Source organism: Haemaphysalis longicornis, unplaced genomic scaffold (assembly GCF_048455015.1).
Source record: "Haemaphysalis longicornis isolate Haplotype H1 unplaced genomic scaffold, Haemaphysalis longicornis Haplotype H1 scaffold_132, whole genome shotgun sequence".
Taxonomy (NCBI): Eukaryota; Metazoa; Arthropoda; class Arachnida; order Ixodida; family Ixodidae; genus Haemaphysalis; species Haemaphysalis longicornis.
This window is the reverse complement of record NW_027526238.1, coordinates 542343-686521: the sequence shown is the minus strand read 5'-3', so window position 1 is coordinate 686521 and position 144179 is coordinate 542343. Positions and strand designations below refer to the sequence as shown.

General features: G+C 49.1%; 1 long non-coding RNA gene across 1 annotated transcript; it reads right to left on the bottom strand.

The window, feature by feature from the left end:
- Positions 1–53507: 53507 nt before the first annotated feature.
- LOC144164664 (uncharacterized) lies at positions 53508–116248 on the bottom strand. Its single transcript, XR_013321218.1, has 4 exons — positions 116171–116248; positions 81339–81470; positions 64491–64630; positions 53508–53576 (listed from the first exon to the last, which is right to left on the bottom strand). It is a non-coding gene; the product is annotated as an uncharacterized LOC144164664 (long non-coding RNA).
- Positions 116249–144179: the final 27931 nt, after the last annotated feature.

The window sequence follows — 144179 nt, the reverse complement described above, 5'->3', positions numbered from 1 at the left end:
CGCCAGTGCCAGCCTGCGCGCGTTTTGTGAACTAGTTCGTGGAGCCATGAACGTTGCGGCCCAAAAAAAGGTGAACTAAATATAGAAAACATCGGCGGAAAACGAAAAAGTTAACTTACAAAAAAAAAAAGCACGCAGCCGCGGGGATTCGAACTCGTGACCTGCAAAATACTTGCGGTGGCATAGCTAGCAACCCAGACCACTCAGCCACAAAGCAGGCACCGCTGGGCATTGGTAATATAGGGTATATATTGTATAACCAGTTTACACTTTTATTTAGTTTTGGCATTTTAAGGAGCTTAGGTGACTATTTGTTGTATTGCGCTCGTGCAGTAAGCGTCGCCCGAGTTTCCACAATAGCTCACGTCTAGCAATTGCATTTCGTAGACGGAAAAGCGTTCGCAGATGCGTAGTCGTGCTGCTGACAGCTGTGCTTGTTCGCCCAGCGCAAAAAAGTGCTTCCCGCACCCTAGTTTTACGCTGTACGGTAAAAATATCAGTTGATTTTATTTCCTTAGTACCTATATTGACTTCGCTGACTCTTCTCCCGCCTTCAAGAGGCCTTATATTTTCCTACTGGCATACCAGTCAGCGAAGCGTCGCATGTGCGCTTGTGCAGCGCTTGTGTGAAGCGACCTTGACTTGGAGCTAGATACAGTGTACAAACTAACGAAGTAAAGAAAGGCAAATTCTACCATTCACAAACGTGTCCTGGCTTCGTTTCAACTGAGCGAACGAATTGCGACGACCCGTCGGCGGCCGGCGGACGAAACGCTGGGCCGACTGACTCTGTCTGAAGGCCGGGGAGCCGTGCAGTAGCGCAGCCAATTGCCAGCTTATCCCCTCCTGACGTCACACGAAAACGCCGCAGAAAATGGGCGAGCGTAAAGAGAGGAGAACAGCATTTTCGAATTAACTTTTCTACTAAATAAAATCGCGTAAACGCGCCCAGGGTGGTCGAAACATGGCCTGCGGACTCCGGACTACAATTTGCGCAAGTAATCCCGCAATGTTTACATATCACTTCAGTGTCCCTTTAAGAATTACTGAGCAGCTTCAAAGATTTGTCACTCTGTTTGGCAAAGATGTTTGTTCTTCCTCTCACCAGGAATGAAAGCTAGAAACGGTTCCGGGTGCGCACTAACTTTGGTGGTCCGCCCCTCCTTGCGTTGGCCAAATATTTCGTCTTCATTTTAGCTTGATAAACTGCGACCACTTCTTCTGTAATTCTCTTAAGCTGACATACGTAATGTCGTATCGGTTATTCGCGTGAGAGTGCCGGTGATTCTTCCAAACCCTTTTCGAAAGCTCTGCGAATCAAGCGCTGTGAAATAAACAATTATGTGTAATTAATTTTTACAGCTTTCTTAACTTGCCTCTTTTTCAAAGGCGAACCAGAAGTCATTGCCTGTTAGAAATGCAAGCTTCACTCTTTTTTTAAACCAACCTCAGGTGTAACCACAGCCACAGATAAAGTCATTAGGTGCTGTTTTATTACAACCGGCGGTTGCCTGTAACAGGTTTTTCCCGTTCGCTACAAATTACCCGTTGTTGTGCCAATTTTCCTTTGAACAGCAGAGCTGTTTATGCCGACCTTTGCACGTGGCTTGCGCCGAAAAGCCTCGAAACCTAAAGAAAACAAAGTGGCTAAGAAAGTCCCGGAAATCGAACACTGCACGTTTACCATTGAAACCGGCAGCCTAACCACTGGGCCATCCCAAAGACCCGAGGGATGCGGTGTTACCAGCGGCGCGGATTACTAAGATGTGCAGCCTAGTGGAAAGCAAAAAACTCGTCTCGTTGTGGGGGTTGAACCTGGCATCTTGGCATTATGAAACCAAAGTCTATCTGATTGAGCTATCATCGGATTCCGGGTGTCCAGCATTTCTTTTGGGTTAATAGCGCGGACGTTGGTTTTGGTCTTCGCCGCGGGTTCTAACGCGTGCTAACGCAGTCCACATTGGGATAGATGTGAAACCTTGCGCCGAAACGATCAGGGCCTGCCAGTCACAGAGAGCTTTCAGCGGCAAGTTCTGAAAAAAGACTGAGGTGCAACAGCCGGGTAACCGACGAAGGGAGAAAGGCCATCAGCTTTGCTATTACTCCACCATTGCTCCTCTACTGCAAATAGCGCCAATTTTTTTCCTCTTGGTTTTCTTTCTTTTTGGTTGTTTTATCAATTTAATTTCTCTGCTTAAGAAGCGCACAGTAAGTGCGGATGGTCTCTGCTGAACATTGAGATTCAAATGGTTACCAGACGGAAACTATACAATTTTAAGCACCTCGTGACCTCCCGCGGTTCGTACTGTATGGGTGGGAGCGGAATACATAAGTTTATTTATTTATTTATTTATTTATTTATTTATTTATTTATTTATTTATTTATTTATTTATTTATTTATTTATTTATTTATTTATTTATTTATTTATTTATTTATTTATTTATTTATTTATTTATTTATTCATTCACTCGTTCATTTCAAACATACAGCAAGCCCATTGACGGGCCCAAGTAGGAGGGGCGTCATAAAAAAAGATTCTGCACAGTACACGTGGCACACTGATCAAAATAGTTTGAGCATATATACAGAAACGCATCGAAGTCACACAAAATACACAATACACGTGGCACACTGATGTAAATAAATTGAACACATACGCAGGAATGCATAGATATATTTAAAAAAAATGTCATGCAGAATTCCAACAGTTCGAGAGACTGAAGATTGGTTACAGTAGATCCAGTTAGTTTAATCCAATCCGTGATTTCGCACTGGAAAAAAGAATGCTTAAAATGCTAGTTCGAAAGCTGGTCGGAGTCCAAGATTCAAGGTGTCTCTGTTGTGCTTGTCGGGTAGTTAGTGGCTGGAGGAATTCAAGAGGTTTAATTGAAATGTTTTGCTATTTTTAAGCAGGGATATAAATTTCAACCTTTGAATTTGACGGCGTGATTGAAGTGTATGAATGCCATGCTCCCCCATTTTTACTCTTGACGAACCAGTGAGAGGATATTTGGAAAGAGATGAATAGGACAAATTTACCCTGGATCAATTCAAGAGCATCAATATTATTTTTGTGTGAGGATATCAGACAGTGCAGGCGTAGTTATGAGGTGTAAGTTATGAAGGTATAGGCGAATAGCGTAGCTTTTGCTGGGGTGTTGCATTTTTAAGCTCGTGCCTAAGAAAGGAAAGTTTTGGAAAGGAAGCTGAACACGTATTTAATACGTGTTTGTTCCAGCACAAGTTTTTTGTTATAGTGACGCCAAGGTATTTATACTCTGAAACTTCAATGAAAAGTTGTGACAAAAGATTGTAAGGGAAATACAGTTTCTTTGTTGTTTGTTTAGTTATTTTCATGTAAACGAATTTTTGATAGTTAGTTTCAATCTTCATTTCTGACACCACGCCGGAACCTAATGAATATTGAATATGTTTAGTGCAAAATCCAAAGTCCGTACACAAGAAAGGAGACGGGACAACGCTAACTTTCAACTGAACTTTAATCAGCGCCGCAGCCGGTAAATATACAAACAACTGGAGCATGCGCAGCATGCGCCACAGTTGGGTATCACAAGTACGCCTATGTGTCAATCTCCGAAACGCTCTAAAGAGATTTCTCTCAGTTAAACAGAACCACCGACGAATCACTGATAGAATTATCGCCTTTTTGCTTGATATCCCTTTCAGTCACCGTGTCTCCATATGGAGACGCGACATCGTCGTTTTCCCGGTGAAAACGAAAATAGTTCATGCTGCAGAGCGGTGCGGCTGATGTTCGAAACCTACGGAAGTGAAAGGTAGCACCATGTGATGTGGAATGGCGGAACCGCACTCCTAAACATCTTTTCAAAATGGGCGCCACCAAGTTTGTGGGAGCTGCGGTGTGTTTCCGTTCGAAATTCTCTTTTACTGTGGCATTAATCATTTATAAAGGCTAAAAATATCTCTTTAATGTGCAGAAATTATTATTTCACCTCCTTGTTTGTAAACTGCCTCAGGATATTTATTATTTTTATAAGGAAAAGCTGGATTGAGTAATCGTGTCTCCGTAAGAGGACACGACGCCATCTACGCAATAAGAATTCTAGAGAGACTGAACCTTTTTTTTCTTACCTCTGGACACTTGACACTGCACGTGTCAAGTGTCCACGTATGGAATTTGTCTGCAGTTAATATAACAATTTGTGACTGAAAGGGTATTAAAAGCTTCTAAGAGTTGTCGGTATCGAATAAAAGAAGTGCGGATTTGCCCGCGCATTGAGATGCCTGAAAGTGTGAGCCACCTCTGGGGGAGATTAAGATTCTGGGTTGGAGAAGAAAGGCGACAGCGCGGGAACTCTTGGAAGCTTTTTATATCAAGAAAAAGGGCGACAATTGTATCAGTGATATGTAGTTGGTCCTTTTTAACTCAGAGGAGTATTTTTTTCGAGCGTTTCGCTGAATGAGACATATGCGTATTTGTGGCGCATGCTGCGCATGCGCCAGTTGTTTCTATATTTACCGGCTCCGGCGCTGATTAATGTTCAGTTGAAAGTTAGCGCTTGTCCCGTCTCCTTTTTTGTGTAGCTTCTTTGGTTTTTGCGCTAAACATATTTAAGAATCACGAACCAACTAGCCCTCCAACAAGTTTTGTTAAATAACCTAATGAAGGTTTGTATTGAGATTTTGCTGATCTTCATGGCATGTTATCTTATTGTATAAGATACAGTTCTCAGCAAATATTTTAATTTTTATTGGATGTCTAGTAACGGTTACAAGATAGTTAATACAAATTAGAAACAATAAAGGGCCTAATACACTGCCTTGAGGAGCACCTAAAAGAACAGGAAGCTGAATCAAGGAATGTTCATCAATACAAACATTGGAAGCGGTTCGACAAGTATCAAGAGATTTAATTAGTTCCAAATGCAGGAATACAAATCACTTTTAACTTGTGCAATAAATCAACATGAGAACTAACTAAAAAGCATTCTTTAAACCTAGAAAAATAACATCAACATCACCTGTTTTATCAAGAACGCTAGCAGAATCATGAACAATAGAAGTGCGTCTCATCACCGTGGAAACTCCTTTTCGGAAGCCGTTGTTTCTGTTTCCGCTTAAAAGTTGATAACATAGTCAGCTATAATGTGGTCGAGATATTTGTAGCAGGAAGTCGGGAGATTGGGCGGCAATTACAAAGGAGCGTCCCGTCGCCTGTTTTAAACACTAAAATCTGCGGGGTAATTTCGAATCCCCAGGTTCAACACCAGAAGAAGGAGATGCTCGAAAAATATTTAATAAAAATTGGGATACAATTTTAGCCTAACGGCGCCACAAAATATGAAGGAGGGCCATCTGTACCGTCGATGCTTTCGTTTTGAGATTCAACGACATGAAACATACGCCAGGCTGTGACACAATATTTGTTTGGCTTGAGGACGATACAAAAGGGCAAGGCATTGCTTCATCTGATTTGAGAAAAACACTGTGAACAGACATATTGAACTGTTCTGCAATGGTATGCTTATTAGTGTTGTTGACGCCCTGAGGTAACATTTGTTCAATCGTTTACTTCATTTTGCACAAGAAAGTATAAAACTTATGCGTGTCAGAGCGAGTAACGTCTGACAGGGTGTGTTCCAAATAACATCGCCGTTGAGGTTAGACTGCGCAACACTGATAATGCATTACACTTCACCAGCAGCTTTACACTTCAAACACTTGACTTTTCTTTTCGGGTGTACAATTTCGTGCGTGATCCAGGAGTTGTTTTCATGAGTTCTAATTTCGTTTGGTATGAACTTATTGAGTCATAAATTACAGGTCTCTCTAAATATAGTCCATAAAATCGCCCAATTCAAGCCATTAAAATCACTCAGACAAGTACACTTTCTTTGCTGGTACACGGGAAATCTTTTACAACAATTCTTTTTAAAACAAGGGTTTCTCTACTCAGCGTTAGCAGGAAAAGAAAACACAACAATTCCGTAGCTCATGCCCCACCTTTCACAGACACTAAAAGTTTCAGTAGAATGACTGACAAACACAAGATCAAGAATTGACGCGGAAGCACTCTGGATACGTGAAGGCTGTTTTACTCCTTGGCACAAATTTTCAGTTAGCATTATGTCAAGCGAATGTAAAGAGCTTGCGCAGTCTAAGAATTCGTTCAGTTTATCAGTAATACAGCAAATTGCGCCCCAGTGTTTTCGAATGCTGCGAACGAATTAAAGCCAGCCATGTTTGAAAAACGACCCTTGAAGGGCATCAAAATTTGTGAGTGCAAGTGTGTCCGGTACCATAGAAGAACGAAGGCAAGAAAAAAATGGGCCGGCACATTCAGCCGTTCAAGGTCTGTAGCTGTTGAATTCGAATGGCTGGTTCACCTTCCTTCTTCCGGACGTATATGCGGCTGTTCTGTGCCGGAACAAATTGGTTGTGTTCTTTAGCCACCGCACGCAAAACGAAGAAAACGGGCGACGAGAAAGAAACGCTCGCTGTTTCATCTAATAGGGTTATCCGAGAAATAGAGAGGCGGGTGCTCGCCGCTGTGGGTCGCGTAGTTTAGAGCGTGCGACCAATCAACGATCACGAACGTTTTTAGTTGTGACCCAGTCTTTCAGGGCTGTCTTCACGTGGCCGTAGCTGCCGCCCTCGACCCATAGGGTGATGCGTCCGAGTGTATAGTGTGTTTCACATCCGTGATATCGGAGAGTCCCACAGCCACACTGATCATTATGACGTTGAGCTGCATTGGCGAGATGATGGAGCCGTTCGGGTTAACGGTGCTGCCCAATCGTCGCTCCTTCGTGCGTAGGTCTCCCGCTCTTACTTCCACGCTTCTGTCCGTGAGGATGTCTCGGATGTAGGTATATGATCGCTCGGCTAGGTTGCACCTTGACACTTGCCTGAGGATCGCGGAATTAACCTGGTCGAAATTGCTCCATAAATTCAAGCCGAGGGTCTTTAGTGTCTGTCGAGGCACCGTCAATTATTTGATGTTTCAGCTGGACCATGGCATCCTGGGTACTGAGGTGCGGTCAGAAACATATGATTGCTGGTGGAAACAGTTCTTTTTTCTCCAGGTATTCCTGTCCCTGTTAAGCAGAACGTGCTCGAGAACGTTTCCGGCGCATGAAGCCAACAAGATGGGCCTGAGGTTGTCAGTGCTCGGCGGCTTGGCCGGCTTCAGCTTCAATATCGTAAAACTTCATCAATTGGCGTGAAAAGTTACTTTGCCACCACCCCTTGTAGCATTTGGTGAGGTCCGCTACGGGGCGATCGTTTCTGAGAGCTCTGAGCAGCATGTCGGGCTGGGAGCCGACCTGCTGTTTGGGGCCGTGTAGCGCAACCGTGACCTCATCGACGTCTATGTCTCTGTTTAGGCGTTCGTAGCGTTGGCCGGCGTACGGACCGTGCGAGATGGTCAGCGTCACCGGTAGGCGCATGTTTTGGATGTTGCGCCAAGACCCCTGTCTCCGCCGTGCGCTGTTGCCTCGTTGTACAGCAGCCGGACGAGGTGGTCTCTTCGTGCGACTTCCGGTTAGTGTCGCAGATGAGGTGTTTGAGTAGGTTCCACGCCTTGCGGTTGTGCCCGTCCACGGTGTTGCATAGTTTGTTTCATTGTTGGCTGCAGTGCGCTCGGCAGCGCTTGTCGATGGCGCTATTGATTTTGGGCGATCTTCTTCCTCAGTCCTTGGTGGAGGCGCTGGCCCGTTTGCCCCTTTTTGATTGAGTTCTTGGCTTCTATACGGTGGGTGATTCATCAGCCCATTCTATGTACTTGGACGTCTGTTTCGATTTCTCTCGTCGATGCGCGGACGTCCTGCGCGAGCTTCGGTGTTTATTCTTCGATATTTGGGATCTTGTGCACCTCCTGTCTTTGTTGCTGTTGGTGGTCTCTGAGTTTACTGAAGTCTGCCCCATCCGTCCAGCTGAGCGTTCTCTGTAGAGGCCCGGGTTGTCTGTTGCGGATACGCTGATGGCGAATATCCCGTTGTCGCTGCCGAGGTCGAACCCGAAGTTTCTCAAAGTCCTCATGGTTGGTTCGGCGTTTGCAAAAGTGAGGTTCGGGGATACCGAGTTTCCAATCCTCGTTGGGCGAGCTGGGTCCGTGATGAGGACATAGGCCAGCTCCCGTACGTCCCGCGCTAGATTTCTTCCTTTGGCTATGCAGCGTGCGTATCTCCAGTCTGGGTTCAGGGCGTTAAATTCCCCCGCGCAATCAGTGTGTGGGGGCCCGCAGCTTTGCTGGCCTTGTCTAGGCGTGTTTTGAATCGTTGGTATCCTTGTAAGGAGTTGTTGCAGACGTTGAGCAGAAAGGTATTGCCTTTTCTGCGCTTGGTGAGCACCAGTTCTTTAAAACCGTGTTCAATCTTGACGGTTTTGAGTTCGTGTTCGACGAGTGCCACTCCTTTCCTGACAACGGTGCATAAACGTCTGCCGTCAGGCGGGCCCAAGTAACTCTGCAGCTGGGATGGGCGGGGTGTCCCTGAGGGTATCTTGCATAGCATCATGCCGCTTTTGCATTTGGCGTTTACCATGTGTTGCAATACCACCTGCTTGCCTCTGAAGAATGGGGAGTTCCACTGGTGCTCGATTATGCCTGGTGCGTCGGTAGCCATGTTTGTTTCAAAAGGAATTCATTGGATTTTGCATGGGTACCTGCTCCGCTTGGTTGTTTCTGTCTATTTTTGTAGCTATGTCGTCACTATCTGCTGAAATATTTCCATGATTTTACACGTGTTTACCAGGCCAGTCATGTGACCTGTATCAGGTGGATGGCGCTCTTTATGGCGAGTTCCGCGAATTCCCAATTTCTTCTCGCGAATTCCGATATCAATAGTCCGTCACCTTGGTGGCGTCCAGTTTTTACGCCGCTCGCTTCGCAGTGTGGGTTCCCCTAACGAGACGGCGCGGACCGCTTTCCTGGGTCCGGCGAAAGGTGGGGTTGTTTGTTGCTTCTTAGCTCGTTTTGGATGCCGGTGATTTTTTTGGTGAGCATCTAGATGGCCGGTAACATGGAGGCCTTTTCTTGCCGAAGTGTTTTCAGGCGTTTTGGCGGGTGACGTCCGGCACGTCTTTCCCGTCGCTGCTTTTCGCGTCGGCCCAGCTGATTGTCGGCTGACGGCTTTCACCTGGTATTCGATCAGTGCGCGTCGTAGCTGCGTCTTCTTTCTTCTCTTTCCATTAAGAGCGAGGGGTTCCTGGAAGGCTTACTCGACTTGCTCGCTCCGTGGAGGAGGGGCGAAAAGTCCAGTTGTTGCAACCGCATGCCGTTGACCTTTCGAGGTCTTGTATCGTGCTTTACGTGCCTTCTCCGCAATAAGGTGTTTTCCGCCGCAGAGCCTGCCTTTTGGGGTACACATATTATTCGGTTTGGCTATTATTCGGTAACAGTGCACCTATTATACGATTCGTGGGGGTCAGGTATACGTCTTTTCTGCGGCCAAGACAGCGGCAATGGTGGGAAGTGTCTACCTGTTTTTGATATAGCTGGCACGGATGGAGCGTGACTCCGTATCTGACGAAATTCGGTAACTTAGGTAAGTTGATGGAGATGACGACCGTAGTTGTGTTGCCGATGCGCTTGAAGGCGACGGCTTGTGGGTTCCTCGTGTTGACAATGCTGGCGTCTATCTTTTGCAGCTGGCCCCGATGAGAATTCGCCTGATGACCCCGCTTAGAAGGTTCATGGGGCGCGATCCGCTATTCTTTGAACTCGTACTGCTTACCTTGGGCGCAGAGCGTTTGGATTACCCCGTAAAAAACAGGGTTGGCCTCTGGGAGAGCACTGATTACCATGATGTTTTGTTAGGTGTTTGACATATAGTTCCCTCTTTGATTTCCTCGGGCATGACCGGCGGGCGCAAGTTTAGCCTCGGCTACCGTCATAATAACGCCGAGACACCTGCGCGGCCTCACAACAACCTTCGTTACCCCTCATCGCACTGCGGCCATGCATGCCGCATTGACGATCAGAGCCATGGTTTTCTTGGTCATCTTCCCACGCGTGTTTGCTTCCGCCATGTTGGGATTTAAGTTGTTACGACGCCACAGGTCCCAGCCCCGTCGTCGGATTATCACATGTCGCTCACCGGCTAGCTTCCCTTTAAGATACTGGTACAATTATTCAGGGGCAATGTCTTGTCCCATTACTTCAACTTCACAGTCAACTTCACAATCGCACAGTCAACTTCAATCCATAAAATGTTGCCTATACAGGCCTGTAAAGGAAGAAATAAAATTCGGCCACCCAATCAGTGATTTATTGTTTCTGTTCATGTGTGTCTACTCCAATTCTAAAGCCCGAAACTAGTGAGCTATGTTCGGCTAAGGGTGCCAACGCGAGCATTCCGCCCCCATGTGTGCTTTGAGGAAACGGTGACAAGATGTTGTCCCCTGCATGCCGTGTGCAACGCGTGTATAATGATGATGTTCTTCCATCCTTGGACGTCTTTTGTGGCAATATTAAGTCTTTAAAGCGTGCTCTTCAAAATGCTAGTATTTGAAGCTCTTCCTGCCCCTTCATTTCTGTATGTATGAAGGACCCAAGTTAGGGCCTTTTTTTGTGTTCGTGTGTTATGCGCGCGCATAGGTTGTGCATACCTATCAACGTGCTTACATTTATGTCGCTATATCTGGATTCTCCATTATGCCATGACAATTTGACTGTTTAGAACATGAGTATTTGTAAATGCCTGCTTATTTACAGGCACCCTGTCTCTGTGCATGCTGATGATCCCGACAGTAGTATTAATATCTTACATGTGTAACTTGTGCGTTTCTCCGTTTATATTTAGGTACGCGTGTGTGTGTGTGTGTGTTTGTGTGTGTGTGTGTGTGTGCCGGTGTTTGGTGCTATGATGTGCTTCGTGATTCCCTGCACTTCGCATTCAGTATCCATACTTCATACTTCACGTTGCGGGGAGGTTTACGTGGGTCAATCGGGCAGATGCCTGAACGAACGCTTAAAGGACCATGGCTACAATTTTCGTAATCAGAATGGGGGCTATCTTGATTTGCACTACAAAACGTGTGGCTATTCTCATCCCCTCTTTGAGAAGTGTGGTGTTGTGGGCAAGCACATAAGGAGCTCAAAATACATAAAGAAATACTCGAACATGCACCTAACATGGGTTTATCAGCTAAACAGTTTGATGGATAAGGTGTAATACGCTGTCTGTAGAGTGCTGAGAAGTGTTTCTGTCGTGCTGTGTTGAGTGCTCTTTTGTTAGTTCGTCATAGCACTAGCACAGGGTAAAGACATCAGGGACCGTTTGAGGATTCTTTACCAGTAGTATTTCAAAGCCGTCATCTGCAATACCCTTGAGCATACGCTTAATTTACTTTTCTTCACTCGTCGTGACGCTCACACCCTTGCAAAGATCAACAAAATCCTCAATTAACTAATAAAACTCACGCCTGAAAGCTTTGCCCGTTCTCGCTAACGCCGATCCGCGCGGACCTTTCTCATTGCTGAGCGGCGGCAACGTTCTCAACAACTACAATAAAATGACGGCAATGTCTGGAATTTTTTGTGGCTATGGCACCAGATATTCGCGTAACCCTTCAAAAACGAAATACTTTGATGTTAGATTTCTATTTGTCGTCCTAGTTGTTACGGGTGATTCCTCGTTGGTATGAGGCAAGCCGGTCTTCGCCATCTTGCTCATCCTTGCTGCTGAACACAGATCGATAGCGCTGACGAACCGAACCGACGGAAATGATGGGCTTTGTGGTATTAGCAGGATGGCGAAAAATGTGACGCCGTTGCTAATTAAGCCTGCAAAAAAAACGTAATACATATTGTCACGGAGAACACACACACAAAAGGAGACTAAAAAGAAGCTACAGTTAGCTAACGCTAATTTAAAGAACGTACAACACAAACAGCAAACAAGTCAGGACAAGTGTTCAAATGAAACGGCGCGCTAACGTCCGGTCCGCTCCTACATCAGTACACGTGGCGACGATGGCCTCGCCCACACTGACGTCCTGATATCGCACCGTGGTACGCCCAGATACCAGCCGTTGAGTACGTTGGGCGGCAGCAGCGCGTGATTCAACCGTTTGAAGCTGCTTCTGCCCTCAGCTACTCAACAGATCGCGTCTCGGAATACGCCGGAGCGACCTGAAGATATCAGCGCGGGGCGAAGCCACCGTCACCCTGTATTGAGGTGGGAGCGGATCGGACTGCGAGCGCGTCACTTCTTTTGAATTCTTTGTCGGAATGTTTGCGTTGTACGTTCCTTAACTTCGCGTTACCTTACTGTGTTCCTTTTTAGTTTTTTTCTTTGTGTGCGTTCAGCGTGAGACTATATATATTCCGTTCTTTTTTTGTTTTTTTTGAAGTCGTTACGCACTGTGACATCATGATTTTTGTCATCCTCCTCCGCGGGCCACACGCCCGGGCGCTAACACCAGTAGTCGCAATTTCTGGCATCCGCAACAGGCCTTTGGGCTTTAATTCCATCTTGAGAACTAAACAGGCACGTGGGTCTGGCAAACAAGGATGGATCTCGAAAAGTTAATGCCCATCCGCACAGAGTTAGGCCTGTCAGGTCTAGCTCTAGAGGAATGTATTTACGCGCAACGCACGAAGGAAAGGGATAAACGCGCGACCGAATGCCAGGCGGTAAAAGACGCCGCATGGCTAGCTCTGCAAACCGAGTCCAAGACTTCTGTGTCCTGTGTTTACCGTTTTCATTCCATTCAAACATGTACCAACTGGCCCAGAACAACGCCTTGGTATCCAAGACCAGAGCTCGTATGTGGGCTGAACGGGCCGTATTAGAAATAAAGCTGCGGCTTTGGGAAGGGTCGCAGAGATCTACCCTGAGTTCCTACAACGTAGGTTGCGGCACTACGCCTAATGCGGCCCGAGTTTGCTACACCTCTCACAAGCTCATCACCACCTTGATTAATGTCACCGGACATGATTAATGCGAGCTGAAATGTACCGAGGAGGCAAAATAAGTTCGTCACGTAGCTGGCTGTGATAAAAAAGCTTATGAAAAAGACAAAGGCGAATGATTTTTCTACAGATGATAAGGAAGGTAATCTGAGGCTGGATTTCATAGTGCTTATACTAACAGTCCGGTTGTAGTTAGAAAGTATAAAAGGAACAGAGTTATTTTGGACCATTTCAAATGAGCGTGTTAGCTTTCCTTGGTTAGGATCCCAAACTGAAGCAGAATATTTCAGTTTGGAACGAATAAGCGTTTTGTAAGGAGTCCGTTTTAGTGTTGAGGGAGCCTGTGAGAAATTTCGACGTACGAAGCCGAGCATGCGATTAGCGTTAATAATTACGTACGACCCGCCGCGGTGGCTCAGTGGCTAAGGCGTTGCGCTGCTGAGCACGAGGTCGCGGGTTCGATTCCCGGCCGCGGCGGCCGCTTTTCTGATGGAGGCGAAAAGCAAAAACGCCCGTGTGTACGAGATTTCGGCGCACGATAAAGATCCCCAGGTGGTCAAAATTAATCCGGAGCCCTCCACTACGGCGCGCCTCATCGCCTGCGTTGCGTCGGCGCGTTAAACCCTACAATCAATTATTAATAATTACGTACGCAGTATGCCCGGACCAAGTGAGATCGGTAGTAATATGTATTCCGAGATATTTGTAAGTACTGACAGATTCCAATGGAGCATCGTGCATATAGTAAGTGAGAAATAAACGGTTAGTTCTAGATACGCGAAGAAACTTGCATTTGCTGGTGTTAAGTTGCATTACCCATGTTTTTCACCACACAGAAATAGCCTTAGTTCGGATTGAAGGGTTAATAGGTCATTGTCATTAGATATTTCCCGAAAGAGGACGCAATCATCGGCAAACAAGGGAATGTGAGATGTATCGGATAAAGGTAAGTCGTTAATGTAAATAAGAAATACCAGGGGAGACAGAACAGATCCTTGAGGGACTCCAGACGAGACGTTCGTTCTGGGTCAGACATCATTGTTAGCTAAAACAAACTGAGAGCGGTTAAAAAGAAAATATTCAAGCCAAAATAAAAGTTTGGGATCAAGATTAAGATTTTGTAGTTTGTGAAGTAACAACTTATGACATACTTTATCAAACACTGTCGAAAAGTCTAAAAAAATGCAATCAGCGATAGATGAACGATCAAGAATGGTGCTTAGTCAATCGGTGAAAGATGCAAGTTGAGTTTCGCCTGAATGAATTTTCCTGAAACCGTGTCGGCACTTAGAAAAAAACGAGTTAGATTCGAGAGAACCTGCCAGGTTGAACTATATTATGTGTTCTAATATTTTACAAGGTATGCTGGTTAGCGATATGGCCGGTAGTTAGATTGTGAATGTTTGTTACCCTTTTTAAACAGTGCAGTTATCTTTCCAATCTTAAAGTCGATGAAAAGACAGCCTTCCTGAAGCGATTGTTCGAATATCTTTGTTAGTATGATTGAGCAATAAGAGCTTGTGTTTTTCAAAAATTTCGGACTTATCGTATCACACCCAGGAGACGAGGAAGGCTTTAAGGACTTGATTACACTCACTTTCTACACCCACGTAGTCAATAATAATAGGAAGCATCGGTGGGTAGTCACAATGGGGGGTCGTCGGAACAGGGACATGCAATTAGTGTAACCTTTCTGGAAAAGGCATCATTTAGGACGTCTGCACACAGATGAGGAGGAATGGTGTTTCCAGCACTGTCAATCAATGTTAACATTTCGCTATCGTTGGGGTTAAGAACGCGCCCAAATTTCTTAGGATCAGTTAATCACATAGTCGGTAGCGTGGTGTTAAAATAGCAATATTTCGCATTTTTTATCGCGGCGCCGTACTCTTGCGAGGCTTTTTTGTAGTCGTCCCATCGGGCGATGCTGGAGAAATTTTTCGCGGCCGTTTAAATACGACGCTTTTTGGTTAAAAGGCGCTTAACCTGTACACTGAACCATGGTGCATTGCGGCCGGATGTGATACTGCGAACAGGAATGTATTTATTGGTTAGTTGTTTCGCCCTATCTACAAAAACATCCAAGATAGTTTGAACACTAACACTATCAAAGGTAAAGAGGAAACTATCAAGAAATGTGCAAAGTTCATTATTAAAGCAGGTAAAATCGGCTTTGCCGTAGTCATGAACTGTTTTAACTGTTTTTACATGCTTGGGACAGCATGCATTGATGTTGAACCATAGCAGAGTATGATCGTTTAGTCCTGGCAGATGGGTAATGTTCGAAAGAAAGTCTTAGTGGGACGTGAGCACAAGATCTAGTGTGTTAGCTACCGACACAGTTGTTCTGGTAGGTTGCTTTACTAATTGTAGCAAGGAAAAAATAGAGCACACATTTAAGAAATCATTTGCGAATGTGGAAACGGGGCTGATGGTAGGTGGTTCGGTTGCCCAGGAAATGTTTAGAATGTTAAAATCACCTATTAGAAGCAAAGGAACCGACGAATGGCGAGTCTTAACAAAGTAAACAGCTCCGTGTAGTTCGTTGCTGAAGGACGAGGATGATGCAGGAGGACGACAGCATACACCGACAACTTTCTGATGGGAGAGTTGGATAATAGCCCATACTATCTCCAGATCTTACGGAACGTGAACACACTGTGATGGTACGGTTTTCGAAACAGCCAGCAATGCGCCGCCTCCTTGGCGGGCTGTTCGATCACATCGGTAAAAAGAAAAAGAATTAGCACAGTCGAGTAATTCGTCGTCAAGAAGATCTGGATGCAGCCAGTTGTTTGTTACTGCTATGATATCGGCAATAGTTGTAGTAACGGCAGAATGAAGATTATCACATTTTTTTAAGAATGCTACGAATGTTGGTGTAAAGAAATGATACGCGATTTTGTTTTCTTCCACTGCCCCTCAATTTTTCCTAGCTTTCATTGTTCGACACCGAGTATTGTTGGGGGTTATGGGGCACTAGACGTCGTAGGTCCTCTGTTACGCGATCACTTGCGGGGTCGTAGAAGTATTGTTTTTTGTTCATAATTAGCTTGTTGTGCCTGAGATGAAAGGGTGCTTCATTTGACTGACTTTTCGCGAAGGCCGCAAGTTGGTTGGGAGCATAGCGTGTCGCCGGCGAAAAATATTCGTTCACAGAAAGCCTTCAGTGCTCTCAGCTGCTTGTCATAAGAAGACAATAAATTATTGTTCTACTGAGGCTCAGACACACTGAGGTGGGCTACGGGTCACGTTTAGGCACTCCAAGCCGCATTGCTGGGAGGCAGGTCGTCAGTTTGCTCGTCGTCTTCTCGGCTACGTTGATAACTGGCAGGAAATGACGAAAACGAAGCAGTCGTAACTTGCGCTCCGGCACTAAATGGCGCCCGAGCAATTCTGCAATAGCTCGCACGAGAAGCGCGAGCTATTGCAGTGCGAGAAGAAAGGTGGCTGCAAAAACCTTGACCAGCTAGCCGAAACAGCCGACCCCTACCTTGAAGCTCAACGTCTAACCAACGTGGAAAGAAGCCGAGAAGAGGAGGGTTGCAAGCTACCTGGACTTCCCTACGATCCTTCTCAACAGGATCCCAAGACCAGGCCTGACTGCTTTCTATGCAATAAATAGGGCCACCGCCCTGGGTACTGTTGGGCAAGGTGTCATGAATACAGCCGCCTCAGCAAGAAGAATGCCTTCTGCGTAAGCGGTTACAAGCACGAACACCGGGCTCAAGCTTCTTGAACCTGCCAGAGAACGAGGGCCAAACTCCACGCTCATTTAATGGACTCAAGAACCGTCCGATGAAAGCATCAAATAAGTTTCAACGAACTCCAGGATACACCCGAGTTTGCGAAAGGCAACCCGCCGGCAGCAAAGCTCCCCAGCGAGGATGCCGACAGCCGCAGGACGTGTACGGGACACTGTCTTTAACACGATTATCGTAAATCCCCCCTCGTCGCTGATACCAAGTTTACAGGAGATACGAGCACTGTCCGGAAGCTAAATTTGAGACGAAGTCTCCATTTTGAATGCTAGACACTTCCATGGAGGACCCGCTCTACGATATTAGTATTGGAAACATCGAGGGTGCTTGTGATGTTGCTATAATAGGCGCTCACTGGAACAGCAGACCAGACGACCCAATCGAAAACGAACCGATAATTTTAAGCACGTCACTTGGAGCAGGCAAACCTGCGAGGTAGGAACGTGCAGTTTTCTTCGACAGCTGTAGCAGCGTCAAAGACCTACACGCGAGATTGTGCAGCAAAATGGGAGGCTGCAAGAAAAACGCCGCAGGTTCCTGCCGGCGCCGTCCCCCCCAAGCTACGCTGATTTAAGCTCGATGCAACAGCAGGACGCTTCCCTCCGAATTTTTCTCGGTGAGGTCGGTAAACCCGTGTCGGGTAACTCAGCTGTCGTCCAGTTTCTGGTGATTAATAGCGCTTTCTATCGACAGTACCATCTACACCCAGGAATAGAAATACCACAACTGGTTGTGCCATTGGAACTCCGAGGCATCATCTTAAAGAAGGCCCCTTCCTGGAGGCAGAGGCACCCGCTTAATCTCACGAGGAGCAGCCATGACTATTGTGACCATCGCTGTCGAGACGTCACGACCGCAACGACCTCCAACAATTCTAAGAAGGGATGTATATTGAGCAATATATTGACAAAACGCTGCAATTGTGATCCAAAGTTCGTTCGGGACTAGCCTTCTCGTTCGACGAACAAAGCCTTCATGTGCGTGCGTACATGTTCATGTACATGTACATGTGCGTGTGCCTGAGAGAGTGTGCGCTTGCGCCGCACCTCCCTACGCTTAGTTTGTCTGCCCTTCTTGGAAGGTATTACCTGCAATCGGAAATAATGCAAATGTCGTAAGGGTTTCTGCTGACGCCGGTGCCTTCTGTTCCTTCGTTGCGTCTCATTGTCATGGCAAGAAATCGCCACGACAAAAAGGACCACCACGACAAGAAAAAACAAACGTGCACAGCAGACGACGATGACGAAGACGCGAAGATGTGCTCTGCGGGGCACGTGCTAAACACCCCGAGGCCACCATCGTCTTCAGCGCCTCTCGGAGTCATTCACCCCTTACTCATGAGCCGGCCAATCGCAAGGCGCCAGCGAGAAAACCCGAAGCAGAAGCGATCCCGAGAACACCAGGGAGAAGAGAGAATGAGAAGTGTGGAATATGACCGGGATGCGCGGCGGTCGAGCGACTGGACCCGTGCCGTGCCCCAAGAGGTCATCCACGACTGCTACCTCCAGCACGTCTCCTGCGCAAGGAAGTCGTCTCCCCGGGCATCGGTGAAAGACAGCGGTGCGTCGACATAGTGGCATTCGCCTTGACCATGGAACGGGAGCTCAGAGCACGCTGCACCGCCACGGCCACGACACACTACGTGGACCTTTGAACACCGAAACACACCACGACTGCGCCTCTCGGACTTGAGGTAGGACAACTCCGTTCCAGCTGCGAAAGAATATTATGGACGTTCCTTTACCGTACTTTGTCCTCGCCCTTCAGTCCCCGACTTTGACTATATTCCCCCGTTTGAACCAATTACCGTTTTAAATACCGCATTGTCGCAGTTCTCTGTTATTCTTTGGTTTATTTCTGCCTGTTGTGTGATTTTGATTTAGGCTTCGGGTTGCACTAACATAGTCTTGTTTGCAAAGTTTCTCTCTTTTATTTATTATTTTCCCCCGAACCTGACAATAACTGGCGTCCGCGACAGGATGAAACTAGTTCGTTGTGTATACCCCTAGAAACCCGACATGGACACGGCAGAGCTTTTTCAATCGGGGAAGCGCTTAGGCTTGAGCGGCGACGAGCTTAGAGAGTGGGTACAAGAGGAGCAAGCTCTCTGGCGCGAGCAAGTGGCTCTAGAGCTCGAGGTGGCCAAAGAGTTAGCGGAGATAAAAAAGGCGCTTGCCGCAATGGAGAAGAAGCGTGATGAGCACGTGCGAGCGCGTGAAAAAATTGCAAAAGAGAATTTGCCGCTAAAGTTACGGCTCGCGGAACTAGAAGCGACGCTAAAGGCCGCATCTCAATCAGAAGGTGTTTGGGAAGCAACTGATCAAACCCAACATGTCTTACACTCTAGATTTAGCGCAGAGAAATCTCTGCCGCTTTTTGAAGAGCCAGGGGAAGCCAGCCAAGCATGCGAGCCTGAAGTAGCCACAAAACGTCAGACGGTGCCTCATGCTAAGGGAGGCACCACAATCTTTGTAGCAGCGCAGGCAGCGACATAAAATTTTCCTTGAAGCGCGTCTGTTGAGCCCGAGGTGAAGAATTTCGGTAGAACAGGTTCGAAGAGCATGCCGCCTCCAAAGCAGTGCTCTGTAACAGAAAAGAGTTCTGTCAGCGACGAGAAGGTACTACACCCCCAGATTGCTGCACAGAGTGAAAAGGTAGTTACGAGGACAAAAGACCCGAGAAGTAACACACTGATATAATTCCTCGGTCGGCCAAAAGTTCGAACCGCAAAAACGAAGGAAAAAGGATCACGGGTCGTGAACAGACGACAAGTAAAGCCCATAAAGCGCTCCAATCACAAAAAAATTCCACCGGTAGGACAAAATCTTCTCGCACACATTGTTTACAGATTTTCGATGAGTCCGCATTAGCGCGGGTATCCGGTGCTTTGAAGTGTAAGTCAAATCCCTACTCGGATAAACGTTGGTACGTAAGAGGCAGAGAGTGGCACCGCAGCCACTGCCGGAAAAGGAAACAAATATCTGCCTGATTGCCTGATCGGACGATTCTGGGCTGTCTATTTCACTTGGACGTGGCGTATATTGTATACATGAAATTGGTGCCTTCGTTTCTTACATATTGTGATCTGTTTTTTTGTACAGTTATGCTTTTCCGCGGGGTGGTTTCAAGTGCAGTGATGAGGACTAACTATTGTGGACTGTTCATCTCAAGGACTGTGTGTTTGGTGAAGTAGACTGGAAAGAGACATTTTTCTTCAAAAAATGGTTAAGTGGGGGGACATGTCATGGCAAGAAATCGCCACGACAAAATGAACTACCACAACAAGAAAAAAAAACGTGCACAGCTGACGAGGATGACAAAGACGCGAAGATGTGCTCTGCGGGCGCGCAGTAAGCATGCAGAACCTAAAAATGTTTAACAAGAAAGTCATTCACAAAATTAAAAATGAAATCAAATAACTATAGATTTTGGTGTCAGGGGCTCACAGCCTGGACTTTGTTATTGCTAGAAGCAGTTCTGACAAAAAGGATCTTACCTTTTTGATATGGCAAAGTCGTCTTAATTATGGCACAGGATTTCTTAGCATTCAAAAACGCCAGGGTCTCAACTGGCGGAATGGATCCTGCAAAAACGTTTTCTGAAAGAATTGATGTAAAAATCAACAAACAGCAACGAAGTGTGCTGGAAGCCTAGGGAACACGAAAATATATGTAAGTAGCATAAAGGGCAAATCTACACACGCGTGTATCCCTTCTTTGCCTGAAGATAAACTACCAGAAATCACGTATAGCCCAATGTGGGATGCTAAGAAATTGTCAAAGCTGCCTACTATTCTCAGCGTTGTGAGATGATGGTACTTCAACTTCTGCAAGTATACATGCCTAGCGAATTCGCTCATCTTATTTCAAATAACTTTTATATTGCCGCTAAACTCTACTACATTGGTCCATTTGTAAAGCCTAAAAAATGCATGCCCTTCTACCATGTAAATAGGGAAGTCCAGCAAAACTGACGCTCTGGTGAAATTTGCGACGATTGTCTTTCCCTATACTAAGGATTTGCTATTCTGAACTCTATAAGAGTGGCACAACCTATAGATGGTATTCACATAAAAGATTAGCGGGAGGTTTCTTCTCTTGGCAACACCAAAAACTGCTATAAATGTGCCCACCGTGTCTGCGCAAATGAGCGAATCTCGCAGAAAAAAAGGGCCCGGCGTCCGTCATCTGCGCCGTTACCACCCGATTTTCGGCCGTGGCATCGACAGATCTGTACAATCGCAATGACATTGTTGGATGATGCTCTACTTGCTCTAGAGAACCCCGCATCACCACTGCCGAATGGAACCGCGGTTGCGAAAGGAAGCGGCACGACGCACCAAATGCGTACGAAGCAGTGCAGTTGCCTGCGAACACGGAGATCAACAACTGGACCGCTCCTTGCCCACGACAGAGACCGTCAGGACAAAATCCAAATATTTTCCAAAAAAATTGTCAATTTTCACGCCCACGCTGATTGAGATTGGCGGAAGCGTTTCAGTTCTCAAGTTGTTTGCTGGGAGATCTATCTGCAAGCGGCCTAAAGGGAAGGCGCTCCCTGTCAGATGAGCAATGTGGCCAATACCAAAACACGGCAGCAGGCAATCAGCTGATCTGCTCCGGATACTTCACTCGTGCCTAGTAACAGGTAGGCTGTAGGACGCTGCGACAAACAGTAGTAAACCTCGAGGTAATGCTTTTCAGCTTGGGGGGGCGGTCTCATGTGTGCGCCGCCTTGCCGGAGTTTGCGTGCCCCAGTTGGTACGGTCACAGACAGGGTTGCCGGCATGCGGCCCACACCAGAGAATGCAACCTATACATCCTAAACAAGAGGCACACGGTTGCTGGATTTCGACAATGACATCTGTTGTGCGCCCCTTATGTGTCCGCCTCAGAACGCGCGATATTGCGCATTGAAGATCTAAGACACACTCCCTCTGCATATGATGTTCCGCGGTGCAACAAACAATATTGGTAGCCAGCTTGCAAAGACAAAGCTTACATCTATTTCTTTAAGGTCGGCGTCATCTCAAAGCCCAAGTGTATTACTAGAAAGACATTTTTCTAGGGGCAATATAAGCCACCTAATAAGTTGGCCCTAGGGCTTTTTATGCAAATTTTCTATGCGCTGAAAATTGTTGCTTTACATTCTGTCTGTCCCCGGAGATGATCTGCTGGATGATAGCCACGGATACAGTACCGTAATCGTAGCCACGAATGCGTGCATATTTTCTAGATGACCATGTATTTGTGGCATCTGCTACATATATACAAAAAAATGCCCCATAGAGTTCGGAAATTTGCCCTAGCTTGTAAGGCGAAATTCAAGCTTCCCGATCAGGAATCAAAGAAGCCAGAAACGCTTCCAGCACGAAATTCCGAACACGAGGCGTGCCAACGCGCCGCGGTTTCGTACTGATCAGCACACGGATGAATCTTCATCACCATAAAGGCGATTTAACGATTTAACTTTTAGGGCGAAAAAATGAAAACACCTGAATGTAGATTTCTAACTTTTCTTAAAATCCCGCGGTGCCCAGCTGATTTCGCATTAGTCTACTTCGGGGCATCACACAGCCCGAGGCAAAATATTCGCGCGTAAGACCTTCAAAGTTTCAAGCAGCCGAACACGCTTTATGTATTTTTAGCCCAGGCCTAGCGTTGGGAGACTCGCTGTTCGGCGAGGACAACATTCTCTGCCTGCCTAACTACGTTATGCAGTTGCGCGCCATCCAACAAAGTGAGTGATGTTAGCTGAGTATCTTGAACGTACGGCCGTAAAGGTGCGGGCGGAATGTCAAAACCGCCCATACAATAGCCAGACATTCCATTTCATTGGCCAAATAGTTAGTCTCCCCACCGGACAATGTTCTGCTTGTACAAGCAACAACTCTTTCAGTACCGTGATGCTAATGGGTGAGAACGTCGCCTAGAGCGACGTTGCTGGCATCAGCATGAATTGCGGTTGCAGCGTCTTTATGAAAATGGGCGAGCACACGTGGCTTTTGCAACGCCGGCGCGGGTCCTCCAAAGAACTTTGCTTTTTATTGGTCTACACGAAGGCGACGTCGTTACGAGTAAGGCGTGCTAGTGGTGCCGCGATATGCGAGTTTTCTATGAAGCGTCGGTAATAAGAACACAGGCCTATAAATCGCCGTAGGCCCTTTTGTCCGTGGGCGTCGGGAAATTGGAGATAGCGGCTACCTTCTCAGGATCGGGGTTGACACCAGCGTGGCTGACAACGTGGCCGGGGAAACGAAGCTTTTCGTAACCGAAATGGCCCTTTTCTGCTTCCAGGGTGAGACCGGTGGCTCGCACGGCACGAAGAAGTGAAAAAAGTCGTTTCAAGTGTTCTGCAAATGTTGATAAAAAAACGAAGATAGGCCTTTCAAGTGTTCCGCAAATGTTGATGAGAAACCGATAACATCGTCCAGGCACACGAGACACGTCTGCCACCTCAGGCCAGACAAGATTCATTCTCGGAAATGTTGCCAGCGCCGAACGCAAACCAAAGGACAGGACTTAAAACTCGTACAGGCCATCCGGTGTTACAAAGGCAGTCTTCTCAAGGTCGCGCTCATCAACTTCGATCTGTAATACCAGCTCTTTATATCCAGGGAGGAAAAGTAACGGGCATGGCTAAGCCGGTCTAGAGAGTCGTCGATTCTGGGTAACGGATGCACGTCTTTTTAGTCACTTGGTTTAGCTTCCTGTAATCCATGCGAAACCGCGAAGTGCCATCCTTCTTTATAAGGAGCCATAAAGAGAAAACAAAAGTTTGTTTTATTCGAAAGATTAGGTGTTTCATAGTACCCCGAGCGCTTTCCCGGAAGCAAATGATGCTTTATTCACCGAGAAAGAAGGCGATTTAAGCCAAAATTTTAAATCTCCCGCTAAAATTGCACATTTCGTGACGTGAACAATGGCGTCATACGAGCCGGTCCATGAAACAGATACTTAGTATGTCGACTCCATATAGCACCCACAGGCGGGAGTCGACCGAGACGGCGGCCATTTTAAAAATACTAGTAAAACCTAGTGCACCCGCAGCCCTAGTCATGGAATCGCCTGATCCGGAGAACAAAACTCTCGCCGAGGAGCTCGGGCTTGCATTTAACAACCTCACACCACTTGAACGCTCAATGCTTTTAAGTGCACGAGTGGCAAGAGTTGCGGGATACGCGGTGGTCGGGAAAGCGACCATTCCGCGATAGACACAACAGACGAACGCCCTGCCGTCGGCACCGCTGCCTCGTCAGCCCCGTCGCGACGGACGAATACAGACTGGTACGTATGTGCCGTATTTTTATTACGATTAATAATACTTCAATTTAAGTAGCAGTATCGCTTATGCCAGTTGGCCGGTGTCGTGTATGTAAAGCCGTTCGCGCGAGCTCTCTGCTTCGACCAGAAAGATACGAGCGTCAATACGGCATTTTTTTCCCCAAGGTCAGAGTGCTTTGACGGCGATTTGACGAAGTCGGCGACGAGCGCCAGCATGTCCCAGGAGTGAGCTAACGTAAGGGTCCCTGCCGTAATCACTTTCTCGGAAATGAAGAGAGCACACTCGTACTTCCTTTAGCTCTCTTTCTCCTCCGTTTGCAAAGTTCACAAAACGTAGCCACTTGCTTCGCCGAGGTTCGTCGTTGGGCAGCACATAAAAAGGAGATCTCATCACCGGCGGGGATGTCGCACTCCCTCGAGGATTTGCCCGTACTACATGGACATTTCAAAACGCAGCAACGAAATTTCATTGTAAAGTACTCGAACAAACTGAAGTTTTCAGTGGTTGTAAACTGAAAACGAGCTCGTAACGACAGCAGCAAGCCAACAGCATTCGAAACTTCAGCGACGACTGGCACTATCTCGTCGCTTCTTGCTGTTCCTTACTTCCCTCGTTTCTATTTTTACCTTTCCTGGTTGGGGATATGACGGCCAACCTCCTGTCAAGGGATTAAGATACCAAGCAAGGTCGCGGCTGTACGTGCTGGAACGGTTCGTTGGCTTAAGAGCCTCGAACACGAAAATGCGTCTGCGCGACGGCGAGATGTCGAGCTCGGCCGGCGGTAGTTTCGTACGCATTGGCGCACACGCTTGCGTGTTCGTTCGGAACTTCAACCGTTTACTCCACTGTCCTTGTCATAAAGAGAATGTGTAGTATGTTTCACGGGCATTTAGCTCGCTATGCAAACTGTAAGCCCTGCCTAACATGCGTTTGCTTTTGCCGACCTCCGCCAATCGCAGAGCATTCTCGAGTGACATCATAGGTTCTGTTGCGGAAAATGAGCTGGTGGGTCGCATGGTCATTTCCTTTTTTCCTAATTATGTAGCTTATTTGAGCAAAGTTTGCGTTATAAGTGGTGTCGTTATGGTTCTAACGAGGCAATCTTTCGAATGAACCAAACTTGTATTTTCTCTTCATGGCTCCTTTAACCAACGCGAGAAGTACGTGGGCGGTGCCCACGTACTTCGAGATGGCTGTATGACGTCTTCTCGCAACACGTGCTCCACTTGGCTACGAATTGCTTCATTCTCCTTGGCAGACACACGATAAGAATTTTGGCAAAGAGGTCATACAGCGTTATCACTGATGATCCGATGCTTCGTGATCGGCGTCTGTCGCACACCAGATGTCGAAGAGAAGCAATCCGTAAACTTCATCAGCAGTTCGAGAAGTGCTTGGGGCTGCGTGACCGGCAAGCTGGAGTTGACATCGGACACAGAAACGGGACTGCTCTCATTAGCGGGGGCGCCTTGTAAGGTAAAGCAGACTTCGTTGCCAGCAATGTCCTCGAAACAGACAACAGCTATACTTGTGTCGACGTGTTTGTGCTCATTACTGAAATTCGTCAGCAATAATTCTGCTTTGCTGTCGACTAAGTTCAGGACACTTCGGGAAACTGCAACACCGCGGCCGAATAAAAGCGCATCGATACGTTCAGCAATGCCTTCAACAGTGCACCACACGTCGCAGTTGACGGAAACCAGTATGCAGGACCACGACGGTATAGTTACGTCGTCGTCGTTAACCCGCAACGATGAGCGACATTCTGGCCGTTATGGCTGGCGCTGGATCGACGAGAATGTGATTAAGTGCTCGCCAACGTCGATGACACCGTTATACTCTCTTAAGAAGTCCATTCCTAAAATGAGGTCCTGGCAGCATTCCGTGAGGACCACCGAAGTGCCGACGAAAGTAGCGTCTCCAATACTGATCCTGGCAGTGCACTTACCCACCGGCGTCATTAAGTGGCCGCCAGCACTGCGAATTTCAATCCCAGACCAAGGGGTCTACTTTCTTTACCCGATCAGCAAGTCTCAGGCTAATGATCGAGTAGTCCGCTCCGGTATCGACAGGGGAAACAACTTCGTGTTCATCGAACGATACGACGAGATCAGCGCTTCCACCTTCGGCGATGGTCACTCTCAACGTCGTGTTTCTCTTCAGTGGCCTGGCACGATTTCCGAGGTCTTGCGGGGTTATGCTGTCAGAAACCCTGCCTCCCTATGTTGCTGCTTCTAATTTCCCCGCCTAGGGCTTCGGATCATCCCCGCGGCGCACCTCCGGTGTCGTGGCGGCTAAGTGAAACGTCGTTTGCTGGGTACGAGGATTGGAATCGACGAGGCGGCGAGGGGTTTGGGCGAGAAGCAAGAAAGTCTTCGATTGCAGCAGGTCTTTGCCCGAACCGAGTCCGGGAAGCCGCAGAAGAAAATCCGGGAAGGCCAGTCTCGTGGTACGGACCACGGCGGTAAACACGGCCTGTTTCGCCACAGTGGTTGCATTGCGGTCGATTGTCACTGGGGCGCTAGAGGTCAGTCTTGCGTATACCTGTGATAAAGTTCCTGAAGGCCAAGAGCGTACGCGCCCTGAGGACAGATTTCGGCATGCGGCATTAATCTGGGCGCTGGGGTGGTCGCAACACGCGGTTGGTGACACACCGCCGACAAATAGCTTGCTTGGAGCGGCTGTGGCTGCTTCTCAGGTGCCGCAAACGTTAACGGCTGTCGCATTTCTTGGCGCATGATGTTGACGACAGAATCAGACGCCGGTTCGGACGAGACTATTCCGTGCAGCTGCAATTCCTCCCGAACGATTGATCGGACGAGCTCCCGCAGCGATCGGTCGGTGAAGGCAGTGTGTGATGGTTGTCGTGGCTAGGACTAAGGATTAACGTCACACATACGAGACAGGCGCTTGAGACGGACGCATAAGATGAAGACGGACATTTATCGAGACTGGACGCGCGAACTGTATGACAGTATGCTACAGCTACAAATAAATAGACTGCTACATTAAAGTCAATCCTACAGACACCAGGCTTTGTAAGTGCGTAAAAAATCAACAGTTCATACGTCCGTTTGAAGAGACACCCGTGATAAACAAATCATCTCACTTGATAGGGCGCACTCAATGATAAGGTTTTAGCCTGTCCCAGTTCTCGGAGACTGTCGGAAGGTCGGCGGGGGGGGGGGCACGACGTCAAGCAGTCGATTCCGGCGATTCAATGCGCGGTCGACACAGGTAAGGCGCGGATGGCACCACAGCCTCGCTGGTTTTCCGGGCGTCCTGACGACGGCCTCAGTGGAGCACGGCTACCGCGTCTTATAGGTAACCCTTGTTGGGACCAGGGTTCCGGCCTCAGGGCTAGCTCGGCTGAACTCCACCACGGACCGCCGACCGGCGTAGCGGCAGAGAACAGCAAGGAACGCACAAGACGCAACGAAACGGCCAAAGTCGCGTTTATTGGCGCTCCACCAATAATATAGTCGACTCCTCGCTCGTCCTGGCCCAGCCGTCCGGCGAGGATCAGGAGGCAGGCGCAAAGGGAGCAGACAAAGGAAGGGGAAAGCCGGATCTCCGGTACTCACGTATGTCTTTGTTACTGGCTCGAACCCAAGAGACCCTTCCTTCACCCTGCGCCCCGAGACCGGCCCACCGGGGCCCGGAAGAGCCGGTCACGTGACGAGCGACCGCCGCGCCCCCGCCGTGACGCACCTGCGCCGCCGCGGGAGAGACGCAGCTGAGGGCAGAGAAGGAGCTTTCCCCCCTCGCCTCGGCGGCGGGCGGCGAGGAATGGGGAACGCGCTAGGACTCTGGGTTTCCCACATCCCTCCCCCCTTTGACCGAAGCCCCTCGGACTCGAGGGTTCCAGCCGGCGGTGGTATCACCGCTTGTTGCGCTGCCTTGTCCACTCCTCGTGGTCCAAACAGTCCAACGCCGAACATGCGCAACTGCGCCACAGTCCACGTTGCACCGCATATCGCCGCCACATAGTTCGCCACAATCCGCCGGTTGACTCGCTTTCGTCCGTCTGCACTCAAAGCCGGCCGCGTGCACTGCCGGCCGGTCCATGGTCCGTAGGCCCCGCCGGTGAAGTAGGCTGGGCCGTTTGAAGACAGGGCCCGGGCAGCAGGCTGCTCCCAGGCGGTCACCAGCCGCAGCGGTTCGCCCCGCGCCGACGGTGCGTTTGCTTGCCGCACTGCCGGCGGCTTGCGCTGCTTACGGGTCAGCAGCGACGATCCCTGACGACTGGACACGGGCTGGAGGCCACGTTCGTGCTGCTGCCTTCAAGGTGGCGGGCTAGCCAAGCGTCGACGATGGCGCCCGCTGGGCACACCTCCGGCGGGCGTTTCCGCCAACAGGGGGCGGGGCGCTATCAGTTTACCGCAGAAGCCGCCCCGCCAGCCCCGCCGGGCAGCTCGCTCGCTTTACGGTCGGCAGGGTGCTGTTTCGGTGTAAACAGCCACTGGGCTCTCGTTCCCCCCCGGTCACAGCTGGCTCGCAGCAGGCCTGGCATGCTGGCGTCGTGGTTGCAGGCTCACTCGGACTCTGGGCGTGCGGGCTTGAACGCTCAGGAGATGGTAGCCCACCCGGTCAGCGGACTCGCCGATTGCGGGTGTTGTAGCGGTGCGTCGGGAGACTTCCCTCCGCACCTCCGTCGAGCCCGCGGTCTCGCGAGCCCGAGGTTAGAGCGTCCGCAGTATCTTCCCTCTGAAAGTACTGCTTCAGCTCGCCCACGTGAATAGGGCCGTTGATTCGACCCGAAATCTGGTCTCTCAGCTTGTAGTTTAGCCGCAAGAACTTTTGGCTACCACGAACGGTCCGACCCACGTGGGTGCGAGACCGGCCGCGAACCCCGCGCTAGCGTCGCCTAGCGCATGGTTCCGTTTCAAGACAGTGTCGCCCACCTGGTACGCCACGTCTCGATGAGCTCGGTCATAGGCCACCTTCTGGTCGGCTCTGGCCTTACCGCGACTGCGGTTTGCCTCCTTGATGGCGTCTTCCAACCGCTCACGCAAGCGCCGTGCGTCAGCCGCGTCTGCTGCTTTCGCGGGGACTCCGTTCGACCGTCTGGCCAGAACCGTATCCGTCGGCGTGTTCAGCTCCCTGCCGAACATCAGGAACGCTGGCGTGAAGCCAGTACACCGATTAACGCTTGTGCGCAGAACGAAGGAGATTGAGCTCAAGTGCTCGTCCCAGTCTTTTTGCCGTCTGGCATATGCTCCGAGCAGTGGCTTCACGTCACGATTGCGGCACTCCGTCACGTTGGACTGGGGATGATATAGCACGATGTTGTTTGCTGCCTGACACCCATGGCCGCAGACGCTTCACGAAACAGCCTTGATGTGAAATACGTGGTGTTGTCGGTAATCAGCCGCTCCGCGAATCCGTAGCGACAGAACACTTCGGACAGCATTTGCAGGACCTCCTGTGCTGCCGCTTTCCGCAGCCAATAGAGTTCAGCGATTCCACTGAAGTGGCATGTCACCACTAGTGCAAACTTGTACCCTCTCTTGCTGCGCGGCAGCGGGCCCATCAGATCGCACGCCAGGATCTCCCATGGCTTTGTGCTTACGATAGGCTGTAGCAAGCCCGGCACTTTACCGGCTCATGGTTTGCGCTCTTGGCAGACGTGGCATGTGCGTACGTAACTACTTACTTGTGCCTTCATGCCAGGCCAGGTAGCATACCGGCAAAGCTTCCGCCATGTTTTTGGCGCGCTACCATGACTGTCTGCGTCGTGGTAGTGCTGCAAACAGCACACCTGAGTTTGCGCGGGATCACGGCCTTAAAACACTCGTCTGAGTCGTTTTTGCCGGGCACGTACTTCGACAGAGCCACGTCGGCGTCAAGCAGGTAACTCTCCAGCTCACTCGCAGCAATACCAGCCGCATTAGCGCTCGCGTCAGCCGCAATACCAGCAGCTTACCGGCGCCCGTCATTCTCCGGTGTTCGATTTACCTGAGAGTTCGTCTCTTCACTAAGACTGGCGATCACCTCCCGACAAAACAAGTCCTCCTGCTGAGCCTCGAGTAGCTCCTCCCGACTGAACGCAACCTCGAGAGGAAGTCTTCCCCCGACGAGGTAAACGTGCGCTGAGCGTTCGGTGGACGCGGAGTCCCGCACATCGCGCTCCTCCCGCGCCGAGAGAGTTTGCTGGTTCTCCGCATCCTCCTCGGCTTCTCTAGCCGGTTGGGTGTCGTTTACCGGCGCCCGTGACAGCGCGTCGGCAACCACGTTCGAGGCACCTTTGCGATAGCGTACTTCGTACACGAAGCGTTGCAATGTCAGAGCCCATCGCGCGAGCCTCCCGCAGGGCTCGCGGAGGCGGGAAAGCTATGTCAGGGCCATGTGATCGGTCCCGATCGTGAATTTGACCCCCTCTACCTACATCTCAAACTTGCGAAGTGCGTAGATTATGGCCAGACACTCCTTCTCGGTGACCGAGTAGTTTCGCTCTGCTGGTGTCAGCGCACGGCTCGCAAAAGACACGGGTTGCAGTTGTTCTCTGTCCGCCTTGAGGAGAACAGCCCATACGCCGAGGTCACTCGCATCCGTCTCGATAACGAGCGGCCTGTTCAGATCCGGCAGTTTCAGCGATGCAGTGTCTGCGACCGCTTCCGCCAGCTGTCGTAGGCTGCGTTCCTGCTCCTCTCCCCACTCCCAAGGGGCGGATTTCCACAACAGCCATGTCAGGGGTGCTTGCAGGCGCACGCAAGCGGGGATAAACTGGCGGTAGTAGCCGATCATCCCTAGGAAGCGCCGGACTCCGGCGACATCCTTCGGCGTGGGAAACTCCAAGATCGCCCGAAAATTCTCGGGATTGGGGGACGCCTGTCCACGTTCGATCCGATAGCCGAGCAGGCTCACCTGAGCGCTGCATATTTGCGCCTTGGCAGGATTGATGGTGATGCCAGTCGCCCGAAGTTTCCCTAGGACGTCTTTCAGGTGGCAGAGGGACTCCTCAAAGGTGCGGGAGTAGACGGCGATGGCATCTAAATAGGCGAGGGCGTGCCGCCACTTTGCCTTACCGAGCACCCGGTCGATTAAGCGTTGCAATGTAATGGGACTCCCGCACAAACCGAAGGGCATACGTACGAACTCGTGAAGCCCCCGATGGCAAGTGAAGGCAGTCTTGCATTCATCGCCAGGACGCATCTCGACCTGAAGGTACCTCTTGCAGGAGTCCAGTATAGACAAATACTTCGCGCCACCAAGATTCGCGACGATCTCGCCTACGCTCGGGAAGGGGTACGCATCCTTTTTCGTGACCACATTCACCCGCCGGTAGTGCACGCATAAACGCCAGCTACCGTCTTTCTTTCGAACGAGCACCCCTGGGAACCCCCAGGGACTCGTCGAGCGGCGGATAATGCCTGCTTTCAGCACTTCCTCCAGCGCCTCATCAGTTGCCTGCCGTTTGGCGGGGCTGACGGGATGGGGCTTGCATTTCTATGGTTGAGCATCGCCGGTGTCTATGCAGTGCTGCACCAACTTGGTGCAACCTGCTTGCTCAGTGAATATCTCGCCGAAGTCGCCTAACAACGACAAGACGCGGGTCACGCTGCGCCGCTGTCAGCTCGCTAACGTCTGCTAGGAGCGCCCGCAATTTCTCGCCCCGCCTCTGGATGGGGAGCGTGCGGCGCAGAAGAAATCAGCCGCGGCGGCAACAACAACCGGTCTCGGAGGTTGCTGCGCACGCTGGCTACCAGCTACGCCAGAAACGACTGCTTCTCTCGGCGCGGGGGAGTGAGACGTTTCGGCCGCCTGCCCGCTCAGCGGCCTCGCTGCAAACAGCGGCTCGGCAAACGGTTTGAGCGGCGAAAGCGGGTTCTCCCGATTGCCTCCGTTGCCCATGTCGACGACAGGCCCAGACTTGGGCATGAAGTATCTCCCCATCTGCTCGCATAGCGGCCTCGCTGCGAGCGGTGGCTCGGCGAACGCTTTGAGCGGCGAAAACGGGTTCTCTCGATAGCCTCCGTTGCCAATGTCGACGACAAGCCAAGTCTTGGACATGAAGTCTCTTCCCAAAATGACTGGGACCGTGAGTCCGGGCAAGTGAACGAAACGCTTTCGCCGCACACGCTGGCCATAGCGCACGACGACGCGTACGTCACCGCCTGATGTTTCATCACCACACGCCAGCTAAAGCGGCAACTTCCGCGTGAGCAGCCAAATGGCTTTGCACTCGTGATGAGAAACGGCCTCGTCCCCTATTAGCGAAGCGCTTGCCCTGGTGTCGAGCAGTGCCTTAAACTCTCGCCCCGCGATTGCGAGGTCGAGAAAGGGCGCCGGCACATTTGTCGGGACTCCGACTCTGTACGCAGCGGGAGCGGTGGCGATGCTGCCTCTCGGGCGCTTCGATCCGCCGCCTGAGCCCATTTTCCTGCTCGACTGGGGAGAATCGCGCAGTGTAACCGACCTGGTGACATCTGTAGCAGCGGACGGGGCTCCCTGCTGCGTGCCGCGATGGCTGAGGTTGCTCGGGCGCTCCACGACCGACTGGCCGCATACGGTTCTCCGGGAGCATGTTGTGAGCGGGTGCAGGCAACTGCGGCAGCGCCGACCCCGTGTAGGGACGCCCGACTGGGCGCGCGTTCGCCGACCGATCGTCCAACCGGTTTACCCTGTGCTCTGCGTGCGGAGCTGCCAGGGAATCCGGCCGTTTCACCTCCGCGCAGCGTAAACCATACGAGTAGGGGTCCAGCGCTCTGGCACCACGATCGAGCGTGTCTCGCTGGCTGGGTATCAACGTAGAGCAGTGCTCGGCCCGTCCGCTGCCCGTAACGCCGCGCCAAGCACAGCTTGGTTCCAGTGTTTCCACCGGAGGTGGCGGTGCCCGATACGCGCGTGCAGCCGCGACTGCTGCTTGCACACGGCGAGCTTCGGCCGCCAGCTCGTTGAGGTCCCTACAATTGTAGTTCCTCAAGTACAAGGCAAGGTGGGGTGGCATTGCCTGACGACTCGATCTACCCGCTCCGAGCGCAGGGCATGTGGGTCGGCGTACACGTAAAGCTCCTGCATCGCACGAATGTACTCGACGAGCGATTCATCCGGGGCTTGGGTGCGCATTTCCAACTCCCTACGCATTCTTGGTAGGTAGTCGATGGGCAGGAATTCTTTCCTGAACATCGTTCGAAAGTCGTCCATCGTGCACGCCGTGTAGCTATCATCCAATAGCACCGGGCGGCCTGGTCGACTAGGGCTGTGGCCAGGACTCTGCGCAGCACCGCGCTCTCGCTGATGCCGGTCACCTGCTCGTAACGGCTCAGAGCCAGCAGGAAAGCGTTCGCGCTCGACTGATCGCCGTAACCGCTGTACGTCGGCACAGATAGCTGCACCCTGGGCTCGGGTGAGCGCGCGAACTGCAGCGCCTGCTGTTTAGCGCTTGCGAGAGCGTTCACGATGGAAGCTGCGTCTGCAGACATTCCTCCGCTTACGGGCGTCTGCAAGCTAACTAGCACAACAGCCGCACTGTTTGGGGCTTCAGCGTCTGCGTAGGCCCGGCACTGGAGTATGAACGCGCGGCGTCGCTTGACGAAGAGCGCTCGTAGAATCCGGAGCCATCCGGGATTCCCGTTGCCGCGCAAGCCGCGGCTGCGGTTGCGTAGGGGCCGTGGAGAAGGGGGACTCGAGCCGCGTCTGCGGTTGCGGAGTTCGCTGTTGATGCACGGTGTAGTGTTCGCGGATCGCGAGAAGCATACAGCCGACACGTCTGGCGTTCAGTCTGAAAGTGCCTTTATTCTTCCGTTCCCCTCCCCGGGTCGCGCCCTCGTAATTCCCTCGTCGGGCGGGCCGAGCCGTCGGCTGCGCGCCGTCGGCTCAGGTTTCCCTTGCGTCTAGGTGTAAACACACAGCACATCTTCCCCTCTCAGCCTTCCCTTTTACAAGCGTTGGACAGGCTTGACTACACGTCCACTCCGTGTCTTGTAGCCTTGTGGGGCGGATGAGCTCTCCTGGGGTTCATTTGTTTCTGGCGGCTTTTGGTCGTCGTAAACCGGCGCTTCTCCCACCTCACGTCTCCTTGCATCTTGCGAAGCTGGTGGGTTTCTCCCAGGCGTTGATTCATTCGATGAGTCTGGAATCTCAACTTCAGGGACTGGGGCTAAGTGGATTCGGTTCCTTCTCAGTTGGTCTGTGTCTGTCTCCACGATGTAAGACCTCGGAGACCCCGCCGATGAAAGCACCGTTCCATTCTTGTTCTGGTTCTTTATCCACACAGTTTCTCCCGGCTCTAAATCACGGAGGATCCGAGCCCCGTGCCTTCTGTCATAGTTTCTCTTCTGCTGGGCTGCTCGGCGCAGTTCCCACGCCCGGAGCGCTGTATTGTCGACAACAGCGGGATCTAGCGAACTAGACACTGCCGGAACAGATGTTCTCAGACGCCGTCCCATTAACAACTCCGCAGGGGTAAAGCCATTTGCAAGTGGCGTGGCTCTGTACGCCTGAAGAGCAACATAACTGTCCCCGTTTTCTGTAGGCTCTTCTTTATGATCCGCACGGCTGCCTCAACGAAGCCATTGCTTTGCGGAAACCTGGGGCTTGATTTTACGTGTTCGAAGCCCCATTCTTCCGCGAACTGGCGGAAAGCAGAGCCATCAAGTTTTTTGAACTGAGGTTCATTGTCGCTGAAAACTGTCTCAGGCGTGCCATGCCTTGCGAAAATAGACTTCACGTGCTTGACAACCTCTTGCGCTGTCATACTCGGAAGCAGGGCGATCTCGGGATACCTTGAATAATAATCGGTCGCAAGCAAGTAGTTCTTCCCTCCACAGTGAAACATATCCATGGCAACTTTCTGCCATGGTCGATCGGGAAAATCAGATGGCATCAACGGCTCATGTCTGTATCCCTGTTCTTTAACGCACTATGTACATCGGCGAACAAGCTCTTCGATTTCTGTCGATACACCCGGCCACCATACCGACTCTCGGGCTCTTGCTCGACACTTCACAATTCCTTGATGTCCCTGGTGTATCTTCGAGAGTATTTCTTTGCGCATGGGCCGAGGAATTATAATCCTTGATCCTTTCACGAGAAGGCCATCTTGAACAGCTATGTCTGACCTGTGCTGCCAATAATCTTTACATTCGAAAGGGAGCTCTTTGCGGTCTGGCCATCCATCATTGCAGTAGCTGCTCAACTTGCTGCAAATGGGATCTGCCGCTTGCTCTCGTCGAATTTCCGCAAGTCTCTTGTCAGTTGACGGAAGATTGGCAATTACGCTTCTAACGTAGCATGCAACTTCTTCTTCAAGCTCAGTGCTATCTCGGTGAGCTAGCGGCTGTCGAGACAGAGCGTCAGCAGCAACAAGGTCCTTGCCCGGCACATGTGTCATTTTATAGGAAAAACGCATCATGCGCATTTTTAGCCTTTGTAGCCTGGGAGTGATATCCGACAAATGTTTCGACATGAAAATAGGAACTAACGGCTTATGGTCAGTTTCGATGGTAAACTGTAATCCAGTGACATACTCCTGAAACTTCTCACATGCCCAGGTCACAGCAAGGCCTTCTTTCTCAATCTGAGCGTACCTCCTTTCTGTCTCTGACAGGCTACGCATCCTGACAGGCTACGCATCCTATCGACCTGTAGCGTACGCATCCTGTCTCTGACAGGATGCGTACGCAACAGGTCGATAGACTCCATCTTTCTGCTTCTGTCGCAGAACTGCACCTAACCCGAAGGATGAGGCATCTGCTGAAACTACAGTCATGTTCTCTGGGTCGAATACTGATAGAACTGGACTTTCAGACAGCTTTTTCTTCAGCTGTTCGAAGCTTTTCTGTTGGGCTGAGGTCCCTACCCACTCGCTTTTCGCGTTTAGAAGAGCGTTCATGGGGTGAGCTATTTCTGACATGTTCGGGACAAACTTCATCAGGTAGTTTGCATTCCGAGAAACCTTCTCAGCTCCTGAGTGTTTGATGGTGGTCTCATGTCAATGATAGCCTGCACTTTTGACGGGTCGGCATGAATTCCTTGGTTATCAACAATGTGTCCCAAGAACTTTACCCTTTGAACATTGAACTCGCACTTTTCACGGTTCAACGTGACGCCATGTTTCTGTAACCTTTCCAGAACCACTCTGAGACGGGCGTTATGCTCTGCTTGTGTCCTGCCGTATATCAGGATATCATCCATGTTACACACGACGCCTTCCAGGTTATCCAAAAACTGTGACATCTTCCTTTGGAAGAATTCAGGCGCTGAACTGATTCCGAACGGTAGACTCTTCAACCGGTACCTGCCAAATGGCGTTATGAACGTGGTCATGCTTCGAGACTCTTCCGCAAGCTCAAACTGCCAAAATCCTGAATTGGCGTCGACTTTGGAGAAGTACTGGGCTCCGGCAAGTTGCGCAAGGACATGTTCACTGACAGGCAGAGGGTGAACTTCTCGCTCTACAAACTTGTTTAGCTCAGTCAGGTCTACGCATATGCGTACATCTCCGTCAGTTTTCTGAACAATGACCATTCCAGAACGCCATTCTGCTGGCTCCTCAACTGGCTCGATAACATCAAGTTGAACCATCTCTTGAAGTTTTGCTTTGGCCTTCGACATTAATGGTATGGCAACTTTTCGAGGAGTGGTCAACGCTAACGGTACAGCATCTTCTTCAAGCTTGATCTTGTATGCGAGCTTAATTTTACCAAGACCGGAGAACAGCTTGGGAAACTCACCCTGGGGGTTGACAGCTACGCTTTTCTGAATGATGACTTGATCAAGACGTTTTACAATGCCTAGTTCTTCGCTAGCTTTCCTTGGCAGGAGAGGCATCTGAAGACCATCCACAACGTAGATGCTTCCTTTCATCGACGTGTCCCGGTATGACATGTCTGCCGTTATCATGCCGGAAACAGGAAGTTGTCGCTCATTGGGTCCCTTCAAAACCTTGTCTGGCTTCTGGAGATGAAGATCCCTGAAATATATCCGGTACGTTTTCACAGGAATCACAGTCACATCAGCTCCAGTGTACACTTTGAAGGTGACGGGCGACCCATTGATGTCCACAGTAGCCATCCACTTGTCGTCGCAGCTGGATGAGACGGCTCCGAGAAATGCATCGTTGCTACCGACGATCTCGCGGACTGATGCTCCTCCTTTGCAGACACAGGCAAAATGTCCCTTTTTGCGGCACTTGTTGCACTTGTTGCACATCGCGGTTTGTGCAGGGCACTTCCCTGTAGTGTGCTGCGAGTAGCCACAGAACATACACTGCTTTGCTTCGGATTCAGGCGGCTTCTTGTCTCGTGTTACAGACCCCTTCCGATTTCTTGTAGGTGCAGTCATTTTACGAGTCTGGCCGACTCTGTCCACGTTTCCTTCCTTGTCTCGGTGGAGCGTAGCAGCTTGTTCTTTTACGACTTCAGACTGTCGCGCCATGTTGGTGGCCTTTTCGAGGGTCAGCTCCGCATCCAGCTGCATTCGTTCAGACAGCTTGCGGTCCCTGATGCCCACTACTATCCGGTCCCGGATCATCTCGTCATGCAGTTCTCCGAAACTGCACAACTTGGCCAGTCGGTGTAGCTCAGTGACGAACTCTTCGACACCTTCTCCTTCCCGCTGTTCTCTTCTGAAGAATGTCGCTCTTTCGTACACGACATTTCTTCGAACTAGGAAGTGGTTCTCGAACGCCTGCAAAACATCGTTGTACCTGTTCTTCTGTTCCTCTGTCAACTGGAATGAGGCAAAGATGTCTTCTGCCTTGTCGCCCATAAAGTAGACCAATGCGTAGACTTGTTCCACCGCGCATTTCGAGGCGAGGCCACTCACGATGCGAAAACGTTCAAAACGCCGCTTCCATTGCGGCCACTCACTTGGGCTTGCGAAAGTAAATTCCTCTGGAGGCTTTAGCTACTCTCCGCCACATCATGTGGGGAGGGTGTAACAGTGCTGTGGACAATGGGAACGGGCAGTGCCAGGACGCCGCGTATCCCGAAGAGATGGGAGCGTGGATACGCTCCGAAGACCCGAAGACGCAAAGAAGGGCCATCCAGCGGCTTGAGGAAGCTTTGGCGAAGCAGCGGAGAAAGGGAGCCGACGACCCGTCTAACGGGCGCGGAGGCACCTGAGTACCTGTCGCCTAGTTGGAGCACAACATCCTCGAGGTCTAGGCTCTGGGACTATCGGACTCTAATAGCCGTAGTCTTAAGATAGGGAACATCCGCGCCCTGCGAGGCCGGGGACTTCCCACACGCCGGATGTGTAAATAAATGTTATTTCTCTCTCTCTCTCCATCGGTGCCTTCGCAGCAGGTTCGAACGCACGCTGCCACCATGTAGTGTTCGCGGATCGCGAGAAGCATACAGCCGACACGTCTGACGTTCAGTCTGAACGTGCCTTTATTTTTCCGTTCCCCTCCCCGGGTCGCACCCTCGTAATTCCCTCGTCGGGCGGGCCGAGCCGCCGGCTGCGCGCCGTCGGCTCAGGTTTCCCTTCCGTCTAGGCGTAAACACACAGCACACACGGCATCGCGGGGGCTCCAGGGCATGATCACGAAGGTCGGCCAACAGCATCAAATCTAGCTAGCTCGGCTGAACTCCGCTACGGACTGCCGACCGGCGTAGCGGCAGAGAACAGCAAGGAACACGCAAGATGCAACGAAACGGCCAAACTCGCGTTTATTGGCCCTCCACCAATAACGTAGTCGACTACTCACTCGTCCTGACCCAGCCGTCTGGCGAGGATATGGAGGCAGGCGCAAAGGGGGTAGACAAAGGAAGGGGAAAGCCGGATCTCCGGTACTCACGTCTGTCTTCGTTGCTGCCTCGAACCCAAGAGACCCTTCCTTCGTTCCTGGCACCGAGACCGGCCCACCGGGGCCCCGAAGAGCTGGTCACGTGACGAGCGACCGCCGCGCCCCCGCCGCGACGCGCCTGCGCTACCGCGGGAGAGACGCAGCCGAGGGGAGAGGATACTTCCCCCCTCACCTCGACGGCGGGCGGCGAGGAATGGGGAACGCGCCAGGACTCTTTTCCCACACCCTCATAACCGCGTTCTTCCAAACCATCCACTGTCACCCAGACACTCTCTCCTCTTCTTTCTCTTCCCCCGTCCTTTCTGCTCGGGCTATTCTGCCCGTTCCCTGGTGGCCACAACTAGGCGGCACATACCCCAACAGGGTGATGGTCCAATTCCTGAACAGTTGCTCTTCGTCGTCGTCCAGGCCATTTCCGATGCGCGCACCACCACTGTCCTCTATCTCATCACACGGCTTCCCACTTACGAAAGTTGTTGAGGCATACAACACAATTTCGAAAAAATCACAACCTGAGAAAAACATCACACAAATTCACACAGTTTGGATCATAAAGCCCTACGAGTTGTCACTACACTCGGTTAAAGAAGTAAGCCCCAACATTTTCACTACCCTTGATGCACAGTAAAGGAGTATTCCTGCAAAAACAGGCTCCACCGCAGAACCCGGTTGTTCAATTGTTTTGCAGTTTGCAGGTACTCTAAGGGCTGGTGATCGGTTTGTAAAACGAAGGGTTGCCACATAAGTACAGGTGGTACTTCCGCACGGCCCACACGAGCGCTAAGCATTCGCGTTCTACAGTTGAATACCTGCTTTCTCGGGGGGACAGGGCTTGGCTAGCATACGATACAGGATGAAGTTTCCCCTCGATCTCTTGTAAGAGAATGGCTCCAAGACTCTGGTCCGAAGCGTCAGTCCGGAGGACGAAGCTTCCCCGAATATCTGGCGTTCGGAGGTTCGGACAGGACGATAGCTTTTACTTTAGGACCGAAAATACTTGTTCATGGTTTTCATTCCACTGAATCGGGTTCCTTGCATTCTTTCGGGTCAGATCTGTGAGGGGCTTGGCTAGTTAGCGTAGTGCGGAATAAACTGACGGTAGTATCCCTCGAGTCCCAGGAATGACCTAACTTGTTTCTTGGTTTGAGGTCGTTTAGAGCCAAGTTCCTTTTCCAGCGTCTTGTCCATGGGCTCTTCTAGACCATCACCTATTTTGTGTCCCAGGAAGAACACACTTTTTTGTCCGATCTCCGATTTCTAGGTTTGATGGTGAGTTTGGCGTCTCGAATTTGTATAGAAACCATTCTCAGGGTGTCCAAATGCTCATTCCAGGTTTCAGTTGCGATTAGTACATCGTCAAAGTAGTGGTACACATTGGGATGCCTTTCCGCTTAAGACTTTCAGCATAAGACTTCCCGCATAAGTCTAGCGTAGATTGCGGGCGCTGTTTTGATTCCAAAGGGCATGAACTTGAATTGATATAATCCAGACTGGCATGAAAATACGGTCTTTAGGCGGCATTCTGGTGCCATTGATATCTGTCAGTACCCCTTAGTGAAATCGAACTTTGAGTAATACTTCTTAGGTCCGACTTGTGCAAGAATCACGTCTATCCGAGGAATAGATTCACAGTCGGCGAGAAGCAGTTCAACTCCCGGTAGTCAACACATAGCCGGATAGTGTTTTTGGGTTCCCGTACCGCAAACAGTGGGGCATTGTACAATGATGTAGATCGCTTAATAACGTCCAAACGTAGCATATCTTTCACTTCTTCTTCAATCGGTTGTTGGAGGGCCAATGCAATAGGGTACTGTTTAACGTAAACTGGAGTGGTGCTGCTGAGTTCAAGTTGGCATTCTACCAGATTCGTCTTGCCAGGTAAATCACTGAAGATGTCCTGGTATTCTTCACAGAGTAGTCTAGCCATCTGACTTTCTTCCACAGACAGTCTAGTTGATATACAGATGTCTTTAAAGGTATGCTCTTGCTTGGTAGTAAAAAAGGTACCTCTTCTCCTTCGACGCCATCTTCGAGGCTGCTAACCGCAGCTACGCTGAGCTGCGGCTGTCTTGCGCTTTTCATACTCCTTAATCATGTTGATATGGAAACGTTTGGTCTTGTTCACATCAACTTCATAATCAACGTCGCTCTTCTTTTGCAGTACGACAAACAGCCCCTCCCATTGCATGGTAAGCTTGTTAGGGTTTCTGGGAAGTAGTACCAGAACACGCTCACCCGAATGGAGCTATCGAGCAACGGTTTTGCGGTCGTAGTACGCCTTTTGTTTGATCTTCGCCTTCTCCAGTTCTTCGTGAGCGGCTTCGCAGGTTTCCTCCAGCCGATATTGAAGCTCAAATATGTACGTGTAGGTGGTTCGTACTTGGTCTCCAAGCTTGTCTTTGTTCCACAGCTCTCTTAGTACCGCCATCGGTCCACGGACATGTCTACCATAGATTAACTCAAATGGCGAAAATCCCAGGCTTGACTGTGGAGCCTCTCGATAAGCAAAAAGCAATGGTGCCAAGTACCGGTCCCACGAAATGGGCTTTTCTAGACACATTCTCTTGAACATGATTTTTAATGTGCCTTTGCATTTTTCCACCAATCCATTGCTCATAGCATGATATGGTGTCGTTTTCAAAGATTTCGTGCTCAGTAGCCGATTCACTTCTTGCATCAGCGCTGACGTGAAACACGTTCCCCTGTCTGTGAGGATCTCCTGAGGGATACCGACTCTCGAAAACATCTCGAGCAGACCTTCAGAAACGCGAACGCTGTCTATGCTTGGTAATGCCTCCGCATCAGGGTATCGCGTGGCAAAGTCTGTCATGGTTAAAATGAACCTATTCCCTTTCTCGGAGGGAGGCTTCAAGGGACCTTTGATGTCGACAGTGACTCTCTGGAAAGGGGTATCTATGATAGGCATATGTCCTAACGGTGCGACGCCAATCTTTCCTTTTGGGGAGGTTTTCTAGCAAATTTCACATGACTTGACAAATATTTTCACATCCGCATGAAAATTCGGCCAGTAAAATTCTTGTAGGACTCTGTCGCTTGTCTTCCCTATCACGTGGTGTCCCGCCATAACCCCTTAATGCGCTAAATGAAGCACCGGTTCTCTCAAAGAACGGGGATCCATCAGCTGGTTGTATCGTCTGCCGGACGGAAGTTGGTATCTGCGGTACAGCAACCACTTCTCCTTGAAAAATTTGTAGCTGTTCCCACTTCTGGAAGTGAACTCGACATCGGCTTTCTTAAATTAATATTTAAGCGTGTCATCCTGCTCTTGCATTGTCTTTAGTTCTTGACTTTTAATTTCACTCATGGCAACGCCTCTTATCGGGAGCTCATTACTCTTGGTCACACAAAACAGGTTGGGATGGGCCATCGTTTCGGTGCTGGTGGAGCTTGGTAGACTTTCACATGTTGCCACAGAGGTCTTTTTGGGATCGGATGAGTAAGGTTGCCAGTTAGGGTCAGGATCGTTAGCCTCTCTGACGCCTGGTATATTCCTTATCACTAGGTCATAAAGAGGGTCTGGCATGCATTTAGCAACGACTTTTCCTGAGAAGTAGGGCGTATGCACGGTAATATACGCCTCCTCAAGATGGTGAGTGGTCTTGTCCAGGAAAAGTACACTTGTTGCTTCACCCGTGAGACGCTGTTTCGGGACTAAGTCTCTCCTGACAATAACAGTATTGCTGCCAGAGTCTCGCAGAGCTGGAATTGGTCTGGCGGCCAGTTCTCCAATTACCACTGGTAAATCATTGGCCAAGAAAAATGTCTTGGTCCGTTACGGAGGGGCCTCAAGGTCTCCGCTCGCCGGGTCTTTGAGGAAGCCTGGGCTTGAGGAAACCTGTAAGGGAAGCGGACGATGCGTATCAACGGTACACGCGTTTACCTTATTTATCGGTTCCTTCAATCGGCAGTTTACAGCTTTATGGCCGGGCTTCCGACAGTTAAAGCACTGAACTTGCCGTGCGGACGTGCGGCAGTCAGGCGCACGGTGCCCACTCCTATTGCATATGAAACATGTCGGAGCTTTTCTGGCAGGCCGTGAGTTCTCGCTCAGACCTGCTTCTTGTTTCCCGTCCTCCCTAGCTCGGCTCAGGTTGTTCATCGCCTGAGCTTCCAGATACCAGTCGCTTACTTGTGGCTTACTTGTGGCTTTAGCGTTGCGTTCCTTGAGAAATACGACAAGCTTGGAGTGGAAACATTTCAAAAACTGTTGTGCGATTATTTTGTCGCGGAGTTTTTCAAACGTCTTCGGTACCCCTGATGTTTCTAGCCACCGATCAAAGTAACCTGATAGGTAGATGACATTAACTGCGTCCCTGCTTCTCCGTCTTCGGCTTTGGCATTCCTAAACTTCTCGTTTCTCGTTATATCTTTGGGAAGTGAACCTGAGCCGGCAAAGAAGGGCTAACTTGATTTGCTGATAGTCGGGGGAGTCCTCAGGAGTCATCTCTCCGATCACGGTTAACGCTTCGCCCGTCAAGCACATGCTCAGGCCGACTGCCCATTTGTCCTGAGGCCAGCCTTGCGCAAGTGCAACCTGTTCAAATCGCAGTAGATAGGCATCCAGATCCGTCTCAGCGATCATCAAAGAGGGGGATAAACTTGTGCGGACTTATCGGCGATAGGGATCCTGAAGCTGCCTGTGATGTCGACGCGGATCCTTCTCCTTGCGGATTACTCCGGGCTTCTTCCTGCAGACTCAGTTTCAGTAGAAGATTCGCGTGCTCGCGTTCCTGATTCGCCTTGGTTGCCTCACGCTCAGCCGCCCTTTCCTCTCTCAAACGATTCTATTCCGATCTTACAAACTCCTGTACTTCTGCGTCTTTTAGTCTGAGCTGCATTCCGACGGTCATTATTTTCTCAAGCTCCATGCCTAGACTGTATACTCCGCCGATCTCGAGTAGTGATGGTATTTTGTGGCTTGGACTCGGGATTAACGTCGCACATACGAGACAGGCGGTTGAGGCGGACGCATAAGATGAAGACTGACATTTATCGAGACGAGACGCGCTAACGGTATGACAGTATGCTACAGCTACAAATAGACTGCTACCTTAAAGTTAATCCTGCAGACACCAAGCTCTGTAAGTGCGTAAAGAAATCAACAGTTCATACGTCGGTTTGAAGAGACACCCGTGATAAAACGTCTCACTTGATAGGGTGCACTCAATGATAAGGTGTTAGCCTGTCCCAGTTCGCGGAGACTGCCGGTAGATCGGCAGGGGGGACACGATGTCACACAATCGATTCCGGCGATTCAATGCGCGGTCTACAGAGGTAAGGCGCGGATGGCACCGCAGCCTCGCTAGTTGTCCGGGCGTCCTGACGATGGCCTCGGTGGAGCACGGCTACCGCGTCTTGTAAGTAGCCCTCATAACCGTGTTCTTCCGAATCATCTACTGCCACCCAGACACACTGTCCTCTTCTTTCTCTTCCCCTGTCCTTTCTGCTCGGGCTATTCTGCCCGTACCCTATTGGTCACAACTAGGCGTCACATGCCCCAACAGGGTGATTGTCCAATTTAAACTGTTGCTCTTCGTCGTTATCGAGGCCATTACCGATGCGCGCACCACCACTGTCCTCTATCTCATGACACAGTGACACTGTGCCAGTGGTGCTGGAAGATCCGCCGGTCCCGCGGTCGCACTGTCGGCATCGCTCCTGCACAGCTCGCTCTATGGCTGTCGCCTCCTTGATGAAATCCTTCACTGTACGATGGGGATTCCGTAAGAGGCCATCCAGCAGCTGTTCTTTCACACAATCCTTTAGGTGTCGCAGCTTCTTCGGCTTGGACATATTGGGGTCTGCCCCCCGTAATAGGCGAGCCACATCCTCCGCGAACATCGTTACCGTTTCGTTGGCTTTTGAGTTCGGGATTTCAGAATGCGCTGCGCGCGGTGTCTGCGATTTGTGCTGGCAAATGACTCCTGGAGCCGCTGCCGAAATTCGTCCCACGACGACATGCTCACTGCTGGGTTCTCGTACCAGGTCTGGCACCGCCGTGCAGCGAGTAGTACACATGTCTAAATTTTTGCTGAGGGTTCCAATGGTTAGACGCTACGCTCTCGTGCTTGTGTTTTAATGACACTGAAAAAACCAAGAGAAACGGTGAAAAGTCTAGCCTAATACGGTCGAGAAACGACAGCCGTTGTTGTTGTTGTTGTTCCTTTGTTTATGGTGCGTACCCACTTGGGGGATTGGCCACGATCGGGAGCTTTATTGAGGCCCATGCGCCCGATTTAATAAACTTTGTTTAGAGTGCCGTCCGACGGTTTTATGCGCACTCCGCTATATTGACGTCCACCGGCGTTTTATGAAAAAATGTCCGCGTCTGGCAGCACCTCGCTCTAGATAACACAAAGCTAGGCAACCTATCCTAAACATAAGCTAACCTAACGCATACAAAGAAATCATTTAAAACACCAAAACTAACCTAAGGCACAAAAATTACACTCCAAATAAATAATAAAAAAAAAAACCTAGGCAAGAGCCGGTGTCGAACCACCGACTCGGGGATCAATGAGCTAAGGCGGATCCTCTACACTACAACGACAGACTCTTTGGGCGGTGCTAGCCTAGTGTTAAATATTCGAATGTCGTCGGACGGCCCTCTAGCCATGCCTGCAACGATCAGCTAGAGTGCCGTTGGACGGCACTCTAGACACGGCGTTTAGAAAACTAAGATTTGGAGAAAAAAAATGATGGGGATAATCGCACAAAAAATATACAAATTTCTAGAAAGAGAGGGCGTACTATGCGGCAATTTGCAAGAAAGGGCTCTTCTTTCGTGTGTGTACAGCTCAAATAAACTGAAGAAGAGCGGCTAACAGGGTAGACGCCTTCTCTTTGAGACGTAGGTGTGAATGGCTGTAATTAAACTCCTGTGTGTGAACCCAAGCGAAATGGCACCAAAAGAAAGTAAGACCGGTATTGAAAGGTTAATTCGAAGGCGGTGAATTGGCTCTGCGAGGTATTTTCTTCTCATTAGAGAAACCGCGGCAATGTAAGAAAAACTGCTCTATGGTTTCGGGTTCACCACTAGGAGCACAACGAACACAGGAGGTAAGAGCAGCGTGGTGCATTTAGAAGTTGAGATGTGGAACTCTACACCGTAATCTAGTTAAAGTAAACTCGCATTGGTGAGATTCGCAACATCGGGAGGTCGACACATTCGAGGCAGGAGGTGATGACACCCTCCTGCATCCTTGCCAGACCCTCCCTGCCGCCACCTTGCCTCCTGTCTCCTTGCCAGTATAGAGCGAAATGTACAGACCAAGCACCAGCGCGCGCGATCCGAAGATGACGATTTTAGGTTCTTCTTTGTCGCCGTCAATCATAGTTGCGTATCCAGTTCCCAAAAGTGGCCTTATAAAACACGTGACAATATACAGCACCCCAAAAGAAGAGGAACTCAAGCTGCCCAATAAGAGCTCATAGCATTCCATTTCATTTTGGTAGCTTTTATGTTGAAAAGACGGTTTTGGTTGATATGGCGCTCCAAGTTTTGGAAACAACTACAACAATAACACTAGGGAATTACTGTACTGATTATTTCCAAACTTGCAGGGCGATATTCATCAAAAACGTCTTTTCAACCTGAAGGTTACCAAAACGAGACGGAATGCTATGATCTTTTATTTAGCAGCTTGCGTTTCTCTCCCCTTGGGGTGCTGTATATTGTTGAAGTGAATGGGGTAGAAGGTGAAAGTGGTCGGACCTACGTTGTCAATTGCTATACGTCCGCGATAAATGTGGCTCACTTGCTATGTATTGAAAGCTTGCTGATGCTCAGTCCATCTTACTGCAAAACTCAGAACAATTCAACAGCGCGTTCTGCCCAGGTTTGTACCCATATTGATGTAAATACATACAACCATCGCAACTGCTGTGCTCTTTCACTGCATTGGGGTGGTTCTTTCCTGAACTTTTAAATTTTTATCTGACTTCCCACACACAACTGCGCACAATATGGCTCCTCACGACTATTTTTCACTATAATTGCTCTTGCCATTATCCAGGCACATAAAAGTTATAATGCCATTTTGCACAGACATAATGCGGTGTGATTACTATATGTTGTGCGGGCAAATTGTTTTGCAGTGGAAGCGCAAAACCTGCTTTTTATAGAGTCCAGTGTTCGCTCTGGCTGTGGAAAGCATCTGGATTTGTGTTCCTCGCTTGCGCACGACCCAAACCGCTTAAGTAGTTGAATGGGAACCCCCCTCCCCAACCCGGAGATTTTCATTCACTTGAAAGACAGTGTTCTAGGAAGTCAATCCGGCTACTTTGAAAATCGAACTCACGTCCAAGGCCCATTTCGCATGGTTTTTTCATTATTCCGGCTGGTTGAACTGTGCACAGAAGCGTAACGTGTGTTCAAACAAATACCACAACTGTTTAGGCGTTGTCGAGGACAGTAGAGCTAATTGTATCTATCAATAAAATAGGGCTCCTTATGTGAAAGCCTTTTTGGTTACCAAGGCGCAAGTGTTCTTCTTTCGCACGTTCTCCAGAGAAATTTCCACAGTAAAAGGAATTAATTTTCAAACATCGGAGTCATAAACGCTAGCCGATATCTCCACTTTTATGTATGGCATTTCTGTATGCCCGCAACTTCCAAAGAGTAATTCTTGGAGATAAAATTCCTTGTAGGTTAGAGCTAACTTACCTTGTTTCTTTTTATGCTTAAAATATGTGCTTTGTCTAACTATGCTGTATTGCATTGCTTACCTGTTGTGTTATATTGGTCAGTGTTTAACAGTGTTGCGGGTTGTTACCCATAACAACTGGCGTTACTTTTATAGCCTTGCTACAATCTGTGCTCTGCAATAAATATCTCTACATTTGTGATGTGTCTCTGTTATGTGGGTGAAAACAATAAGCACTCAACGGAACCACTACTGTTACTTCGCCTGCAGCAGTAGTTGACACTGCAATGTAACTTATTTTAAGGAATGAATTTTTTCCTCTGAAAATCTTCTGGTGAACGAGCACAGGACGATATATTAAAACATTCTATCATATGTATAATAGCGTCCGATTACCGTGCCGATGACCGTAGCCATGAAGAGAACATTTTAACTATTAAAACTTCCTGCGCACAGAACCGAAACCGGAAGTTTGGGGTTAGTGTTTCCACCAGTCATTTTGTGCGCTACAGTACGTTCGGCCACTGGGCTTTATGGGGGTGACCTTTTTTGTGAATCTTTCTTTCTGTGTCAAGGGGCGAGAAATCGCACATTCAAAAATGGCATCTCAGGCCGCGCTACCACGCCAGCTGCCTACAATTCGTAAATTGATAGTTATTTCAACCGCGGAGCTATTTTTGGTGGCCGTAGGTTCGGTGTGGCAGAAAAAATATACCAAGAAAATGCCGAGCGCTCGTGAGCGCGTGCCTGGCGGCGACCACCGAGCGTCCCCGGCACGCGGAGGAACTTTAGCACTAATAAACTGGAAAAAAAATCGGAGGAGCGAGACAATGCCGAGCATTCGTGACCGCTTGCCTCGCGGCGACCACGAGTACCCCACTCGCGCAACACGAGTACCCCACGGCAACACTTTCTCTGAATGAGCGAGACACATCCTCGTGTCGTCGTGCGCATGCGCTCAATACCGCAGAAGAGACCTAGCACGCGGCAGCGTCTCAAAGACACCCTGCATGGGAGAGGTCACCACTGCTGGCGCATTCTCTAGAAAACTACGCCTCCGTATAAACACCTTGACCCAGGAGACTCAAACGTATGCTGATGAACTTGTTTGCTCCAACTGGTGGAATCTCTGTGATGAGCTTAACCCGCCAATGCACACTAAATGTGCTTGGTGCCTCGTCCGTGTCCTTATTAACCCCTACTCTACCCATCTCTCGTATCCTGCTCAACAGTGGGGCTTCTCTTACAGAAATCGCTAATGATCTGCCACTCCTCCATGTACCTGCCAGTTCAGCTAACCCACCATCGGCTCTTCGAATTCACGCATTTTCACCATATCCTCTGGATGCCCTCTTTACGTTGACCGAACTACTCAATGCTCTGGACCGTCTACGACGAGATACCGCATCGGGTGAGGATGGTATGTAATATAAGCTCCTCCAAAACTTCCCACATGAGGGTATTCAAGATCTGCTCGGCCTTTTCAATAGCATATGTCAGAATGGCCGAATTCGAGAAACTTGGAAATATGCAAAAATTGTTCTTCCTAAATTTGGTAAAGCCCCATTTGCCGACCAACCTAGCCCCATCTCGCTTACCTGGTGTGTCGGGAAGCCACTCGAGCGTATGGCTCTCACTCATTCTGAGTGGCATCTCACACATCACGCTCCTTTGCCTGCCGTCCAGACTGGCTTCCAAGCCAACCGCACCACCAAAGAAACCCTACTCCGCCTCAAAGAAAATGTGTGCAAAATTTCGTCCTCAGCCACATAGCAGGCTATTGCAGCCCTAGACTCAGAAAAGGCCCTCGATCGCGTTGCTCATGCCCCCATTCTCAAAACATTGGTATCAACGGGGTTCCGTCGCTGCATGTACAATTACATTCGTGATTTCCTCTCGAACCGCACTGCCGCCTATTTGATTCCCGGCTCACAGGCTACCCCTTTCTATCTCATATCAGGGACCCCTCAGGGTTCTATGCTCTCCCCAATCTTTTTAACCTCGCCCTGTCATCGCTGCCTCCGCGACTAGCCAGGATCCCCGGCCTCAAGCATTTCATCTACGCGTATCACATTACCCTTTCGGTGGACTCCGGTAGTCCAGCACATATCGAGAAAAACTTACAATTAGCCTGCGACACGATTCTCGACCATGAATCTACCATCGGGCTTAACATATCTGCCTCTGAATCTGGTCTTTTAGCGGTGTCTAACCGACGAGGCCCTGACCCGGATCACTCTTTCATACAGCTATCGATTGGCGCGGCCTCCATACCACAAGTGAATTCACTAAACACTTTAGGCCTCACCCTTACACGCAATGGATCTGCTGCTCCTCAGCTACAAATCCTCCACCCCCACATCTTTCAGGTATCTCATCTCCTCAAGCCCGTTTCTAACCGCACACAAGTCCTCAAACAGCCTCATCTTCTCCGTATTGTGGACTCTTTCGCGACACCTCCCTTCCTCTACACTGCGCCCTATCTCCACCTCTCACTTGCCCAGACAAACCACCTTGAAGGAGCCCTCCGGGCCCTGTACCGTTTGGCACTGGGGATACCTCACTAGGCCGCCACACAATGCATCTTAGCCCTAGGCACCCACAACACCCTCTAGGAACGGATCGCTTCTCACCTCCAGGCTCAGCTCGAGCGCTAAAAGCTCTCGGCTTCAGGTAGGACGATTCCCACCCTCTTAAACTAACCATCAGACAGTCGTCCCCCAAACCCTGCTGAACATCCTCTCTGGTCCTTCTTCCCAAACCTAGTTATTGAGCGTATTCCTCACCACATGCATCCTGCTCACAACGTCGTTCGCAGGCAATAACGCACAAAAGCATTAACAGGCGCATTATTTGCTTTAAGGCAATCTACTTCACGGACGCCAGTTTCGACTCCACTTCTAGAGATGGTGCTATCGCCTTCCATAGCCCTACCCGATCCGTAGACTCCATTGTCCCCTTTAAAAACGCCGCAACTTCTACAACCCTGCAAGAATTCTCCATAGCCGCCGCCGTCGAATACGCTGTCGAAGTCGAACCCCCTGCCACCCCAATTTTTGTGTTTAGTGACTCGCAGGAGGTGCAACGAAATATTTCTCAATACACCACACACCCTCATTCCTCTGACATCCTAAACTGCGCCCTTCGCACCCATCCTCCCCGCAAGATAACGCTGGTATGGGTCCCCGGTCACGCCAACTTGGAAGGCAATGCTCAAGCACACGAGCTTACCAGAGTACTCTCCCCGGGTCCGTCCATGTGTTCGCCAATTGTGTACCACTCTGGGACTCAAACGATTTCACATCAGGCTCGCCGATAGCATCTCTGCGCGCTACTCCCAAGCAGGCAATGTTTCCCGGTCTCCCACCTCATCCTCTACCGTGAAGCCGCATCTGTGATGAGGAAAGCACGAGCCTCCATCCCGTATCCGCTACATACATGGCATCCTCTCTCCTCCCACTTGCCCTACACGCTACTGCCCACCCTACCCATCAGTATGACACCTTTACTGGGAGTGCTAGCCTCCAGACCTACCACCACACCTGCGTTCCCGCATCGCTTCCTGGGAGGACTGGTTGAGCGCGGGTCCTGGCGTGGATGTCAAATCGAGGGAAGAACTTTTGGCGGCCCACTGCCTTCGCTTTGCTGCGGTTGTCTGGAAGTTCTACGGACCAGCCGTCTCCCAATGAAGAGACTGGCACGACGGCCCTGACTAGGGCTATTTAGAGAATAAAGTTCTCTCTCTCTCTCTCTCTCTCTCTCTCTCTCTCTCTAGAAGCCATTATTCATAACTGAAAACATGGCTACGTGTGTGCCACTCTTTCCTGGGACGACTTGCACAACCCCCCGAGAGCTGCCTCGAGTCTAGGACGAAGAGCTAGAGGAAGTGTACAATGCTGAGTACGACTGTGCATCCACCACTAGTCGCGAAGAAGACGATGAACTTGTCGATGCATATGGCGACGATTCTTGCTTCATTTCTTACGTTCTTTTCACGCCTGTCCTGCCTATCTTTCACTTATTCATTAGTGTTGAGTTTATAGTTTGTGTGTCCTATCTGCTGCTGCACCTCATTTTCTGGCAGAGTACTTGTAATCTTTTTTATTCCCGTTTATACACTGCTTTTTCCGTTATTTATTCACTTTATTTCTTCTAATCCAAAGTCCAGTTTTTCCTTTTCTCTCAGTTAGCGCCTTTTTCCTGGCCAATCCCCCTGAGTGGGTATGACCATTCTTTTGGCACCAACCGACGAACCAACTAGAACCTCAACTATGCAAATAAACAAGGAATCTGAAACTTAACTCTGTGTCCAGCAATGCTCACCTACAACAGCTTCGCCATTCAAGTCCTGCGCGTGACGGCAAGCTCCCCTGAAAGTTTTCCTTTAGCGTTTTTTTTTTTTTTCTATACCACGCGTATTGCATCAAATCCATGCCTTCAAACACCAACTTCCGCAAAAAAATTGCCCGTTCTCTCCGACGGTATTCAGTCATCCCCCTTGAGAAAGGCACCCACACGTTTGCACTGGCTCGTATTTCATTCTCATTACACGTTTGCTGACCAGGTCAGGCTAGAGGCCTCGTGCAGTGCAGCCTTACGGATGCCATCTTTATTTCTTTTTTGGTGTCTTACTGGATCACGGTTTGTTGCGGCTTATCGAAATATTGCGCCTGCAAGTTTCTTAATTTTTATTACTATTCTTCTGTGCTATAAAATTATTGCTAAAATATTAGAACTACTATAACTTATAATTAAAACTTATAAATACTTATAAACCTATAAATAAAATTTATAATAAAACTTATGAATACTTAAACAAAAGGGGAAGGTGAACTTTCCCTATGACTCAAGATTTAATGTATCTCTGTATACAGTGGTAACTCGAATAGAAGCCCAGCCCACAGCTCTGTGTTTGTTTTTAAAACAAAGCTTTCTTCCTCTACCAGCCAACGGTTCTTTCTCCGCGTGCGGGACAATAAACGCCCTATGCGGCGGAGGCGGCTACGGAGGGTGGAACGGTGGAGGTGTTCACTCACGCAGCACGGGGCGCGGCGAATTCACCGAGCGCTCTCCGCGCGCACGTGCCTGATCGCTGGCAGGCGCGTCGGTGGTACGGCTTTATCGCCTGCTTGATCTACGGTTGTGTTGAGCATGTTTTGGCACAGCGGCGCGTCCATTGCGTGTTTCGTTCCCACGGCTTGATTAACTTGTTCGACAGAACCTCCAGGGTAACCCGGACTCGACGGCGTTAAGTGGTCGTACGGCAAATATACGTTAAGGATTAGTTTACAGGGCGGGAAAACAAAATGTAAAGACCACATACAGACATCTCACCGCTAGAAAAACGCTGCCTTCTGCGCACTGCTTGCCACGAATAGGACCCCGTTTTCTAAATTTGTGAATGCCGATTCGGTTGTGTTTTAAGAGGTATGATAAAGGCGAAAACGATAACTGGCTCTGATAAACAGCGCTTATAAAAGTTCCCTAAGCTTTCTCGCAATTATCGCAAATGCTAAACTCACTAGTTTAAATCGGTATAAATGCCAATCATTGAGCTCACATGCTTAATTGTTTCGGTGCCTGCGCTTGTCTAGCGTGGCCGTGTAGCCCAGAGCTACCACAGCAGGATGGCTAGGTGCCGTTGTCTCATCCTTCGAAGACGCTTCTCTTCGTTTTCTTTCTGCCGATGCACGGCCGGACTACAGCGACGGGGTCCGCTGCTGTAGCCCGGCCGTGGCCGACGCTGCGACGTTCGGCACCCCGCCCCCGCGAATTCCAGGTAACGGCTGGCAGAATCTCTGGTTTTGCACTTTGTAGAGGCAGGTGTGTGAGCTCAATTGACGTCACATGGGCTATTCTTATGGTTGTGGTTTAAAGCTTTTCGTTCGAATAACCTTAACGGCGTGGATTGGAGCCAATGGTTTTGAACTCTTTGATATGGTGGAACTTTTTAAAACAATATTAAACAAGATTTTAGGTGGGATAGATCTCCGTTGTACCGTTTCGATGGGTGGGAGATTCCTCATTGTGTGAAAGTGTCTCTGCCATTAATGTATTGCTAATGCCCGAAATAAAACTAGTCTTCTCTAGCTTAAAGCAGTGAGCTGTGGATTGACAATAAGTGTTATGAATGTTACATCACCTGAATCAACGATGGTCATGTATGCAGGAGAGACATCCTGAACAGTTCCTGTGAGCAATTTGTTCTGCCTGTTAAAAAATAGCCACATATAGTAAACAGCGCCAAATCATAAACAACGTTTTTTGTATTTATACGCTTGTGCATATGTATGCATACAAACATAAGTAACCGGCGGATTGATTTAGTAACCTACACAGACTGATTCCTAAATGCCCAGAGGAAACTGCAGCATCTAGAGGAGTGAAATACCGGAAGGACATTGTGATCATGGCTTTTGGGCTCACCAAGGCTGGATATTTGGAAATTTCACCTGTAATAGAATAAAACGATGATATTGTATTTTGAAGAACTCCTAGTAATCGCGCTCGCACGTCCACCGTCGAAGGGTTTTTGCTAGTACATGTAACACGTACAAATGTTTTGAAAGACCTTTCAGGATTTGCGAGTAACCATCATCTTCGCACGAATATAGTTGCAAGTAAATAAGGTATTTTTGCATATTTCTCAGTATCTACATATCTGTCCGTTATATCGGATCCCTTTTTGCTAAAAAATGTTACTCATATACACACGCAGAGACAAATTTAGGGTTTTTCCTTATCGTGCCGCTGAAAGGCGAGAAGAATTCATCCAGTTACCCCCCAGGCAAAGACGGCCTCAAAGGTAATAACCACACCTGGCCAAACTAGTGTTATACGAAGCTTACATTTTTGAGTTGATTCCTATCAGGTGTTCCACACAGCTGATTTAGAGATTTTCGCCCCTGGGCAGGTTAGAAATGCTAGTTTTTTATCAAGAAATCCTTATTTTACCGCAAACCCGTTCATATATCAAGCTTGCTTTTTTTTCTGATGGAGCGAAGGTGTACGCACATGTACTAGCTATTTTACAACGTTTCCTCCCAGACAACCGCTGATGGAGCCAATGATGATTAGTGTCGTTTTACGCGCCTTAAGGATTTTCCAACGACTAGTCAGCGCGTTGGTATTTGAGATTGTTTTTCCTTGATACCCTTACCCTAAAGCGGGTCAAAAATGTTTCATGATTTCGTGTTTCAAACGTGGCAACAGTTAAACGAAACCTTGACATTGCACCTTCATAGCTTAACATAGCCAAAGTGTTATTTCAACGTACAACTCAAAGTGCTTGACGTGGAAACATGAGCTTTCGGCAGCAGGTTCCTAGCACGACCAAAGAACTTATTCAGGCCCGAGTTTTTAGAGCCATACGGTAACGAAAAAAAGGCGCCGAATTTGCTCGCTTCGCTGCAAATGTGACCGAAAGAGGACGGCCGTCAAGCAGACTGTGCAACGTAAGAATTTCTTCTTTTTCCCAGTTCCACCCCTTCACCTTTTTTCCTTCTGTTGTGCAACTGCCATGATGCATAAATAGATGTTTGTTCCATGCCATACGACATTTGCACTATCGCATAGCCATCGTGCCATGGTGTAGTACACCGCGCGTCTCTTAGGTGCAGCTTTTAACCGCGATATTATTCGCTGTCACAGAAACAATCCAACCTGTACTTTCAATAAACGATGGTACCTTCTCGCACCCACGTAGCCCGCAAAACACTAACTTAAAGATTTCCCCAAGGCATGGTAGCAACGCTTTGGAACCACGAATCCAAAAAGTGCACGACACAAATATATTACGAGAAAGCAAACGCAGAGGTATGTACTTTGTGAGCTTGCAATATTTTTATTATTTACCCTGAAGAAATTGGAAAATATAAAAGTGGTGGCCTCCATACAAAAATTACTCCCTCTATAAGGGCTGGGCCGCCGGACGGGTGGTGCCACCACTTGGCGCGCCCCTAGTTAGTGGAATGAGCCGGTGCATTGTTCTACGCAGCCGTCCGTTCTTATTGTCGTATTTGCTTCGGTGCTTTGAATGTTTTTGGTTGTATTTGAAGCGGATATGTGCAGTGAAACGAAGTCTAGACAGATGTGTTGGAATCTTAGATACACTAACGGCTACGTAAAACTATCGAACTCTTTTAAAGTTTGGTAGGGGCTATAGTGGCATTTTTATTTTTTTTATTTTTATTTAGTACATACTTTTTTTAGCGCTTTTTTCCGCGGTCTACGCTTGGCTACACCTGAGCTGAGTATGAATTAAACTGCCATTATTAGTATTAATTTCTTCTTGGATGCACCTACAGCTACGTAAATTTAATGGAAGCTTCTAATGTTGGGCATGGGCTACATTGACACGAGCACGTTTTGCAGCCCTCTGCGCCTGGTTCCATGCTATCCGAGCAGAAATAAAACTATGATTAGTAGTATTAATGTCTACCACTTTAAATCAACTGGTTTTAATGAGAACTGTTTCCACGCCAGTCGCACGGTGGGATACCTCGATACGTGTGTTTTGAAGAGAAAGACACTCACGTACGAGGTCGATTTCCGTGTGGCCGCGGAAACGTCGCGGCACTTTACACTTTCTTTCCCTAACCGTGGGCTTTGTGTTTTCGGTTTTCGTTAGTGAAAGCATGGGATCCTGAGAGCTGAAGCGGAACTCCCCCGTTTGTAGTGCTCATTTCGCAAAGAGCCAAAGTTATTCAACCACGCAACATCCCAACCCCCCTCCTCCCCCCTCCCCATTTTATCACCTGCGCGGAACAAAGGCTGCCAGCGATAGTTACAAATTGTGGCAGTGCTAACTTAAGCCCGCTCTGCGAAATGAGCGCTCTGTGTGTCGTCTTCTGTGTTCCTGTCTTCGTCTTTGCTGCGCTTCGATACGTTAAGCCCGTGTTTTTTATTCCTTAAGTATTCCTGGCCGAGTGCCTAAACAAAATTGTGTAATGTCTTGTAAAGAAACCATAAAACACGTCACTAGTTTCCTCAAGTATAGGTGAGTCGGCCGAGTCACCCAGCACAGACGCATTTCGGACACGCTGGAAGAAGTTTTGATTTGGAGATTTTAAATTTCGATTTCCATCCACCATCGTCGTCTAACGATTACGATGGTTGATCACGAAGCTTTCTAATACGCTGCGATCAAAAGACCAAACAAACTGCGTGGCGGTCAAATTCAAAGCTCAACTAGTCAAACTTTAAATCCCGAAGGCAGGCAAGGAAACCCACACGAGAAAGCTTTGCAATAACGCATCATCGTCGCGATATGGAGGAATGCATGAATTTTCAAGCGTAGGTGGCAGCTTCTAAAATTAGACCGCAGCTTTCAGTTAATAAACTGAGCGCAGGCTTTGGCGCCCTCCTGTCTCTCGTCTTCCTGCACGCAGGTATTTTTTTTAACTGTTAACCAACTAGCAGCAACCATTGCAAGTCTTATAAAGCAATGTTTTTCTACGACAAGACGTAACGTTCTACTATAATGCGGTATTTATTCTGTAAACGATTCCCGGTGGCTGTAGTTAGATAATTAATTACAAATAATTAGTGAAGTACCATAACGAAAATTTTACTGTCCGCTTCTCCACAGTACTGCAAACATTGCACTAGGTTTTCTTCGAGTAACGCCATTGCTCTTTTTACCTCTTGGTACATGATAGCTGGGACACCCTGTATAGCATAATTTATCGACGTCATCTCAGCTTCGTAAGATCCTCACACATTTGGTATGGCATTCTGGGATCTGTTTAGGCGTGCTATTGAGGTTATCGTGCTTTATTGGCCAAACAGGCAGCTTGTGTAACAGCAGTATCAACACAATATGCACACCTTCGTTCTCACCACCATCACAGAGACTTCCTAAACTTCACGAACTCTGCTAGCTCTGCAGGTTGCCAGCGTAGACCAAACGTTGTCGTTGTTGTTCCTTTCTTCCTCGCCTCAATCAAGGTGCGTGTTTTTATTCCCCCCGGTGCCTGGTCTGCGTCGTTATATGGCTAGGGTTTCGTGTATTTTTCGGGCTTGCATACAAAAACACGTGAGGCTCCACGTGTCTTCGAAACGCGGGCCATTTTGAGCCGAGAGGAATTCTAAGTGCGATACATTGAGAAACAAACGTTAAGTTGTGTGTCTCGTCACGTTTCAACAATCCTGTCAATTTGATTGTGACGCCGTACTCATAGACCACACCGGGATGTTCGCGTTGCTCACGGAGAAAGATCGGGCCTTCGTCGTCTTGTTCTTTTATTCATCCTGCGCAACTTACAGGAGTTATGATGTGGGCCGAATGCCTGCCGGAAATGAGCTAGGGCTCTGAGCATTTTTGTTCTGCGTGAGTGAACACCCCTTGCGGCAAAGTTGCGTATTGTAGGCAGAAAATGGCTGTACGTCATTGTATGATCTACCGCCGTCAACAACCACGAGAAACAAAATTTTCCCAGTTTTTCAACCAAATTGTGCCCCCATCAATGTTATTCGCTCAAAAGCTTCGCTTTGTCCTTAGTTCTATAAAGCGGAATGGCTTATCATTTTTCGTTCGCCTATTTTCTGTACCCCAAAACGCGTGTGCTTGGAACACAGGGAATTAAGTTTTTGGCATTAAAATGTGTTGGGGCCCAGCATTTTTCATTATATCCTGCCGGAAACGGAGAAACTGCAATAGCGATGATGCGTGCCTTAGCCACTGCAAATGAGCATTAGTCGCACGCCACCAGTAAGCTGCCAGCGGGGAAAGTGCAAATAAATGGAGACCCCACTTTGAGTTTCCGGTGTGGCAGCGTCCAGGTATGTCGCGTCCTCTCGCTCCTTAGTCGAGTTGAGAAAGATGACGCGGACCTGATTTGGCTGGCTCAAAAACTCTCTTCCGACTCACAAAACCACCCATCGAAGTAGCGTGTGGAAGGTTGAAAGCGACACACGAAAGAAATAACGTTATTTATAGCCAGGGACAGAGAAGAACCGCTGGTGTAGCGGCTATGGTCCCTTTTGCCTCTTGATCAAGGGTTCAATTTCTGTAGATTAAGGATAGAGTGCTACTGAGGGCTACGTATGGTCATCGAGGGAGACATTGGTGGCGCCCCATTTCACAGGGCATAAGGGAGACTGTTCCTTATACTTGTCCTTTTCCTGGATCCCCCCCCCCCCAAATATCAAGCCAACCTTTCCCCACTTCTTCTATGTTGCCCAAAAAAATTATGACAGTTGTCAGTCGTATCTGTCCCCAGTCACCGCGACCACGTACCACTAACAGCACTTTTACTCACCCCAGTCTTCTTGAAACTATTCGCGCAAATGTTGCCTTCCGGCACCGCGTAATCTTGCCGTTGATGTTGTGACATAACGTTTACCATTTGCGGAAGCCAAGGAGGCACTGCTGCTTTTAATTGGTCAGTTCAAGCGTACCTTAAAGGAACTCGCCCTGGCTCCCTCTCATTGAACATTTCCTATTCATCTGTCAACAACGCCTCCCCCTACAGCTGTAATCGTAATCACCGCAAAGCGGACTGCTCTTTTTGCCAAGTCGCAAAAGGGCATTGGTGTCTCAAACGGTTTTGGTTTCAAAAGGTGAAGTCTACCAGGCAGCTTCCAACAGCGTGCAACGTCCTCTGCAGTGAACGGACGCGCCTCAGTGCCGATGACGGCAGTGCTGATCTGGCGCGAACAGTGCTGACCACGAGCCACGAGCACAAAATGTGGAAATCAACCCGGAAATCAGTTTTGGGACCACGACTCGTAAATCTTCCCACTCGTCGCATCTTCTGTCTCCTTTGACAGTGAGAAAAAGCGTGTGAAACAACTAAGTACGAATGACGGCAGCTATGACTAGCAGCCTACGTTTGGAATAAAATAAAAATTTGGCTGACGATTACCATACTCCTTAATGCTGAATTTGAGCACAGCTGCTTAGCTGTTTTGACTGTACAAAAATGTTGAGACGAAGAATTTCAGATAGACATATATGCGTGGTCACAGCCAACTTTTACTTTAGATATCACTCTTTCTTTAATTAAAAAGCACTGTCTTCGCAGGTCATGATTGTCATGAAGGAGGCCTTGTCGCGGAAGAAATGGACGGATCTATGCCTTACTTGGTGCCCAAATGCCTGGTTCTGAAAGACAAGGTCTTTGCAAGTATTTTGCGAGATGATAGTCTTGCGAGGCGTTACGAGGGAGGGGAACGAGATGTCCTCGCACATAGGTCATAGGAAATTCCTTTTTGTCTTGGCATGTACAATGAAGTAGCCCACTACTAAAACCCGTGAAGATCGATGGGTTGTTAAGGCGAGGTGCAGGAAGTGCACTACGTCTTTGGTGGGTGCGGTAGGCGAAAAGTAGCCAGTAACTACCAGAAGTGGTAGTCCCACCTTCCAGTACACAACTCGCCAACTTCATCGGCAATACAGCAGGAATTAGACAAAATATGAAAAAAGGAGCCAACTGCCTCCTACGCATGCTACACCGTCTGGATGCAACGTCAGCCAATTTAAAGCATGTGCCGTTCTTCAAAAGCGGGTGAGAGTGAGGCCTACTGTTAGTGGAAGTGCCTGATCAAAACGCGACGCCGGTCATTTCGTTTGAGGCGCCTTTTTACACTCTGTCGCCACTGAGTGGGACAATTTTGAAGAGAATCGTGCAAGCTGCAATCAGCTTGCTGTGCTTTGCTCCCGGATATATTAGACAATAAACACCCCGGCAGGGTGCTCGCTTACTGAAGCATCTGCATTTAACATTAAAAAGATTGAAATGGAGTTCCCATTTTGCGTTCATTCTTTTGATAACTCACACCAAGAAACCTCTGGAAGCAGAGCACGTGTCCGGAGTGCAACTGGGTTTAACAGGTGAAAAGCTCTTCACACAATCCATCATAGACAGCATAGTAGTTCGCCCTTTCGCCTTGGTAAAACGCGTAGTCGTTTGACCACTTCCGTCCAGAGGTCATACCCTTGTTCAAAATTCCCTCACTAGACCTTTGCTAGTCGCCTAACTTCACAGACTGGAATTGCTTCCAATGTTTTGCCTATTGCGAGTTCAGTGGCCTTCCAAACGTACGTAACCTAACACAAAAATATCCAGAGATCATTTAACAACACCCCCTCGCAATCTCGGCGAAAGTAACCCGATCACGCGGCATGCTGGAAGCCTCTCTTTCCATTCTTTGAAACCCACACTTCCCTTCCCTGGACTGGGTTGTATTTGGCTGAACTCCGGGTTGAGTTCAACAAAATCCCCAGGGCTTTTCTCTTTCCTGCGTTCTCAGTAAATCACCACCACTACCACCCACCACAAAAAAGCAGAGTGTGGATACGCTTCTGCTTGGCTTCGATTAAGAACCAGTAAAGTATTACAAAAACCATTAGTGGCCACACGACAGTAAGGTGACATAACACAACTTGTCACACATCTGTTTAGCAAAAGCAGCGTCTCAGTAAACTCAACCGCACGTGTTGGTCAAACCTGTATTATCAAAGGAGAAAACGCATTATGGCTGAACCTACACAAATCTGCAAAAGATTTTCCAAACGAAACTTTCCTTCCTCGGACAAACGCTTCATTTTATATGAACGTCCGTCAGGAAGCAATCCCGGGTGCCTGTTATCTACTATGATCGGGAGACAATTGCGCTGCAGGCTGATTTCAGATCTCCACGTTATGATGGAATGGAATGGATGACTTTATTATAGGAGGAGGCCAATAGGCCCTGTTGTGGAACACGGGGAAAAGGGGAGGGGAAGATTGTTCATATAAAGTCTCGTAAAAAAATACTCAACAGCTTTAACAGACTGCTCTTATGCCTTTTGTCTTTTTAATTGGTAGATAAAAATCAAAATACCCCACATGTAGACAAGTATTACTAGTAATATGGCGCGTATATTCCTAACAACTGTTGGAACACATATAGCGACTACATCACAAGAAATTGCCGCGTATCGTCTAACTGCGCTGGATTTGCCGTCCAAAGACGATAGCATTCCCTCGGCCTTGCCCGTATATGCCTCTCTTTTTTTCCTTGCCCATCTCTCACGCTCTTCCCTTCCCATCTAGCTCCTCACACGATAAGAAGGGTGGATGTTGGCTAAAGTCAATTCAATTTTGCCGCGTTCCACTCCTCGAGCTCTATCTACTGGAATCTTTTGTTACTGTTACACTTGTTATAATGGCGCCACGAGGGGACTCCCCGAGCGCTTCTGCATTTTTTTATTCAAAACACGGTTTTCAATGCGCATTTTTCTATTTTCTACATGAGAAATCGAACAATCCGATATTTTTATTTAAATTAACACTGCAAATACCGCTTCTGTATTAATACGTTGTTCAAAAAGGCAAATGGTTTTTTTTACAAAGAATTTGCACAAGTACGGCGTATGTTTTTAAATTTTGTTCTTTTGAAAGGTTCTGCTGATATAAACCTGTCGTTCAAGTATTATGTGAACAGTTTGGCCGGAAGCATGAATCCAAGGACAGACCGAGGTATCAAAATTTTCAGGTTTTAATTGCCCTTAAAATACTACCCTGTTTAATTGCAGAGGGGCAGAGTCCTGATCAAGCGATTTAGACTTTAGTCGATGACCCTGTAGCACACAATGTAACTTGCCTTCTTGGAATAAAGGGTTATGGGGATGATTAAAAACGGCAACCGTGCTTTATGCTGTTTACACAATAATTTTTCTTAAGCTTCGACTAAGAAAGTTACTTTATGAACCATTATTACCACCTAAACTTTAGTATACGTCATCAATGCGTAAACGCCGTATTAACAGGCTTATAGGCAGCACCGAAGCGATGCAGAATCGATCCGCTGGTTTCACGTTGTCACACTTTTTTGTATGGGCAGCGTTAGCCTGATGAAAGCTAGTCTTCATTTGCCGAGGGTTTTCACTGCGACATAAAATTTCATAATATTTTTTAAAGACGATAGTCTTTCTTGGGCTACTTAAACGCAGATATTTCACCCATCCCATTCAGCCACCCGGCCAAATTGAAATAGAAACAGCGCAATAGTCTTATATACCCACAGCCTAAGACTTAGCTTTCATACTTGTGCGGTGTTAGTTTTCATACTTGTCAACATTGTTGAACAAGAACAAGCCATTAAACAATTATAAGGCAGGAAATAAATACATGGGTGATATTTGTGGTATTTTTTATTTAAAATTGACGGATGCTTGTTTTTTGCGATAGCCAATTTATTACTGCGACAACTCCAGAAACCCGTCGCCTGCTTGGGCCGGTGCTACCTGGCGGGATTTAAAAAATCAAACGACAACAGGAACGAAAGGTTCCAAGTTCCCCTTGGAATGCTCGGCGACTAGGAAAACGTGGTTCTATAAATGTTGTAGTAGGGAGCCTCGGTTCAGGCGCGTCTCCGCCGTACAGCAGCGCTGGCATCGAGGCAGCCGAGTTGGAGTAGTGAAACTGGGTAAATTTAAGTTGCTTGAGCAAACCTCTAGCCTGTTATCTTGCGAGGAATAGATGGGAGAGGAGCAGCGTGAGAGGTGAGAGGGAAAGAGAAAGGAGGCATTTACTTGCCAGGGGCCCCACTCGACTATCGTCTTCCGTTCATATTTGCTACGAAAGGAGCAGATCCGTGGCCATTTCTGTGTCCCCGGTAGCCCCTCTCTCAACGACATCATCTTGTAGGAGCTAATGGTACTTATTATATCGCAACGACCACCAATTAATACTGTGTGTTCCGGGCACCCCCCACTTTGTATTTTGGATCAATCATTCCGAAGACTGGAGATGAGTGCAACTACCTTCCCGCCTGCAGCTGCTGTCACTGAAGTCAACTTGTATAAACCGCTGTTTGTAACCCCTTCATCTAACTTCACTCATTCAACTACTCTGAAAGTTTCTGTGCCTCATAAATGCGGACGTTGCATCGAAACGCACTGCACGAAAGCCAACTTTCTCTGACGATGATGATTATTGCAGGGAAAGTAAAAAAATGGTTGAAACTCGAAGCTTCATTTGGGCGAAAGCCCATGTCTTCAAAGTTCAGCGTCAAAGTCTAAAATTGAATGAAATCGTTGCTACCAAACGCACTGCAGGGATGTCAACTTACGCAATGCATTTCCCCAAAGGCCAGAACGAAAAAAAAACGCTTCCCGTTGTCGGACTCGAACCAGGCTCCCTCGCCTTATGAAGCCGACGCTTATTCGATTTCTTACAAAAACACTGCGCTAAATTGAAATTACGAAGACGAAGGACGGCGAAACACACGATGCAGACTTACGAAAGCGCTTTCGTAAGTCTGCATCGTGTGTTCCGCCGTCCTTCGTCTTCGTAATTTCAATTTAGCGCAGTGTTTCTGCAAGAAATAATGTACCAACTAGCCCAGAAGGAAGCTCTCATTGGCTTATTCGATTGTGAAATTCCGACACGGTCCAAGCAGCTTGAAAGTTGGACGTTGACTTTGACTCTGATTGCATGGGAGAAAGCTTTGCCTTTCAATAACCTCTTTCTTAAAAAAGGGGCTTTGATTTTTAAATTTTTGTTTGGGTATTTTGTGCGTGTGTAATTGGTGGACGCAAGTGCTTGAATACTGCTGACATTTTCCCTGATTTCATCATTGTAACTGCCCTATTTCTGTTTATTTACACGCAATCTTTCTATATCTTTTAAACAGCCATTTTGCTCATATATTTCTTGCTTGCTGTATTTCTTGTTTACTAAAATCTGTAAACCCGCTCCACTCTCTAATGCTTCGATTCTGAAAGTATATAGAAAATAAAAAGCAGCAGCGGCCTAATAACGGTATAACCCGCACACAAAAAACCGCAGCCCAAAGTAGACGACAAGACAAATCGCACTGTTTTAGCTTTGTAAATACATTTTTCCTGCTTTCTGGAAAAATAAATTCATTGTCCGTTGTTTCTCATGAAGATGAAATGCATACTACCGTTATATGACGTTATACAATTCAATAGTTACGAAAACTGTAGTAGTACTACAACGAAAGTTGTAGTAATAGGAAATAGCCCACCAAACGCGCATTGAGACGTATCTTGGCACGAAACATGTACGCTCGTGCGTAGTGCGCTCTTTAAATTTCTTGTTGCATAAATAAATGTTACCTCGTTAAAAAAAAAGCAAGCAAAATAGCACTGAATAACATCATAATGCTTACACCTTTCCGCCTTCGGTGTAGTTTCTCCAGAACTTTATTCCTGTGCCACCCGCCTCTAAGACGTAGTCAACTTTGCAGGTGATGTTTGCGTCATCGTCAGTTCCGAACAGGGTCCATATGATTTGAGAAGTACTCATAAACTGAAATTTAAAGCTTCATATGAATATTTAACCAATTGGTGTACCAGATTGGTCATAGCAAAACCACAGCCTACGGCCAGTATTTTAAAGTGAGAAAACTCAAGGCAATACCTATTTTTTTTCGGCGCGAAACACTTCGAAAATGTGGTCGCAGAGAACGTTTAAAGGGACAACCACCAGTTCTTTTTTTTCCGCAGAATGTGTTCTCCGACTCATATGAAAACCGACATTTTATATACTAGGAACCTTTGAACATCTGGATAAGTTGGGGGAAATAACTTTATTTTGGCCCTAAACGTTCTTAAATCTACAATGTGGCCCTGTGTACTGTCGAAACGTGACACTACCGTTTATATGCAAACCTCACCATTACATTTTTAGTAAGTGATTCAAAAAAGCATAAAGCAATAGGAACGACCAATTTATTACTTGTTATTTCGGAGAAGCTTTTCAATACCTCTTTTGGTCTATTGTATAAGTAAAAGTGTGTTCCCGCACGTCACAGTGTCTCGGTTGCCAGCATTCATTTTTTCAACCTATTTAAGTGGAGAGAGAGAGAGAGAGAGACAACTTTCGCTGAGCCCATTTCAGGAGACGCTCGCAGGCGTCAGACGGGGTGGAACACTATTCACGAGTCCCATATGAGTCCAATAGCTCCTGGCCCCTAGACGCGAGCTCTTGCTGCGTCGACAGGTCGGGGCTGGACATCAAGATCTCCCATCGCTCGGGTAGGGGGGGGGGGGGGGGGGGAAGGGGAAGGGGGAGGGAAGGTAGGGGATTCTTGAGCTCAGTACACTCCGCCAGTATGTGCGGCAGGGTGCCTTCCGTCTTTTTGCAGAACGGGCAGATGGAGTCGTGTTCTGCCGGGAACATCTTGTTCAATAAAGCTGGGTGCGCCAGTGACCCCGCTTGTGCGCGGCGCACTACTGTTTGTTGCTTGCGGTCGAGTTGCTGGTGCGGCACGGGAAGCCTGCACCTGGCGCTCCTGTACAGCGTGGTAATCTCATGGTAGCTCGTGACTGGGTGCGGTGCCTCCGACTCGTCCTCGGCCCGGTCTGCTAGTTCGCGGGCGTAGTGGTCGGCGAGGGCGTTGCCTTCCACTGTCGAGTGTGCCGGAACCCACACGAGCTCTACGTCTCGTCCCGGTAGGCTGCGCTTTGCGAGAATTGCTAGGGCCGCGTGGGAGACGATCCCCTTGCGGTAGTTGCCGTAAGCCGTCTTGGAATCTGTGACGATCGTATGCACGTCTCCGTGCGTGAGGGGGAGAGCGATGGCCACCTCTTCTGCTTGGCAGGCATCTGCCGTCCGTAGCGACGCGCTGGTCACCAGCTTGTCGATGGTCGTGACGGCGGCCACTGCTTTGCTGCTGTGCCGGGGAAGTGAGGCGTCCACGTAGAGGACCCGGGGGTCTCTATGAAATGAATTTGTCAAGCTCATGTTTTTGCTTGCACTGCGCAGACTGGCTCAAATGAGCACACTTTTCATGGCTTATCCGGGCGATAAGACGGTATTTGTTAAAGCAAAGCTTTCTACCTCTACCAGCCAGCGGTTCCTTCGTGGGGTGCGGGACCAGAACTTCCCAACGCTGCTGGTGAGGGGAAGGCGGCTTTCACTCACGGAGCACAGTGCAGATGGTGCGGCGAAGGGTTACCCAGCGTTCCCCGCACGCTGCTCACACCACTGGCGCGTTGGAGGGACGGATTTGTCGTCTGCTTTAGCGACGGTTGTTTTTGGCCTATTCTGGCGTGCTTCGCGTCCGTTGCACCCTTCCTTCGCACGGCTTGATGAACTTGTTCGACAGCGCGTCCTGGTAACCGGGACCCGACAGAATACAGGTGTCGTACGGCAAAGATACAATAAGGATTGGCTTGCAGGGTGGGAGAACAAAATGTAGAGGCCCTATATAGACGTTTGGCCGAAAGAGAAACGCCACCTTCTGCGCACTGCTTGCCCCGAATGGGACTCCGTTTTCTAAATTGGTGAATACCGATTAGGTTGTGTTTCAAGAGAAACAGCGATTATGAAAGTTCCCTCAACTTTACTCGCAATTCTCGAAATTACAAAACTAACTAGTTTAAATCGGTATAAATGAGGATCACTAAGCTCACATGCCGAATTGTTTCGGTGTCTGCGCTTGTGTCACGCGGTGTTGTAGCCCCGAGCAGGCACATCAGGACGGCTACGTTCCGCTGTCTGACCCTTACAAAGACGCTCCTCTCCGTTTTGTTTCTGCCGACGCACAGGGAGGCGAAGCTAAAGTATGCCGGGCGAGGGCAGCGCTGATGGTACCGCGAAGCGGCGTCGTTTTCGTTTGGACGGAGTGAGGAGAGTCCCGCCGCCCTTTCTACGTGCTAGGTTTAGTGGCTCGTGCGGGCGGCGGACGCACCGTTCGCGTTATGCCTCAGGCGGTGCGGGAGGACGGAAATAGGTCGCGAAGTGCGACAGCGTGCAGCCCGAGCTGCATGTCCACTTACCAGACGCGGAGGCGCGGGCCGGCGGGCGTCTGCTTAAGGCGCGGTCACACTAGCCCCAGCATCGGCCGATTTGGTCGGCCAACACCGTGTGGCCGAGCTATCGGCGGCCATGTCACACCGCGCCGACGCCGACCGTTGGCTAACAGTCTGCGTCGGCGAGAAATCGGCGGGGCGTCGGTGTCTCCGCGATGTCTCCTGACGCGCTTGTCACACCACGACGACCACGCGACGACCCAATCCACCGACTCGCCTCTCCGCCGGAGAGATCTCTTTCTTTCTCTAATCAAACTTGGAGTATCGTGTCGCCGCTGCCGCGACTGAAGCCGTTCTTGCGTACTCCATGGCGTGTGCGCTGCTTGTATGTGTGTACTCCTCAACTTCTTGTTAGATCAAGGAAAAAGAAGAAAAAAAGAGCCGTGTTCGCTGCTGCCGCGGCAGTAATAATACGGATGTTATGGATAAACCCCTGGAGAAAAGACCTCTGTAGCACGTAAAATATGTACATAAATTAGTGCGTACGTCAGCGGAAATTTAACTGCCTCTGAGAGAGAAGGCCTTACATTGCACCATGGCACCGCATTTTCTTGAAACACGGTGCAAGAAAAGGGAAATTAATTATTGTGCCTCCAGTCGCCACTCGCCGTTTAGAATGAAATTGTGCATTACAAAGGTAGTTGCTTCTCAAAATCACGCAGAAAATGATTCACATATTGGATACGCAAACCAAGCCCCTTAAAAATCCTCCGTCGCATGCCCCCGCGCGAGGGACACGAGTAAATGCAGAGCATTGGGGTCGTTTATGTGGCGTAGGGTTGGTGGTGGTGGTGGTGGTACTGCCGTACGGGCCGTACTGCCCCGTCGCCCGCGTCAACCGCCGGATGCTCATGAACGGCAGTCGAGGCGAGATCAGCCGCTCTTCCACCGCGTTGAGCTCGGGCAGGTGCGCAGGACGCGGAGGGTACCTGCAGCCGTAGGCGACGCACATCAAAGGGACGACGCCGCGGACCAACGAGTCCTTGCACGACACGCACACCGCGAACGCCCGGAACCGTTCCAGCGAAGCGGCGTCCGCGTCGTCGATGTCGCTCACCACGGGGATGACGCGCGCCAACGCGACGGTGCCGTTATGGTCCCTAGATTTCTAGGGACCATAGTGCCGTCCAGGCAGCCGCCGCCAGCGTTGTTGTTGCCGGTGCCGTTGTCGCTGCCGCCGTTGACGACGAAGCCGTCGAAGCCACCGTTATCGTTGACGCCGTCGTTGACGCTGGCGTTATCGGCTTATCAACTGCGACCGCCGACGAACGCAAGAGAAGACAGCGCAGGAGTTGACTGGAGTGGAGCCCGCGCCAACCCGCTTTATAGGGGGTGGTTGTATTGCGGTAACGTTTAGTGTTTGGGGGCTTGGTGCTATCACGTGTACACCACGCAGCTATCACGCCGCTAGCACGCCGCTGAGTCGCCAACGCACGCCGCTGACGACGTAGTTTGAATGAGTCAAGGATATAAGGCGCGTTCGTAGCCTTTGATTCTGTGTCGTTTTGTGCCGCCACAATTGTGCTTTCAGGTTCTTTGCTGTCTTCCTGGGAGTCCACGGCGCCGGGACCCTCCGGTGGAGGGGGCGTTGGTTGGATTGTGTCCACGCGCGCCAAAGGGTCCTCCGGCGGTGGCTGCTCCTCCTTTCACTCTCGCTCCTCTCCCGTAGCCTCCCTGACCTCCTCGGGGTTGCTGCATTCCTCTGCTGCGGGGACTTCGGAGACCGGCGGGGGAGATGTAGAGGGGGGCGGGCTGGACCCGTCGGTTGGCGTTGCATTGGAATCTGCTGCTTCTTGATCTACGCTGCTCATCATGGCCGCCATGTCGTCCGCGTCCATGTATTCCTCCAGCTGAGGCCGTGCGGACGCTCGCTGCTTGACTCTGGCGGCGTACGAGACCGTGCAGTGTGCGTGGTCGTGGCCGAAGAAGGGGCACGAACGGCACCACGGCGTCCTGCAGCTCCTACGATAGTGTCCGGTGTGTTAGCATCGAAGGCACAGTGCTGGCCTACCAGCTACCTCTATCAGTATGGGGCACCCCTGCACGGTCGCCTGGTGCGGTATGTCCTCCAGCGACGTGGGGCTGGACGGGATGATGTGATACACCCTGCTCGTGCCGGTCATGTGCGCGAGCCCGGGTTTTCTCCAGCCATCACGCTTAACTCGTTGCATACGGCCGAAGCGCTCCAGCTGCCGCACGATCAGTTCGTCAGGCACCCTTGGTGGAAGCCAATGCACCTTAACCGCGACTTCACGTTGGCTCGGGTTGATGTCCAGGCATCGCCTTCCCTTCACCACAATCTCGTTCCGTGCTGCCAAGGCTTCCATCTCGTTCTCTGCTCTGAAGGTGACCCTCCATACGTGGTTGTACTGAAAGGGGCCGAGAGACACTCGATCGCCCTCAAGTCCGTGATGTTCTTGAGGGCAGATGCGAAGTCTTCGACCCCGTAGGACCGCGCCGACGGATCTCCGTGTAGGAACGACGCGTTCTCGCTGAGCTTTCCGGTGGGGATCGTGGGCAGAAGGGTGCGGTAGGCGGACGGGCCGCCGGACGGTGACGGCGGGTCACGGGAAAACCGGTCCGGCGCGGCTGCGCCGGTCGCCTGTGGGGAGCTCTCGCTGAACATGACCTTCCCCGACGAGGGCTGGGGAGAGCCGAAAGGCACGCGGCACGCGCCGAAAGGCACGCGGCAGGGCTGGAAACAACACCGGCCAGGGAGAAAGCGGGTCAAGGAACCCCGAGGGACCGAGATAAAAGCAGTCGAGGTGAGCGCCTTTCCCACAATGAGCCTCACCCAAACCTTTTTGAAACTAGCCACGCTTAACGTAGTCAGCCTTGTGTCCGCAAAACGGAGACTTTGGCTATTAGAACTTCTGAATCAGGAAAACATTGATGTAGCCTTTCTTCAGGAAACAAAAATCGGAAACCCAGACGATGCAAAAAATTTTGTACGCCTGTTCGGCAATCAGTTCTGGTGCTTTCACACCCTGACCGAGACCCGAGCAGGCGGCGCAGCCATTCTCGTTAGGAAAAATGATTCGGTCTAAATCGTCGACTGCGAATTGGGCAACGATGGCCGTTTCAGCCTAGTGGACGCATTTGTGGGATCGGAACTCACCCGTTTCCTGTGCATGTACGCTCCCAATGACCCACCATCACGAAGTGAGCTCTTCACCGCCACCCGCCCTCTTTTGAATGTCCCATGCCCCGTGATATTCGGCGGTGGCTTTAATTGTGTGACGGAAAAAAGTGACAGAGCGGGTGGGTGCAGCAGCACCGATGCCTCGTCGCGAATTTTAAAGTCAGTAGTTCGTGACTGTGACCTGACCGACGCGGCCTCGGGACGGAAGTGGGCCACCCCACGATACACCAGATGGAGTGGTGCGTCTCAGGCCCGGCTGGACCGGTTTTATGTCTCAGGAGACTTACTTTCACGAATACAAGACTACGCCGTGACACCCGTCCCACTGTCTGACCACGGCTTAGTGACATGTGAAATTAGGTACGATGTAAACCAAAAGCATGGAAAACTAAATCCCCGTTGGATAATGAACGCATCGATCTTGCAAAACCCAGAATTCGTAGAACGCGTACAGGAAGAAATAAAATGCTTGGAATCCCGCACGATAGGGTCTAGCGAGTGGGAATCTTTCAAAACTAAAATCAAAGAAGTTGCAACCACCATAGGCAGGCGAGAGGCCGCGCGTGGTAGAGCTACCCAAAACCGCCTCATGTCAACGCTCCGAGACCTCATCGAGGTGGATGAAGAGAGTCCTGGGGAATTTCGCGAGGACATCCGCGTAACTAAAAAAGAGCTTTTCAATGAACTGGAACATCGCTACTGGGGTGCCTTGGTCCGCAGCAGGGAGCAGAGAGTGGAGCAGGAGGCACAGCCCTCGAAAATGTTCCGCACGCTCGAGAGAGAGAACGCTACCCGGAAAAACATCACCGAGGTGCAACACCAAGGGCAGCTCGCACGGGGACCGCGTCAAGTGGCAAGCGCCTTTGAGGACTTTTACTCCAGCCTGTTTAATTTGCAGATCGGATTGGACCCCGTCCCCGAGAAAGTTCTTAGCGAGCTCCCAAAGGTATCGGAGCATTTGAGAGAAGTAATTAACTCTCCAATAACTGCAGCGGAGGTAGAATGCGTAATTAAACAGCTACCCAGAAACAAGTCCCCAGGTCCAGACGGGATTGTCTCAGAATATTACATGACTTTTCAAAAAGTTTTAGGTCCGGTACTCGCTTCAGTTTTCGAGGACACAATGCACAAAAAGCTACTTCCTCCTTCCATGCGAAATAGCCACCTGAGCCTCCTGCCGAAAACACCCCAATCCGGTCCAATTCCAAGCACATCCGATTTCCGCTCGATTTCCCTTTTGTCGTCAGACTACAAAATCCTGGCTCGGATACTGGCTCATCGACTCGAAACGGCCCTTAGTACGGTGGTGGGCCCACACCAGACTTGCGGTTTCAAAGGGCGAACAATAAATTCCAACCTTCACTGGATGAGGACCGCTTGTGAGGCGGGAGAGCTAGGGTTAGCACCACTGGCTGTGCTACAGCTCGACCTTAGGAAGGCATTCGACAGGGTACAACGGCCTTTCCTGTTCACACTCCTCAGGCACTGCGGAGTAGGAGACACCATGATGGAGTGGATCCAGATATGCTACACTCAAATCACGACGAGCATAATCGTTAATGGGCAAGTAGGAACCCCCATCATGGTACAAAACTCTGTCCGCCAAGGCTGTCCAATGTTTCCACTACTTTTTGCTCTTTACCTGGAGCCGCTGTGTCGCATGGTTGCTGCGTCCACCAAAATCGAAGGACTCGTTATGGGCGGACGGGAACTACGAGTGTTGGCATATGCCGACGACGTTGCCCTTATCTGCACAACAGCTGCCCAAGCCGGAGAAGTACTCCGACTGGCACATCAGTTCTGCGGTTTCTCCGGTGCAGAGCTCAACCTTGAAAAATCCGAGGGAGCCTGGTTGGGGTGCTGGGAAAGAAAGCCGCGCAAGTGCTTCAACATGCGGTGGTCGGACCGCGTTGAAACATATCTAGGGGTAAAGATCGGAGTGGGCCAGGCGGTGGCGCCTCGATGGAAATCACAAGTTGACGCGGCCGAATGGAAGCTTCACCCCTGGAGGAACCGTAACATATCCATTTCCGCAAGGTCCCTCTTGTGCAACATGGTAGCCTACCCCGCAATTCTGTACGCAGCGCGCATTACCACCATCGATGCCGGCTCGATACAGAGGCTACACCGGTCGTGGGCAGTGTTCGTTTGGCGGTCGCAATACGAGCCCATGCGCCGCACCAATCTCTTCTGGAGCGTGGAGGGGGTGGCATTGGACTGATAAACGCAGAACTCAAGTTCGTAGTCCAGCGCTTCCTTTTCTTCCGCGACGAGGTCGACCCGTTTCTTCAAGCGGCCATCCAATGCCTAGGCTCCTTTCACTTGCGGCCGTGGCTTGCCACATCAGCGCCTGTCGATCCCGGCTCTCGCATCACCGGGTTCTACAGGGAGATAGCCAGCGTGGTGGCTTCACTTCAGACGTGTTTTTCTTGGGAACACCTGCTCGCTGTGAAGCCACGAAAGTTATACTGGGACCTAGTTGCTCAGACACTGCCACCACCCCTGTACCGTCAGCCACCGGTCGCTCAGGATGGAGGCGATGTGCTCAAGCGGGTCAGGCAATCCCCCATCCCAGTCGGCACAAAAGATTTTTTCTTCCGTTTCCACGCGGCAGTGTTGCCAGTCATGGCGCGTCAGCAGGGGCGGGGCTTCTTCCTTCCCTGGGGCGCCGGATGCCTCCTGTGTGGCAAACCGGAAACCGCAGAACATGCATTCCTTGACTGGAACACGGCGATGTATTTCTGGCACGAAATACAATCGTGCTTCAGAACATCGTGGAACGTCACTTGGCCGGGCCTCCAGTTCCTGTGCGTGGACACAGAGCACCCCGCTTTCCGTGATTGTGTCCTAGCCATCGGACTTCACTCCCTCTGGAAAGTGAGGGTAGAAGCAGTGGAGTGCGCCCTGCACCCACAACCCGCATGGCGACACTTTCTGCGGGAGGTCCAATGGACGGTTAGCGCATTGGGCACATCTGACTGCGACCTGGAACTGCGAAGGAAGCTCGCCCGAGGCAGCCATGCGCTGAAGCGCTACAAAACAAATGAGGAAAGGCGCAGGCAGGGATACGCCTAAACCATTCATAAAAAAAAGGGGGGGGGGCTGGAGCGTTTAACGGGCCAGCGTATCTACGTTGACCAAGTCCTCCTTTGAGAAACAGGAGAGATAGCGCCAGCCAATAGGACGCACACAATTCCTTCAGCCTTTGTTTTTGTATAGCCTGTGTTGCTGTTCTCATTGTCCTTCTATTTTTGTTTCGTGTCTCTTTGCCCTTTTTTCTTCTCCTGGTTTCACGTTCGTTGTCATCTTACCCCCCCCCCCCCCCCCCCCCCAAAAAAAAAAATGTAACCGACACATCCACTGTCAGAGCGGCTCCTGAACCATGTGTAACACTCGGCATGACGTGTATATTTATGTGTAAATAAAGTTATTGTTTAAAAAAAAAGTCGTTTTGTGGCGCAGTGGGTAGAGCACCATGTACCTTGCGTTCCGCCCGCATGGTCGTGGGATCGAAACCAGGCGCCGGTAACTGTTATTTCTTTTTCTTTTTATAGTGTAAGGGGAGGCTGGCTCCTGCGGACGCCGACACACGGGTGACATCGTGAGTTATAGAAATGCTCTGCATTAAAAAAACCGCTCAAAAGAAACTGACCCCGCCGAGAATTGAACCCGCAACGTTGAGCGCACGGCCGCGACGCGTGAGACCACTGCGCCACCGCACAAATCCTGCCCGTTGCGAAATAGCGTGGTTACTGGATGGAGGTCCACCCTTCCGTGTCATACGTTGGTGTTTACTAGCTGGTTTACAGAATTCCTGGCTGGTAAACTGAAATTTCTCAAACAGCGCTTGCACAGCAATGTTCCCGAAGCCCCCACAAGCTTATCGCCATCAACTCCACTGCTTCGCGAAAGCGCTCGCAAAAATATGTGTGCCCGGCTGCGACGGCGATTTCCCACTGCAGGGTTAGTGTTTGCCGTGCTTTGGTTTTGCGTTTTACGTTAGAAACCTTGGCCGATATTGATCCCTTATTACCCTAATTACTCTACGTAACTCCTCTTCTGCACGAAACTGACCTTTTATTTTCTGCAGGCGAGCCGATCGCACACGCATGTGCAGTTTGCAGCTCCGGGATAGCGGCGTCGCCGAAGAGCACGGCAGAAGCGTCGAAAGCCAAAATACGGATTGCATTAGCGCTAGTGTTGAGTTGTATGGGCTTCATGGACCTTACTGAGTTTATTACACTCCGGAAACTATCAAAATATAGCCGCATTCATTGCGGCACGAATGTTGTCGGGAAGTAGTTTTCGCTTCTCGATCGATTCCCGACGACGCTTCGGGCGACTGGTCGGCCGACCAGTTTTGTTGGCGTCTTCGGTCGGTGAGCCAGTCACACTACGGCAACATTCCATCGGCCGATGTGTTTGTGTCGCCGTTGGCGTAGTATGACAGCGCGGTCGGGCAACTCGGCAGTTGGCCGATGGTTTGGCGACTCGTCGGCGTCGCCGTCGAGTCAGCCTAGTCTAACCGCGCCTTTACAGCGCTGAAAAGCCATTCACCAAACGCAGTCGTTTCTCGATGTCTGAGGTGGTGAAACCAGCCAAGGGTCGCCCACAATATTGTTGTGGGGTCGGCTGCCACAATAGTAGCAACAAGACGAAGGATAAGAATCCACCCGTGAAATTCTGCAGATTCCCTAGAAAAGCGTACCAAAAGGAGAAACGGCAAGCATGGACCACTGAGGTTCGAAGGGCCAAGTAGGTGTCAGATTTTGTTTTGTACTTCTGCACTTTCAGTTTACATTTACCGTCTTTCAAAACGCGAACTAGTGTTCTAAAATTATTCCGAGTCCCCGGCTCTTTTTTTTTCTGCGAATGATTGTTTCCTGCTATTATAAGCGAACATGGACGTTGTCCAGCTGGATGAGTTCGAGTAAGTCTATATATGGAATAGGGCCCGCATTCTCCATGGATGAACCATAATATATATTTGCATAGCTGTGTTACCTGTGTTAATTCTTACTACTGTAGCTTGTGTTCTGTAGGGGATCAAGGGGAGTTGATTGCTGCTTGTGCATTTGTTTTGGTTCGTCCTACATTTGGTAATAGTAATTTAAAGCGTTGTGCACTGCACAGGCGCAAATACATTGCCCTCGTACCAGATGTACGTTCTGCCTTTATTTTTTGTGCAGATGGCGAGAACAACAGGCAAAAATCAGTCTGAATCCGTCCCCGCTCGTAGCAGTTTCGCTTACTGCACACACGACAACCATGCTTTGTCGCAGCAGTGTCTACATTGTTATAAAGCACCGGAAAATAACAGAAAACAAGCGTGGAACGTCGGCGAAGTCCCGAGTCTTGACAAGATGTTCTGTTCTTCCCGCCGCAGTATCACCCTCACTCCCAGCGGGTCAATCTATAAGACTAACGTTGCGGAAAAAATTCCCTCACAGACAAGCAAAACGGAAATGCCGCGCAGTCAGCCCACCCCTTTAATAGCATGTGCCTTTTTAATGCATCTTTCTGATGAGGCAACTTATCATTTCAAGGGTTAGAAATAATACACTAACGGGAATCAATCACGTCTATGTCCCATTTCTTGTAAGCCTCAATGTTTCTGCAGTCCATAAAATCCAAATGTTCAAAGTGCGAACACGTGAACAAAGTTCGATAAGCGCTTTCAATCTTTCGTTCGCGTCTTGAACCACTGCGAAAGCTGTAGTTATCGTCAGCACGGAGCGGCACTGCGCGATTTACTCGTCGCATCAGATACGCCTTCCATTTCTGCTGTGTTTTTGTGGCTTTGTTTTAAGTTGCTATCGAAAAGCGTCCATTGCTGCAACTGAAGGAAAACCGGCCAACTGCCACTACATAGGCTTAGTGACGTGATTACCGCCGTCGAAGAGCGTCAAGACCGGGAAACAAAAAAAATCTTTTCAGGGAGTTTACAAGCTATCTGATGCACATAGAGCAGTAATTTTTAGCTGAGGAATTTTGCGACCCTTTAGTCTAAGTACTGGGTGTGTTGGGTGACTACGTTCTGCAAGCAAATTACAGGCACTGCCGCACAACTTGCCATACATTCTTAATGAATATAAACATGCCACAAATTACAACCTCAAACAGTTCGAAATTTTTCTTGTAACACCCGCCTTGCCAATTTATTTGGCTAACGATCCTCTAATTTGTTGCACATTGCGTTCTAAGTGGTGTTTAAGCGTTAATTTTGTTTTCTGCCAATCGCTCAGATTTTGCGTAATTCTGTTTGCGGAATTTGAGATGAAACGACTCTTGTGCTGGTATTTGCTGGCACTACTATTTACGTAGAACTTGGTATTCATATGTATTTTGCGGCTAGTTGTGTAATTAGAAATTTTCGGCTTCTTTTTGTGTTGTGTGATTTCGTTAGTGCATTGTGAACATTTTGTCACGTAGTCGTTGCCCTGTTAACGGTTCACAGGCCTCATCAAGCTGTGTTCGCAGCTTTTACCATAGAAATCCCGCCAGGATTTCTGTATTTTTTCTGGCTAACAACACGAATTAAATCCAAATTGAATTGAATCTTTATAGGCAAAATACCGAAATATTGTCCTCCGCACAAATCTGTAAAGGGACATTGCTCGATCGCGTTGCTACTCCCGTAAATTTATTTTTATCGGTACATACACAGACATCTAAAATTTTTATACAATTCATCCCGTTTATTTCCCACCGGCTGACACTTTCCAATAACTTGTATCCCCGCATCGCCGATCGGTTTTAACATACCTGCGATATTTCCAACGGTATAGGTCACGTACGTTTGATGCCTTCTTCCCCGTTCGGGTTCTACAGAGCGCAAAGTAACTGTACTTCTATCAGAAGCTTTTTCAGCCACTGATGCCTTATGTAAGTGATTTATAGCTGCTAGTCATCGCTCTGCTGAATTGGTTTTGCGACTCGTGAGTATGTCCGTATAAGCCCTTATCCAGTTTCCCCTAGAGCACATTTCTTTGTTCGACACAATTGTGGCCCTTTCACGGGCGTACTCGGCCGCTCGGCTCTGAATGCTATTATAAGAAAGGGGGCAGATTAGTACACTAATGACTGCGGCTATCCTCAAAGCACCTTGTTCGCATTTAAATCAGTGATGAGGGAGAAGCGAATTCCGACACAAGAACTTTGCATGATTGACTGTTTGGCAAACACGTCATACATCCCGCTGTCTCTAAAATTAAACGAAGACGACGCTGTTCTTAGTAAACAAATAAAGCGAAAAAAGCAACACGGTGAATGGATAGTGTAACGACAGAATTTAATCATTCGAGTGAATGGGGTAACTACGCCAGCAGCGGCAGCATTACTGCGATATCTAGGCTAAGCTACTTCTGTAAATGGTATCCAGTTCCGCCTGTTCCATCGTCCGCCCTCGAAGCATATGTTTCCACGTACCCCGCGAGGTGACAGAAACTGCTTAGAGTACTACAACATTGTTTTACCTAGTATATTCGCTAATAAAGATTTCTCGTGTGTCTGTACTAAATTAAGCACCGTTTCATGGCTCCTGTTTTATTTTGATTTTTTTGGTATGTTCTAAAACCGTCTCAACTGCCTGCTACACTTTTAGATGCAAAGCATCTTTTGAGCTAGCTTTGTCCTTCCGTTGTCCGGCGTCCACCTCTACGGCGTCCGGCGTCCACATCTCTACGCCAGCTGTAATAACGACGCTCTCCTCCTCGCCGCTCGGCTCGTCTCGTGCCGGCTCAGGAAGACACCGGCGACACTGTCCCTCCAGGAGCCATCTCATTAAGGTCCCTAAAATTACTAAGGTAGCGCCAACTGCTCCCTCCTTCTCTGCTGCCCTCCTCTTTTTTCTCTCCCCTCACCCGCGGCGCCGCGGTCCCTTTAACTCCGCGGCGTGGCCGCCATTTTTGTTGGCTTCCTCAGAGCAGACGCCCTCGCAACGCTTCGGGTCGCTCGCTGCAGTTTTTCGTGCAGTTTGTTCTTGTTTTCGCGCCGCAATCGCTCTTTGGTAGCATTAATAGTATTTCTAGAGCCCCGTTTTACCAACACGAATTAAGTGAGGCTGTTTTGTTGTATATTTTTGTCTAGAAGGGGATATTTGCGGGGTGGATGCCGCGGGCGCATACGGACAGCGCGGTGTTTGTTTACGTCTGCGGCATGCTCAGGATAGTTCGTGAACGCGAAAGGATCGAACGTGGACGTTTCAAACTGCTCTGTTACATAGTATTTCTAGAGCCCCGTATTACCAACACGCCCTAAGTGTGGCTGTTTTGTTGGATATTTTGGTGTAGAAGGGGATATTTGCGGGATGGATGCCGCTGGCGCATACGGACACCGTGGTGTTTGTTTAAGTGTGCGGCAGGCTCAGGACAGTTCGTGAACGCGAAAAGATCGAACGTGGACGTTTCAAATTGCTCTGTTACAGTAATGCCGTTCTTGCATTTGCGTGATTAAGTTGTGGTCGTGCAAGCGCTGTAAAAAGGACCTTGCGCATGGTTCGCGGTGACCTTGGTTCGCGGCAGTTCGAGCGCTGCGCTGGCTTTTTTGCGTTCGCGTTTTTTGCGTTAGTTGTAGATCATTAGGCAGCGCTCAGTATGCGTCCCGCATTAGCTACTGACATTCATGCCACCTTTATTCCGTGCACTTTCCGGTGCTTTGACGCTGTTGCAAAATATATGTCACCTTCACGTTATTTTAGGGTGCTGTCAGGGTCAAAGTTCTCGCTTCTCCTCGTTGGCCTTACCCATGACGGCTGTACTTTTGGCAGTGCGTCCGTGGCATAGCAATGTTCGTGCTATTGGCGTTCACAATTACTTCGAGTAAGGCCCTGTCGGGCATATCTGGAAAAGGCTGGCACAAAGAACGCGCAGTTAAAGAATGCGCTAAGCTTACAAGTAGCTTTAGTGCCCAGTTCTATAATAACTACCGTATTCCAAGGCCAGAAGCGCGCTAACAAGCACAATTGTGAATGCTTTTTATGCTGTACAGCTAACATTGATTCATGTGTGGGCTTTGATAAATTGCAGCTTGCTACCGCCGAGCTGGACGTGACTGCACTGACCTTATTCGAGCAGCCGAAGGAACAACAACTCGGCATCGCGAAGCTACATAAAGTGACGCCGACGCAACACTTGTTTGAAATGAGCAGCTGACTCTTCGGTTGTTATCGGTTGCTATACGCTGGCGGCTTCGATAAGGCCTGCTCCGAGGCCGCTGAGCCTAAAATGGCGAATTTAAATGGACGGTGGCGGCGAAGAGAAGAAAAAACAAACGCGGGGACGAGGTACTACGTCACTGGCCGTTGGCCAATGGCGCGCGGCGTTCGCCGGCGAAAAAGAAAATGGCAAAAAACGAAGGAGGAAAGGAGCGAGGGCGAAAGGCGGCGAGATCTAAAGATGGCGCTACCTTAGTAATTTCAGGGACCTTATTCTCAGGGTCGGGTGGGGCTATGTCCCTCCTTTGTTGTTGCGCCGTCCACACCTAGCGTCACTAAATAAGCTACGCTTAAGAGTACCGCCACTTCGTGCGCCTGGAGGCGTCTGGGGGCCATTTTGTTTCTGGCTTGCAGTGTTGCCATCTCTCCAAACGAATCCGCCGCTGATTGTGACGAGCAGAGTGCGACCGGCCGCTCTAGCGCCCTCGCAGCCGAGAGGGAGAGAGGAGAGGCGCCCAAAAACAAAACGGCTGCGCCCATATTGTAACGTGGCGGCAGATGACACGAACGATGAGGTGATGAAGCGATGTATTTACACGGCTATTTACAGGCAGCCATTCCGAGTCCCGGCTTGCTGCGTCCCGCACCCGTCTTCTTCTTTGTCATCATTAGTGGTGGGCCTTGCTTGTGCGGGTATTGTCCTGTCCCGTGACATCACCTCCCGCGTCGATGAGGACCGTCCCGGTCGACGACAAGGCTAATTGGCGATTGAATGCGGATGAGATGAAAAATGCAGTGACGAATCACTTGCCGCCACGTATGAGGATGACGACGTTGATAATGCCTGGCCCAGCAACAGCAACGGCGTCTGCCGTGACGAACCACCGAAGGTCATCGAGCCACGTCGGACGGAAGGGCGGGGGAACACATCGTCGGCGTGTCTGGGTCGGCTCGTCTCAACTGGTCTTCGTTCGGGTCTTGCGGGCTGGGGACACGGGGCGGGGGACATCGTCTGGTTCTGGTCTCGACTGGGCTGGGGCGGCCCGGCGCGGCTTCGGTGTCCTTGGCGGCTGCGTCCACTACGATGCGATGCGATGCTGGGGCCAGGATGGGGATGACGAACCCGCACACTCCACCAAATGTAACGTGGCGGCAGATGACACGAACGATGAGGTGATGAAGCGATGTATTTACACGGCTATTTACAGGCAGCCATTCCGAGTCCCGGCTTGCTGCGTCCCGCACCCGTCTTCTTCTTTGTCATCATTAGTGGTGGGCCTTGCTTGTGCGGGTATTGTCCTGTCCCGTGACAATATGTAAACAAACATCACGTGGTGCCGACCGACCAATGGAAATCCCGGCGGCACATAACAATGAGAGAAAAGAGTGCCGATACTCTAAAAGCCTTTATTTAGTGACGCGATCCACACCCCCACTGCGCATGCGCGTCTCTCCTCCATTCTCCTCTCCTCCAGCTGTATAAAAGCAGGTGCGCATGCTGCGCGGCGTTCAGTCTGCTCCGAGACACTGCCTGCGCCGGTTCTGCTTTGGTGTGGAACCTACACGGAACCCCCATGCTTTGCATCACCACATATTTCCATTCGGGGAGATGGTGTAATTTTTTTTTTCAACTAAAATTTTGTTGTGACACGAGGTTCCCAGTACAGTTCTCAACCTTGGGAGCTCTTTCGTTTCTGTACCGGTTTATGTTATCCGAAAGTGAAATAAACTTGAACTTGGGCTTCTGTTCTCTTAAAGCACGTTTGAGACAGTGTTTTCTACAACTATAAAGCTTTATAACACGAAAAGGGGCGAACCGATTTTGAAACTGTTGGCAAATGTATTCCATTAGACCCACATGGCTCTTTCAAATATTTAGTTTGGTGAAACCACTGAAAAACTTACGGCTCTTATGTCCTTTTCAGCGTAAACAGCATGTATCGGTACGAAGAGATATATCGTGAAAAAAGGGCAACTCCTCCAGAGAAACTTCATATTTCTGCGGTCAAAATTATTCTGGACGTCCATGTACTTCCTCTGTGAGTCGATTAAAAATAAGTGAGATAATACAATAAAGTTATTACTACACCTATAGCCATGCCATTTATGCTTTATTACACACGGGGTGGCAAAAAAAAGAAAAATGATATTCACTGCAAAAAAAAAAACACGCCTGCGTGGAAAAATACCACCACACAAAAATTTAAGCTCCAAATAATATATAAGAATAAAGAATCAAGAAACGAAAAATCATACTCGGGTTCAAGAAAAAATAACAATGTGTTAACAGAAATTATACGATGAAAAAAAGGTGATTTTCAGTTCAGTTTACAACTTTCACTATTAGTTCATGACATTAGACAGCATGAATAAATAGACGCATTACATGGAAACGCGTCACATTAAAAGGATGGTCGCCACTAGGAAGTACGGCAGCTAATGAACAAAAGTAATAGTCGTGGAGCGCTCGGTGTTCATATAGTTCCCGAAAAAGTCACAGCCTTCGAGCTTGCGCACAAGTCGAGCTGACTGACGTGCACGAGTTTCCAATGGTTTGAGCCTGTAGTGAGAGAAAAAGTCCGAAAAACTTAAACGAACTGCGTGGTTTTGCGTGAGTTTGATATTGTTAATTAGGCAAAATTGAAAAGTGTCACTAATCGCTGATGCAAATTTCATTTCGGCCATATGAGTGCGATGAAAGTGATTTTACGTACGCGGACCGGGCATGTTCAAGTTGTGTTTTAAAAAGCCCAGTGAACGGTAAGGCGACGCCAGTACGACGTTAATCTGACTACATGACAAGTCCAAACTGCGGTAAACTCCGAGGTACTTGCAAGTAGTAGTAAGTTCAGTCACGCTAGTACCTGAAGAGTACGAGGTTCAACTGCGAAATACGCGATTGGTGAGGGAGATAAGCTTGGTGTTGTATCATGAAGCGACATTACCTAGCAAGATCTCCAAGAGACTATTTTGTGATAGATGACGCGATTGTCGGCGATGAGCCTGATTTAGGATGAAACAGCAGTTTGCTAATCATTTTTCAAAGTTAAAAAACGTAAAGGGCCCGGTACGCGGCCCTGGGGAACGCCTAAATACTCTTCACCGAAAAATTTTCTGTTATTGACTAATGTGAAGTCAAGACTTCTTTAACGGAAATAATTAGTCCATGCGAGTACAATAGAGTGGATACTCAGCTGTGCCAAATTTATTAGCAGCCGGTGAAAATGAACCCGGGCGAGGGGATAAGACAAATAAATAAAAATGTGTCGGTATTGGTACCAGTGTTCACGGAAGAATGCAAGCTCAAATGAATCCCGCAAGCTCAGTGTCGCATAGGTAGGCCTTCCGGACACCATAATGGTAACTGAAAGCGATGTTATACTGTTCTAAGTGGGTTATTACTTTCGAGTGGTCGACATGTTGCATAAGTTTGCAAATGGTGGTTGTTAACGGTATCGGTGAAAAACTACGTGAGGGTTACCTATCGCCAGATTTAAAACTAGATATTATTTTAGCTATTTCCCTGTCATCAAGGAATAAAAACGATGAAAAGCACTGCAAGAAAATACAGAATAAGATGCTGTGAGTGTCCTCAAAAACACTTTTTTAGCATCGTGTTATTGAACTGGAGGTAATGAGATGCTCAATATTTTTACGTGTGCTGAGCGAAGAAAATATACCGGCCTCGATAACAACTATTTCGGGCATTGAGATAACGGAAAGAAAGTCACCAGTAGGTGAATAAGGATAACTCCTAAAGAAAAAGTATTATTCAGAAGGTGTGCTCATTCAACCTTTAATTGCGTCGCAGGAGGCATTTGAAAGGACGATTTCGAGGTGATTATAAGGGTATACTGTGCGCAAGAATTTTATTGGATGTTCGTGTTGTGTCGTGGGCGACGGCGAGCGGCCTCGGCAGCGACGGAGCGAGGGACGGCCGCCGGGCCCACCCACAAGCCCAAGAAGAAAGAGTGCGGCCTGCTCGTACCAAGACCAGAACCCAAAGAGAGCGTTTATTGTTCAACAAGACGGCACCGAGACGCATACGCACGTGACCCGTCACGTGCGTCCACAGCAACGACATCTAGTTACAATTCATACAACCAAGCGCACACAGTGAGCGGGCGCTCCACTAGAGGGCGCCACTACACCACATCATCTCCCCGTGCAAAAAGAAGTTCACACACTCTGCGAAATACATACAGCATCTTAAATGCACTACACCACATCATCTCCCCGTGCAAAAAGAAGTTCGCACACTCTGCGAAATACATACAGCATCTTAAATGCACACTCCACATCATTCTCCCGTGCTTTGAAGAATGTCTGCATCTTCCTTTCACTTGACTCACACAACAGGCTATCAGTCGCTCACGACAGTTCTATAAGTCCCCCAAAAACAAAAACCCGTCCAAAACACTTTCAATGATGATATACGATTCAACACAGACATGACACGTCCAACATGACGCAAAGCATGAACCGTACGTATACCCCCTACCGCACATAGTCGCGAAGCCACTGAGGCTGCTTAGTCTTACGGCGTGGACGCGTAAACGATGAACTTGAATTATCTGACGACCCAGACGCCCCCTCATTTTCCCTTGTGTTGTCTACATGGCTATTTGAATCTGTTTGTTCACTATTTTCTTCCTGACATTCTACCGTTTCCTGAGGAACAACGGATCCAGACCTTGCACTGGAAGGAAGCTCTGACAGATCAGAGTCTGTCTGGACACTGGGGTTTGCCCCATCTGTCAACGGTAGACTAGGGGACAGACTGTCACAAATGTCTAAGTTAGACGAAGAGTATAAAAACTCTTTATGCCTCGAAGAGAGTTCAACATTTTCAAAGGAATACGGTGCCGAGCCAATCTCAATTCCTTTCGGAACGACTGTGAGTTTCGAAGCGTTCCAGATCTTTCCATCACTGAGCTTAAAGGTGAAAGGTGCAACCTGAGCTTGCACTGTCAACGGCTTACTATACTTCAGAAATCCTTGCTTACGGAATTTTACCTTCACGACATCTCCCACCTTTATGCGGGTCTGCTGCGCACCTTTCCTTCTGTCAAAGTACTGTTTAGCTTTATGCTGCTTCGTGAAGACTTGATTCCGAACATGAGGCAGGAAATTGTCCGATCCTGCTGCCTTTTTACGTATCCTGAAGTTGCTAATATCCACTTTGGAACGAGGCTGACGTCCATGCAGCAAAAAAGCTGGAGAAAGACCTGTCACTGAATGTGGTGTGACCCTATACGACCCAAGAAATTGTGTAATGCTTTTCGAAGCATCCTTGCCTTCAAGTCTGGCTACCTGTAAATGTTCTTTGAGAACTCTGTTAAACCGTTCAATCTGGCCGTTAGCCTGAGGGTAATAATTCGACGAGAACACGTGGCGGATACCTTTCTCCTTTAGATACTCTTACATTTGTTTGGAGACAAACTGGGGTCCATTATCCGTCACTAAAACCTCAGGGAGCCCTTCCCGACTGAAAGACCAGTCCAACAACTTAATGACATCCTCAGTTGAAATGGAATTTCTGCCCAGAACCTCGGGCCACTTAGAGTAGTAATCGACTAGTGTAACAAGAAATCGGGGGTACGACACATCTAACGGACCGACGATGTCCATTCCCAACTTTTGCCAAGGCCCTTCGGGCCATTCCACTGGCAGCAACGGAGCTACATGAGGCTTAGCAGACTTGTCTGCCAGCTGACAAACATGACAATGCTTTACATGTTCTTCAACATTGCGATCCATTTGAGGCCACCAGTAACGTTCCCGGAAAAGTTGCTTCGTTCGTACTATTCCTTGATGATTTTCATGTGCTAACTGGAGGAAGGTAGGTACAAGTACACAAGGGATAACTACACGGTCATCACGCATGAGTAATCCGTCCACAACAGAAAGTTCATCCCTTACATGAAAGTAAGCAGTTAAATCACAGTGTACCTTTTTCTTATCGGGCCAACCCTTGGACACATACTCTGCTACCTTCTGCAACGTCACATCTGCCTTCGTTTCCAGCTGCACGGTTTCTTTATCGACTACTGATGTTACTAGTGACACTATCTCTTCCTCCTTAACAAATTCTTGACCGGTCTGAATGGGTAATCTCAATAGAGCGTCAGCCACCAGATTTTCTGACCCTTTGCAATACTCGATGTCAAAATTGTAGTACAGCAGACGAGCTGACCACCGTGAAATCCTTAAAGGTCTCCGACCTGAGTCTCCTGCGGCTAACAAAGCCACTACAGCCTGATGGTCAGTTCTAAGTGTGAACCGTCTGCCCCAAAGAAAAATGTGCCACTTTTCACACGCGAACAAACAAGCCAGCGCTTCGCGCTCTCCCACAGAGTATTTTCTCTCAGTCTCGGACAAAGTTCTAGAAGCAAAGGCTACTGTTTCAAGCCTACAACCATACCGCTGCTGTAGTACCGCGCCAATTCCCACATCAGATGCGTCGGTAGTAACTACTACAGGCAAGTCAGGATTAAAGACCTTCACAACCGGAGAACATGTGAGGCACGCTTTCAACTGATCGAAACTGCGCTGAGCATCATCAGACCAACAAAACGTCTGACCCTTCCTGAGCATGAGGCGAAGTGGTTCAACTATCTCTGCATAGTTCTTTATGAACTTAGCATAGTATCCTGCAAGACCTAAAAATGATTGCAGTGACTTTATGTCCGTAGGAGCGGGAGCATGAACTATAGCTTTTACTTTGCTCTCCAAAGGTGAGATGCCCTCAGCCAAAATCTTGTGACCCAAAAAATCACGTTCCTTGACCGAAAAAAGACATTTGTCGTTCAACTTCATGCCACTGTTTGCTATACATGTTAAGACTTCAACCAGGCTCGCGTCATGCTCAGCTTGAGTCTTTCCCCACACAAGAATATCATCAAGATAGCAAACAACATTTTTGCAATTTTTTACGATCTGAGACATCATTTTTCGAAAAACCGCAGGCGCCGACGCCAGACCAAAACACACCCGCTTAAACCTGAATAAACCTTCATGAGTCACGAAAGTAGTTAAGTCCCTACTGCCCTCTTCCAGCAACAACTGATGATAAGCCGACGCCAAGTCAAGCTTAGAAAAACAAACAGCACCATGAAACATCTGCAACAGCTCTTCAACATGCGGTAAAGGATACCCATCAATGATAATTGCCTTATTCGGTTCCCGGAGGTCCACACACAGCCGAATGTCCCCGTTCTTTTTCCGGACGACGACGAGTGGCGAAACCCACTCCGAGGCGTCGACACGCTCAATGACATCATTGTCCTCGAGGCGTCGCAGCTCGCTGGACACTGGATCACGGAGAGCAAGAGGCAATCTTCGTAGCTTAGATGCAACTGGAGTCACACCTGGCCGCCGTTGGATCTTATGCGAGACGTCCTTGACAAGACCCAACTCGCCGTTGAAGAGATGTTCGAAACCCGGGGGCACGTTCACGGGACACTGCACTGCACACACCGATGCTAGTCGACACGTAAGAGACGCACCGTCGATCTGAATGCCCAGTTGCTGGATGGCGTCGAGCCCCAAAAGAGATGTCCCTTTGTCGGTGACGTAGAATGTGACGGAGCAAGACCGTTGCAAGACTTGAACAGGAGCTTGGAATGAGCCGCGGATGCCGATACGTTGTTTGGAAAAATTCCACAAGCCTTGGACAGCGCATGCTGTTTACTGAAGTGACGCTTGAAATCTTCGACAGTCATCAACGACACGGATGCTCCGGTATCGACTAAGAGTTGCATGGTCACTCCGCTGACTTCCGCTTGGACTACTAAGTCCTTCCTCGAAGAAGTGCTGACTGTTAAGACGGAAGATCTCGAAGATGAGTTGATCTCCGTGGATGTTGGATGCTGTACAGGTTCCGGTGCCGGAGCGAAGCCCGTAGCTTCCTCCGAAGAAACTCGATGCACTGGTGCCGGCTTGCGACACATCGACGCGAAATGTCTCCACTTGTTACAAGAGTTGCAGCGCCGATTTCGGGCTGGACAATTTTGAAATGCTGAATTATGCCATTTATTTCCGCATTGTTCGCACAACTGAAGCTTGCCTGCAAACTTCTTCGCCTGGACTGTACCGCGAAACTCTACAGCTGACTGCGGATGGAAACGTCCATCTTGGGGGCCACCATCTTGTCTACCCGAACCCGGTGGAATGACGTCACGGCCTCCCCGGCTGGCCAGGCCATCTTGAATTCCTGTGCCGCCATTTTGAGCGCGCCGGCCTCCCCGGCGGCCCACGCCATCTTGAACCTCCACGCCGCCATCTTGATCGCGGCGGCTTCCCCGACTGTCATCTTCCGCGACGCCACGTTCTCCGCGCCGTCCTACAGCTTGTACTTGATGATGTTGCGAACCGAAGTCTTGATTCGCTAACGACAACGATTCAAAACTCCGACCAATCTCTTCAGCTTTCTCCAAAGACAACTTTTCACCATGCGCGAGCAGCTTTCCTCTAACTTGGGGGTTAGACGTTCCATGAATAATTTGATCTCGGACGCGCTCCGCGTACGTCAGCCCGAACTTGCAACGTACGGCTTTCTGCTTTAGAGCGGTCACGTATTCTAAAAAACTTTCCCCCCGAAATTGACGACCGCTTGTGAACTCATGTCGTTCAACAAGCGTATTTGTGGACGCAGCGAAGAGCCGGTCCAGCTGCTCCAAAAGTTGGTCGAATTTCGAAATGGCCGGAGCCGAGGATGCGGTCACACTACAGTCGGTCGCGGAGTCGGTCAGGATAGGGCTGGTTACATTAGCGTCGGTCACGTTACTGGCGGCGTCCCTCCTTGCTTCGTCCTGCTCCGCCTCAGCAAAATACCTTCGTTGCCCCTCCCTACCCAAAACGCTGACGAGCGCCGACGCGCGTCGTCCGTCATTCCAGTCGCTGCCGCCAGCCGCCTCGAGATGGGCCTGAAACAATTTTTTCCAGTTATGCCACGGAATCGGAGGCGGCCCCGGCAATTCGAGGAAAACGGGCAGGTTATCGAAGAGGCCCATGCTGCCAAGCAGGAAGGAGAGAGATGCAGGAGCAGAAGCAGAAGAACGAAGTAGGGCGAGGCCTAAACGACGGTTCGACAAGCGTCAGCACAAAGAACGCTAGGCCTCGCGACGCCAGACGCGCCGGACAGTCACACTCGAGCGAGGTCAAACGCACTCACGTTTTCATTCTGCCGGACCCGTCGACGATGTCGTCGCAGCAGAAGAAAATCATCCCATCCTCGTCGCCAAAAAGATGTTGTGTCGTGGGCGACGGCGAGCGGCCTCGGCAGCGACGGAGCGAGGGACGGCCGCCGGGCCCACCCACAAGCCCAAGAAGAAATAGTGCGGCCTGCTCGTACCAAGACCAGAACCCAAAGAGAGCGTTTATTGTTCAACAAGACGGCACCGAGACGCATACGCACGTGACCCGTCACGTGCGTCCACAGCAACGACATCTAGTTACAATTCATACAACCAAGCGCACACAGTGAGCGGGCGCTCCACTAGAGGGCGCCACTACACCACAGTTCGGTTAACATTTATGGCACATTGTGAGTGATAAAGCTACGGCGACTTGATTTAGGTGCAATTGGCCCTCACTTTCACATCATTCGTAGCGATACCGCGAAACTGAATTTTTACGGTTGTTACCTGATGTGTGATGCGGATTCTTTTTACCAATGTCTTCGAAGATGATTACTAAAGCAACGAATTGTTTTCTTGCCTAAATGTCGCTGCTGGAACAGGTACAAATTTAGTGGTGACACCTCAAAATGTACTGCTAAACCAAGTCCAATTCTCTTGTGTTTATCGGAATGACTAATCGTTGAGAAGCGCTCGTGCAAAAGTAGACAATTCGTAATTATTACGATTGGAATTGACGCTACTCTAATATCTCATTTGCTCTTTAGCAAGCGATCTTCACTCGGTTAAAATGATAGGGTTTCCGCGACAATATTGTGGTGGGAAAGACCATCAAGATATGAATGAATGAACGACTTTATTTAGAAGTAGGCCTGAGGCCCTGGGGGGTTATTGGAAGATGAGGGAAGGGGAATCGAAAGTCTTAATGATATCTTAACAGCGAAGCGGTTTTTACTGGCGGTAATTCCTGCGTTGCAAAAAACTTTCCGGGCGTATACCCACATAAGGATATTGGCCAAGATTGGCGAAAAACTCCAGCGGTCACCCTAATAGTGCAAAACGTTGCTCGGAACGTGAAAGACTCCAGTGTTCACCGTAATCGAGGCAACACTTCCTCGGAACGAGAAAGAGACGTCATCGGGTACGCTATGACGTCGTTCGTGCTCCTGATGTCGTGCGCATGCGCGTGGTACCATGGAAGACCCCTCGCGTAAGCCAAAGTCTAGAAGAGGTCACCGCGGCCGCTGCATTCTCGAGAAACCATTATGAAGAATTCGAGACAGGGCTACGCGTATACGACTCCTCCGCGAGACCACTTGCAGATCCCGCCACCACTACCTCGAGTCGATGACGAAGAGCTGGTAAAGTACTTTATTAAAGATTGTTCTCTCTCTCTCTCTCTCTCTCTATATATATATATATATATATATATATATCTCTTTATGTGTGTGTGTGTGTGTGTGTGTGTGTGTGTGTGTGTGTGTGTGTGTGTGTGTGTGTGTGTGTGTGTGTGTGTGTGTGTGTGTGTGTGTGTGTGTGTGTGTGTGTGTGTGTGTGTGTGTGTGTGTGTGTGTGTTGGCTGGGCGATCTCCCACACCAAATACGTCTTCCAGCGTTTCGATCCAAATGTGACGGGCACACCAGCGTTTGTGTCACAGTCTGGCTCCCTCATCAAAGATATGGTGAACCTACTAGACTTCGTTCCCTCTACAGCAACAACCCTCATTATTCATGCCGGAACTAACGACCTGGCTTTCTGCACTGCCAACACCGCCTTTGACAGCATTCGGAGGCTTTTCGATGTCATCTCAAAAGAGCACCGCCAAATCAAGAGAATATATGTCAGTTTGGTACTGCCAAGGGCTATCAATTGCCGTTGACAAAGCGACAACATGTCCTTTATCGGGAGGTTCAATCTTAGGGCCCACCAGTTCGACACCCTTCTACGGGATTACTGTCGCCACTCATGGCTTGTGTACTTCTTAGACCACGTTTTCTACTATTTGCCCGCCAACCATGTCTTGGCTGCTGACGGCGTTCATCTTAGCTTCGAAGTAACAGCAATCTTCGCAAGTCACCTCCAGCAGCTCCTCATCACGAGACGCAGCGACACCACCACCTCCTGGCGCACCTGTACACCCAATGCCCACCACGCTCCTTTGAAAGAAAGGTCTGTCCACGATGACAGCTCCGCCACCGACCTGCTCCCTTCACGCAAGGACTCAACCGCCTGGCCCGCATTGAACGGTCCCTCTTCGCAAAGGATTTCGGGTCCTTGTGACCATGATAACCAGTTTAAGACAAGCAGATAACGTGCTCTCGAATGCTTCTTTTGGTCTTGTGCGTATTGTCATCGTCCATTATGAATCTTTACTTAAATCCACTCGTAACCAAGAAAGACAACTAATCTCGCATCATAAACTCTCGACCCACGAATCTGTGCAACTGGCTGAATACCAGCGAAAAAAATCAGCCGAAATATCTGGGATAAAAAGCCAGAAACTTTTGAGAGACAAGGTGACTGTACCTTATGCTCCTCCCGAGATAACTGCCGCTGAGATTAGCCCACGCACTAGCAGTACCACATCGGCAGATGACCCAGTGACATCCAGTAACATAGTTAACTCGTCCTCTTACGAGCTTTCACGGGACGAAGTTTCACAGTTGTCTCGAGGACTTAATTTTTGCCCAGCTACAGGCAGTTACAGTGAATTCGAGCTCATGAAGGACTTGGATAATTTTTCTTGAAACTTAAGATTGCGGAAATACTTTTGGGACAAAAATTCTGCTGATCGTACTGCTCCCATCCTTCCATCCCACAAACATTGGATCCTGCCTACGGAAAGAGATAAATGCTTGGACATATATCGCCGCCGTTTAACGGGATGTATTAGAAATTTACAAAAAACAAGCTCCGTTTAAAAGAAACCCTTAATCAAACGAAATGGCTGCAATGCAGCACCTTAAATCCCGCGATGACACTGCAGATAAAGGCGGAGCACTCGTAATACTTAACGAATTAGATTTTGTCCGCGAAGCTACCAGGCAGCTTGAAGACACCATGTTCTAGCAACGACTCGATGGAGACCCCACCGCAAACTTTAAATCGCTCATTACAAATTCCTTAACCAACCTAAATGAAGAACAAAAAAATTCCTGCTTCCGCTCTGAATTCTCTGGTTCCACTGAGCTCCGTCGCTAGTCAATTTTACCTTTTTCCAAAAATTCATAAAGCGGGAATCCCCGGACGCCCAATAGTTTCTGGCATAGGCACAGTTATAGAATTACTCTCCTTATTTGTAGATTCAGTAATAAACCCGATTCCGCCTTCTTTTTCATCCTATATTAAGGACACTAACCATTTCTTGCCAGACATTGTCGATCTGTTTGTGCCTCCTGGTTCACTGTTGGTTGCTTTAGATGTGGCATCCGTGTACACCAACATCCCGCATGTGGATGGAATACAGGCAGCACTTCACTCCTACAACGAGTCCGCTTGCGACAAAATAATTGACAGCTCCACCTTGGTAACCCTCTTAAAATTGGTACTGGAATTTAATAATTTTGAATTCAATGGGGTTCATTACATTCAAGTTAATGGCACATCGATGGGCACGCCCATCGGCCCTACTTATGCAAATATTTTCATGGGCCTACTCGAAAACAAATTTCTGTCAAGTCACGCGCTGAAGTCACTCTACTACAAGCGAGAGAGAGAGAGAAAGACTTTATTTATGGCCAGCAGGGAGTGGGAGGTCGGGATGCGCAGAGCCTCGACATCCCACCCACGTTCACGACGTCTTCGGGACTAGGCCCCGCCGGCGTCGGCGTGAGCGGTGCGCGAAAGGTACTCGGGAGTTCGTCCCTTTCCCCCCCGTCTGCGACTCGCTCCGCTTCTGCCTGGCGAGAGCAGCCTCGAGCTGCTGGACGGCTAGAGTTTGTGCGGCCAGGTCCGTCGAATATACGGCACTCGTTATGGTGTCCGGCAGCCGGCCGTAGAGGTCGGCAGCTTACACGGGGTGCACTGCACAGTCCCACAGGATGTGGGCCAGAGTTGCGCGATGTTGCCCGCACACGCTACACACGTCACTGGCGTACACGTCCGGGCACACGTGACGCGCGAGCGCCGGCGTGATCACTGACAAGCGATTCATCGATGATATCTTTAGGATTTGGCAGCACGGGGAAGCTCACCTTTTATCCTTCATCCATGATTTTAACAACGCGCATCCATCTATTTCTTTTTCCCACGCATACTAAGAACAAACTATTAACTTTCTAGACGTAACATTGACTATGTGTGATGGCCAGCTCCTACAACAGTTTATAGAAAGCCTCTCTACCCCCAGCAATACCTTCATTTCAACGTCTATCATGTCAAGCACTGTAAGACTAGCACACCATACAGTCAAACCCTTCGTTTTAAAAGAATATGCTCCCAACAATCTGATTTTATTTCCAACTGCGCCCATCTTCGAAACGCTTTAGTCAGGCAAAATACCCATCCCAGATAATTGATGACGCCATCAAGCGTGCTGACAGCCACGACCGCGAAGCACTTTTAGGCACCAAGAAGAAACAGTCCCTTTCATCGCATACTAACCTTGTTCTAACATATTCCGCACCTGCACAAAGTGTAAACGCCGTTTTAAGAAAACACCATTAGATACTTTTACAGAGCGAACGGCTGAAATCAATTTTCAGAGAACCACCCTGTGTCACATACAGAAGATCCCAGAATTTGCGGGACTTTCTTACATCTTCAAAGGGCAAATCTACATTGACTACAGGCTGCCGCCCTTGCAACAAACCGCGCTGCAAAGTTTGCCACCATATTACTACCTCATCAACCGCGAATAGCACTGCTTCTGATTTTAGCTTAAAAATAAATGGTAAGTCACTGGCTTATTAACAACATTGCAGCAACGTTATGACATACTGCTAAGCATTGTCATGTTAACAAGAACTACAACGGGAAAAAAACAGGTACAGCCTACAAGTCATCAATAGTAACTCTTCAATTTTCGACCCTCCGCTTTAATAGTTTCGAAATGGACTGTTAAAGGAGCTATGAAGAGAAAATGCAAGTTGGTTTTATTCGAAAGATTTCGTGTTTTATAGTGCCCCCAGCGCTTGTCAGGATACAAACGATGCTTTATTCACTGAGAAATTAAACAATTTAAGTTAAAATTTTGATTTTCCCGCTAAATCGTTTGTCTTCGGGGTCTGCAATGACATCACAGGAACCGACCGCTCTGCAGCCTAGAGTACCTTCATTCACGCATCCGCCGTACAGGGTAGACACGTATACGCTGGCGCCGCCATTTTGGGTTGCTGGCTGGCCGCCGAAGCAAGTCATTGTGTCAAAAACGCGCTAAAATTATCACCGCAACGCGGTTTACTGAAGAAGTTTGAATCATATTGTCTGTTTCGCGTTGCTAGGTTTCGTGGGAAACGAAAAGAATAACGCGTTGAGCCCGTTGGCCCAATTGCGGCGTCACGGGACCGTTAAAAGGTTGTCTCCAACCTGTACGGCGGTCTTGGTTTGTTACCCCGTTTCTTTACGTTACCCGAACCTAGATGGCGCCACCATACCGTGGCAAGCGTTTGGTTTGTTTTCGCCCGAATTTAAACCTGGCTTGTTTTTGTTCTGGGAGAAAATATTCGTTCCCTGAAACAGTGCTCGCTCGACAAATGGGGTCACGTAAGACACCGTTGCTTGCGTCAATCGGCCAGTGTCGTCTGAGACAACGCCAAGCCCCGTAGTGCTGTGCAGCTAAACCAAGCATGCTGTGCGCAGTACGAACAGCAGAACGCATCAGTACTTCTATCTTTACATGTGCTTTCGTAACTTCCACTGTTTTTCCCATCATTCTTATTGCTTTGTAAAGAATGTGCCCTAAATTTAAGCGCAAATCGCTCGTTCGTCTAGTTTGTAAGCTCTACCTAATTTGCGTCTGCTTCTGCCAGCCTCCGCCAATCGCAGAGCTTAGCTCATGTGACATCATAGGTTCTGTTGCGGGAAATGAGCTGGTGGGTCGCATGACCATTCCCGTTTTTCCTAATTATGTAGCTTATTTGAGCGAAGTTTACGTTAAAAGTGGTGTCAGTATGATTCTAACGAGACAATCTTTTGAATGAACCAAACTTAAGTTTTCTCTTCATGGCTCCTTCAAGAATGGCCGCCCTTCTGCCTCAGTGAAACACTGTGATTCTGTTCGCGATAAAGCATTCGCTCTTGTTACCCATGTCAAGAGAACATGTTCGGTTTCTCTCTGGAGTAACAAGCTTAACAATAAATGGTAACTATACTTGCGATACGAGTAACGTAGTTTATCTAATTATCTAAAATTTATGTAATATTTGTAAAATGCAGTACAATGGGGACACCCAAACATCCTTCAGACTTCGCTTTAACAATCACAAGGCTCACATTTCTGCACTACCTCACCTTCCATTATCAAAGTATGCCAATATCGATGGTCACACTTTTGACAATATCAAAGTCACGATCCTCGAGTCTGGCTATCGAACGCACATTGACAGGAAAGTTCGTGAGACATTTTTAATCTTCAAATTTAACACAATCGCACGCGGTTTGAAAGAAAGTGCCGGAAAACTGAGTTGCTTGCAGTGTGATGTCAATCGTTTTTACTCTCTCTCTCTCTCTCTCTCTCTCTCTCTCTCTCTCTCTCTCTCTCTCTCTCTCTCTCTCTCTCTCTCTCTCTCTCTCTCTCTCTCTTTTATTTTTTTATTTATTTTTTTATTTTGTGCGTGTGCTGACATTTGTGACGCTCCGTATCACACGTGTCGAACATATGATTACACTGCTTCTGGTTAGATATCTGTAAAACGGGGCCCCGACAGTGCATTGCACATTGATTATGTTCCTTGCTGATTTCCTTGTTCTTGTTTTTGTTTTTCTTGTTATTTATGCTGTCACGTGGTTTGTGTTATCGCAACGAACGCCTTTATATACTGTACAACTTGGTACTGTTATTCTGAAGAAGGCCGGTCCCCTGTCGAAACGTTAAAACCAATCCTCTCTGGACCTGTTTCATTTTCCTCAATATACTTACCGGTGTTCCAGAAATTGGTTCCCGCTATTACACACACACACACACACACACACATATCTATATATATATATATATATATATATATATATATATATATATATATATATATATATATATATATATATATATATATATATATATATATATATACACAGGGTGTCCCAGCTATCATGCACCAAGAATTAGAAAAAGAGTAAAGGCGTAACTCGAAAGAAACCAGGTGCATAATGTTTGCCGTACTGTGAAAAAGCGGACAGTCTTTTTTCTTTAATGAGACTTAATTAACTAATTGTAATTAATTATCTAACTCGAGAAATACTGTCCTAATCACTGAAGTGTCAATGAGGCACTTGTAGGTAACCACAAGGGGCATCTAACTGTGGTATTTTCAGCGATGAACTAATTCAGTACACATTTATTCTGATTGATAAAGGAAACCCGCGAAATATGAAAAATACCACGTGACGGCGCCTCCGCGCGCACCGTAAAGCAACGCCCTCAAAAAGGCTGCCTCTGAGTTAGCCAGAATGAAATAGACAAAAGAAAAACAGAAGAAATCGCGACCGAGTTTGTTCCTTATCTGCACACACGTCCCGCGAATCTTGCTGCTGCTGCTCCTTCCATGCATGCTATTATCAAGGTGATGCGCTGTCTCTTAGGGCGGGTAACACGCGAAGCAGTTGCTTTCAATCAGCTTTGTTTGGGGACGCTGCTTTACAATGCGCGCGTAAGCGTCGTCACGTGGTATTTTTCATATTTCGCGGGTTTCCTTTATCAGTCAAAATAAGCGAGTACGCAATTAGTTCGTCGCTGAAAATAGCGCAGTTAGATGCCCCTCGTTGTTACCTACAAGTGCCTCATTGACACGTTAGTGATTAGGACAGTATTTCTCGAGTTAGATAAATAATTACAATTAATAAATGAAGTCTCATTAACGAAAAAATTACTCTGCGCTTCTTCACAGTACTGCAAACATTATGCACTATGTTTTCTTCGAGTTACGCAATTTCCCTTTTTTTAAATCTTGGTGCATGATAGCTGGGACAGCCTGTATATATGTGTGTGTGTGTGTGTGTGTAGCCGACTTGGCAGTAATGAAATACCAGTAATTATATTACTTTTGAGTGTTTCTAATTTAGTAATGTAACAAAGTACTTCAGGCCAGTTATTTCATAGAAATTACTCATTACTTTTCAAATTACTTTTGACTCCAATATAACCTGTCTGTTTTTCTTAAAAAGTTGACCAAGTAGAGTTCCAATTCGCAGAGAGTCTCTGGGCAATGGAACTGTACTATTGCGAAGGAAACAAAGGTTTGTATGAGAGATCTGCCTGCTTTCTCGTGCCTTTTCGTTCCCTTTTCACGCGTTCCGGGGATGCCCAGGCGATAGTCAGTCGACCCGGGTTAAACACAAACGTGCAGATTGTGTTCAAGGCTTGGTTACACTGGTCACTGGTGTAAGCCCGTTGCTAAGAAGGGGAGTTTCTTTTCGTGTCCGGCGGGGATTAGCACGGAAGCGCGCGAACCATCGCACTGGTGACTGGAACATCGCATAAGGGGCGAATACAAGTTTCTTGCAGCGCACCGAAGTATCTGGGCTGTTTTCGACGTTATTTGACACCAGGATGTATGGATGCGGGAACGCGGCCGAGATGTAGAAATGCTGACGCCGTGGTGCCGTCAGCGCGTGACTCGCGGGTGATTGAAGGAGGGGGGAGGGGCTCTTGTTTGGTCATCCCTTCTACATGTGTGTAAAGTTGAAAGAATTTAACCAGTTCCGTCGTGTATTTTACGCGTCGTGACCCAACAGTATCTTTATAAGTGTTCCATGTGGTGCCGCCAAAAATGCCTTCATTGTACAAGTTGTTTTTTTTTTCGCGATTAAGGCATTTCAAATGGACAACTGCACCGCTTTTTCGCACGTGTCTCTCTTCTCCTCCTCTCCAGATGAGTACGGGAGCGAGTGTGCAACCTGACCTCTTCTTGCCCCTTTAATTGGATCACCCGAAATGGGGGGCGGGGCAATACCACAAGCGATAGGTATAAAGAGCCGTGTCGAGCTTGCGCGTCATCACAGTCGAGACGACTTCATGTGTAAACGAGCTTCCATTGCCCGACTTAAGGCCCTGTTTTGAGTTTAAAGCAAAGGCAGGTGGAAACATCACCGTAACTTGCAAGCTATGTCCACCTGGCCCGAAGACACTATGCAGCAACGTAAAAGCCTCGTCCAACCTGCGGAAGCACTTAGAAGTTCAATGTTTATATTTAGTTTGTATTTACTGATGTTTCGGGAGAATGTTTTCTGTCATATATTTGTTTTTGTGTTTTCCCGATATATCATAAAATAGCGAAATTTGCACCCATTGCTGTCATGTCATTTGTCATTTGTCATGCTGTCATTTGCCCTATTCTTTCTGCGCAAAATTTTGCCTCCGAGCTACTCTTCTGTGCCTTCACACTTTCATTTCATTTCATTTATTTACTCTCAGGGCCGCAAGGCGTTACAGAAAGGAGTAACATTTTTTACAGTAATAAAAAGTAATACAGCATATATTGTTGGTACAAAAACCTACACTCGCCAAAGTGCTAAAAACAATAGGTAAAAAACAAATGACGTTTCGGGGCCCGTACGGGTCCCTTGTTCACATATGAAGCGAAAAATGGCTCGGCCGTAATTATACATGCTTAGAACGGTGCAAAGCGCATGCGTATGTTGTAGGCATAGGCCCACGTGTCCGATTAAGAGCGTGCGGGGTCGATTGGATGTGGAATGATTCTCGGAGTAGGCGGGTTGATAGTATTTTCTCGGTGGCAATGATGCTGGCCGAATCCCAAGCGATGACGTGGTCGGTTACGTTTTGGTGTTCTGCCAAGGCGTTTAGCTGGGTGCGGCCGTTAGCAACGTCGTTTTTGTGCTCCTTTAGTCGCCTCTTGAAGTTCCCAGTTTCACCAATGTAGGCTGCGTCGCAAGTCTGGCAAGGAATCTTATAGATCACCCCGGGGTACCTTTCGCGTTCTAGCGCATCTTTGGCATCTACGAGTTGCTGTCGGAGCTTACTTGTGGGCACGTGGCAAACCTGGACGCCGTAGTTATCGAATATTTGTGAAAGCATTTCGCTTACACCAACAGCGTAAGGAATGGCGGCGCGCTTTCGCTCCTTCCTCGGTGATGTGGGTGGGTTTGCCGATCTGCGTTGCTGAGCGTTTAGTATATGGCTGGGGTATCCGTTGCTAGCGAGGTCCTCTCTTATCTTCTTTTCTTCCGCCCTCCGCGCCATGGTAGAAGAGCACAGGCGTTGCGCGCGTGTGAAGAGTGCCAAGGCCACAGAGCGCTTGTGTCCGACCGGGTGCGCAGAAGCGAAGTCCAGGTACTGGCCGGTATGCGTGGGCTTCCGGTAGACCGTAGTCACAAAGCCGGTATTCTTGCGCTGCACTTCCACATCCAGAAAAGCGATACGACCGGCAGCCTCCTCTTCCATCGTGAACTGGATTGTTGGCTGGACGGAGTTCAGGTGTTCCAAAAGTACTGGCGCGTCTTCCCGCTTTAACACACAGAAACAGTCATCCAACAGTCATCCACTGCGATGGGCGCTTCAATTTCTGTGACTTGTGCGAACCTCGCTTTGGAAGCCGTCGAGAAGACCGCACTAAGCCTCTTAAGTCGTCGTCCAAAAATATTCGTACGCTACGTGGATGACTGTTTCTGTGTGTTAAAGCGGGAAGACGCGCCAGTACTTTTGGAACACCTGAACTCCGTCCAGCCAACAATCCAGTTCACGATGGAAGAGGAGGCTGCCGGTCGTATCGCTTTTCTGGATGTGGAAGTGCAGCGCAAGAATACCGGCTTTGTGACTACGGTCTACCGGAAGCCCACGCATACCGGCCAGTACCTGGACTTCGCTTCTGCGCACCCGGTCGGACACAAGCGCTCTGTGGCCTTGGCACTCTTCACACGCGCGCAACGCCTGTGCTCTTCTACCATGGCGCGGAGGGCGGAAGAAAAGAAGATAAGAGAGGACCTCGCTAGCAACGGATACCCCAGCCATATACTAAACGCTCAGCAACGCAGATCGGCAAACTCACCCACATCACCGAGGAAGGAGCGAAAGCGCGCCGCCATTCCTTACGCTGTTGGTGTAAGCGAAATGCTTTCACGAATATTCGATAACTACGGCGTCCAGGTTTGCCACGTGCCCACAAGTAAGCTCCGACAGCAACTCGTAGATGCCAAAGATGCGCTAGAACGCGAAAGGTACCCCGGGGTGATCTATAAGATTCCTTGCCAGACTTGCGACGCAGCCTACATTGGTGAAACTGGGAACTTCAAGAGGCGACTAAAGGAGCACAAAAACGACGTTGCTAACGGCCGCACCCAGCTAAACGTCTTGGCAGAACACCAAAACGTAACCGACCACGTCATCGCTTGGGATTCGGCCAGCATCATTGCCACCGAGAAAATACTATCAACCCGCCTACTCCGAGAATCATTCCACATCCAATCAACCCCGCACGCTCTTAATCGGACACGTGGGCCTATGCCTACAACATACGCATGCGCTTTGCACCGTTCTAAGCATGTATAATTACGGCCGAGCCATTTTTCGCTTCATATGTGAACAAGGGACCCGTACGGGCCCCGAAACGTCATTTGTTTTTTACCTATTGTTTTTAGCACTTTGGCGAGTGTAGGTTTTTGTACCAACAATGTTATTTCCTCGCCAGACGAGTTTTCGTCGAACCTTGGACTACTAATACAGCATATAATATTATTTACAAAAATTACAAGAAGTCGCACACCGCGGACATGAAATGAGCTGGGTCGGTCATAGTTATTTCACCCCTACTCTTTAACCTTGCCATGAAGGACCTCCCACCCTTGCTCCAAGATATTCCGCATCTCCGACACGCTTTCTACGCGGACGACCTCACGCTATGGACACCCACTGGATCAATCGGAGATCAGGAAGAGGCACTTCAAATGGAAATTGACACCGCCCAACGATATCTCCAATCCAGATGACTGGAGTATGCCCCCGAAAAGTCCGGTTTACTTGCGCTCAGCAAGAGAGCTACCTCCAAGACCGCACACAGAATACCAGAACCAGAATTATATAAAAATAATCACCCTGTCCCTAACGTCTAGCACCTTCGGATACTGGGCCTCATAATACCTAGAGACGGATCTGGCTTGCAAGCCATACTACTCTTACAGCGCACACTTAACCAGCTCATGCGCATCATCCGCCGAATCTCCAATCGTCGCTTCGGACTTCGCGAAGATGACACCCTACGCATGGTCCAGCCATTCTTATCAGCAGGATAGCGTACGGCACGCCATACCTGGCCCTCAGACCATAAGAAATACGGAAACTCGACGCCACCATACGCCATGCCTATAAGACCGCTATGGGGCTCCCAATCAGCAGAGCAAAAAAGAAACTTTCGCAGCTAGGGGTCCATAACACCTGGGAAGAAATACAAGAGGCCGACCACGCATCTCAGATACGCCGACTACACATCACGCCCACAGGAAGAGAGACACTTCTCTGTCTACACTACAACGTCCCGCCACGACAAGATCAGAAGATTTGAATCCCAGCAGACATTCGGCAACACATCCGCGTAGCCCCCCTACCCCGAAACATGCACCCGGTTTTCAACAAACAACGGCGCACGGCACGAGCTCGATTAATTCATAAGGACAATCACCAACTATCATGCACTCGATACACAGATGCATCGCCCTACCCTCATCAGAAAGCCCATGCAGCCTGTGTCGTTAACGCGCAAGGCACAGAACTGGCAGCAGCGACCGTTCTCACCACTTCCATCGAGACTGCTGAGGAGTGTGCCATCGCCCTTGCTGCAACAACGGACGAGGAATTTCTCACTGTTATAACTGACTCACAGACTGCCTGCAGAAACTTTTTAATTGGCCGCATATCTCAACCCGCACTGTACCTTCTTTGTCAAGTAAGAAGACTACCAGAAATAATATCATCTGGTCACCCGGCCACCGGTCCCTCCAAGGGAACGAGGCGGCACACGCCGCTACCCGTGCTCATACACACCGGGCCGTTACCTCAGAGGGAGGAACCAACGACCGAAGCGCCTCAAAGCCAGCACCAATCCATACATACACCGAAATCTTATGCCACTACAAAAACGACCGCCGTCGCTTCCCGCCACCTCATGCACAATTAACACGCGACGAAGAAACCACTTTCCGGCGCCTACAAACCAATTCGTATCCCCATACCCTACTGAACGCTATGTACCCCACCCAATACCCTGCCACCTGTAACTTTTTCCCTGTTGCTGGCACCCTATACCACGTGGTATTGGAGTGCCAACGGACTCCCACTCTAACCCCAAATACCAGTCCTACATATGAGAAGTGGGTGGAGCAGCTGACCAGCTTCGCGCTCTCGGACCAGCGCCGACTGGTGGAACGGGCCCGGACGGCCAGCCAGCTCCAAGGCATCTTCCAATAAGGATGCCTCTCACTGGGTGGAGGCCCTAAGAACATCCACCTGCTCATTGCTAAAATAAACGTTTGTCTCTCTCTCTCTCTCTATTTTCTCACGGTTCCACCATTTACTTTACTGACGCCGGAAATATACTCTTGAACTCAACACGCACGTCTTCATTTCTTCATCTCCTCCCTTCTGACACTGCCTCCTTTTTTTCACCACCACATTAGACCTCCCTCGAAGAATACGTCATTGCCCTTGCCACAGAGCACGCTATTATCACCGTCCCTACCACCGTGCCAGTACATATTTTCTCCCACTGCCAATCATCCCTTCGTAATCTCACTCACCATGGGACCCACCAACACAACACTGAATTCGTTACTTTAGCACGTGCTTCGAATCATCGGCCACCTTTCATACTGGTTTTCATTCCTGGCTTCATTGGCATAAAGGGCAACACCATAGGAAACGTCTACCCCGAGCACCTTTATCGGGTCCGCCCATGACCTAACCAACCCTCTATAACCAGTCGACGATATTCAGCAGCACGCTTCCGACCGTTATCACGTAGGCGCCCACCGCCTATCACACACCCCGAACCCGCCCACTGCCCACGTCTACCCCGTGAGGCTGCAGCCTCAATCACAGGCTCAAACTTCTTGACTGCCTTTCAATCATATGCTTAACCGCATCTATCGGTATCCTGCTCATCCTTCCTGCCCCACCTGTTGTTCCTACCAATACATCCTTCATTCTTATTGGGGATGCACCACACCATACCTTGTCCCATCTCACGCCTTTAACCTTTCCTGAAAGCTCTGGCTGTCTCCCCCGCCGACCGTGCATGCTCAAGCTGTATCAACAGGCAGTCAGAGAGGCAGCGGTTGGGCTACGGTTTACGCAGAGATTAGCGACGAAAGTTCAGAAATCCAAAACACCGACAAGTGTTTGCGGAGGTGGCTGTGTTGAGGGTAATGAATAACGGAAGCAGCTCGCATGGGCACGGGCCTAGCTCGCACCTCGTGCTCGTAGCAGTAGCAGTTATCAGCGCAGCGAACGGGCGTCCTGCCTTCTATCTCCCTTCTTGCGTCGCATCCGCGACATTTTGGTGCCGAAACCCGGGAAACAACCAACGAGCATGCCTGCTCTGGCGCGGCGCAGACTTCGAGGACAAAAGGCCTGAAATTTTTCAGAAGCTGCGCCATTCTTTGGGCCTCGTCGAATGCTGTCCACGCCTCTGGTCGTGTCAAAGACACCCGTTCTCCTGGTTTTGCCGATTCTCTAGCAATGGACAAAGTCCGCCGCCACCGTGGTTTGGTTTGGGCCGCTATAATGAAGGGAGTTGCGCCCATTAAAGGAGCCATGAAGACAAAATAGAAGTTGGGTTTATTAGAAAGACTGCTTAGTCCCGATAACAATGACACAATATTAACGCAATCTTCGAACAAATAACGGAGATATTAAAGAAAACGTGTGAAGCAGTCGCGACCCCCTAGTCAATTTCCCGCAACTTTTCTATGACGTCACGGAACCTTGTTTGTGCGATTGGCGGCCGCCAAACTGACCTGTCGCGACCGCACATGACTGGACATCTGTAATGGGACCTCTAGTTCCATTTGACCGCATCACTTGAATGCTAACGTGCAGTTAACGCACTGAAAATTATGTTTTATTGTCGGCCCGTATGACGTCATTCTTGCTCATAACACGTCACTGTGGCGCAAAATTTGAAAGTTTTTAAATACTTCTTACTTTTTTTTCGTTAAAAAAAACATCTTTTGGGGGTGTAATGGAGCTGAGTGAGATACTGAATCCTAGTTCTTTCAAATTAAACGAAGTTGTATTTTCTCTTCATGGCTCTCTTCATACCTGCTGCTGCAAGCTGTTGCTCTTCATAAGCCGCTGAACGTCGTCAACATGAAGTCATCATCATCGCCACCTATCTACGCCCACTGCAGGGCAAAGGCCTCTCCCATTATTCTCCAAATACACCGGTCCTGTGCTAACAGCGCCCAATTAATACCCGCAAAGTTCTTGATCTCATCTCCCCATCCGTCTTTCTGCCGCCCCCTGCAGCCCTTGCCTTCTCTAGGGATCAACTCTCTTACCCTTAATGACCAACGGTTATCTTCACTTCGGATTACATGCCCTGCCCATGTCCATTTATTCTTCCGAATTTCTACTAGTATGCCCTTAACACGCGTTTGTTCCCTGACCCACTCCGCTGTCTTCATGTCCCTTGGTGTGACACCTATCATCTTCCGTTCCTTTGCCCGCTGAGTCATTCTCAATTTAAGTTGAAGCCTCTCAGTGAGCCCCACGTTTCTTCCTCGTAGGTGAGTACCGGTAAGATGCAGCTGTCATACACTTTCTTCTTCAGGTACAATGGTAGGCTGCCATTCAATATCTGAGAATGTCTGCAGTATGGACTCCGCCCCTATCTTATTCTTCTAAATACCTCTGCCTCATGGTTGAGATCCGGGGTCACAACATGGCCTAAGTAGATATATTCGCTTACCAATTCCACTGCCTCGCCACCTATATCAAACCGCTGTGCTGTCCCGAGGTTATTGATCTTTACTTTGGTTTTCTGCATATTAATTTTAAGGCCCACGGTTCTACTCTGTTTGTCCAATGCGGAAAGCATGCTTTGAAATTCTTCCCCCGAGTTACTTAGCAAGGCAACGTCATCAGCAAATCTTAGGTTATTCGGGTATTCTCCATTAACCCTTACTCCCACCTGTACCCAATCAAATGTTCTGAATACTTCTTGTAAACATGCTGTGAATTACATTGGGGAGATTGTGTCTCCTTGCCAGACGCCCTTCACATAGGTGTTTTACTGCTCTCCTTATGAAGGATGATGGTATCTGTGGGCCCATTGTAGATATCCTCTAGTATTCTTACATAATGCTCATCTACACCCTGGTTCCTTAATGCCTGAACGACTGCTGAAGTTTGGACCAAGTACAATGCTTTCTCATAATCTATGAAGGCTATATATAGGGGTTCAGTATACTCAGCGCACTTCTTCATGGCATAATTGATCGAGTAAACATGTTCCATTGTTGAATAGCCTTTACGCAATACTGCTTGTCGTTTAGGTTGACTGAAATCTAAGGTTTTCATTAATTCTGGTTGTGATTACCTTGGTAATTATTTCATAGACGACTAAAAGTAAGGTGATCGGCCTTTAATTTTTCAAGTCCTTCTTCTCAGGCTTCTTATGGATTAGGATTATGTTCGCGTTCTTCCTCCAAGATTCCGGTACACTTGTGGTCATTATGCATTGCGTATAAAGGCTTGCCAGTTTTTCAAGTACAATTTCTCCGCCATCCTTCAAGAGGTCTACTGTTATCTGATCCTCACCAGATGCTTTGCCCCCTTTCGTTTCTTTCAAAGCCTTCCTTACGTCTTCGGTCGTTACTGGTGGAACGTCTATCTCCTCTGAATTACTTTCTCGTTCGGCATTATCCTGGATGTCCCGGCTACTGTACAGACCCCTATAGAACTCCTCGGCTAGTGTGACTATTTTATTCCTATTTGTGATGACATTGCCTTGATTGTCTTTAAGTGCATACATCTGATTTTTCCCCACACCAAGACGCCTCTTCACTGCTTTCAGGCTACCTCCGTTCTTTACGGCATATTTGACCCTCTCCATATTATACTTCCGTACTTCCGATTTTTACGCTTATTGATTACTCCAAAAGCTGCGCTAGTTCTATTCTGTCAGCTGCGGTGGACTTTGTCAAGGTTTGCCGTTTTCTAATTAGATATTTCGTCTCCTGGGAAGGTTTACCAGTATCCGGTCTAGCCATCCTGCCCCCGACTTCTACTGTACACTCCGTGATAATGCGTGTAACGTTGTCGCTGGCTTCCTGTGTCATAAACCCTTCTTCCTCGCTAAAAGCTGGATATTGGTGCTGCCGGGCGATCCTTAATTCTTGTACTTTACGTCATACTGTAGCTCATTAATTGGCTTTTTTCGTACTAGCTTGTTACGGTCCCTCCTCAAATACAGCCTAATTCGAGATTTTACCATGCAGTGGTCACTACACCTTACCCTTCCAAACACTTCCACGTCCTACATGAAGCCAGGGTTATCGCATAATATCAAGTGTATTTCATTTTTAAGCTCCGCATTCGGGGTCCTCCACGTCCATTTCTGGCTGTCCCGTTCGCAGAAGAACGTATTCATGATGCGTAGGTTACTCCGTTTCTGCGAACTCGACTTGCAGGTCCCCCTGCTATTTCTACAGCCCAGACCATAGTTCCTAACTGCCTTGTCTCCGGCCTGATTCTTTCCTACTTTAGCAGTGAAGTTTACCATAACTACGGTAAAGTGTGTTTTTACTTTAGCCATTGCCCATTGCACATTTTCATAGAAGCGTTCCACTACCTGTTTGGCATTGCTGGATGTGGGCGCGTAGTCCTGTACAACCATGAGTTTGTACCTCTTATTGAGCCTAATTACAAGGCCTGCTACCCTTTAGCTAATGCTATAGTATTCTTCTATGTTGCCAGCTATACCTTTATTGACTATAAATCCTCCTGCCAGTTCTCTTCTGTCCACTAGACCACGTTACCACAGGACGTGTTCATTTTTGAGCACCGTAAATGCTTCACGTTTCCTCCTAACTTCACTAAGCCCTACGACATCACAATTAATACCCTTTAATTCCTCGAACACCTCTAAACTCGCTTCGCTAGATAGGGTTCTCGTGTTAAACGTTGCCAGGTACATATTCCAATCGCGGCTCGTACGGGTCTAGGAATTCTTAGCACCCTCTGCTGCGTCACAGGTCTGACCGCCACCGTGGTCAGTTGCTTCGCAGCCACTGGAGGCTGAGGGCCGTGGGCTAATTATACTGATTCATCAAGTATGAAGAGATGAAGGCTCTCGATCACAAGACACAGGAGGGCCTCAGCGATGAGGACTTCGATGCAGACCTGGTTGTCTCGTGGCAGAACGACGCCAAGGTGCTGAACATTCGGACGTGTGTCCAGTTTGCCACAAGGCCCGCAGGTACTTCACAGGCTGTCTCTTGGGATTCTTGAACTGCAGATCTCCTGAAGGAGGTCTCGGGCGCCTCCCTGCGTCAGCCGGTGGTCGCTCCTGTAGTCACCAGCACGCGCTTCACCGCATTGCTGAAGCTGCACATCCCGACATTTTAGGGTAGCCGGCGAAGCTGCAAATTTTAGGATCATTTGGACGCCACCAGTCACAGCAATCCCGCCTTAGCTCGAATCGAGAAATTCGGGTATTTTACGGGCAAGGCAAAGACAGCAATCCGAGGGATCCGACTCGCAAAGGCCAGCTACGATGTGGCCATAAACACCTGCACCGCCTGATTTGGCCGTGCCGACCTGCTCGTTGAGGACCATATTGACAGCTTGCTCGCATTGTCCCCTGTGCGGAGCTCGGCAGACGTCGAAAAACTCCGAGGCCTCTACGAGCAGATATACTTTCGTGTAAACACATTGAAAGGTCTGGGGAGCAGCAGCAATGGAGTATGCGGTGGTCCTCCACTGCGTATTGATGAAGGCCCTGCCACCCGACCTCAGGATATCGTAGCTGCAAAGGGTCAAGGAAGCGTCTTTCTCGGACGAAACAGCAAGCTCGTTGGAAAGGGCGAGGCCAGAGATCGAGATGACCAGCTCGTCAGAAAGGGTCAAGCAAGTGAACGAAATTCTGGACTTCCTTCACATCCAGGTAGAGGTCCGCGAGGATAGGCAGTTTGATCCTCCAAGTGCTACGCAGTGGTGAAAGCTTGACAGACAAGTGCCACCGCATTTCGACCCGGATCGACCAACCACCATGGCCTTGCCAATGGTGTTGGCGCAGTCACTCTTGCCGGCAGCACCTCGAGCTCTGCGCTGGTCATCGTGTCCACTTTGCCCTGCATGCGACCACAAGCCGGCCGAGTGTTCAACGCATTTAACAGCAAGTGAAAAAAGGAAAAGGCTGCAAGCTACCAGGCTCTCCTTCCGCTGGGAAGCAAAACCACTTCGCCCATGTGTGCCAAACAGCGATAAGACTTGTTTGCTCTTGGTGCTAACGACGGCATCTGACGTGTCTGTGGCGTCACGCATGAAGCACCATTAGGCGAAGGACAGGTTTCTTCCATGGACGGCGGCCTTGACAGTCAAGTTTTGAGGACGGCACCTGCGATCACTACCACGTCGGTCAGCGCCCCCTTGCTCGTCCCAACATACCTGCAGACCGCCCGCGCCTGGGAGAAGGGACCCACTGGTCAGCTGCTGCTGCACGCTATTCTCGCGACCGGCAGCCAGCGCACGTTCATTCGCCGCGATGTTTCCCGCGACTTGTCCTGTCCCGTCATGGCAGCCGAGCGGCTCTCCCTTATCACCTCTGGCAGCACCTCTTCAGCGGAAATCATGCTGTGCCATCTGGACTCAGTGACACTAAAGAGTCAGCCTGACGACCATGCCGTAACAATTTATGCTGCGGAAGTTCCAGAAATCTGCGTCGTCACAGGTCCGCCCATCCACGACGAGGTTCTCCGTTCAGTGGAATCCCGCGGTCTCACCGCGGCCAAATGGTACCGCCCGACATGTACTAAGAGGACCGAGTTAGCGTATTGATCGGTGCCGACTGCTACTGGAAGTTCTCGTCCGAAAGAGTCTGGTGTTTTCCTCCCAACCTTATTGCCTCCGAAACACTGTTCGGTTGAACGGTGCAGGGCACATGCACCGTCAGCAACAGAACTGCAACCGAGGCCGGATCTACTTTAAGGCAAGTTTGGCTGGCCTCGAAGCCTCCCACAAGGACGGCTAGGGATGTCGTTGCCGGTTACCGAAGTTTTGGCTCCATCCATGTTTGCGACATCATCAAATGTTAGGCCGGGCTCACTAGGGAGCAAGGACACCGTGCGCATTTTGTTGGTCCTCGGTAATGCTGCACAGAAGCCTCAAATACCCAAGCCTTATCATTCACCACCGACAGCGCCCAGAAGGTCAGCATATAAGCCGCGAGGCCGCGAGAATAGGGCCCCTGCGGTGCCCAGGGGGTTCTGGGAAACCAAAGCTGCGGGTGCCCCTTAGGATCCGGTGTTGACCGAAGCAACCTGAGCTCGATACTCCCGATTGTTTTGCGACATAGACTCCTACCAATCCCCGACGCTTCTGATCTCTTTCGGCGATCAAGGTGGCTTTAGAAAAAAGTTTTGCAGCGTTAAGTACGTTTAAAGCGTCAACAAAAGTGCTGGGACGGTGATGGCGGTCCGCCACTTGCAGGCTCACCGATGGATGGTCGCATGAAGTGAAATGTCAAGTGAACGCTTCTTGTTTAAACTGATAGACTTGGTGACAAGGATTTTTAAACAACAGCCGATACGAAAAAATTCACCCCACCTCCCCGAAGGGAATCGTGAGGAAATGCGAATGCACATGTCGAACACGTATTTCGGGGTCTTCGGCTCGGCGTTGGCGTTTCGCAGCGGCTTCCCGAGCACGGAGTTCGGCGTCGGCAGCTCGCCTCAAGCGCTTACGTTCGGCATCACGCGCTCTTCGCTTCGCAGCCTTGTCTTCCGCTTCTTCTTCTCCTCCGGTTGAAGATGACGTTGAAGCCACTACAGTGACGTCACCTCCAGCGAGAGGTGTAATGCTCGAACTGGATTGTATTATGTAGCAAAAAAGAAACCAGCGGCAAGAACACGCAGGACAAAAGAAGGAGAGACACAAACACAACGCTGTGTTTGTGTCCCTCCTCTCTTGTCCTGCGTGTTCTTGCCGCTGGTTTCTTTTTTGCTACATTATGAACCAACAAGCCCAGCATTTCACTCTTTTGGATTGTATTACACTTCTTGCTCGAGGTACCGTTGCCGGCAGACATTCCATTTATATATACTTGCGACAGAGCGAACGGGAGAGTGGGGCGAGCGTCGAGAGGAGAAGCACCGAAGCACCGCGCCTACCCTCGCCTACACTCTCCCACACACGCGGGAGCTCCGGCGAGCTCCCGCGATGCGAGCGCCCTCACACGCCCGAGCGCGCTCCTCCTCTCCACTCACTCGCCGCTGATCCGCCCGCACCACCTGCTCCGGTTGCTAGGGGAGAGGAGGAGCGCGCGCGCTCGTAAGCTGTTGCTATGGGAGAGGGGGTGAGCGCGGAGAGATAACACCTGCGGGCGCGTGGACGCCGCACGGCGCCTGACATGGCTCGACTAAGAAATGCATTCGCATTTAAAAAGGAGTAACGCAATCGGCTATCATCGCGCGCAAAACTCAGCGAGGCCGGCGGAGCAAAGGCTGGCCCGCAGCGGTGCACCACGCTGTTGCGTACCTGCACACTATGCGTGCACTTTCATCAAACACGGCTGATGTGCATCGCCGTTATGAATACAGGGCGCAGCGTCAGCTTGCCGTTTTATTGCGTGGTTCAGTGATAAAATGCAGCGAGCGTCAGAAACGTAAAATCTGTTTTGTGATTCCGGAAGTAGTGGCGGTTGAACAAGTGGTCGGGCTAACAGAGTGGCCGTTCCGTTTCCTTGTTTGCTCTCATTTGATTTACGCTCTTGCATCATATATCCCCAGTTCGCACTTAACTGACGAGAATAAGGGTCGGCAATGTATTCAGGTGTAGTGCCGAGTTGTACGAAGTCGACACTGTGGAGGGCTGGATGGCAAATCAGGTGGGAGGGTGAGGGGGGCTTTAACAGTCAAAGAGAAAAAAATTAGTAGACTGCCAATACTATTTGACAATAATCTGGCGGAGTGTGAATATGGGGAACAATGCAGCTGGAAGCGGCTAATTGACTGTCCTTGCCTCCCCGTGAAACACTATTTCAGGTCAACACTGGCGCGTCCGTGTTTGGCTTGTTAGTGACAGGAGGAGGGATGGGGTTCTGATGACGTCCTGGGGGCCGCATAATACAGCCCCTCGAGCCCCGGCGGCTGTAGGTGGCCGACCCCTTAAAACCAACACGGTCAGACACGATCGCATGTAAATCTTTGGGCCACGCACCGTGTATGTACCTGTGTTATGTTATATAAATATAGAATTACACATCTCTGCAATAGCAGACATGCCATTCGTTCCTCGTTTTGCGCGGTTTACAAGCACCTAATTTGTTTATTTGACGCTATTGCCTCACCTTCTCGCTAGCATACATGTACCCTACCGTTCGTATGTCACATGGCGTAAAAGTTTAAGCAAAAATCATTTAGTTTGCTAAAATACAAAATAAATTTTCCACTGGTTTTCAAGGTAGTGCCAGGCCAGCAGTGTCAGCTGAGTCGGCTGCGCTTCTCGCGTCGTCTTGCATATGGTGCTGCTGACGGAACCATTTACACTAGCACTATTCTCTGTTTATGGTATACTTGCGAACTGTTTGTTCGTCAACAGTACGTACGAATAAAGAACGATAAGGATCGTCAGGAAGTTAGACCAGCGGACTTGGGGATACTGTTCCACGTCGCTAAGATTGGGACAGGTCACTCAAAAGAAAGCCGACATATCCGCGTGTTGCAGCGGATATTATTAGATGCAAAGCATCTCTTGCTCGGGGCTAAGTCCGGCGTCCGTCCGTTGTCCGCACCTCTCCCCCTACACTATAAAAAAATTACACCATCTCTCCGAAGGGAACTATGTGGTGATGCAAAGCAGAATTGTTTGCGTCCATTCAGCTCATCGGACGGTGCAGCGTGTCTCAACCGAAGCAGCAACTGAGGAAGCGGCGCGCGGACCGGGTTTATTATATAGAGCAGATGGAGTGGAGAGGAGGAGATGAGAGAGGAGACGAGCATGCGCGCTTATCGCGTAGCTGGCGTGTTGCCGTTATGTTGAGTGATCTGGTGTGTAGTAGTGCCACAGGGAATTCCACGACCGTGTCCACACCGGTGGCAAAGGCACGCAAGTACTGTTGTGTTACGGTGAGTTGGCGGTGGTGCTCGAGGCGCCGAAACTCGTCCACCATGTTCTTGTCGATGTTGTCGTCTCTGTGGTAGAATCGGTATTCTCCGTCAGCGTTGGTGAGATAAAGGTTGCTGACGTTGGTGCACCGGCTGAAAGCAACGTACACGCCCTCGCCTTCGCAGCTTTGTCTTCTTCTTCTTCAGCGGTTCCCCTACGGGAAGATGACGGCGGTGGGGAAACGCGAAGCTATCTCGGGATGAATTCTTTGGTTGGCCAATCCCTACGGGCATCCTGCCACAGTCATCAGAGGCGCAGCGGACGGGACACTGAAGCGGGACATTCCCCCGAGCAAGAGACGCTAACAGCCTCCTCTAAAGTTTTCAGTTCGTCGTTTCCGTTGACGTTCAACTTCGCATGCCTTCGTTGTATCAGTAGCTTCTTGACGTAGTTTTAATGAGTCAAGGACATACGCCGCGTTCGTAGTGCTTGCTCCTGTCTCGTTTTTCTAGCGCAGTGAGAAGAGCGCCGCCTACCTCCCGTTGCGGCCAGAGAGTCATGGGATCGAAACCGGGCGCCGCTAAATATTTCTTTTTTTAGATGCAAAGCATCTCTTGCTCGGGGCTACGTCCGGCATCCGTCTGTTGCCCGCACCTCTCCCCCTACACATTATAAAAAAGAAATAGTTCGCGGCGCCCGGATTTGATCCTACGACTCTCTGGCCCCAACGGGGCCAGAGAGTCGTAGGATCAAAGTTCACAACTATAGAAGCCCACAACGGGGTCACCAGGCACAACACGGAGTGCGTAGTCACCCCGTCATGAACCTCTATATTCATGTAAACGTGCTCTTCTGTTCTAGTAATATATCCCGCTGTTGTCCTTAAAATAAGTTGTAAGTAGCGCCTGTCCTTCTCTCTTACGTCCTTTGTCTTCTATGCGGCGCTTCACGGCGTTATAATGCAGCACCAACTAGCTGGTACCAATACGTCGTTAGATCAACTATTACTTGCAAAACTTTTATCACTGCTGATGATGTAAGTATTATTGGTTATTCAGAAGTGTCACTGTACTGCTTTGATGGGCCGTCTGGTGTTAATGTGTTATGGAACCAATTCAAAGATGTTATAAATCACCGTTTGTATAATTTTGTTGCTAAACAAATAAACCGAGAAAGAAACACAATCCCTGAATTCATAGAGAAATCATTAAATTAAAGCGTAAAATAAAAATCACGAGGAAAGATAAGGCGAGGGATAGATGATATCCTAAAGCTCTTTCACGTAGGCTGAAGCATAAATTGTCAGCAGCCAAGAAAACAACTTACAAACTCTGACGCGGTTTATATATAACTCCCCATACCGATTTTGGCGTCACCTTCCCCCGCCGCGAAATAAAGACCGATACATTTCCGTCGACTAAAACATTACAACCGACGAATCAGAAATAGCTCGAAGATTTACGAATACTTCCACTTAGTGTTTTGTCGTTGCGAAGAATCCTCTGTACGTCCTCGGTCCACAGCTGTTCCCGACAATGAGCAAAACAATGTTGGCCAGCTGGGCGACTTCATCCCAGCGGTTGAACGTGCGCCCCCAATTGTTCGCCTTGGCTCCGGGAAAACATTCTTGGCTGCCTGTACTTCTTCCATTCGGCTATGGGGGGGCTGGTTTGGACGCTGTGTGATGTCTCGGTGAACGGCACTCGTAGCAGAGGGAGCTTGGTTAGTCGACAATGTTGGCGGAATTCCAGTAGTGTTCATCTTCCTTGAAGTTTACCCAGCACCTCCATTTTGCACTAAGTATTTTCCATGTTCGCTTTGTTTCTCAAGATCTGTATCCCCCTCTTATGTAACACCCCTGTTCAGGGCCTTTAGGGGTGCTCCCAATAAAAAAAAGAAACTGTTACAGTGTGAAGGACTATATTTCCACGCAGAAAGGAGGGGCAGTTTGTTGACAGAGACAGGACCTTGCTCCTTCATAGCGGAGGTGGTGGTGGTGGTGGTGGCCTGAAAAATGGCGCATACCAACTAAGGGGGATTGGCCAAGAATAGCTATGTTTCCATTGCAATCAATCACGCGAGGCAAAATAATGGAGCAGAAGGAAGAATTTGGTTCATGAGAGACAGAGAAAAACAACACAAAAAAACAACAGAGAGAAGAGTAGGAAAACTATAGTAAAAGTCAACCCAATCGGAATGTTTTTAACATTGCAGACGAGCTGTCTCCGAAATGAAAGAGTGGATGGCGTTGCACACGCGCCTACGGCACCGGCCCAGTCTAGTCCCCCCGAGTGACAAAAGCACCGGTGCAGTCAAAGGCAGTCCAAGATGTAGCAAGGGAATCTCCAGTAGCCTTCTCCGATGTTAAAAAAAAGCGGGAGCAAAAAATAAACAAATGTTCTTCGGATTTAATTTATTGGCAAAAGCGGGAAAGGGAGAGGTTATCAGATTTTTCCTATATAAATACCGATTAAGTGGCGGCACACCACAGCGAAAAGAAGTCAGTGATACTCCGCACAAGCGAGTTTGGCAGAAACTTCTCTTCCAGCGGTACCTGAGGTGTTCAAGTTCAGGAGAAGTGTTCAGACCATGATCGGAGGCATCTTGATTCAACAGGTATTGGCGATAACGTGCCAAGAACACGGAAGAAAACATGGGAAGAACCTCGACGATCGGTAAAGCCAAAGATGTTTTAGCTAACATGTCAGCGGTTTCATTGAGGGTTAACCCACAGTGGCCGGGCAGCCAAACGAGCCGAATATCCCGCACGTGAATGGGGACGCCGGATTAAAAAGTGTTAATAATATGATGTAAAGTTTCTGAAGAGACAGCCATGCACACGGACCGGGAGTCGGTGAGTAACATTACGGAAAAATTCGCCGAATCAAGTTTCAGGATTAAGGAGTAGGGAAAAGAAATTCTGCATAAAAATTACGCCCACCTCCCCTCGCGGGAACCCTGGTGTGATGCGACGCTGAGGGGGGTACAAGCGCAAGCGGAGAGCAACCGTCCACCGAAAGGCCGCCGGAAAGCGGTACACCGGTTATATGCGCAGCGCGCCCGAAGGAGAGGAGACCGCGGAAGAGAGAGTACTGCACATGCGCCGGCGCCAGTGTGTCTGCCGCGGCTATAACGCAACACAATCCAACACAATCCACTTTAATCCAATCCAATCCAAACCAAATCCAATCCAATCCAATGCCCCTCGCGAGAGAGGGGCATCGGAGAGGAGAGGGGGTGAGCGGCGGAGAGCGCAGCTCACGCGGCGAGGAGAATGGGGGAGGGGCGGACGCCGGCAACAACGCTGACGACGCTGCATGGACAAGGCGAGTGAATGAGATGCAGTCGCATCTAAAAAATGGCGATGAAATCTGGTAATCCCAATGAAAAAGACCAGTTCAATGCCGGAGAGAAAATACCCCCCCCCCCAACCTTCTCGTCTTTTTTCGAAGCTTTATGGCTGCAATGACTGATCTAACTGGGCTAATTGATTGAACTGATCTAACGTGGTCAGTTGCAATGACCACGTTACATAAGTACTTGGACTGGTGAGCCAGGAGAATGTTATGTTAGGCGGGAGAAACTTAGCGTTGTGGGGGAAAACTTTATCAAACGAAATCCTTACTACTGTGGATGGTAACTGCAAGGTGGGAACTGAAAGGAGGGTGGTGTTTAATGGAGTAAGCAACTAATTGGCTAAAATGACCTGTGGGCGCCGGAGACGAGACCAATAGGAACCAAAAAACGACACTGGTGCTGGAGGAAAACAGCCTGTGGCCTGGCCAGCGGGTACTCATGCAACTTTGTGAATGCATTTACTGTTAGGTATTTGAACTTGGAGTTCAGCGGAATCAGTGCAAGCACACTTCTGACTCTTCCTTTCGGCAGAAGGCGCATACTCTCCAGAGCACCACAGAGCACCAGAGCACCACAGTTTATAAAGTGCAGTCCTTCCGACGGTCCTATATTTCTTCATGTTCATTTCGCAAACTTTGCGATTATGAAATGTTTCTGGAATACCCTTTCTACTTTGCAACTTTGCTACTTTGCTCATTTTCAAAGAATGCCGGCGTACAGTGGTCGGTCAAACTATTCTATGCAGTCAGCACCCATTCGAGAAGTCTAAAAAATCCCCAACTTAAGTTCAGTAGGTCTGAAAACTTACACTATTTATGTTGTGCGCCGTCTAGATTGTTTTTTCCCTGCAAATTGTCGTGCCTCCTCGCAGCGTGCTCCTGGAAAAGTAGCTAAAGATCCCGGGGGAAGAGCCCGTGATGTTTCTTTTATATGGGACGCTAAAAAGTATGAACATAACAGGCCAGGGTTCACAGAAACACAGATTTAATAACACGAAGGCGAATTTTTCCTAACGAGCTATTGTATGTGAAAGCCACCGGAAGATGTTTGAACCATCATAGCTGTATTCGCATTTTTATTTATTCTGTAGACGCGGCAGAAAAACTTAATTACTTTCCTACCAAGTGTCGTGCATTTAAACGGGAGACCATCCAATAAGTTGAACGTGTGATCACAGTGTGAAAGGACTCATCTTTTCTCAATGCCCGTGTGACGTTTCGAGCGTACGTCATTTAGTGGTTATTGAACTGTCATAAACGAGAACAAATCGATGGCCTGAAGGCAGGATTGTAATAAAGCGCGTGAATCACCAGTTTTTTTTTCAAGATAGTATTTCTTCGCAAATGTCATGGGTTTATCATTTTTTTGGTAAAAGGACAGGTAGGTCAGAGACCCCATTTTCTTTCTATATTGTAGAACGTATCTATCCTTAGTTTTGTTTACATTTAAGTGTCTCGCTTTCTTGTTGTTGACAGTTTCTCCCACCTTCATCGCTAGTGAATTGTAAACAATGACTAATCCTCGACGGAAGGAAAAACTATTTCCTGGGCCCCCAATCTAGCCACCTTACTAAAGTCATTGCCCGCGTCGCCATCCCGTACATTTACCTGCCCGCAATACGCAAACGTTGATAGCACGCTTTCATACCAAAAAGCCCATTCGGAGTCCAATTTTCCACTTAATTTATCTCATGCCAGTGTCGACTCAGGCCTTGCGATTCACGGCTATTAACTGAAAAGAATAGTGCACATATACATTATTACAGGGAATTTTCCTTAACGGTACCGCGAAACAGAAGCGCTGAAAATTAAGCGCCCACTATTCATTATTCCCAGTAAAGCGCGACACTAGGTTCATGGCATCCGTAAGGCTGACTGCGCCCCCAGGTTTAATACTATAGCGATGCTGCTTTGTATGGTAAGGCATTTGTGTACGTGTGCACAAAAGTTCACGAAAAAAACTCCCACCTCCCCTCGCGGGAACCCCTGTGTAGATGCGACGCATAGGGGGTTCACGTTGCAGCGTTGGACAGCGGAGGAACGGCGCTGGAACGATGGAGCGGAGCGGCGCAGGCACCGCGTTTTATAGCGCGCATAACGGTGAGGGGATGCGCCGGCGCCAGTGTGCCTGCCGCGGCTATGACGCAACACAATCCAACACAATTTACTTTAATCCAATCCAAGCCGAGCCACGCCAAGCCAACCCAATCGAATCCAATCCAATGCCCCTCGCGAGAGTGTGTTCGCTATCGGAGAGGAGAGGGGGTAAGCGGCGGAGAGCGCAGCTCGCGCGGCGAGGAGAATGGGGGAGGGGCGGACGCCAACGACGACGACGCCGACGCCGGATGCAGGGAAAAGGCGGGTGGGGCGGGTGGCGTTCAATAGCGTGAGACGTTCTGTAGCGTCGCAGTATTGAAAAGGAGTCGCCAACGCCGGTACACCGCAGGAGATGTGAGGGAGCCAAAGAACGTAGTCAATCGAGCGAACGAACGGGCCGTAACATCCACCATCGTCGTCACCATCCCAATACATAGCAGAAGGAAAGAGCAGCGGCGCAACGCGCAGAACCCAGACCGACGCCATCGGAAAGCGTAAACCCGGAGGGGAACGCGAGGCAAATGCTGTCCAGCTCCCGAGAGGACAAAGCTTCTCAAGAACGCGGTGCGGGATCGAAGCGACTCGGGTTTTCAACTGAGCATTATTTGCTTCCGCATTCAGAACTCTTATAGGTGTCGTGAACCAAAAAATGGGTTGAAAAAGGATGTGTTGTGCAGATATTTAGAACTTTAGAACCTTGGTAAACATACTGTGCATAGCGGTTTCTTTATGGGATATCGGCAAACAGATAGAAAAATGCGGTAACGGTTTCCCTTAGGCTTTCCTCCTCAACTCGTGAGGTGACGTCATGTTCAAAGTAAAGCAGCCAATCATAGCTGCCCCTCGTCTGCACAATATGTCGGCGTAGAGCGGGCTCCCAAAATGTCCGACACTGCTACAACATCGGCCACATGAAGAAATTCACTGGAACCGAACGGGCCGTGTCTGATGCCTGAGACGACTGATCAACACGACCGAACCCCCTATCAAGAACTCCGGCGAGTGGAGCAGGCAGAAGTAACCAATAAACAGGGTAATTGGAAATTTTCTACGCTGCTTCATCTGTCATTCTGTACGCCGGTATTCTTGCTCAAGCTTGCCGACATCTGTCTCACGCAGCCTTTAGTGTGAGTTACGCCAATGTGAACTTCCTGACCTGAAGAGCTTAATGAGCGATGCAGCGCGTCACCAATTCCCACCATCACGCAGTCCAATTAAAACAACTTAAAAACTGTTAAGAAACTGTTAACTGCATGGTTTACGGTAAACGTTGTCAACCTTAATTAACGTTGCTTGGATAATTGGATATGGCCCCCTATGGCGTACTGTAGTAGCGTTCAACGGCAATTTGGCTATGAAAGCTCTGGGTAGATAAGAATTCATGAAAACAAGCTGGAATACCGGTCTGCAAATAGAAAGCGGCTTTTATGCCGCAGTTTTAAGCCGCGCGCGCTTCTTGCGACTGCGGTTATATGGGTAAAGTGTCCGAATTCATTGCAAGCTGGCCCGGCAGCTGCAAGTTCGAATCACCCGCTGGGCAACTTTTTTTTGCTTGAGTGGCTTTGCGACATTTTATACAAAAAGTTAGCAGTGGCTTAGCTCGGCTATGCCAGGATATACGTAGCGTAATGTAAGGTTCAGGTGGTTATTCTTAGCTTTCCTGGTTGTCTAGGATTAGCTTGATTATCATGCTTACTGCTGCTCCAATGCTGCTTACTGCGGCTTCACAAGTGGACCTGGCCGCCACGTGTAGAACGGAGGACGGCGAAGACGCTGGGTGCGTGGGTTGTATGAAAGACGCCGGGCAGAGAGCAACGTTCTGTGCGACATGTGACGTCACTTGTCCTCGCGCATGCGCATCACGGCTCTCCAGGAGTCTCGCGAAACTGCTCAACCTCGGCTAATGTAGCTCACGCTACAAAAGGTAATATTCCGAAGAGAATTCCCGAAAATAACGCAGGGATACTGAGTAGAAACAGCCGGTAAATATGAGCTCTCCTACAATGGTTTCCCCACAACTGAAGCGGTAGCACCGCCGTTCACGAGATAGAAAGGTGTTTATGGCAACTAAGAAAAGGATGGGCAGTCTTTTTAAAATATTGCACGTACAGCGTTACAAAGTAACATATCGATAAAGCGTTTAACTCTCGAATGTGGTTACCATGACGTCACTGCTAGTTGCGCGGCCGACCACCCATATCGCATGGTAGCTTCCGATGATCCTAAAAACGAACATTTCAAAGGCTTCTCGTGAATTCCACCAGCAATTAATTGGGAAAATATTTCGAATTAATGTTCTTAAAAGGTTGATCAAGCAGTTGAAATTAAGCGAAGGAAAATGCGTTTTCTCTTCGCGATTCGTTCACGATTGCTTAAGTGTCCTTGGGCTGTCCGAGCACCATTTTTGAGTTGCTGTGGTGCTATCCCTGTTGTGTCGTTGTCGGAAATTTGAATGAGACTGTATCCGGACTAAAAGAGTGGTCGTTTACGCGTGTTGTATTGGAGACATTTTTGTTGTGATGCCACAGCTATCCGACTAAACCGATGAGTGAGCGGCGTTCATGGTAGCTTGTCGCTATGGTGGCGTCGCACTCACGACGCTCGTCGTCTTCCACTGCCGGGAGGCGTCGTTGCCTTGCCTTGTATCTTCGAGCCCAACATACCCAGCATTCGCGGTTTGCACAACCTTTCTCTCCGTAGCTGATTACGTTTCTGTTTTGCGTGACGCTTCTTTTGAGCCTGCATGTCGTAAGCTCTCAAGGAACGCTTTCGAGCCACTTCGCAGGCGCGTGTTTACGTCATCCTCCTACATACGGCGAATTTACCTGAGATAACGCTCGCTTTCACTGACAACCCCCGAAATATTGGCTTAAACAGCGACTTGGGGGGTGGCGCTTCCGGTCAAACCTTGCAGTTTGCGTGTATCACGTTTTTTGCTCTTGGAGCAGTTGGCCCCTTCGACAGGGAAAATGCAACGTTGAACGTTTGTCCTTAAGTCAAGCGTCTCTCGGCGCATTAGCCAGGAATCAACGTCGTGGGACAAGCACAATATCACTAAAGTATACCCACCGACAGTCCATTTCAACCCAAGTATGCCAGGATGAAAGTTCGTGTTACGTGGGTTCCTACGTACGCGTGGGATCTGCCAATTTTTTCGAGTGTCGATATGTCACGAGACAGCTGCGAGCCGCATTGTAAAGCACCATACGCAAATACATTTCATCTTATTCTTGCCTGCCTTTGAAACGAAGGCATTGTAAAATGTGCTTCCAGAAGCGCATCTTTGGCATCAACACTCGCCATTTGCGCGGTCTAACTTTACAAACTTAAGCGAGAGCACTTCCGCGAAGTCGTAGCCCATTGCATTTATGTATACCTAACATATACCTAAGTTTGGGATCACAAAGCCCCATGGAAGCGCATAAACTCTGTAACGAGGCCATTCTCTCACCACTGTGCGAAAAACACAAATGATTGGGTGATGCGAGTTCTGTGAAATTTACGTCTATGTCCCCACCATAAAAAGCCTTGACCAGATATTTAAATATATGAATTTGTGTACAAGCCGTTAACTTCACGCTGGTATTTCAGTTCGTTCATTTACGGCATAGTACCACTTTTTTCGTCATTGCGTATAGAATCTGAGGTATTGCGACTACATACCCATATGCGCTGAAATTCGGTGTGCAGGTGTTCTTTTCATCTTCTATCTGAGCAAAGACAATCAGAGCAATTTATAGGAGTTGCGAAGGCGAAAGAATGAATGTCTAGTTCAGCAACTCAATTGCCTTACTTCCACACCACTTTGTAGAGGGGCCTTGTAAATTTGCCGCTTTAGACAATTTGCTTTGCGATACACCTGAACGCTTTCGTCTGGACAGCTAGTGTGTATTTCTGTGTAAAGAGAGAGTGGACGACGATGGTGAATTTTGCAGCATATTCTGTTCCGTTCACCTGCGTTGTTCTAGCATAGACGCACACCCCTCGATACTGCCGAGTTTAAGATCTCGCTGTTGAACGCCTCGTGCAATGGAACTCCTCCAAAGGAGTCGTTTTTCGAAGCGTCCGGGGACGCTAACGCAAAGCGCAAAGTTTCGCGCGAGGAGAGGCGAGCCCGGCCACGTCGGCACAGCCGAATTAAGAGGAGATGAACACCGAAACCTCGGTGCTCGAGGAGACGGCGACGCCACAGTCCGATTAAAAACAGCAACCACCGCAAGGGGGCGACATGGCAGCGATCCTGATGATGATGATGATGATGGTTTTTTGTTTAATGGCGCAAGGCCGACGAGGGCAAAGAGCGCCAGAGAAGTTATTTAATGAAAAGAAGTGATTACCACAAAAGGTAGGTATAAAACGTGTAAACTGGACATAGTAAGATCAATAAAGATGATGGTGATGGCTGGTGTATAGGGCCAGATTTCATGGTGCGTGATAGGAAATGAGGTTTAAAAACTTGACGTCTGACAAATATTTAAAAACGCGTTTCACAGAAACCATGGCATCGTCACCTAGAAACAGGGATGGGTGTAGGGGAATATGTTGTCTGTACAGTTGTCTGAAGTGTTTGTGTCGTGTTGTGTCAAGTGCCTTGCATTGTATGAGTATGTGGACTACGGATAGGCCCTCCCCACACCTGCTACACAGGGGTCTTGGAGATCCCGTGAGCAGGTGCGAGTGCGTCACATGTGTATGGCCTATCCGTAATCTGGCTAAGGTAACTTCAATGTGCCTGTTGTGTGAGTCAGTTGTGTATTGTCCCAAGTGTGGTTTTATTACGTGTAGTTTGTTGTCTGTCTGTTCGCTCCAGTCTGCTTGCCAAGTTTTACGGAGTTGTTGTCTAATGTGTGTCTTGAGGTCTGTGTACGGTAGTGTTGCCATGTCTACTGTGTTTCGGAGTGCAGCATTGGCGGCCATTTCATCCGCCACTTCATTACCGTCAATGCCAGAATGGCCTGGCACCCAACACACAGTCACCCCAAGGTTTGAGGAATAAGCTACCATAATTGTTTTGAAAACAAGATTAATGACATGGTTTTTTGATGACTTTCCGGATGATAATGCACGGACGACGCTCAACGAATCTGTATAAATGACGGATGTAGGAATACGATGTTCAACTATGTGACTTACAACAAGAAATATGCCATATCCTTCTGCCGTAAAAATGCTTGTATTAACATTCATTGTTCTACATGCTTCAAAATTGGGCCCATGCGCAGCACAAGACACCGCAGTGGACGTTTTAGATGCATCGCTGTAAAACTCTGCAGCCTTGTATTTATCCTGTATATACATGAAATGCTGCAAAATCCCACTTTTTGGTGTCCTGTTCTTATTGTAGTTTAAGAAAGACAAGTCACATGCAACAGGACGAAGATGCCATGGTGCTACAAGATCGGTGATAGATGACTTGAATGTGTCTACAAAGGAGACCTCATGAATAGTGACCTCGTCCCTTACTCTGAGCGAGAAGGGAACAGGAATGGATGGGCGATTTAAAAAGAGCTTTGATGTGGATGTATCATTAAAAACCGGTTTAAAAGGATGGTTGTCCATTGATGAAATTTTAGAGGCATATAACAAGTCAACATAGGTTCGCTGGTGTGATAAGCACCATTTGTCACACTCTGCGTAAAGACTCTGTACAGGGCTCGTACGGAATGCGCCACAAGAGAGGCGAAGCCCCAAGTGAAGCACTGGGTCGAGCATTTTAAGTGCTGTTTTAGTGGCTGACCCATACACAACACTCCCATAGTCCAATCTAGACCCCACTAGGCTTCTGAAAATACGTAACAGGAGTTGCTTATTCGTTCCATACGACTGGTGGGACAAGATTTTAAGAATGTTGAGAGCCTTTAGACATTTATGTTTCAATTGTTTAATGTGAGGGATGAACGTAAGCCTTTCATCCAACACCACCCCTAAAAACTTGTGTTCCTTCCTCACAGGAATCGATACGCCATTAAGGATAATGTCTGGGTCCGGATGGATCCCACGCCTCCTGGAGAAGACAACACAGGTGCTTTTTTCTGGGTTAAGTTTAAAACCGTTCTTGTCTGCCCAGCTGGCAAGTTTTTTGACACCGAGCTGGACTTGACGCTCACAGATGGACATATTACATGATTTAAAAGATACTTGGATGTCGTCTACATACATTGAATAAGAAATTGTAGGTGGCAGTGCCTTCCCAAGGGAGTTCATCTTAACTATGAACAGAGTGCAGCTTAGCACTCCACCTTGCGGAACGCCGTTTTCTTGCACATGAACTCTTGAGAATGCGCTACCTACTCTCACGCGAAACGTTCTTTCGGACAAATAACTAGCAAGGGTGTTGAGCATATGGCCCGAAACACCGAAAGACTTTAGGTCACAGAGGATCCCGTAACGCCAAGCGGTGTCATAGGCCTTCTCAAGGTCAAAAAATACCGTTGTGCAATACTGCTTGTGAATGAAGGCGTCCTTTATATAGGACTCGAGCGCGACGAGTTGGTCGTTGGTGGACCGCCCCGCCCTGAAGCCTGCCTGGCAGCTCTCGAGAAGACCATTGTACTCAAGAAAGTACATGAGTCTCCTGTTTATCATCTTCTCGAGGAGCTTGCACAGGCAGCTTGTGAGGGCGATGGGCCGATAGCTAGCGGGAGAGGAAGGGTCCTTTCCTTCCTTCAGGAAAGCCACTACTATGGCCTCTCTCCAAGAGCGAGGAATGTGCCCCGAAAGCCATATGTTGTTGTATAGATGTAAGAGTGTTTCAAGAGTGTCTGGGTGTAGGTGTTGTATCATGGTGTATGTGATTTTGTCTGCACCTGGAGCTGAAGGCTTACATGCGTTCAGAGCAACCTTCAGCTCATGAATTGAAAAAGGAGAATTGTAAGAAGTGTCCGACTTGTTGTTATCACGCAGGGACTTCTTTTCTACAGATGTCTTGTGTTTCATGAAAGTTTTTGTGTAGTGTGCTGAACTGGACACATGTTCGAAGTGTTGTGCAAGTGTGTTAGCCTGGTCTTCCAGTGTGTCCCCTGTTGTACTAACAAGGGGCAGGCTGTGTGTCTGTTGTCCTTTTAGTTTTCGTATTCGTGTCCAGACTTTGTGTGTGTCGGTGTATGAGTTGATGGAAGTGAGGAAGGTGCGCCAACTCTCCCTTTTCGCCTCACGACGCACTCGCTTCCCAAGAGCCTTTGCCCGTTTAAACGAAATGAGGTTATCTGACGTGGGGTACCGGCGAAGGACACCCCAGGCCTTGTTCTGGGCCTCTCGCGCCCGCCTGCAGTCCTCGTTCCACCAGGGCCTCCTTGGGTTGCGGGACGCACTGGAGGCCTGGGGCATGGACTTTTCGGCGGCGTCGACTATGTGCGCCGTGACGAGTTGGGTTGCTTCCTCAACGTGTAGGTGTTTTATGGTTGTGTGGTGTAGTTTAGATGTTTCTGTGAATGTACTCCAGTTTGCTTTTGATTCATTAAACCTGTTATGGGAAGATGGACTGCACGGGCCTTTACCTATGTATGTTAGGGATGTGGGGAAGTGGTCACTACCATATGGGTCCGTGCCCACGCCCCACTCAAGACATGAAAAGAGAATTGCAGAACCAATAGCCAAGTCGAGATGTGAGTACGTATTATGTCCTAAGTTATGGTATGTAGGCTGTTTTTGGTTGAAAAGGCATGCTCCTGAAGATGTAAGAAATTTCTCTATCAGGCGACCTCGGGCATCCGTTCTGGAGGAGCCCCAAAGAGAGTTGTGCGCATTAAGGTCACCTGTTAGGATGTATGGTTCGGGCAGCTGGTCGACCAGCGCCTCGAAATCAGAGCTCGAAAGTGCATGATCAGGAGGAATGTAAATAGAGCACACCGTTACCAACCTATTAAATATTATTGTTCGAATTGCTACAGCCTCGAGGACAGTGTTCAGAGTGATAGGGTGGCAGGCTAAGGATTTCCGGGCGACAATTGCCACACCTCCTGAAGAGTGTGTGCAGCCAACCCTGTCCTTTCTGAATACCATGTACCTATTTAAGAAATTTGTCTGTTTGGAATTGAGGTGAGTCTCTTGGAGACACATGAGACTTGGCTGATTGGCTGCAGGATATCATACACATCATCAAGATTTTTAAGGAGGCCTCTGCAGTTCCATTGAATGATGTTTTCTGTTCCCATTATTTAGGTTTAAGAATGAATGGAGTGTGTGTATGTGTTCATGTGTCGCCTTTCGGGGCTGTTACTCTGGGGTTAGGCTTTTTAGGCCTGTCTGTAGGCTTGGAAGTCGGTGGCCGCTCCTTGCGCTGCGTTGCAGGCAGGAACGGCCCGACATCCATCTCGTCGTCGGATGTCCGAGGGGTGCCCGACGGACCGGGCCCCCCGGACTTGGCCCCCCCTCGGGAGCCCTTCGTTTGAGCCGCCACCGCCGAGGGCGTCCGGGGCACCAGAGGTGGCACGGGCGGTGCGGTGACGGTGGGAGCCGGTGCGGGGCCCGTGGTGTCCATCACCTCGGTACCCTCCAACGGACTGGAGGACGGGGAGACAGAGGCGGGAGCGGCACCGGTCCCGACAGAAGTGGTTTGCACCACAACCGCTGCTGCCTCAGCAAGCGGCGTGGTGCCGGGTTGGGCTGCGTGAGGCAACCCAGCGGGGGGCGGGGGCGGGACCAGGTCAGACTCGCTGAACTGGGTCCCTGTGGAAACCAGACGCCGCTCCGCCCCCCGGCGAGCCGCGTCTGCGTACCTCCCCAGAGGGAAAGAGGCGAACCTCTTTCGCGCCTCTGGGAAGGTGATGTTCTCCGTGACCTTGATGTTAATTATCTTTTTTTCCATTTGGAATTTTTCACACTTGCGGGAGTACGCTGCATGCGGCCCCCCGCAGTTTACACAAGTGAGAGTTTCGGATGGGCAGTTCTCGCTCGGATGATCGTGCGCCGCGCATTTTGCACACGTCGTTCGGCCACGGCAAGAGTTCGTACCGTGCCCGAACCTCTGGCACTTAAAACAGCGCCGCGGGTTCGGGATGTAGGGACGGATGGAGCAACGGATGAAACCTGCGTTTATGTATTGTGGAAGAACTGCGCGGTCGAAAGTCAAGATAATGTGTTTGGTCGGAATCTCCCTGTCGTCTCTGCGGATAGTGATGCGTCTCACGGCAGTGACGCCCTGATCCTTCAAGCCGGCAAGGAGATCCGCATCCGTTTCGTTCAGGAGGTCTGTCTCGGATATCACACCCTGTGAGCTGTTGAGGCTCCGATGGGGTGTGACCCGGATGTCGAGATCAGCCAGTCTAGTCTGAGCAAGAAGCTTTGCAGACTGCTGCTTGTCATTTATTTCAATTAGGAGTTCACCAGACTTTTGTTTTTTGCATTTATACGATTTTCCTATTATTGCTTCAAGATACTTGGCAATCAAGAAGACTGACTGAGATGCAAGAGGGTGGGTTGGATTGATGGATTCCATGACAAGAAATCGAGAAAAATTATCTGGTTCAGGAAATGTCAAAGATGGCAATAAAGGAAAAGATACTTCGGTGCGGCCCCTTTTCAGGGACCGATCACGTTTGGGGGGGTGTTTAGAGAATGCCATACATCATAGTATAGAAGCAGGGGACGGGGGTTCTTTCTTCTCAAACCTTACCCTGATAGCCTGAGAGGTCCCGGAGCTCCCTGCCTGGTAAACAGACAGGGAGCCCATCCGCCGGAGCTTGACCTGGGCTCCGACGGCCACCGTTCGTGGTTTCTAACCCTCCACCTATAAACACATCGCCACGGTTGGATCCAGCTTATGTTTGGGGGCTCGGGGTCCGCGGTATCGCCAGTACCGTCACCAAGATTGCTCAAGGTGCCCCGTGCGGGGTGGCAGCGATCCTAGCGGCAATGAAATCGCGGAACAGCACGGCGTGATGCAGCCGAACTGCAAGCTATGGAAACCCGGGTGAAGGGAATGCCAATCAAGTAAGAGCGGCAAGCCGCCAAGATGGTGGCAATGGCGGCAAAGAGCCGATTTTCGGCCTTGAAAAAGTGAAGCACCAGTAAAATAAAGGAGACGGCTGCGAGCAGGCACCGCCGCGTAACGACATCGGACGAACATGAGCCCAAACCGTGAGAAGAGATCCTGCGGGGGAGGGGGGGCGAGGGGAGGAGACAACGTTACTTTACCAATGGAACTGCAGGGGAATCTGCAACAAGGCTGCCGAACTTCAACTACACATTCACGGGCTCGAGCAGAAGCCGGACGTGTTGCGTTCCAGGAGACGCACGGAAGACCCAGACTTCCGGGATACGTGTCCGGCGGAAGGGGGCACGGCGATTCTGGTGCGCAACAACGTGGCAGCAACCCAGCACCTCACGGAGCAAGAGGGCTGCGGGCACACCCTGGTCGAGATCCACACGAGAACCAGTGGAAGCAGGGGAAACCTATTTGTGACGAGCAGGAAGCACGAATTTGACGAGGTGGTGAGCCAGGCGAAGCAGTTGGCGGGGAACAGGCCGCTCGTGATCGTCGGCGACTTCAAGGCCCCGCACACCACATGGGGCTACAAATTTCAGTCCAAATGCGGAAAGGCCCTCGGGAATGCAATGGAAGACCAGTAGATGGCACTCCTCAACGAGCCGGGCGTTGCGGCTCGAAGGGGTAACAGCGCAAGCCGCGACACCATACCGGATATGTCATGGCTGGCGAGATCCTTAAACACCACCTGGCGCAATGAAGAGGCCGACCTCGGATCGGATCACAACAACCTGAGCGCACCAATCAATGGACCCAGAATCCTGGCGGCCCCCGGCAAGGCCAGAATCACCGACTGGGACCGCATGCGCAAGTGGACGGAAAAAGTGGATGAGACTCACGAGGAAGAAATGCAGGACACCAGCCAAAGGACGCACACGGAGTGGGCGAAAGGGCAAAAAACTTCACTCTGTAAGTTAACGCAGGAAGTGACAACAACGGCGCAGACGCCGTTCGTCGATGCGAAGCTCGCGCGCATGTAGGCGGCGCGACACTCCCTTACGCGGAGGTGGAAACGCCAGAGACGCGACAAGAAGCTGGTCAAACGCATAGCGCTGCTGAACAAGCAGATCTCTTTATACGCCGCCAAGCTGTGCCGCGAAAATTGGATGAGCTCCTGCGACAGGATGCAGGGCAACCTGTCGGCGCGAAGAACCTGGTGCCTGCTCAGACACCCGAAAGACCCGCTGAGCAGCAACTCTGCAACAAATCGCAAACTCACCAAGGTGTTGAACGTCTACGGAGGAGACAGCCAGAGACTCATGGTGGACCTCAACGCAAAGTATCTGAAGATGGAAAAAGGACAATTCCCAAATACCTGAGGAGTACGCGGAACCAGAAAATTTGGAGATGCACGAGCCCTTCATCATCACGGAGCTGCTAACGGCAATTGACGAAAGCAACAAGAACAACGCGCCCGGCACGGACGCCATAGCATACAAATTACTGAACAACATAAGTGATGCGGCGGCTCGCGAGCTCCTAAGGCACATCAACAGAAACTGGGAACGCTCGGAGCTGCCCGCAGAGTGGACAGAAGCCGTGGTGAGGTTCATACCCAAACCGGGCAAGCCTCTGACGATCGAGAACATGAGACCGATCTTGCTAACGTCCTGCGTTGGCAAGGTAGTGAGTGCATGGTCCTCAGAAGACTTCTAGGATTCCTGGACGAAACGAGTCAGATGCCGCCGACCATGTACGGGTTCCGTCAGCACCTGACACGCAAGGCATCCTCGTCCAGCTGCACGAACTGGTAATCAAGACTAAATCGAGACACGTATCGCGCGGAATACTGGCACTGGACCTCCAGGGGGCCTTTGGCAACGTGTCCCGCTGAGCGTGCTTGAGAACCTGTGCCAGACGGGCTGCGGCAAAAGAACGTACGGTTACGTCAAAGACTTCCTGACAAAGAGAACGCGGCCATCCGGATGGGAGAGAAACGGTCGGAGCCAATAGAGCTCGGAGATAGGGGCACCCCTCAGGGGTCGGTGTTCCCCTCCTGCCCCTGCCCGATTTACTAAACGAAATCGATGGCGTCGACCACGCGTTCTACACCGACGACATAACGGTGTGGACGAACTGCGCGGGGTCCAATGCCTTGCCGAGAGAGGCAACGACCGTCGACGAATACGCAAAAGCGTGCGACCTGAGCTGCGCCCCGCAGACGCCGGAGCTACTCATGGTGCAACCCGACAGACCGAAGAAAGAGCCGCCGCCGAACGTGGTAGTCACCATCGAAGGCACAGAAATCAAGCCCACGCAGCAGATCCGGATCCTAGCACTCCTGCTGAGAGATGACGGCAAGGCGTACGCGGCTGTCAACAAGATCAAGACAACGTCCGAGCAAATCATGAGCATGATCCGCCCAGTCACCAACAAGAACCGAAGCATCAAAGAAGACAATGCCCTGCACCCGGTACAGGCGTTCGTCGTGTCGCGCATCGCGTACTCCACCCTGTTCCTCCAGCTAACGAAGGCGGAGCGGGACACGCTGACCACGACGGTCAGTAAAGCTGTCAAGCTCGCAATGGGCTTGCCCGTCCACTCGTCCACGCAAAAGTTGATGCCCATGGGCAAGCAGAACACGGCAGAGGAACTGCTGAAAGCCCGCCTTTCCAACCAGCTGGTCAATGTGAGCTGGTCACTGTCTCTTCGTCGGTGTCGTACCATGTCAGTGCTGTGCCTTTCAGGCAGCACGGAGCATTGGCCAACATCACTGCGGGATCCCACCTGTTAAGCCGGCTTACCCGCTCGAACATACGGATCCACTAAACAGCGTCGACTTCATCGTTCAGGGTAAACATTGCAGGTTCTCGAGGGTGAGACACGACGATGGGGGGAATGGCAGCGCCTGGAGCAGGTTCGCTGCTGTTAGGCATACTGGACGACGGAATTTGACGACCGCTGCGGACTTCCGTGGTAAATGGGAAAAGCCCGCAACCTCCACCAAGATGCTACGAGGCAGAAGTACGGCAATACAATGTATTGACTAAAATTACAATGCTGAGCATAGCCAGCGAGAGAATAGGCAGAACGATAGCTAGAAGCCCTTCGTCCTCTTCTAAAGTTCAGCCCAAACAGCACATACCCGCAGCTTCCCTCATCGTCTTCACTCAACTGTCTTGTGATAATATAGCCGTTTTGGAGAGGGGGGAGGGAGGTTACGGAAGTTTACAGATCATCGCTGGCTTTTTTTTTCTTTTTTTTGCGTACGGTTCGCATCACTTCAGAAAGCCGGGGATCCTCACAACTACATACTACGGTGGCTCCCAAATTTCAAGCTATGTTCAGAATTAAACTAACTGAATACAGCTGCATAAAAATGCATATCCCTTAAGAGAAATTATCAGAAGGGCGATTCCACAAGAGAACGAACAGGGGTGTACACGCGCATTTTTTGTTCTTTCCTATATTTTTATGACTTCTGCGTTTTATGAGTTCTATGAGTTCTCTGCCCTGCATTCTTCGCGAGAACCAAAATTGCAGAGGTCGCGTGGGCGACAGGCAATTTCCAGCGGCTGCAAACTTTAGGGCTTTGCAAACAAATACCGAACAACGAAAAAATTTTCATTGAACAAATACCGAACACCATGGGCATCAATTGGCGAATCTTTTTCCAGCGTATGTTGCACCCCATCCCAGAAGAAAACCCCGTCTCAATAGTTCATCAAAACGTGGTCAATGATTTCCGGTTTTTTGCAAAACCAACATTGTTAATCACCCGGCATAAAAAGGCCCTTTTCTAGAAACCATGATTTCACAAGCAGTGTCCCGGTGTTCACTTGAAAAATGTTTTACATTCCGTTGCGACTGGCATGTTCTAACCCGTTTTTACACATCTCGACCTGTGCCAGAAGAGAAAGCAGTTATGTACATAGGAATGGGAAAAGCAGTGTCGCAGAGATCATTATACAGCCTCATCCTAGTGAGTACGCTGGTGAAAACCTTGCGCATAGAAATGTAATGACTGCACAACTTCTTTTAGATAGGCACGGATACCTCTTAGCAGACAGTGTCGTAACAGACAGCTCACAAAAAGCCCTGCCTAATCTAACTTTGCAAACGGTGCGCAAAAAGGAATCTTTTACATCGCGCCAAAAGCTAAACCGGTTTGCAAACTGTCGTAAAAAGAAAAGTGCTAACCCTAACTCCCACCACGTACACTTCGAAAGACACTTGTACGACTTATCCCAGAGTGAACCCCAAACGAAAACACCACATAACTTTTGGACGTTTGCCCCTCAACAATGAAGTACCTATAACACATACCACAGTTTGCTCACCATAAATAGTTTGCAGACCGTTGTGCAAGCGACGATGGATAAATTCACGCCCTTCCACTTCTCTGCCTTTTAACGATGCTCTACGGCTTGTCTCCGGCAGAAATAGTCGCTGTCGGAATAATACTCAAGCGGAACACCGAGATACTTCACCGGCATCGTCACCCACTTGATATTTTAAAATACCACCGGTGTTTACTCCAGTCTCCGTGCCAGATGCCCAGGAGCGTTTCCCACTTCACAGCACATCCGCCAACATAACAAAACCATTCAACAGTATTAATGACCCTAGCAATGCTTCGTTCATCTACGTAGAAGATAGTAATATCATCCCCGTGTGCTAAAACTCAAAGTTCCTCTGCATGAAGTTGAAATCCCTTGAAAGTGTCTTTTTTTATGCTTAAACGTAGTGATTAAATATATATGCAAAAAAGCACACGTGAAAGAGGACGCTCCTGCCTCACGGACCTCTGCACTTCTATACGCCTTCCAACCCCTTCGTTGACAATCAGTCTGGTTGTACAGTTATATGCCGTGCGCATACCATCTAGAATGACTGACTCGATATTACTATGTTCAAGGACCGCCTTAAGACCATCGTAAAGCACACGATACAACGCCTTTTTAGATCTACCTGTGGCATTGCGACGCCTGGATGCGTCACGTCGCAAATCTGAAGTATACTTCGTTCCTTGTGTATGTTCGTAAAAATTGACTGCCTTTAATACCCCGTTTCATGTGGCCCCACTAAGATTGTAATTGCAGTCTGCAACCTTCTAGCCAATATTTTAATTAGTAGTTCATAATCAAAGTTTTTTAAGCTTATGGGCCGGTACGATGGGACTTGGCGAAGTTTGACCATAACTTCTGTTTTGGGAAGCCTAAATCGTGTGGGAAGTCGAAAACTACGGTGGCAGCGTTACTAACATACCACCTTCTTCGAATAAAGCCGTTAACACAGGAGATACCTCATGTTTAAAGGACTTATAAACAGCAGCACTCAGGTCCTCTGGGCCTGTTGAATTTCCCAGCCTTACGTTGTCAACAGCTTCGTTAACGTTCTCGAAAGTGATGGGGTATTTCAGAAGTGATATTATTTCGTCCTCAATTTCTGGCAGAAGTGACACAAATTCACTTCTAAAAATTTCCAGTTTAATAGGGCTTTAAGAAACCACGGTCCTATTGTGTTCAGAAATGCACGTTCAATATCTATGTTTTCACTGCTGATTGCATCATTATATTCAATCTCCGTTATTAAGTTATGGCGAGCAGGAAGAGGAAAAACTTTATTGATCTCATCCATTGAGTGCAGTCACTCCGGACCAGTGAGGGGTGTCCTCAGTCAAGGACTCCCTGGCTGTAGCCAGCCTTCTGTGCCCTATTCACCAGCCGAAGCTGGGAGCAGGGGTCGGACCTGGTCAGCGCCGCTGCCCACTGTGAAGGGGTAGGGTTGTGATTGAGAGGGAGGTCTGGGATGTTCGGGCATGCCCACACTATGTGGTATAGTGTTCCTGATGTGGGGCAGAAGATGCACTGAGGGCAGTATTGGGTTGGGAGTATTTTGTGCCAGATCATGTTGTGAGGGAAGGTGTTGGTTTGGACCGGGCGAAGTATAACTTCATCCTCTTTGGTGAGTTGCTTATGTTGGGGGGGAAACTGCTGGCGGGATGGCCGGTAGTGAGAGAGGATGTCGTTGTATGTTAGCATGGGTTGGGGCGTATAGCTAGTGGGGGTGGTAGGCAGAGGGTTGTGGCTATCCGCAATGACCTGGTGTACTGCTTCTTGAGCCGCGGTATGTGCCGCTTTATTGCCGACTATACCTGTATGACTTGGTGCCCAGATAATGCAAAGGTCAGGTAGGTGAGTGTTGTTTTTGAGAATGTGGAGGGCTGCTGGGGAGAGATTACATCGCAGGAAGTTGTGACAAGCCTCTTGAGAATCTGTCAATATGGTAACGTAGTCGCTCTGTGTTGTGGTGGCGTGCCTGGCTATTGCTGTTTCCTCGGCATGGCGGGGTCCGGGGTCCGTGTGAGCGTATCTTTTTTTTTATCCCCAGCGTTCTCTTGGTGGGTGCTTCTCCAGCTATAGCTTTTTCCGCTCTCGCTCTGACAAGGGCTGCATGATAACGCTCCGCACTTATCTGCTCGAGCTTGCCGTTGTGGCCTGTGTCTCGTCTTTAAACGTCCCCAGTGGTCAGTTTTCTTCAGGAACCATCGTCTGCAATATAGCGCGCAAAACGCTTTCTTGCTTTTGTTTATCCTATTTAATGTCTCTTGCTCTGTAAATTGCTTTCATTTTTATTTTTTGTTTGAAGTCTCCCCATTGGACGCCGTATTTCAACTGCTACAATTTTCATTTTTTTCCCAAAGTGTTTGTTACTCGTTTTAACGCCACCTGTATAAACGTTGCCTAACGCGTCGCGCGCTTTTCAATGGGAAGGGTAGGGACGCTTCGTTCAGGCCCTCATCCGCTACGCGGCGGGCGCCGGCGGACATCTCGCCTTACGTCACTGCTCGCGAGTCGCGAAGGCTGCACCCACTTCTGCGACGTGGGTCTCTCAGGATGTCTGTTGGTTTTGAAGAGCCTGTTGGGTTTCTCGCATCTGAGCCGCGACGCGGCGATAGTTCTGAGGCGCACTGGAGATCTCGTTCAACGTGTCGCTCGCTTCATAGGTGCTGCATTTTTCGAAAGAGAACTGATGGAGGCGGAACTGAAATAGTCTAAGAACATAATTATTGTCGGGTAGACAAATACAAACAGAACGCGATATTTTCGGATGATGCAGCCCTTATTTTATTGATGTTTTCTCTCTGGAGGATTTAGGGAAAAAAACTACTTGCACAATTTTTTTTCAGGCACTTACTTCTACCATTACTTCCCAAAAATATCACGTGCTTGTAACTTCCAGCAAATTATAGAAAGCAAAAGGTGAAGCAGCTGAGGGTCCCGCCACGCTATCCGGGGGCTTCTACAGTACAGTCCTCAATTTCAAAAGTGCGTACCGATGTGGAGTGCGAACAGCGGGGACAAAACAAGACCGAAATGCGGAGGGGACAGAAGGGGGATGCCCCACATTAGGCCTAACGTAGTATTTTGAGGTTCAGAACTTTAGGCTTAACGTCACATTTTGAAATTTAGCCTTTTGAGTCTGCGTCCACTCGAAAAAGCATTCACGTTACACACAGCAGCAGCAGCAGATACCGAATCATTGAGCTGCCCACCCGAACCCCAAACACGTTAGAACTACGGCGTGCGTACCTGACAGTTACTGTGATCATTTTAAAAGCGCGTGCAGAACTGTGCAGGCTACACTGTTGTCAACAGTCGGACAGTGAGGGCGCCTAGCACACAGCGCAGGAAAGCAACAACAGGCGTCGGGGCCTTGCGGTTTTACCTGCCCAGACTGCAGACGGAAATGTCCTTCGAAGGACCGCTTTACGGGGAGTTCGGCGTGATCTGTGGGCGACTTTTTGACAAGAATATAGCCTCCACATTTCTACACACGGCTTGTAAAATGAATCATAAAAAAGGTGTGCATACCTCTAGAGTGGCACATATTTGCAATGTGGGAACGGCCAACCATGGAATGAACCACGACAAGGCTCCGCTTGTAATCATCGTTGTAGTTGGACAGAGGGGAGCATTTTAAATTACACCTTAAGACGTCATTTTAATCGAGCCCCAAACGATTCAATAATTTTCATAGTGCCCCTTACTAATCAGGAAAAGCGTTTAGATATTACTGGCAACATTGTCTGAAGTAAAATACGAGAAGTACTTTGAAACCGGTAAATGGTAGAATGCCACCTCCTAATATCCCCGTTTCGTTACAAGGGAAATGCAATTTGGTTCTCGAAGTGGCGTAAAAAATAAACATCACTGAGTATTTATAGGGTCTTTATTATGAAATAAAATGCAAAAACGCGTTATTGTGGTAATGTATGGCGAACCTAATTTTCATGAGCAATTTTGTGCCGTGTCATTTAGAATTGTTCGGTTCAGATCGCCGACTGTAGTGGCAGTGTCAAGACGTCCGGAGGTTTTTTGCACGTAAATTCGACCGCTAATTATATTTTTATGGGCTATTTTGTGCCGTGTCATTTGGAATCGCTCGGTTCAGATTGCCGACTGTAGTGGCCGTGTCAAGGCACCCGGTATTTTTTTGCACGTAAACTGGACCGCTAATTATATTTTTAAGTGCGATTTTGAGCCGTGTCATTTGGAATCATTCGTTTCAGATCGACGACTCTAGTGCATTGTCAACACACCCGGAAGTTTTTTTACACGTGAACTAGGGGCCAATTATCTTGGAGAAGACGTTTGCCTTTGATATTATAAAGGCACTAACGAAAGTGCGGGTACAACGGCATGTACTATAATAATATGAGAATGAACTTGCTATAGCACACGGGCTATTTACGCCGACATTTTTTACGCAACTCCACAAGTTGCCTTTTGCAAGTTTAATAAAATTGTTTGGTTTACTGTTAATTTTAAACGATATTTAGTTTGAAAGAATGAAACCACCAGCTTTCGCTATATGAAAATCCCTCAGCTCCCAAAAGCTGACCTCGTTTCCAGCGCGTCTTGTAAATTCGATGTAACCCCGAATGCAATGATTATACTGCCATTATACGAACGTTATGTAGAACGTGAACAGTACAAACCGAATTATTTGTAACATCAAATTAGAATACAATTCAGAACAAATGAAAACAGTTTTGCTTGAAAAACAAACCTTGCTTTGTGGAATGCGGTCTGATGATGGCCGCTTTAGTTGCCAAGCGAATACAACGCTATGTGAATTCCAAAATCTCACTGGTCACGTTTACGAGGCATAAGTACAACCCAAAGGCAGCATTTGTTTGATAGCTCTGTCGGATTGGAACCACGAAAGCCAAGCACGGGATTCCAAGAAAACCTGTTTTGTGCTCTACCTTGCTAATGAGACTGGTGCCATTTGCAATTTGACCTTTTCCTTCAGCTTTAAGGGGTATGCTGTAGGGTCAAGGATAGAGCAGGAGGCACGTATTAGTTGGTTTTACAGCACTATTCATGCTTTTTATACTATGGGCCATCAGGATGTAAGTAAAAAAATTCATTGCATTTCTCTAGTATTTGTTGGGTATGCACAGTGCGTATGAGGTTTTTTTTCTGTTCAAGCACAATTTGCTTTTAAGTTCGCTCAAAGAGAATTTGAAAAAGTATGACTCTAGAACCCCGTTCATGCGTTTTTCACCGGACCGGGAAAACAAAACGTAACCAGGAAAACGCAGCAGTAAGGAAACCTTCTAAAATGCGAATAGTGTAGCTTTGACTTGCAACCACGTATCCCTGCAACTTTGGCTTTTCCTCAAGGGTCAAGCTTTTCCTGAAGGGAAAGCGCCTCCCGTTTTCGCGACGCCATCAAGGCACGACAAAGTTCGTGGTTGGAATTTCAACGGAGTTCACAAAGCCTGAAGCGCTCGATGACGAATACAGTGCGTGCTATGCTTGCGGGGGTGCTTTATGGCAAGCACGCAATTCCGGCAATCCGAAGTGAAACTTCCGCTGTATGCGCAGTGATGATGGTGATGGCATAGAGTAACATAGGACCATAGTGGTTATGAATCGCACCCACGTGTGACTTCATGCAGTCAGTTCCTTAGCCAAGCCTTCCCAAGGCTCGTCAAACGTCAAAAAACTCCCACCTCCCCTCGCGGGAACCCATGTGTTGTAGATGCGACGCATAGGTGGAGCGGAGCAGGGACCGCGTTTTATAGCGCGCATAACGTTGAGGGGACTGCGTAAGCCGGTCCCAGTCGATGACGACGTTGGCGTACTTGTAAAGCGGCGTGGACTCTAGGTGTTTGAGCCAAGCGTGGATGTTGCTTCGCCGGAGAACGGCACACCAGTTATATGCGCAGCGCGCCCGAAGGAGAGGAAACCGCGAAAGAGAGAGTACTGCACATGCGCCGGCACCAGCGCGTCTGCCGCGGCTATGACGCAACGTGCCGCAGCTATGACGCAACCTGCCGTGGCTATGACGCAACACAATCCAACACAATCCACTTTAATCCAATCCAAGCCAAGCCAATCCAATCCAATCGAATCCAATCCAATGCCCCTCGCGAGAGAGTGTTCGCTATAGGAGAGGAGAGGGGGTGAGCGGCGGAGAGCGCAGCTGGCGCGGCGAGGAGAATGGGGGAGGGGTGGACAACGCCGACGACAACGACGACGACGCCGGAGGGACAAGGCGAGTGAATCAGATGCTCTGCATCTAAAATGGCGGCCCGCGCATGTTGCCCGCGTGGCTTTGGAGTGTCAGATTGTGGCGCGTGATCCGCGAACGTACTCTGAGCCACACGACGTAACACTGAGGATTTTAATAGATGGGACTCTATGTGAGCAGCGCCGGGGATAAACAAAAGCAACGTAGTTGCCGGGAAAACGCAGAACTGAGGAGTGGAAGAGTGGTGTTCTACTGCAAATACTACTCTTTTCGGAAGCCTGTGCGCTGATAATAAATTCCGGCTCAAGCGACACCAAGAAGTTACCAAAACGGGTTTTAATTATACCTTCCTGGTGTGTGAAATTATGTGGGGAGTGCGGCACCTTCTTCTCCGATAATGTTTCTGCTGTGTGTTCAGCTGTTACACATCGACTAGCTTGGAGCTTCGAATAGTGAAGCGTCAGCCGACGCTCGCAGCTTGTGTACTTGAACCAAATGGCTCAACGCGACTTTAATTGCCTTAAACGTTAAGAAAGGCCATCATGTCTTCTCTGCAAGCACAGTCAAAACAAATGCAGCCCCGCTCTTTTTCGTCACTCATTCGGCAAGAAGACGTTATAAACTCAAGTTTGCGACACCCGCACTGACGAGAAAGTATTCAAAAAGCTCGGTTGAACTACCCTGAAGACAGCGTCCATGGGAGCATCGTTACGATTTCCAAAGTGTGTGAAGAGAGATACAGAAAAATGGAAAGAGAGAGAGAGGAAAAGACGTTAGTACGTTTCAGGGAAGCAGATATTGGGGTGGACGATGGCCGGATGACCGCCACGACCGCCATGGCACAGGAGGTAATCAGGACTTCGCCTGACCTGCCCTGGGTGGCGCAACATCTGTTCCAAGAAGTTAGAGAGGAGCAGCGGGGGGTGAGGGTCTGCGGGGCATTCGCAGAGGGAGCTGTAGTGAGTGTTGAGTGTGTGCAGGCTGGACAGAGACGGTTAGTAAAGAGGTGTAGATAAGTGTCCATCAGCTGCGTCCAGTGTGGGAAAGTGGAGCGTCCGTAAGATGCGCAGCACGTAGCCGTAGCCTGCCTCTGGGGATAGGTGTGGGTGTGGAATTAGGTAGCACCGGCGGGGGAGGCGGTATTGCAGGGCAATATCCTTGTATTGCAGGAGGGTGGTTGGCTTGGCTGCAGGGGCATCGCGTGTAGGCGTAGTGAGGATGCCCAGCAAACCAGTACGAATATATCTGCGACGTCCCGAAAAATTCTTAAGGTTCAGGTTAGGCAGTATATCTCCTAGACGTTCTCAACATCACAAATCCCAAATGCCTAATATCACAAATTTCCGATTTCAAGTATACGTTGCTTGTATTTCCCAAATCACAAATGCCTAATATCACAAATTTCCGATTTCAAGTATACGTTGCTTGTACTTTATTTTCGGATGTTATTTGGACTATGTATGAGACGTACTCTAGCAGTGGCTGATAGTTTATTCGTGAACGCTATGTAGGCATGTTTTGCCGACGTACTTTAGACGTTGTTAGTATTTCAGCATTTTGCTTTATACATGCAGATCGTAGTTATAGACTATTTTAGCTATTTTTGCTATATTTTGTTTTCAAACTCCCCCTCAACGTACGTTTTTACGGTTACCTAGAGGGTCAGTGAGTTAATGTGCGAGTTTTGTGATTTACGAAAACTGCTACTTCGAAATATAAATGTTGATGCCTTGGTACGTAAATTAGACTGAACATAAGCCTGGATAAAACTTGAGGTTCATAGCAGTTTTCGTTTAGTAGAACCGCTATTTTGCTTGGTCATTCCTCCTGGGTAATGAAATGCAAACGCTGGCATGACAAGTCAGCTGGGGACCCATGTGCGTTTACACAAGTAAAAAAAATTCCCCGCATTTCCCCGAGGGGAAGAATGTGAAAGTGCGAATGCACGAGTTGAATTTGCGCGGTTCGGTAATGTTCGCGAAAGAGAGATCACACACACACACAACTACAAAGAAAGAAAGATGCATTTATTCACAGACACCTATTTGTGTTGTCGTTGTAGTTGATTGCTAGAGCGGATCTCAGCTTTGAAATTTCGTGTCAGTACTCCTTTAAGCGGGTGCATTAGCCCTTCTCACGCCCGATTCCTGGCCAATCCCCCACGTGGGTATGTGCCATGTCAGCGGCCAGGCAGCGCGCGCCCATCTCCCCCCGTTGCTAGGGAAGACGAGGAGCGCGCGCACCCGCAGCTGTTGCTATGCGGACGGCGGCGGACGATTCAGGCCCGCTTAAGAAGTGCATACGCACTTAAAAATTGGCCCAGCTTTCACTAGTGCACAAGGCTCGATAAACGGCAGAGGTGGCGGCCCATCTCCCCTCATCGGAGACCAAGATGTTGCACCTGAGATGTATTTCCGTACTTGCGCTGAATGGTCTCCATGACTGGCAGGCCCGGATCCTTCTGACCTCACGCTTTCACATCTCGCAAAAAGTGGACCGCGTTGACAGGCCCTAGAACTGGCGGCAACCAGCTTCGCCAACACAGCTCCTGTAGCGCGACCTGTTCAGTGCTCCCCATTTCCGACGCGAGCTCACGTGAACTGGCAAGTTCAAGATCACGCGAGCGATCATGCCAGGAACGCTGGCCAGAATGTTCTCGAAGGTGGAGTTGGACCATGCCGGGCGCTCGTCTCGCAGCGCATGCTCACGCGCGCTCCGTATCTTCTTGGCTCAGTATTTTAGATGCAGAGCATCTGATTCACTCGCATTGTCGCTCCGGCGTCGTCGTCGTCCTTGTCGTCGGTGTTCTCCACCCCTCCCCCATTCTCCTCGCCGCGCCAGCTGCGCTCTCCGCCGCTCACCCCCTCTCCTCTCCGATAGCGACCACTCTCTCGCGAGGGGCATTGGATTGGATTCGATTGGATTGACCTGGCTTGGCTTGGATTTGGATTGGATTAAAGTGGATTGTGTTGGATTGTGTTGCGTAATAGCCGCATCACGTTGCGTCATAACCGCGGCAGACGCGCTGGTGCCGGCGCATGTGCAGTACTCTCTCTTTCGCGGTTTCCTCTCCTTCGGGCGCGCTGCGCATATAACTGGTGTGCCGTTCTCCGGCGAAGCAACATCCACGCTTGGCTCAAACACCTAGAGTCCACGCCGCTTTACAAGTACGCCAACGTCGTCATCGACTGGGACCGGCTTACGCAGTCCCCTCAACGTTATGCGCGCTATAAAACGCGGTCCCTTCGGCGCTCCGCCTATGCGTCGCATCTACACAGGGGTTCCCGCGAGGGGAGGTGGGAGTTTTTTTATGTTTCTTTTCATCTTGCGAGCCCCTCACGTGGCGCAAGCCCACGCGAAAGTCTGGACGACACGTGGCGCTCTTGACGGAGCACACGCTCACGTTTGCGTGATATTTTAGTGGTAATTTTACTGCCCATGGGCGGCGCAACCAAGGGCTCAAACAGCTGCGCTGTTAAAATTTCCGAAATTTTCAGGAGAAATACGAAAAGGCATTTTAAATGCAGAGCATTTCAGTAACTCACGATGTCACCCGCGTTGACGTCCGTAGTCCGCATCGCTCCCCCTACACTATATAAAAAAGTAATACTTTCCGGCGCCAGGTTTCGATCCCACGACTCTACGGGCGGAACGCAAAGTACACGGTGCTCTACCCACTGGGCCACAAAGCCGACACAGAACGGAAGGTTACGAACGCGCCTTATATCCTTGACTCATTCAACCGTCGGCCACAGGTGCGCCCTCTCCCCCGCGTCCTCCTCGCCTTCTCTCCGCTCGCAACACCCTCTCTCGCCGCGTTCGGTTCGGGCGCAGAACAGGTGGGGACATGCGCAACACCCTCTCTCGCCGCGTTGGGTTCGCGCTGAGCAACAGCCGGTTCGCGCGCAAGAACAGGTGGGGGCGCTCGCATCGCGCTCTGTCACCGCGGTCGGTTCGCGCTTAAACCACATATGTCGTTCGCGCGCGCTCCGGTCGCTAACATCTGTGGGGTGATCGTGACGTCAACATCACGCGTTCGTGTGGTGGCGCGATTTCGGCGCTATAACACTCTCTCGCGAGGGGCATTTGATTGGATTCGATTGGATTGGCTTGGATCGAATTGGTTTGGATTGGATTGGATTAAAGTGGATTGTGTTGGATTGTGTTGCGTCAAGGCCGCGCCACGTTGCGTCACAGCCGCTCCAAGTTGCGTCATAGCCGCGGCAGGGGGTTCACGGCACGTTTCACGTTTCACCATCGACTTCATCGACAATGTCGACGCTAGAAGACAACAATTACAACAACAACCAATACGTAATCCATGCGACTTGCAGGCGCGCCCCCCGCGGAAATGCTCTGCTTTTGATCATGCCCCTCGCGAGGGAGATGTTTCTTTTTGAATACGGGCTGGAAGAGAGTTGTTTAAAGCTCTTAAATGTTTTTCTATTAGAAACGTTACGTGAAGTTTTAAAGAAATTTTAACAAGACTTAGCCGAACCTGCAGCCTCGAAAGCAGCTGCAATTCCCTGTTTGAAAATCACCTGAAATTATTTCAAAACTGGCTGCCCTTGAAGGTTGGCAGTTACTTTACATTTGATTTAATTTGTTCAAGTCAATTTCAGTCCTCAACGTTACTACCCTAGTATGCTGGAGCACCAGATCTCGTAGCACAACTTCCGAAAGGTCATTTTGCTTGAAATTCTACCATGAGCGTTTTTAAGTTTTCTAACTGCGCGTCATTGGTCGGCTTTGGGCTAATAATAACATATATTGAAATAAACTCAATATTTTGAAAGAAACAAACTCATTCAACAAATGAAAAAACATTTTATGGTAAGGTAAAGTCAGGACGTCACGGACTCCGTGCATTGGGTTTAGCTATCTAACCTGTCTTAGTAAGGGCCTATGGTGCCACCAAAATAGAAGTGGCCATGTATGTTTCGCCAAAATAGGACGCCGCTTTTTTATTTCGTGCCTTGATTGTCAGTAAACGGAAAAACTAAATGCTTAAGCGTCATATACGTGCACGTCACAAATTCAGAAGCAAACGAGCAGACAATGATGCAAGCACATTTCCTTAAAAAAAACGGGTGCTTTGGTCGCGACTGTTCGCGAGGATCAGCTGATGTGGTGCGGAATGCAGACGCGTAGTAGGTCATTATGAAGTTAGACGTTTGTTTGAAGCGTTATCTTCTCTATTCCAGTTTACACATACATAATTTTTTGAGATGTCAAACATACTACGTCCTCGCTTTTGATTCCACTGTATGAATTTAGCTTCACTTGTATATGTTTGCTTGTCAGATTTGCAAGGCAAGCCTTAGGCCAATAATTCACCGTTTTTATTTTCTTTGTACGACGAAAATGCTTTGTCATACACGCGTTTTAATGTACGGCTCGCGATTTGCGGCGAGTATTGTTCATTTATTTGTATCTGCAATCAGCGTCGTCTTCTTCGTGAATGCGTCCCGTTGTTAAGGTAAAAACTACGTAAAATACACAAAATGTGTACTGACGCAATAGTGTGAACAGCTGAAAAGTTTATTCTTTGATATGTTGTTTTGAGAGCAGCAAAACACAATGCCATAAATCCAGACCATATGAGCCAATTCAATCCACTAGTGGCATAAGTATTTATGCAGGTCGGAAATCACGTGTGACGCGTGTTCTACGCAGTTACTTTTAAACGCTTTACGGCGGGAGAGCCTTGACATTTATTGAAATGCCTACTGTTAAAATGTGAATGAATGAACACTGTGTGCCGCTGTGTGAATTGCGTTGTGAGCACCCGCTGAATTCGTCTGCAAGAGCTCAGCGAGTGGATAGCGAGACGGCAGTTTGCACCGACGGCCAGCGCCTGTCTCTCGTGAGTATTGTGCATCTGAACGACATTGCCAATCCAATAAAACATAACGCTTGGTTGGTTTTGCTAGTATATCTGTAAAAACGCATATACGCCGTACGTTTTTGCTTTCGTAGTCTGACACGTTCCTTCGAAAGAAAGCATCAGCGCAACAGACGAGACGGAGCGATGAGTAGACAAACATTTGTTCTTCTTTCTTGAATTTTTGCCCTGTCTCGTACGTTGGGCTACCGCGTCCTCTCGAAGTAGGGTACCAACCAGGCAAAGTTCAAAGTCTCGTGATGCGCGCCTCAACAAAAAAGGGACCATCTCTCCGCGAGGGGGACTCCAGTAAATGCGCCGCATAGGGGGTGGGTGTATTGCGTTAACGTTTAGTGTTTGGGGA